The 136,489-nt window shown below is 62.5% G+C and overlaps 4 protein-coding genes across 7 annotated transcripts; 2 read left to right on the forward strand and 2 right to left on the reverse strand.

Annotated features, from left to right (window-relative positions):
• The first annotated feature begins 2,353 nt into the window (after positions 1-2,353).
• Positions 2,354-38,905, forward strand: DTX1 (deltex E3 ubiquitin ligase 1). The gene is made up of 9 exons (XM_075012482.1): positions 2,354-2,901; positions 18,773-19,454; positions 29,296-29,357; positions 31,645-31,806; positions 33,167-33,228; positions 33,839-33,997; positions 34,427-34,588; positions 35,612-35,701; positions 36,448-38,905. The coding sequence occupies exons 1-9, from the start codon at positions 2,643-2,645 to the stop codon at positions 36,670-36,672; spliced, it is 1,863 nt and encodes a 620-aa protein (XP_074868583.1). The 5' UTR covers positions 2,354-2,642; the 3' UTR covers positions 36,673-38,905.
• A 3,102-nt stretch (positions 38,906-42,007) lies between these two features.
• Positions 42,008-73,844, reverse strand: RASAL1 (RAS protein activator like 1). 3 transcript variants are annotated; one of them, XM_075012766.1, is made up of 21 exons: positions 73,733-73,844; positions 69,540-69,596; positions 67,156-67,269; positions 66,660-66,721; positions 65,434-65,563; positions 60,256-60,337; positions 59,088-59,249; positions 57,327-57,415; positions 56,164-56,281; positions 55,202-55,355; positions 54,785-54,849; positions 53,983-54,095; positions 50,950-51,142; positions 50,719-50,856; positions 49,592-49,736; positions 48,697-48,869; positions 47,268-47,378; positions 46,705-46,840; positions 46,084-46,204; positions 44,321-44,397; positions 42,008-43,616 (listed from the first exon to the last, which is right to left on the reverse strand). In XM_075012766.1, exons 1-21 carry the CDS (start codon positions 73,795-73,797, stop codon positions 43,477-43,479), a joined length of 2,445 nt encoding a protein of 814 aa, XP_074868867.1. In that variant the 5' UTR covers positions 73,798-73,844; the 3' UTR covers positions 42,008-43,476. The 3 variants fall into 3 exon arrangements, with proteins under 3 accessions (XP_074868867.1, XP_074868866.1, XP_074868868.1); XM_075012765.1 differs by having other exon boundaries at positions 47,268-47,405; XM_075012767.1 differs by lacking the exon at positions 69,540-69,596 and having other exon boundaries at positions 47,268-47,405; positions 73,733-73,825.
• Positions 73,845-77,240: 3,396 nt separating this feature from the next.
• On the forward strand, positions 77,241-86,866 carry CFAP73 (cilia and flagella associated protein 73). The gene is given in 8 exon segments (XM_075012822.1): positions 77,241-77,367; positions 77,370-77,451; positions 80,120-80,225; positions 81,882-81,986; positions 82,866-83,066; positions 84,073-84,294; positions 84,993-85,151; positions 85,746-86,866. Coding segments are annotated over 8 exon segments (1,083 nt in total). The 3' UTR covers positions 85,827-86,866.
• A 1,059-nt stretch (positions 86,867-87,925) lies between these two features.
• On the reverse strand, positions 87,926-101,551 carry DDX54 (DEAD-box helicase 54). Of its 2 annotated transcripts, none has more exons than XM_075012821.1 (20): positions 101,204-101,551; positions 100,536-100,668; positions 100,085-100,155; positions 99,246-99,434; positions 98,375-98,424; positions 98,008-98,049; positions 97,176-97,271; positions 96,635-96,756; positions 96,202-96,263; positions 94,639-94,770; positions 93,784-93,994; positions 93,241-93,375; positions 92,311-92,532; positions 92,030-92,103; positions 91,470-91,646; positions 91,030-91,172; positions 90,835-90,948; positions 90,650-90,754; positions 90,158-90,255; positions 87,926-89,226 (listed from the first exon to the last, which is right to left on the reverse strand). In XM_075012821.1, the coding sequence occupies exons 1-20, from the start codon at positions 101,252-101,254 to the stop codon at positions 88,985-88,987; spliced, it is 2,469 nt and encodes an 822-aa protein (XP_074868922.1). In that variant the 5' UTR covers positions 101,255-101,551; the 3' UTR covers positions 87,926-88,984. The 2 variants fall into 2 exon arrangements, with proteins under 2 accessions (XP_074868922.1, XP_074868920.1); XM_075012819.1 differs by having other exon boundaries at positions 87,927-89,226; positions 100,536-100,665; positions 101,204-101,312.
• Between the last annotated feature and the right edge of the window lie 34,938 nt (positions 101,552-136,489).

The following is a 136,489-nucleotide window of genomic DNA, read 5'->3' on the forward strand; positions in this document are numbered from 1 at the left end:
CCAGGTGGGTCTGGGGCCGCTGGGGAGGGGCCGGGGAGGCTGAGAGCTGGGCTGGGGAGGGGGTGAAGGCTGAGAGCTGGGGGGGCTGGGGTGGGGGGTGAGAGCTGGAGGCTGGGGAGGGGGTGAAGGCTGAGAGCGGGGGGGTTGGGGGTGAGAGCTGGAGGCTGGGGAGGGGGTGAAGGCTGAGAGCTGGGGGGGCTGGGGTGGGGGGTGAGAGCTGGGGGCTGGGGAGGGGGTGAAGGCTGAGAGCGGGGGGGTTGGGGGTGAGAGCTGGAGGCTGGGGAGGGGGTGAAGGCTGAGAGCGGGGGGGTTGGGGGTGAGAGCTGGAGGCTGGGGAGGGGGTGAAGGCTGAGAGCTGGGGGGGCTGGGGTGGGGGGTGAGAGCTGGGGGCTGGGGAGGGGGTGAAGGCTGAGAGCGGGGGGGTTGGGGGTGAGAGCTGGAGGCTGGGGAGGGGGTGAAGGCTGAGAGCTGGGGGCTGGGGAGGGGGTGGGGGGTGAGAGCTGGGGGCTGGGGAGGGGGTGAAGGCTGAGAGCGGGGGGGTTGGGGGTGAGAGCTGGAGGCTGGGGAGGGGGTGAAGGCTGAGAGCTGGGGGGGCTGGGGTGGGGGGTGAGAGCTGGGGGCTGGGGAGGGGGTGAAGGCTGAGAGCGGGGGGGTTGGGGGTGAGAGCTGGAGGCTGGGGAGGGGGTGAAGGCTGAGAGCTGGGGGGGCTGGGGTGGGGGGTGAGAGCTGGGGGCTGGGGAGGGGGTGAAGGCTGAGAGCGGGGGGGTTGGGGGTGAGAGCTGGAGGCTGGGGAGGGGGTGAAGGCTGAGAGCTGGGGGGTGGGGAGGTGAGAGCTATGGGGGCTGGGGAGGGAGTGGAGGTTGAGGGGTGGGGAGGGGCTGGGGAGAGGGTTGGGGCTTGGTGAGCACTGGGGGCAGAAGAGCCCAGGCTGCAGGAAACACCCGGGGGGGTGCAGTCGGCAGGGCACTGGCTTCACTGGGGGCTCAGCCCCCCACACTGCTGGTGCTCGGGGCGGCCCAGGGAGTAGGGGTCTGTGGCTGGGCTTGGGGCCTGTGGAGCCCGGGGTGTCCAGCGCCCGAGGGGGCCCCAGGAGAGTGGATGGGGCGCTGCAGGCTTGGTGGGGGCAGAGCTGGCAATGCGGAGCAGCCAGAGCCGGGCGGCGGTGGTCTGGATCCTAGGGAAGTGGCTTCATTAGCGCTGGGCCGGGCCAGGCGCCCGCTGTCTGCAGGCTGGGCCAGGGCAGCCCATCACCCACACCCCTGGCTGGATGGGTTAGCCCCAGTGACTGCAGGGCCTGCCAGCCGGCGACGAGGGGCCTGCAGGGCTGGCTAAGCCTGGAACAGCTTCCCCCTCCCTTATCATGCCGATCCTGCTCCCCCTGCAAGGTCCGGCGCCAGCTGGTGCACCGGGAGGGCCGGGCAGGACCGGTACCCCCGCCCCGGCTCTCTGCACTGTGGGGTTTCTCCCCTGGGGAAGGAAATGGGCAGAGGGGGGCAGTGAGTTCTCCAGGGGCCAGCCTGGGACAGGAGCCGGAGGAGGAGGGAGACAGCCTGGGGTGTCTGGAATGTACAGACGCGGGAGGGGCCCTCTCCCAGACAGAGAGCCCCGTCGCTGATGGATGCTCTCCCCTTTCAGGCTGCCTCCCCCGCCCGTCCTCTGGCAGCAGGTGGGTCATTCCCCCCCGAGCTGAGGCCTGGCCATTGCTGCGGAGCTGTCCATGCCAGAGTCTGAGCGGCAGGAAGCAAGCAGGAGGGGCGGGGGGCAAGCCCCAGGACGCAGCCCAGCTTTCCACTCCCCCCTGCTGGGCTCACCCCCGGGAAAGGCGCCGGAGCCGGGATGGTGCCGCCGTTCCGGCCGTAGGGGAGCACCCTCCCCAGGGATGGGTTTCAGAGGAGTATCCTGCAGCGAGCCCTGGGGATGGAGCCGTTGCCCTGTCTGACCAGCCCAGCTCAGCCCAGCCCAGCCCAGTGGAGAGGAAGGGGCCTGCTGAGACCTTCTGGGACGGAGACAAGCAGTCTGTCGGAAGCAGGGTGGGGACGGGACCCACCACCCGGCATGGATTGTGCGGCCCTGCACAGCTGCCTCGAGGGACTGGAGACGGGTGACTCCCGAGATTCTGGTCCAGGCTCTGCCTTCCTCCTGCCGCTGCAGTCGAGAGCCTGCAGCTTGGCAGCCGGGCTCTGGAGCCGCATCCCTGACCGCGCCGGGCGCTGAGTGTGACCAGGGCTGGGCAGGGAAGGGGGAGCGCAGGACGGGATCAAGGGGGCCCTGCATTTCCCCAGGGCTCTCCTGTCTGGCGGAACAGAGGCCAGAGGGGCTGGATCGTTTTTCTCCTGCTCCCAGCAGGCGCACCTGCTCTTTGGAGCAGCACGGGTGGAGGTGTGGCCAAGATGCTCCTGCAGCCCAGCTCTGTGTGTAGTTGAGAGGACAGACGGCCTCTCTGCAGCCCGGGATCAACCCTCGGGGGGCCAGCCCAGCGCAGCGATACTGCCTCTTCCTCGCCCGTGCTGCTTGCGGAAGGACCGAGAAGCCTGTGGTCAAGGTGGAGCCAGCTGGCCCTGGGAACCACCCCGGGGCAATGTCCTCCCCTTGAGATCCCCGTCTCTGAGGCCTCTGCTGTCTGCCTGGCTCAGGCTGCAGCCATGTCGCGCCCGAGCCCAGGGGCGCTGATTTCAGTTGGCGGCCTGGGCTTCCCGCCGCAGAACCTGGCCCGCGTGGTGGTGTGGGAGTGGCTGAACGAGCACGGGCGCTGGCGGCCCTACACGGCGGCCGTCTGCCACCACATTGAGAATGTGCTGAAGGAGGACGCCCGGGGCAGCGTGGTGCTGGGGCAGGTGGATCCCCAGCTGACTCCCTACGTCATTGACCTGCAGTCCATGCACCAGTTCCGCCAGGACACAGGTAGGGGCAGGCCCTGCGTGGCCGGGACAAGGGGTGGCCCGGGGGGGATGTCGGGCTTGGCCCGCAGGGTGGGGACCCTCTGCCTGGGTTTCCGATCGGCGCTGCCTCTGTGCCTGGCAAAGACGTGTCTAGGGCTGAGCTGGTCCCGCCTGGTGCTGCCACCAGCCCGGCAGGAGAGAAGAGTCCACTGGTGCTGGCCTCAGCCCTAGCACTTAGAACGAGGAGGAATTGGTTCCTTCCACGCTCCCATCCCTGCCTCCAGCCAGAGGCTGGTGTGCTGACTGGGGTGGGTCTGACACCTTCCTGCTGGGAGAGCTGGGGCAAGTCCCTTCCTTGCTGCGTGCCTCAGTTTCTCCCAGGCCTGTGCAATGAGGATGACGACACCCACCCCCAGCAAGGGCTTTGGAGGGAGGCCGTGCAGCATCATGTGTTTCTGCTGCTGGCTGGTCACGGGGACGCCCTGGAGGGGGTGTGGGTCTGCCTCGAGGCTGGGAAGGCACCAAGCAGCTGGAGAGCTGGGTGGGGACGGGAGAACTGTTCAGTGGGGAATCTGCTGCCTGCTGTGAGCCTGGGGCCGGGGCCGGGGCAGCAGTGGCTGCACCACACAAGGACAGACTGCAGCAGCGTCTGGCTCAGGAGCAGTACCCGCCGTGGCCAGGAAGGGGGTGAAATACAGCGATTCCTAGCCCCAGACTCCCACAAAGGTGCCTTTGCCAATGACACCAGCAAGCCCCTGGCTCCTGGGCGCCCTGCTTCTGCGGGGGCATGGAGGCCGCCCCGGTGGTCTCCCCTGTGCCCTGCTGAGGTAACCGGGGGCGGGGGGGCCCTGGCTTTGTGTGCTCGGCTTGTGCTCTTTGTCTGTTCCATTGCAGCTGGCTGGCCGGGCGGGGGCTGGGCGTTAGCAGTGGCAGGGGGCTGTAAGGCTGCCATCACCCTGCCGACCCTGCTCCCGGGCTGCGGCCTGGCCTTGCCAGCGGGCAGCTCGCTCTGGCGGCCTGCGAGGGGGCCTCCTCCTGGGGAGGAGAGGGCCCAGCCGCGCAGAACTGAGCTGGAGGGCGAGCTGGAAGGAGGGACTGTGGGCTCCTGGCAGCCTCTGCAGCGTGGCACTGCTCAGGGCAGGGAACACGAGGCTGCCGGCTCCTGGTCTGAGTGCCGGGGCAGTGGCAGGAGGGCTGCCCAGTGCTGTGTGGACCCAAGAGATCCTGAAGCCAGCGCGGGAGGGGAACCCCCTTAGTGGCCGGCCTGGCGGGCTGAGTCCCCCAGAGGCCGCAGCAGCTCCTGGGGTGCCAGGAGGGAGAGAAGGGGGTAGGAGCCGACACGCAGGAAGGGGTCGACCGGGCCGTCCCCAGGGGTTGCGAGGCACTGGACAAGCCCCTCCGTGCTCTGGGCCCTGCCTCTTCCTGCCCCTCCTCTGGCACCTCGCCCCCAAGCTGTGCCTGCTCCCCCCCCACCCCGCCCTCCCCTGCTGCACACCCTCAAGCCCCCTCCCTCAAGCAGCGGGACCCAGGGGCTGCTGGGGAGGCATGGCGCCAGGCCGAAGCAGGGCGCGGACATGGGATGCAGCCACCCAGGCCTTGCCCTGCCCTGCCCTGGCAGGTTGTGCCGCTTTCCACAGCTCCCTGCCTTGCTGGTGAGCGCAGGGGTGGGCCTGACCTCTGCTGTGGGCCCAGGCTGTCCTACGGAGGGACTGGCTCTGGGCACACGGCGTACAGCGTGGTTTCCAGATGGGCCAGGGGAGGCGCCGTCCGCAGTGAGCACAGCCCCTTGTACTGTCAGTGGGGAGGTGCGTTCTGCCTGGGTGCCCCGTCTGCTGGCGGGTGCCTCTGTGTCCCTGCAGGTGTTTCCTACGTGGTCGGCACTGGCACGCTGGGTGGCATGGCAGGTGCCCAGCAGTGCAGAGGTACCTAGGGCCCAGGTGGGTCCAGAATGCCCAGGCTGCATGCGCTGTACCTGGTGTTGGCTGGAACACGGGGAAGCGATGGGGGCTGGGTGTCCAAGCTTGGAGCCTCTTTGTCTTGCAGCAAGAGAAGAGGTGCATTGCAGGTGGGTGTACCCCTGGGCCTGCTGTGCCCGCTCAGCCACATTCGTACCATTCCAGTTGTGATGTGGTGGAGTGGGGGGAGGGCATGTGTGAGTCAGGCTGGATGTCTGAGGCAAGCAAAGCAGCTCCCAGTGGCTAAGGATGACCCTGGGGCTACAACTGGCAGGTAACACCTCTGCCGTGAACAAAGAGGAGGGAGGAGCCGAGCTGGGTTTTTGAATGGGGGGCGGCAGTTAGAGGCTAGGGGAAGGGAGAGCTGGAAGGCAGCCAGCCTGAGGAGGGGGAAAGCTACACCCCAGAGGGGCACCCCTCGGGGTCTTCTCCCCAGGACGGGTTGGAAGGACTATCTCTGACTGCTGTACTGTCGCTTCTGTGAGAAACTGGGCCTCTGTTGCCTAATAAACCTCCTGTTGTACCTGCTGAGTGAGAGTCACTCCTGCCAGCAGACGGGGTGCAGTGCAGGGGGACCCCTGAACCCCATCACACCAGTACACCACATGGCGTAGCTTGCAGGGGGCAGGTCACGCTGACCCTCAGCAACCCCTGGCTCCTCTTCTAACACTGTGGAGAATGCGCCCAGCGCTCTGCTGTGTGCGCAAGGCGGACTTGTGGTGTGCCAGAGCTGTGCACACCGTTCTGCACAGCCCTTAGCAAGGGAGACCTGGCCCAGGCCTGGAGCTTCCAGGTTCTGCTGCAGTAAGTAGAAGTGGGTGCAATTCACAGGCATTTGGTGCAGAGCCTATCCAGATCCTGACCTCTGCACAAGGATCAGCATCTCCGGGAGAACAAACATCCTTGGCAGAAAGAAAACATTCATTCCTTTACTCCGAGATCGACTCCCAGTAGAGCCAAGCTGCTGTAGGATTGCAACCCCGAGTGATACGCACCTCTGGCGGATACTGATGTATGGCCCTACATTTTACCCAACATCTAACTGATCTGGAGAACTCCTTGCCACAAGATGCTGTTGAGGCCGAGGGTTTAGTAGGATTCAGAAAAGGGCTGGACCTTTCTGTGGCTCATGAGGCCTCTCCAGTTACGTGTTGTGGTTAGAAAGGAGACAAACCCTCAGGCTTCAGGACACGAGCCAACCACACATAAGTGAGGTCAGGAAGAAACTTGCCCTCTGAGGAGAGTTATTCCATAAGTGTCCAATAGGGAGTTCCTTGCACCTGTCCTATGAAGCAGCTGTTGCTAGTCAGGCTGAGACAGGTTGCTGGCCTAGGTGGGCTCCTGGGCTGACCCAGCCTGGTGATTTGTGTGGTATAAGCCAATGCAGAGATTTCTCCCCGGAGCCTGTCACCACCTCCGCTCCCTGCTGGGTTGAGGGTGACTGGGTCTCCGGCATGGCTGGGCAGCTGGAAGGTGCCTTTGCAGCCTGGGATTTTTCAGGATTGGTCAAAGTTTGGCAAAGCACCGTGGGGATGGCCAGTCAGTGGGTGAAGGATGCAGGGGGTCGTGCAGCTAGTTCTGGTTCCTGGCTCTGCCACCGACCCCTGGCTTTTTCCCTCTGCTTAGCAGCTCTGACTGAGGTGGGGAGCCTTCCTGGGATGGGGTAGACCTGTCCTGGAATGTTTCTAATCTATCTCGTGGGGCGTGTCTGGGCTTATTGTAGCAATAATAAATAAACCCTAGGCCTTGGTTATTGCCCTCGCTTCCCCGCTTGCCCAGGCTGGAGGCCCAGAGACCAGCAAACAGGGCTGCGGGTTGCTTGGCTGGAGGCCTGGAGACTTGCTGGCAAGGTGTGGCACTCCAGCGCTCTGATCACCTCTGCACTGCGAACTCTCGCCATCCAGCCTCCCCGGGCTCCTGGCAGAGCCTGGCGTGGACCCTCTGGCTTGTGCAGGGATTCCCCGGTAAGCCCCCCCTTGCTGCGGACGGCCTCGCAAAGCACCGGTGCCAGCTGCTCTCCCCGTGGGCCCATGCGGAGGTTTTCCAGCCGGGGAAGCATGTGCAGCGGCGGTGGGTGAAACCTGGCAGTGCTGGGGACTGTGTGCGCGTGTGGCTCTGCGGCTGTCTGAGCCCAGAGAGAGAGCAGCTCCCAGCCGGCGTGCGCTCACACTGGGGTGCCTGGGCTGGGGGGAATCTTGCACCTCTGGCTTTCCTGCCCATTTACCGGGGGAGGGGGTCCTGAAGCCACCTCCAGCCAGTGTGTGCCCGTAGCAGCGCAGCTCCCAGGAGTGCCCACTGCAGCACTCACCATGTGGCGGCCAAGCCCGGGGTCCCCCGTGCCTTTGCCACCCTTTTCAGGCTTCTCCTGGCCCTGCAAGAGTCACGGGGAGCTGTCCCCCCGTGCAGCAGGGCACTGGGACCGTGCTTAGGGCCATGTTCCTGGTCACCGCCCAGGTGGCTGATGCCTGAGCCCCACGGCGCTGGGGGAGGGAGAAGACACTGGGCAGGAGATCCCTTGAAAGCAGCAATGGGGATCCTACAGCCCATGGGCTGGATCCAGGGGGAGCCTGTGCTAGCACTCCAGCCCTGCAGCCCCCCATAGGGCTGGAGCGTCAGTGGCAGCTCCCCACTACTATGGGGGGTGGGGAGCCCTAGCCGTGTGGGCCTGACCCAGCCCCTGCCCACAGGCTCTGCCTGGTGCAGGGAGGGAGCAACTCCTCCTTGGCTGGGGGAATGGCAGCCCAGGGAACCGCTCGCCTGGGCTTCCCCGGGGCCCCCAGAGGGGGAGCCCTGAACTCCCTGCTGGCGGGCGCTGGGCTGTGAGGGGCCACGTCCGTCAGGGCTGTTTGCTTCTCACGGCTGTGTGGCCCTGACTGACTTGCCAGCGGAGCAGTGGCCCCCAGCCCAGAGAGGTTCTGTGATGGGGTTCAGGGGTCCCCCTACACTGCACCCTGTCCCCAGGCAGGAGTGACTCTCACTCAGCAGGTACAACAGGAGGTTTATTAGGCAATAGAGGCCCAGTTTCTCACAGAAGCGACAGTACAGCAGTCAGAGACAGTCCTTCCAACCCGTCCTGGGGAGAGGAGCCCTAGGGGTGCCCCTCTGGGGTGTAGCTTTCCCCCTCCTCAGGCTGGCTGCCTTCCAGCTCCTCTTTCCCCAGCTTCCTAACTGCCACCCCCGATTCAAAACCCAGCTCGGCTCCTCCCTCCTCTTTCTTCAGGGCAGAGGTGTTACCTGCCAGCCTGGGTTATAGCCCCAGGGTCATCCTTAGCCACTGGGAGCTGCTCTGCTTGTCTCTCACATCCAGCCTGAGTCTCACACATGCACCCCCCACCCCACTCCATCACAGGTTCCCACCCTGGTCAGAGGCACTCGGCATTCGCAGGCGAGGCAGGCCGTGTCCGAGCCCCTGCCCGCAGCTGGAGCAGCCCCAGGCTCCGCCCCCGTGCAGCGTGGTGCTGGGCAGCTCAGCATGCCGCGTCGGCGCATCTGTGGCAGCCTGACCTGCTTTCAGCCCTGACGGCTGGGCCTGGCGAGGCGATGTAGGGACCAGACTGGTGGGTAGCTCCCCTGCTTCCTTCCCCGACACGCACACGTGCTGCAGGGGGTGGGGACCATGGTCTGCCACAGGCTGAGCGAGTGCCAGGGATTCCCACGCAAGCCGCGCCTGCGTGCTCTTGCGCACATACGCACTTCTCTCTCTCTCCCACAGTCACAACCACTCCTGGGGTCCTGCACGCTGCCCTAGCCAGAAGAGATGAGGCCGGACAGCGGCAGCTCAGGCAGCTGTCCTGCCAGCACACGATCTCCTGCAGCTCTCCTCCTTTCACATTTCTCTTGCTGCACCTCCCTGTCTCCCTCCACACTCAGTTCGCATTTCCCTCTCCGCAGTACAGGTTGAACCTCTCTCATCCGTAGCTCCCTCGTGGCCACCTCCGTAATCTGGCGGGAGTTTAGTGAGCCCCATCGGGGGGCTGATCCATTGGGGTGTGGCCAAGTTTCCTGCGGTCCCGTAAAGTTTGTTTCCAGCCACCAGTCCTGGCTTTCCGTGTTCTGGGCTGTTATTTACTGTAATTTACCCCTAAATGTCTTCTCAGAGCCCAGTGTGCAGTGGGAGTGTTGGTGGTCCGGCACTGGGCAGGTCCCAAGGCAGCTGGCCGAGGGAGGTGCAGCTTGTGGAGCATTTCTCTCTGCTTTTCCCCCAGTTTCTCCGCAGCAGAAAGGGCACCCCAACCATGGCCACCCTGGTCAGACCCCCCTGCAATTACTGTAGTGGCGAGCAGTGCAGCAGGCCCCAGCCAGCCAAAGGGGAGTTGGGAACAAGCCTGGGTCTAACCCCACTGCTCCATTGGCAAAGCTGCAGCCTCCCCCTAAGGTCGGCCAGGTCCTCTTGCCCTGCTGGGGGCCAACCTCTGTTGTCTGGGAAAGGCAAAGAAAGAGCCATCTGACTCTCGCGGCCTGTGGGATGCTCGTGTAATTAATAGCAGTTTACTTAGTGGTGGCAGAAATCAATAGCTTCGCCGCTCCGGCAGCAGAAATGGCTTACGCATCAGCGCCAGCTGAATACAGAACGTGCTACAAATGGAATTTGCAATCTGATGGCTACCCAGAGTCCATTCCGGGTGGGGACAAAAATCTGGATCCATTGAGCCTCGCCCCTGGCTGCATCCAGACTCCCCTCCTTTGGGCTCAGGAGTCCTGGATCCTGGCAGATTCAGTAGATGCTTCTTCCATTCCAGTGCAGTTGGGACCCAATCATTAGCTGAAGCTTTTGTTATACCCAGACAATGGGTATAGTGGCAGGTGCTCTGCCTGCATGGCCCAGTGCAGGCTGTGCTAGAGCACACACTCGTGAGCCAGGCTTTGTTGTCCTGTGCAGCAGGCAAGGCTGCTGGATGAGCATTTTCCCCAAGCAAGTGCAGGTCAGGGGCAGGGCACTCAGGAGTGGGGCTCAGCCAAAGCTGAAGATCAGCGTGGGGATTTCCAGGTGGAGCCATAAACCCATGATGAGCTTGACCCCGAGATCCTCAGTGCCACGTGTTCCTTGTGAGACCGTTGCTAAGCCTCAGCGTGGCGGGGATGCAGTTCTGGCCTGAAGCGGAAGAGCAGTGAAAGCTGTCGTGTTCCCAGGCTGGTCCCATCTCCGCCTGTATTTCGTTTGTGGGGTAGATTCCCGACCCACCGTGGCTGCATTCAGAGAGCCACAGTTTCTGTCCAGTTGTCTGTGGGTCTTCCCGTCAGCTCTGACCTCCATGCAGAAGGGGCCGCGGTGTGGAGAGCTCATTGAAGGAAGCTGACTGGTCGCCAGACCATTGCTGGCTTGGAGAACACAGCGTCCTTCCAGAATACAGAGGCATCAGGGCGCTGGAGCAAGGATGCCCTGCCCTGGTGAAGAGGAAAAGAGATTCTCTTGGGACAGGGGAACCAGACATCACGAACAGGGCATCTCTCCCCACCAGTGACAGACCCGTGTATGGGCCTGACCGACCCGATTCCCCCACACCAGACACAGCTCACCCCTGTGGCGTGCACGGGTGGGTTGGTTTGATGGGGAGTTGTCCAAAGGGGGGCGCTGCTCAGCCAGACACCTGGGAAGAGAACCTCCATTTCTCTTCAGTCGCCATCCCCAGGATGAAATGGGGCTGGGTCTAGATCCTGCTGTCCTGCCTACCTCCCTGGGACTGGCAGCAGCGGCGCGCTCAGTTCTTGGTGCCTCGAAAGCGACACCATCTGGCTGGTAGTTGGCGTTGAGGAGGTTGCAGGGCCATGGGACCGGGAAGGAGAAAACTGGAGGACACCCGAGGACCTTCCCAGTGGAGGGAGCAAGTGGGCTGGTGGGGGCTGGAGACTGATTTTAAAGGCTGAACCTGGAGATATTTTTTTGGAAGCCTCAAAATTCACTTGCTCGTTTCCCAGGGTCGACCAAGGCCACGGTGTTACTGCAGCAGACTCAGCCGCTGCATTTTGGTCAGCAGCCAGCGCGTTGTGCCTGTCCGTGGGTGTGTGTCCAGCGGGTCCTGCGCTCCCTGGAGGCTGTGCACTAGGGAGCCGCTCAGGAGAGATGCAGATGCTGCCCGGCTGGTTAGCAGAGCGCCCGCAGGGTGCATGTCTCTCTGTGGTGCCTGTGTGCACACAACACAGTTTATCCCACCCCGGATGGAAACATTAAAGGGGACCTGGTGGTGATGAACAGGGCTGGGCGAACTGCGGTGATGCATCCTGGGGACTCCCTCCGTTGTGAGGGCCATGCTGGAGGTCACGTGCCACCTGTGTCTCCGGCTTTCCCTGGCGGGGGAGGTGAGGGGCGCCCTGGCCCCACTGGTTGGCATGTGTGCGTGGCAGGCCCGGGTGGCGCTGCGCAGACAAGGCACCCTGTCACTGCTGCCTGCTCCAGGCCACAGGTCGTGCTGGGGCGGCTGCTCGCGCCCCGCTGGCGCCCTCGCCCTCTGCCCCAGGCCTGGGAAAGTGAAGGGGGCGTGGCAGCAGCTGGGACAAGAGTGTCTGAGCTTGTGTGATTGGACACTCGGCCACCCCGGCCGTGACTTGCCTGGCGTGGGGCGGGGGGTGTGCAGTGGGCAAACCGGCCCTTGCTGGGAGGGACCCACAGTCCAGGCTGGCGCCGTCCAAGTCACCGCGACCGTGCCGACACGGTGTGGCAGGTGTGGGGGGAAGGCAGTGGGCCTGGGGGAAGAGAAACCTCTCGCAGGGCCGGGGGCAGGCCCTTGGCTCATTCGGAAAGACAATCCAGCCTGTCCTGGGCTGGGAAATCTCAGCAGGAACCCGTCTCCCATGCCCTGTGTGCTGTCAGAGCTCCAGTGCATGCGTGGGGCTGGGCTGGGGGTGGCCAGCTGGAGCGCGGGGGCTGTGTGGAAGCGGGGTGGGGTAGGGGCAGGGTTATCTGGAGAGCCATGGCGGGAGAAGGTCCTCATTTACAAAACAAGCACCCCCGAGATTCCTGCTGCGGGCCTGGTCCTACACTCCTGGGGCTAAGGCCCCACCGGCTTCGCTGGCATCTTTGCCTGGGTGGGGACTGCGGGATCGAACCTGCTCCCCTTGTCCACACACTGAGCCGTGGCTGGATGCCCCTGTCGAAGCTGCTGCATTCCTCTTGCAGGGCAGGCAGCCAGAATGCTGGCCAAGCCGGCCTGGCTGGAAATAAACTCCCCAGCAACTGCTAATGTGCGGCTGTTTAGCTTCATGAGTCTCCAGGGAGGGGCGCGCGGCTAACCCAACGCTTCCGACATGGTTATTGATTGCACACGCGGGCGGCTCTTCCATCTGCAGCGGCAGCTTCCGAGCCAGCGGCAGGCGCAAGCGGGGAGGAAAGGCAAAGGGAGTCTGGCAGCACAGAAGCAATGGGCCCTCTTGCTAGCTGGCTGCACAGGCAGCTTGGGAGGGGTCTGCAGCGCTCCGTGGCAGCTGCCGGCTGCCAGGCGCGCGGGGACTGGAGTGAGGGGGAGGGGGAAACACCTGACATGAGGAACTCGCTGCGTAGGCTCGCACACACACGCTCTGTCTGCGATTGCCAGCGCTGTTGGCAGCAAGGGCGGCTGGTCCCTCCAGTCCGGGAGCGGTGGCAGCTCTAACACTGTCTTTTCTCAGGTCTCTCTCCCTCTCTCACACACACATCTTCTCTTTTTGGACACAACAAGAAGTCCTGTGGCACCTTATAGACTCTCAGATATTTTGGAGCATGAGCTTTCGTGGGCAAAGACCTGCTTCAGAAGATGCATGAGTGGGGGAGGGGGTTTCAGAGGGGTATTTAAAGAGTGGGGTCCCAGTAAGAGGGAGGGCCAGAGCTGACAAGTTCTGTTCAGCAAGGTGGAAATGGCCTGGTATCAACAGTGCTTATTAAAAGAGGAAAAAACAAGTCAGATCAGACGGGGGGATATGAGCCTTTGTCAGAGTCTAATGAGGAGATATTAGCACCCAGGGCAGAGAAGCTGCCTTTGTAAGATGCGAGCCACTCCCAGTCTCTGTTTAATCCTTGGTTAATAGAGTCAAATCTGCAAATAAATTGCAGCTCAGAGATTTCTCTCTCCATTTGATTTCTGAAATTTTTTTGTTTCAGGACTGTCACCCTGATATCTGCCACTGAGTGTCCAGGGAGATTGGAGTGTTCCCCCAGTAGAGTAGGCACTCAGTAGCAGATTTAAGGGTGGCAGTCCTGGAACAAAGGAATTTCAGAAATCAAACAGAGAGAGAAATCTCTGAGCTGCAATTTAGGATTAAACAGAGACTGGGAGTGGAGAAGAAATGAAGCTACAGACTGACATGGCTTCCTCTCTGATCTTCTCTTTCTGACACGTGCACACGCACGGTCTGGAGCAGTGCGTTTCAGCCAGTGTGCTGTGACACGCTGGCGTGCTCTGAAATGTCCTCAGTGTCCCTCACGGGAGCTCTGTAAAGAGCCACCCCGGGGGGAGTGGGGGGGAATTGACAATCCCCACACCAGGTGGGGCCTAAGCAGCCAGGCTGCCTGAGTCCCAGCTGGCACAGGCTCTGTCAGTTTTCCCTCATGGTGGTCCTTTGCAGAGCTGCCACAGGGAGAAGTGCCAACCCCACTGGAACCCGTTCACGCCGAGGCAGCTGAAATGCTGCTTCCCAGCCTGAATGAGCTGGATGGGAGCCCCTGTCCCCTCCCCGCTGTGGTAAGGAGGGAGGGAGCTTTTTGGAGCTGGGATGTTGTTTAAATGCCCTGTCCCGGCTCCAGCGGGCTGGCGGGGAGGGGAGCCTGCTCTCTGGAGCCACCTCCGGCCCCCACCCACGAGTTATTGAGTAACACTGACTCTTTCAGCCATTACTTGGTTTCTCAACGTCCCATTGGATCCTTGGTTAGCTTCTCGTCTGCATTACTGTGTTGCAAACCTCTCTAGAGAGATCTTAACCATAGTAAAGGTAAGTAAAGGTGAGGTTTATGAGCAACCCATTCAGCTGAAAAAAGTGGGTGTGCTGTGGAATTGCCTGTCTCGTTGAAGTCTGCCATGCCACTGAAAAGCTTTTGGAGTAGTGAGTTCTCAATGCCTGACTGTCCTGGCTGGAGTAATTATCATTATCAGTGTCACTGTCATTTTGCGCTTTGTCGTTCATTATTTCAAGTTAGCAGCACCAGTTTAAAAACACGAGCTAAACACGTAACTTTAGACACTTTTACTTTCAAATTGTAATTTTAGTCACAGCTGTAAAATGACTTAAAACTTGCCTAAAAATAAGGGCCGTTTCAGTCTTCTGCTGTTTCAATCTGGCCTTTTGTGCGCTTTTATTTTTACCCCGCTGCAAATGATTGATTACCTGCTCATTTCACACTTGTAATACAAATGGGTACAATTTATATGAATATTTGCCAAATTTGTTGTTTTTATTTAGTAACTTAAAGCATTTCCCATTACTTTGTATTGCCTCTGTTTTAAAACTCTGCTATGCTGAAATAAGAAAGTATTAGTCAGTGGTTAGGGTTAGAAGCAGAGTCTACATTTCTGTTGCTTAGAAAGTTTAGAGTAATTTTGCGTTCGTGAGGGGTTAAAATAATTATTTGATTGAATTTCTTTGAAGTTTTTATCTTGTTTTATTCTGTTTTTAATTGCTTCGTTTTTTGGAGATTGCTGGAAAAACTCTTTTAACTTTTCACACTGAGAGAGTCAAAGTGTGGAGAGTTGGGGAAAAACAGTGAAAAGCAGTTTAGGAAGCTGGCAGGATCTGAGCCGAGAGAGATTAACTCTGTCAAGATAAACAAGCGGCACTGCAGCACTTTGGAGAATATCAGTTGTATTGATTAGGTAATGAGCTTTCGTGGGTAAGATCCACTCCATCAGATTCTGGAGCCGGATCTGAAAGTGAGTCTAGTTAGCAGCTCTGGTCCCCAGTCTCTGTTACTTTTGTCTGCACGCCGGATGGATTGCGGAGAGCCCCTCGTGCTGCCACTCACCATCTTGTGGCCACTCCGAGTGTCAGTGCATCGATTCTAGGTGTTAACCTGCTTCATTGCAGTTTTTCACTTTGAAATTCTTTTTTATTCCCTCCCCTGCCACCAAGTCGCAGCTCTTCTCTTCTCATGTGCACTGTGAACTGTTCCACCTTTTTAACGATCCGTTTCTCAGTCCAGTGAAAGTATTGTCTGCTGCGTTTCCTTCTGTGCGTGTGCTTGGGCCTGGGTAAATTTAGTGGAACCCAGCGTTTGTCATATGGGTGGGGTTGTGATGCAGTGGACCTTGGCTCATCTTATAATTTATCTAGGGCTGCCTTTTCCCATTTCTGTCTGCGTTCCTCTGGCACAGGGGAGCTACCTGAACCCTGCTGCTGACCCCCAGTATTTATAGCCGAGGATGGCACGTCCCTTTTCCATAGGTTTCCTACAGCAGTTTCCAATGTAGTGTTCTGGTCTGTCTGCGCTTGCTGTCTCGGGGTTGCTCGCGACCCAGCATTCCAGGCCTTTGAGGCTTCTGCTGCTTTTAATACTTCTCTTGTGTTTGTTAATCACCCTACCAGTTCCATGGGGGCTGTCTTAACCGCTTCCCAACTGTGGGTATAGCTCGCAGTAATCCACATTTCAAGGCTCCTTCTCTGCCCTAGCCTTACAAATGACTTTACATTTCCCCTCCACTCCACATTCTCAATTCACACGGCCCTCCCTTGCTGGCCACCTGCCAGCCCAGACCTGTCATGTCCCAGGAGGGGTTTTAGGGACATGCTTACTTACCTCCTAAGCTGGACAAGGACAGCCACTTGGAGACCCATCTTTATATGGGATGCACACCAGCTACCCATTGCTCCTGGCATGTCAGGGGCCACCCTCTGATGAAGCTGGGTGCCACCCATAGCATTGTAGGAGTGGTTCAGTCAAAACCTCACTGTCCCTCCTGTCGTCATCCTGAACCTGGGCCAGCGTGTGCCTGTTGTTTACAGCCAGTAGTTGGTACCCAGGTGCTCTGGTATGTGTGTGCCTGGCCTGTGCCTCATGCCTCTTCCGCAGGTGGATTTCTGCAACCTCAGCCGTGTTTGGGCCAAGTTCCAGGAGCAGGGCCACCTGGGCTCACAGCTCCACTTCGCACTGTACAGTAGATCCCTGAGATACCCGCAACTCAAGTGCATGTATCTTGGGTTAACGTGACTCTGAGTGGTGGGGAAACTGAGGGGCACTCACTGGAGCCTCGGCTGGGGCTGGAGGAACTGCCACCGCGGCTGGGCCGCCACCGCTGCAGCACCACGAGCACCTCCCGCCAGGGATGGGGCAGGGGTGCGGCCAGCTGGCGTGTGCTGACATGCTGCAGATTTGGATTTGGGCATTGATGGACACCCCTTCCCTCGGTCAGTCCCTTAAGTCGAGGGTTTGCTGCACCATTGGGGCAAGGGGGGACAGGAGCTGCATACATCTCTCTCATTGACAAAGGAAGTGAGTAGCTGAGGAGTTTGCTCCATACAAATGTTTATCCAGAGTCAGACAGATTTCTCTGGGGCTCTGCTCCCAGCGGGGCTGTGCACCTGGCTGCTGGGTCAAGTCCCTGTGACGGAGCCTTCCCAGAGCTGAGCTGCTCTCAGTGTCTGTGTTGCTCTGCTGTGGGCTGTGACGCCCAGCTCTGTGCCTGTGCTGTGGGGAGACCAGCTGGTTTAACTGGGGATCATCAGGGGCCTCTTCCCCGCACCTTCCCAGCCCACAGCATAGGGTGTGTAAGGCTGGTCTTCCAGCAAACCCACAAACCCATGAGTGGAGCTGGCGGGTGGGAAGGTGCGAACCTGGCTACCCTGCCTGGCTGGCTGGAGGATGCAGCGGCAGAGGTCAGGGGCTGCTGGGAGCATTCGCTGTTCCTGCTTGTCCCAGCCATGGCTGCGACTCTCTCCCTGCATCCCCCCGACTCTGGCTCGCCCCTTGGCCCCGCTCTCATTCTGACCCTCAGTCCTGGGCCCGGCCCCCACAGACCACAAGGCGTGACTACCTGCGCCCTGGGCGCCGAGGCAAGTGCCTGCTCCCATCAGAGCCCTTTGGGGTTCTGGGCCTCAGTGCCCTGCCCGCGGCCAGAGGCAGTCTGTGCAGAGTGGAGACTCCCTGCCAGATCGCCGGCACACGAGGCTGGCGCCATAAGCTTGGCCACTCTTCTGCTCTGCAGAGCAGCTCCACGCCTGGAAGGCAGGGCCTGAGGCCGGGGGGGCGCACTCTGTTCGGTAGAGGGCCACTCCAAGAGTTTGGTGTGCAGTCAAGGGCTGCACTTTTTTTGGAGGGCACGTGGGGTCTGGGGTCTGCTTTAATCCATCTGCAGGGCTTGGGAATCAGCCAATGGGGGCTGAGAAATTGTGGTGAACTGCCCTGCCCCTAGAACAATCTCTGAGCTCTCATTGGCTGCTTTCATGCCTCCCCCCAGCAGAATCTCTCAACTCTTATTGCCTGGCCAATGGGAGCTGAGAGATTTAGCTGGGGTGGAGGAGAGGTGTGAACCCAGCCAATGAGAGCTGAGAGATTTTGCTGGGGTCGAGGAGAGGCGTGAACCCAGCCAATGGGAGCTGAGAGATTTTGCTGGGGTGGAGGGGAGGCATGAACCCAGCCAATGGGAGGCGAGAGATTTAGCAGGGGTGGAGGAGAGGTGTGAACCCAGCCAATGGGAGCTGGGGGGCTTTGGTGGGGGAGGCACCTGAAGCTCGCCCCCTCCCCAGTGTAGGAGCTAGCCCTGGGCCAGATTAAAAGGCTTGGCAGGCTGGCCGTACCTTGCCCACCCTGGCCCAAGGGGTCGAAAACGGAAGGGTGCTCAGGCTGGCGCTAGCTCTGGTGCAGCTGTCCCAGCAGAGCTCTGCTGCACAAACTCCTTCGGAAAGCTGCGGGTGACAGTTGGGAGGAGAGCCCAGGAGCTGCAGCTGGAGGCCAGCAGGGGCAGAATGAACCCCATGTCTGGGACTGCTCAGACCCTAATTTCAGCCCTGCAGCTGGCCTGGCCCATGGGGCTGTTCTTGCAGCCACGCCCAAAGAGAAGGGGAAGAGGGGACTTGATCACCATCTGTGCGTGTCTCCCCGGGGACCAAACAGCTACTCCTGGGCCCTTCGGTCTCGCGGGGCAGGCCGGGGGGTGACCCTGCGGCGGAAAGCTGCAGTGAGACCATTCCGAGCCGGACGAGACGCGCTTTCTGATCGTGGTGGACCTTGGTTCCCAGGGTTGGCAAAGCTCAGGGCTGGCCCGGGGCCCAGGCTGTGGCCCAAACGCCATCCCACTCCCAGCTCTGCGGCTGATGGCTTGTGCTGTTTGAGGGCTTCCCGGAGTAATGGGGAACCGGAGCCTGGCCCAGGCTGCTCCCCGACGCCAGCTGGGGCCAAGTGCCAGCAGTTCAGTAGCTCACGTGCAGTGAGTCCGCCCAGCCCATGTCCTGGGACTCAGGCACTGAACCCCACAACGCAGCATCACCTGGCTCCTGGTCAGCTGGCTGGACAAGCACTGAGATGTCTCATGGATGGTCCGTCCAGCTCACAGCTGGGGCCCACTGGGGTGGGGGATCCGGGTTCTGCCCCGGCCTGGCCTGACCTCGGTGCCTGGCACTACATCCTCGGGCTGGTTGTCCAAGGCAACCGCCCTGCCCCCAGCTTGGAAGGTGGTGGGTTCAGCAAGTCGGATTCTCCTCTGCCTTATGCTGGAGTAAAGCCAGGTACTTGGGCGAGAGGTGGGTGGGCTCAGGGGGTAGCCGTTTGTAACACTAGACATGAGCTTTGCTTCCAATAAATCTAGAGGGCCAGAATTACAGCAGGTGTAAATCGGCATTGCGGCATTGAAGTGAGTGCGGATTTACACCACTGAGGAGGTGGCCCTGGTTGGGATGTGAAGCCCAGGGGGGTGGCTGGGAAGAGGCTCGGGAAGGGACCATCCATGGGTGTGTTTGCAGGGTGTCCCCGCCGGGCTCCGTTCCACGTGCCAGCTGGCCCCTGCGGAGGCCGCTCACCGCCCCCTCTCTGTCTTCTCCCCCCAGGGACCATGCGTCCGGTGAGGAGGAACTTCTACGACCCCTCCTCCGCCCCCGGCAAGGGGATCGTGTGGGAGTGGGAGAATGACAGCAGGTCCTGGACCCCCTACGACATGGACATCTGCATCACCATCCAGAACGCCTACGAGAAGCAGCACCCGTGGCTGGATCTCTCCTCGCTGGGCTTCTGCTACCTGATCTACTTCAACAGCATGTCACAGGTCAACCGGCAGACTCAGCGCAAGCGCCGGCTCCGGCGCCGCATGGACCTGGCGTACCCGCTCACCATGGGCTCCATCCCCAAGTCCCAGTCCTGGCCTGTGGGCAACAGCTCGGGGCAGCCCTGTTCCTGCCAACAGTGCCTGCTGGTCAACAGCACCCGGGCCGCCTCCAACGCCATCCTGGCCTCGCAGCGGAGGAAGGTGTATGCCGGCAATGGCAGCGGGCCCCTGGCGGTAAGGCAGAGCAACACATTCAATGGGACAGCCCTGTGGTCTGCCGGCACCTTGCCGAACGGGGGGACAGCCAAGATGGAGCAGGTCCGGTCTCCTAGCGGTACGCAGGTCACCACCTTCTCCCGAAGCCAGAGCGCGCCCACCGGCACCCATCTGCCCGGGCAGAACAACCTGAACAGGCCGGGCACGCAGCGGGTCGCGGTGCTCAGCGCCAGGGCCTCCATCCCGCCAGGGTAAGGAGCTGTACCGCAGTGGTGAGCACGGGGGTGGCTGCCGGCGGGCAGACGTCGCATTCCAGGGCTGTGAGAATTGCCCGGAATGGCGACACAGGGCTCGCATGCTTGTGTAGTTTGGTGTCCTTGGCCCCGTTGCCCTCCGGACCCTCAGCTTCCATCCGGAGCAGCCGCACGCTCCTGGCTGGCTGACGACCCTTCAGGCGTGAGGCTCAATTCTCTCTCTCACACCAGCGTAAATCAGGAGTAACACTGGGTCAGGCTGGAGTAGGTAAAGGGAGAACCAGGGGCCAGGGGTTCTCTCTGCTCCGTGGCCAGCGGAGCCCAGCGCTGGCGTGGAAGGACCCCCCTCCCCGGTGGGATTTAGTTTTCATGGTTCACCCACCTTGATGGTGCTCCACTGCCGCTGCCTAGCCCTGCCCTGGGTGACCCAGCCGTTCCCAAAGCTGGCATGGAAGTTCTGTGTCGTCACTGAGCAAATCTCCGGGGGGGGGAGCGAGGGAAGTTGCACGCCCTTTACTGTGCACACGCTGTGCTCTCGGGTCAGGTGCTGCATGTCCCAGGCTTCCGTCCTCTCCCAAGAGGCACCTGCCTCACTAATGGCTCCCTGGAGGAGCTCCACTTTGTGCATGGGGCGTGGGCGTTGTCAGGGAGCCTGGCGTCCTCCACAAGGCCCACGCAGCTCCCCGGAGCCTGGTCCAGGCACCACTTGGTGCTACACAACTGTCCCACGCCCCATGCACAAAGCAGGCGTGAGCCTGTGAATGGCTTTCCAAAGGGAACTGTAACAGGCCTGGGTGGCTGGTGCAAGGGTGGGAAGGGAGGCGAAGGGCCGGAGCTGCCCTGGGACTGACAAGCACCAGGAGGTGGTGAAGCACTGGAATGTGTTACCCAGAGAGGTGGTGGAAGCTCCATCCCTGGAGATTTTTAAGTCCTGGTGTGACACAGCCCTGGCTGGGATGATTTAGTTGGGGTTGATCCTGCTGTGGGCAGGGGACTGGACCCAATGACCTCCTGAGGCCCCTTCCAGCCCTGGAAGTCTGTAATGAGTGTAACCTAGCGGATGTGAGCCTGTTCTCCTCTCCTCGGTGCTGTGTCCCCAGCCCTGTCTGGGCAGAACAGGCCCCACCAGGCGCAGCCTGGGGAACGTACTGGGAGGGACTAGCCATGCGCAGGGGGGAGCTGGGCTGCCCTCTGGGACCCTCGAAGCCCTGGCAGCTCAGCCCGGCCCCCAGTCTGGCCTTGGCTGTCCCAGGGGAGCTTGCTCGAGGCAATGCAGAGGCCTTGGGCAGAGCTGGCCCTTCCATAGGATGGTTTGGGGCAGTGACCCCAGACCCTGTGGCAGCCACCCCAAAGCTGGGCTGGGGGATTACCGGCCCTGTCCTACCACCCGCTGCCAGCCGGCTGCTCTCTGTGTCCCTGCGGCAGTCGGAGGCAGGGCCCTGGCCCCCAGGCGCTCTGCTGGGCTGCTGCAGCTCCCCCTGCCCTGTTGCCGTCCCATGCCAGGCCCCCCGTGGTCCTCTGCTCATGTTTCCTGAGGCTGGGTGCTTTGGCAAGGGGCGGGCAGGCAGGGCCAGAGTAGGGTGATACGTGCGGTGGGGGAGTTGCCCTGGGCCCCAAGCCTGGGCACTGGGGGTGGGTGCGAACCGGATGGCCCTGGCCTGGGGATACCTGTGCCCATGTAAGACGCTCTGTGGTTGTACAAGGTAGAAGCTGGTTCCTGGCCTGCCCCCAGGAATGAAGCGCCAGGGCCGGCTCCCCAGCTGGCGCCAGCTGCCAGAGGAAGCCGATGTGCACAGCCGAGGGCCTCGCGCCCGGGGGGGTCACAGTTGTAGAACCAGGGGCGAGGCAGCGGCGGGTGAGTCTCAGCCCCTCGGCAGGCCAGGCAGGCCAGAGTCTCGCGAGCGCAGGCTGAGGGCTCAGCTGCACTCTGGGTCCACCTTGCAGGGTTCGATGTCACCTGCATGGCGGGGCGGCAGGAAACCGACCCGGCCGCGCGAGGAGTGAGGGAGGTCGATCTCCCTCGGTGTGGCCGGCCAGGTGAGTCGGTGGCAGAGCCGTTGCTTCCAGCTACGCAGCTGCCCAGGGCAGAGCTGGCGCTGTGTTTGCCGCCTCCCTGTGTCACCAGGTTTGCAGCCTCCTGCTGGGGGCAGGCCAGTGCCCCGGGGTGACACCTCTGCCCTTATACAGAGGCAGCCAGTGGCTTGTTGCTCACACTGCAGGGGCTCCTGCGCTGAGCTCCAGAGGCCCCAGGTTGGGTTGCGCTGTCCCGCTGGCGGGGGCATGGCTGGCGAGCAGGCCTCGTGCAGCGCAGGGGAGCTCAGGACGGTGCTCAGTGCAGGCAGAATGGGAGCGAGTGACCCTCGTGCCTGCACAGGCCTTGGCATACAGGAGTGCTGACGCCTGGGGGAAGGGCCCCAGGTTACCGAAATCAGCCTTGAATGTCTCTCCCGATTCTCTCTCGCGCGTGCTGCATGCCTGGGCCCCAGCTGCTCTGCAGGGCAGGAAGTGGTGTGCAGAGGCTGTTCCGCTGTGGTTAGCTGAGGTGGGGTGTAAGCTGACATCATGCTGGGCCTGTGGTCCTCCCACGAGCAGGAGAGCTGACGTGAGAAAGTGCACTGCAAGGAAAGCAGAGCAGCTTCGGTGCCTGGCCCCAGGGCCTGGAGAACCCTTCTTGGGCCCTGGAGCCGCCTGGCAGCTGGACTTCTCCGGGGAGGCCTGGGACGAGCTGTCTGCGAGGCGGCGTCCCTGGCCCCCTGCAAGCCCCCATGTGCTGCACAGGTTAGTCACTGGGGAAAGGGCAGAGGCCAAGTTTCCAGGGAGGTGCACACACACTTCTGCAGGGATCTGGCGCGCCCAGAGACGTGTGGGTGCACTGCCTGGGGGAAGTGTCTAGTGCTGGGTGCTGCACTGACGCCTCTGAGAAACGTCCCAGTGGCAAGGTGCAGGGGGGCCATGACCCCCCAGGTGTTTGGGTGGGGAACCTGTTGTCACATCTGGAACAGGAGAGCTGGTGGGCGCTTTTCACGGGTTTGTGCTGAGAAAGCTGGAAGGGCCACGCCAGTGAAAGCCGCCAGAAGCTGGGCCAGCACCCCTGGCCAGCTCTGGCATCACTGCAGTGCTCGTCCCGGGTCCTTACCCACTGCTGGACCGATACTCCTCCTGCCTGAGCTGCCCCCCCACAGGGGTCCAGACACTCCGTCTCTCGCCTGAGCCCTAGAGCCCCTGGCTCGCCTGCTCCTGGGCGCAGCAGCATTCTCCCCTCTGCCTGCAGCAGCCCCTGCTGTTCCCGCCTGAAGAAGGGGGGCTAGGGCTTGGAGGACCCTCCGGGGTCATTGAGCCCAGCCCCTGCTGTCACAGGCATCCCCACCAGAGAACACTGGAGCGGGAAGGGCCCTCGAGGGGTCTTCAAGTCCAGTCCCCCGGCCAGGCACCATTCCTGTTAGATGTGTATCCCCCCGGCTCTTACATCTCTCCAGTGGTGGCGATTCCGCAACCACCCCAGGCAATTACGCCAGTGTTTAACCACCCTGACAGGAAGATTTTCCTGATGTCCAACCTAAACCTCCCTTGCTGCAATTTAAGCCCATTGCTTTTGTCCTATTTTCAGCAGCCAAGGAGACCAATCTTCCTCCCTCTCCCATGTAACACCCTGTCAGGTACTTGAAAGCGTCTGTCACGTCCCCTCTCAGCCTCCTCTTGGCCAAACTAAACCAACCCAAGTCATTTAGTCTCCTCTCGCAGGTCACATTTCCTAGCCCTTGCATCACTTTCGTGGCTCTTCTCAGGATCTTCTCCAATTTTTCCACATCTTTCCTACAGTGTGGGCCCAGAACTGGAGGCAGTGCTCCGGCTGAGGCCTAATCCGCGCAGAGCAGAGCAGAGCAGAGCAGAGCGGGAGAATGGCTCCTCGTGTCTTGCTCACAGCGCTCCTCAAAACCATTGCACAGTCCTGTTTGCTTTTTGCAACAGCCTCCCACTGTTGACTGCTCCTCGGCTTGTGGCCCACTAGGACCCTGAGATCCCTTTCTGCAGTTCTCCTTCCTCGGGTGTCCTGGCGCATCAGCTCAGCCCTGCACAAATCTCAGCTTGTCCCTACTTGTACAGGGCTGGTCCAGCACCTGACTCCTCTGATGGGCAGAGCAATCTTCTCCTTGCCAGCCTCTGCTCACCCGTGGCCAGTTATCCCCATTTATGCTTCTGCCAGTGTTTTCCTTCAGTGCCAACAGCTCTTCCTCCTCTTGGCGCTGGGAGCACGCGTCTTGCTCAGTGTTTGTTCGGTGCTGGGCACACAAGGGCTCGTATGAAGCAAGAGCACGTGGGAGCTGCAGAACGAGGGAGAGCTTTGGAGGGCGTTGCTGAGCTGCGAGCAAACCAAGCAAGCGGTTCTGCAGCACCTTAAGGACCGACTGTTTTCTGGGTTGGGTCACGAGTGTTCGTGGGAAAGACCCACTCCATTGGGTCATGGAGCAGAACTGAAAAATCCAGCCCCCCTCCCGCCTTGCCTTTTATGTCCCTGATTTCTCAGTGCTGCTCCAGAATCTGAAGGGGTGGGCCCTGCCCACGAATCTCACTGCCCACTACATAACCCGTTTAGTCTCTAGGCTGCTCCAGGGCTGCTTGCCCGGTCTTGCACAGATACGGACGAAGCCGGCTGCCCCTCGGAGAGCAAGTAAAGCACTGCAGCGAAATGCAGGGACTGGACTGTGCCTGCCCAAAGCTACCACCTGCTGTGAGTTTCCTTCCTCTCGGTGCCTCTGCGCTTTCGCTTCCCTTGCGCTGCGAGCAGCTCCGGGGCGGTCTGATGTGCGGAGCCGTGCAGCCCATGGCTACTCGAGATGGACAGGTAGGAATAGGAGAGCCCAGAGCCTGGCTCATCCCACCAGGCGAGGCCCGTCTAACACCTCTCGCCATGTTCGTGCCTGTGGGAGGGGCTGGAGTGACAGTGTCCCAGCAGGGTGACTTGACTGGCTCAGAGAGAGACAGCTGCAGGGCTGAGGGCTTGGGGATTTTGGTTCCCATTGTGACCGTGGCCAGTGGCTAAGTGTTCGGTCCGGGGGGCCTTGGAGGGGCCCGGGGTTCCCTTTGGCCCTGCTTTCCCCTGGCCCAGGAGCTGAAGGCATTCTGGGTCTTCATCTGGGTCTCCATGTGGGCCAAGAAACCCCCTCTCCTCTGCCCCGGGAAGTAGCAGCGGGAGGGAAATAGAAACCCCGCTTGCCTCCTATCACAGACCCACAGAACAGCACCTTGCTCTCGAGGTGGTGGAGTCCAGCCCCCCGTCCTCACGGCAGGATCAAGCGCCAGCTAGACCATCCCCGATAGGCGTCCGTCTAACCTGCTCTTCACTCTCTCCAGTGAGGGAGATTCCGCTGCCTGCCCAGGCAATTTGTTCCTGTCTTTCACCACCCTGGCAGTTGGGAAGCTTTTCCTGATGTCCAGCCTAGACCGGCCTCGCTGCTGTTTAAGCCCATTGCTCCTTGTCCTGTCCTCAGAGACCCAGGAGAACCACTTTTCTCTCTCCTCCCTTCACTTCCTTTCAACTCCCTGCTTGTCCAAGGCAGCTTGGTGCTACCTCCCAGGCCCTCTGTTCCTGGGGTCAGGTGTTTACAGCTAGCCACTGCACAGTCTGGAAGGGGGCAAGGCAGCACTGGGAAGCTCAGCTCTGGCTCAGGGAGGATTTTGGACAGCTGCTGATGGGGAAGACATAGTGGGAAGTACAGTCCCTGCTCCCAGGAAGTTCAGAATGCACAACCAAGCGTGTAGCTGCGATTGTTCAGTTGGGGGTTGCGTGGTCACATTATAAAATATGGCCTGGGGTTGTCTTTTCGCTCACAATGCAAACAGCGAGTAAGGCAGGGCTCTGTGAGCCCTGCACAGATTTGGTTGTTAAAAGCCTCCAGGGAGAAGCCTGGCCTTGTGGTGGTTGGACAACAGGTACGGTCATGGCTGTGTTGTGAGGGTGATGTACACCAGGGCAGAGGGAGGGTTACCCACGTGCCCATGCCAGGGCTGTTCTCTGTGTGCGTCGCTCTGCAGGCCACGGTGTCCGGTGAACACAGGAGTCTGTAAAAAGGGGCTTGGGTCCAGGGCCCACTCCTCCCCTGTGCAATCACTCCCTGGGTTGCAGTGGGACTGTGCCAGGCAACATCACTGGGGGGCCTGGCTTTTGCCTCGGTGGTTTGCTCTGTGATTTGAAACGGCTCTGCCCTCTGCCAGCCTCTAAATCTTCCAGTTTAGCAGTCGGTCAGACGCACACATCCCAGCCCCCATGTACTGCCTCCTGCTCTTGTAGCGAGAGCGCCGCGGAAGGAGCCACGCCACCCTAACCCAAGTCCGGGGTCCATAGTTTCCCCATGCTCCTTTCTCAATGGATGGCAGCTGCTCCCTTCCCGATGCCCCCGCCCAGGCAGCGAGGGGGAGGTGCCGTTCTGCCCTTTGCAGAAGGGGTTAAGGCCCTGGGTAAAGCCACCTGATTTGCAGCCAGCCGGAGCTGGGTGCGCCTCTCCGGAGTGGCGCACTAGGCCGTGGTCTGGGTCCCAGGGATGAAGATCTGGCGGGCAGCCGGGTGAGTGAGCTGGCAGCTGAGGTAGGCAGGGAGAGGGGTAGGGAGCCAGACCTGTTCTTTACAAGCCGGCTCCTGCAGGCAGGGCAGGCTCAGAGCCTCCGTCCCACTGGAATTTGCTTCCTTGGGGTCTGCTGGAAGGAACAGGCGACTGCTGTGCCCGCAGAGCGGTGGGAGTGGATTTCCCTCCTCCAGTGCAAGCCTGGGTGTGGGGCTGGGTCAGGCCTGGCTGCTGTGCCTGTGCCAGATGCTGGGGATGGGCTGCGCTGCAGAAGGGAGCTTGGAGGGGCTAGACCCATGCTGCCCTTTGGCTGCCTTTGCACATAGGACAGCCCGTGGCTCAGGAGAGCGAGCCGGCAGAGTGCACTTGGGTGGCTCCACAGTGACAGGGGTGGTTGCTCTTACAGAGTCTCACCCCGGCTGTGGTGTGTCTCCTGGCACCCCCAGCCCCGCTGCAGCGAGGGGCCCCAGGCCACCAGTGGAGAGCTGGGGGCAGAGCACGCAGCCCCTTTCCCATCAGCCCCCACGAGCCGTCAGCGGGAGAGGGGTCCTGCCACCGCCACCAAGGAAGTACTAGGAAGTCTCTCCTGCACCCTCTCCTGCTGGGCTAATCTGGGATAAAGCGGGGAGCTCGCTGGGCTGAGGTTAGCCCCCTCAGCGCTGTGAGACCCACAGTTAGACGCTGCCACCAAACCATTCATGTGGCCAGCACTGTGGAAAATGCCCGTGGCCTACAGGGCAATGGTCTGCCTGGTGCATGAGGGTTAGCGTTCGGCTGGGGTGTGTCTCTGTATGTATGCAGGCGCACCTGCAACGGCTGGGCTGCCCCTCAGCTACGCCTGCGCAGCACCTCTTCACTCAGTCCTGGGCACGTCTGCCCCTCCGTTTCGACCCACGTGTGGGCACTGGGGGCTGCCGCAGAGATGGGAGTGTGGCCTGAAACGGTCACAGCCACGCAGCAGAGCCCTACCATTGCTCCCACTGAGGTCAGCTAGCCAAGTGACCTCTCACCCACTGGTTACAGAAGGCACCTATCTATCTATCTATCTGTCCATCCCCATACACCGTATCTATCTATCTATCTATGTATCTATCTGTCCATCCCCATACACCGTATCTATCCATCCCCATACACCGTATCTATCTATCTATCTATGTATCTATCTGTCCATCCCCATACACCGTATCTATCCATCCCCATACACCGTATCTATCTGTCCATCTATGTATCTATCTGTCCATCCCCATACACCGTATCTATCCATCCCCATACACCGTATCTATCTATCTATCTATGTATCTATCTGTCCATCCCCATACACCGTATCTATCCATCCCCATACACCGTATCTATCTATCTATCTATGTATCTATCTGTCCATCCCCATACACCGTATCTATCCATCCCCATACACCGTATCTATCTGTCCATCTATGTATCTATCTGTCCATCCCCATACACCGTATCTATCCATCCCCATACACCGTATCTATCTATCTATCTATGTATCTATCTGTCCATCCCCATACACCGTATCTATCCATCCCCATACACCGTATCTATCTATTTATGTATCTATCTGTCCATCCCCATACACCGTATCTATCTATCTATCCATCCCCATACACCGTATCTATCTATCTGTCTGTCTATCTATCTATCCATCCATCCCCATACACCGTATGTATCTATCCATCCATCCCCATACACCGTATGTATCTATCTATCCCCATACACTGTATCTATCTATCTATCTCCATATCTGTCCATCCCCATTCACCGTATCTATCTATCTATCTATCCATCCCCATTCACTGTAGCTATCTATCCCCATACACTGTATCTATCTATCTATCTATCCCCATTCACCGTATCTATCTATCTATCTATCTATCCCCATTCACCGTATCTATCTATCTATCCCCATACACCGTATCTATCTATCTATCTATCTATCCCCATACACTGTATCTATCCCCATTCACCGTATCTATCTATCTATCCCCATACACCGTATCTATCTATCTATCCCCATTCACCTACCAATGTGAAAATGACTCCGGGCCCCTCCTGGGCACTGCCACATGCAGCAGAGTGCTGGGCCTGGGGAGGGCCATACAGGGGGCAGCTTATTGTTACATGCCTGGAGCAGGAAGCAGGATCAGCCTGGCTGCCACTGGGCCCAGCCTCAAGGCCTGAGCCGCGAGAGCCCCAGTGTGTGGGACAGCTCTCGTCATCCCACCGGGGCTGGATCCCCATCCCCAGACGCTCTCTGAGCTCTGCTTGGCTTGGGCTGCAGGGCGCCAGCCAGCAGGACACAGCTGGCCCTGCACGAGCATCCCCACCCCCAGCACACCCGGCCCCCGGCCCCAGGTGTGGCTCAGGGAAGGAGAGGAGAGGGAGGGCTGATGGCCTGGGCTCTGGGCGGTTCCCCTGACAAGCAGAACTTTTGCGGGGGGCAGGGGGAGAGCACATGTGCTCTGGGTTGGGCCCTTCTCAGTGGCAAGACGCAGTCCATCCCCATGGAGACGGGCAGAGCTAATCTCCTCTGTGTGCAGGGAGGAAACTGAGGCAGGCCCCAGGCTGTCCAGTGTGTCAGACCCAGGGCTGGCAGCAGAGCTCAGCGGGTCCCTAGCAGGAGCAGTGCACAATAGGCTGGGGGCTCAGGTCTCTGCCGGGGGCCTAGAACAGGAACTCTGCTCCTGGGGAGCAGCTTCTTTCCCCAGCTGTTGCATTGCTGCCTCTCACACGTGCCTCTGCCAGAATCCCAGCTTCGGGGACAGGCAAACCCACCTGCCCTGCCCCAGGCAGCCTCCTCCCTGCCTTGTCCCCAGCAGCCAGAGAGGCGCTGGGCATGCTGCTGTTCTTGGCTGGCCTGGTGCCCAGTGCCATGGCGGGAGCTGGCAGCGCCCCACTGAGTGCAGGGGAATCAGATGTACCCTGGGTGAGGTGATAGGAGTCTCCTTCAGCCGCAGGCTGCTGCCAGCTGTGATGTAAGTGGGGACGCAGGAACTGGGTCAGGGACCCGTGTTCCTCGGGTGGGGCAGAGCATGGGGCTCTGCTGCTCGGCCTGGGAGCCTGCTGGAACGGCCAGCTGCAGAGCTGGGCTGCGTTTCGGCAGTTCTGACTACCCCCGTGGAAAGGGGCCGTGCTGGGGGGGTACACAGCTCCCTTCCCCCCCCGGAGCAGCAGGGTCTGAGGGGGGGGTTTAGCCTGCGGGCACTGCCTGCCAACAACTACATGTGTGCTGCCCGCGTCACTTCCTGTCTCTGCTCCAGGGTTCCTGCCCTCCCAGTTAAGAACCTGAATGGAACTGGACCAGTTCATCCTGCACTGGCAGGTGAGAGCAGCTGGAGCTCTGCCAGCCCTGGGTATAACACTGCCCACTGAGACGGCGATGAGTGGATGCCAGATGGAGGGATGGAGATGGGGTGTAGGGGATGGATGGACAGATGGACAGAGAGGGTGTGTAGGGGATGGACGGATGGATGGACGGATGGAGAGGGTGTGTAGTGGATGGATGGATGGACAGATGGACGGAGAGGGTGTGTAGGGGACAGACGGATGGACGGATGCACAGAGAAGGTGTGTAGGGGATGGATGGATGGAAGGATGGACAGAGACAGTGTGTAGGGGACGGACGGACGGACGGATGGACGGAGACAGTGTGTAGGGGATGGATGGATGGACGGACGGACGGACGGACGGACGGAGACAGTGTGTAGGGGATGGACGGACGGACGGACGGACGGAGACAGTGTGTAGGGGATGGACGGACGGACGGACAGAGACAGTGTGTAGGGGATGGACGGACGGACGGACGGAGACAGTGTGTAGGGGATGGATGGATGGACGGACGGACGGACAGATGGACGGAGACAGTGTGTAGGGGATGGACGGACGGATGGACGGAGACAGTGTGTAGGGGATGGATGGATGGATGGACGGATGGAGACAGTGTGTAGGGGATGGATGGATGGACGGACGGACGGACGGACGGACGGACGGACGGAGACAGTGTGTAGGGGATGGATGGATGGATGGACGGACGGAGACAGTGTGTAGGGGATGGACGGACGGACGGACGGACGGACGGACGGAGACAGTGTGTAGGGGATGGACGGACGGACGGACGGATGGACGGAGACAGTGTGTAGGGGATGGATGGATGGATGGACGGACGGAGACAGTGTGTAGGGGATGGATGGATGGATGGACGGATGGAGACAGTGTGTAGGGGATGGATGGATGGATGGACGGACGGACGGACGGATGGACGGAGACAGTGTGTAGGGGATGGATGGATGGATGGACGGATGGAGACAGTGTGTAGGGGATGGATGGATGGATGGACGGACGGACGGACGGATGGACGGAGACAGTGTGTAGGGGATGGATGGATGGACGGACGGAGACAGTGTGTAGGGGATGGATGGATGGATGGACGGATGGAGACAGTGTGTAGGGGATGGATGGATGGATGGACGGACGGAGACAGTGTGTAGGGGATGGACGGACGGACGGACGGACGGAGACAGTGTGTAGGGGATGGATGGATGGATGGACGGACGGAGACAGTGTGTAGGGGATGGACGGACGGACGGACGGACGGAGACAGTGTGTAGGGGATGGACGGACGGACGGACGGATGGACGGAGACAGTGTGTAGGGGATGGATGGATGGATGGACGGACGGAGACAGTGTGTAGGGGATGGATGGATGGATGGACGGATGGAGACAGTGTGTAGGGGATGGATGGATGGATGGACGGACGGACGGACGGATGGACGGAGACAGTGTGTAGGGGATGGATGGATGGATGGACGGATGGAGACAGTGTGTAGGGGATGAATGGATGGATGGACGGACGGACGGACGGATGGACGGAGACAGTGTGTAGGGGATGGATGGATGGACGGACGGAGACAGTGTGTAGGGGATGGATGGATGGATGGACGGATGGAGACAGTGTGTAGGGGATGGATGGATGGATGGATGGACGGACGGACGGACGGAGACAGTGTGTAGGGGATGGACGGACGGACGGATGGACGGAGACAGTGTGTAGGGGATGGACGGACGGACGGACGGACGGACGGACGGAGACAGTGTGTAGGGGATGGACGGACGGACGGACGGATGGACGGAGACAGTGTGTAGGGGATGGATGGATGGACGGACGGACGGACGGAGACAGTGTGTAGGGGACGGATGGATGGATGGACGGATGGAGACAGTGTGTAGGGGATGGATGGACGGACGGACGGACGGACGGAGACAGTGTGTAGGGGATGGACGGACGGACGGAGACAGTGTGTAGGGGATGGACGGACGGACGGATGGATGGACGGAGACAGTGTGTAGGGGATGGATGGACGGACGGAGACAGTGTGTAGGGGATGGATGGATGGATGGACGGATGGAGACAGTGTGTAGGGGATGGATGGACGGATGGACGGATGGACGGACGGACGGAGACAGTGTGTAGGGGACGGACGGACGGATGGATGGAGACAGTGTGTAGGGGATGGATGGATGGATGGACGGACGGAGACAGTGTGTAGGGGACGGATGGATGGGCGGATGGACCTTTAGTTCTACCAGCAGAGTCCTCTCTCTGTGACAGGGATGACCGGCATTTTGATGTGTGCTGCTGGGCTGCCCGTATGTCTGACCCGGGCCCCGAAGCCCATCCTGCACCCGCCACCCGTGAGCAAGAGCGACATCAAGCCAGTGCCAGGGGTCAGCGGTATCTGCAGAAAAACCAAGAAGAAACACCTCAAGAAGAGTACGCGACAGCCCCTCCCTGTCCAGCCCGCCGAGCTCAAGCCCTGGGCTCCCTCCCCCGGGGGGTGTCACAAGCTGCCTTCTGCTCTCATCACCACACTGGGCTCAATGCCGGGGAAAGGCCTGGAGCAGACCACCCGGCCGAAGTTCCCCGAGCAGCCGCACAGCTCGTTTGGGCTGCAGCCAGGAGGGGTCTCCCTGCTCCCTGAAGCTGCCATGCCCAGAGCAGCCCGGTGCTGGGGCCAGCAGGAAGTGGCTAGTGCAGCAGCTCTGACCCCTGGGTAGGGGGACCCCAGGGCTCCAGTGAGCGAGAGCAGTGTGGTGCAGGCACCTGGTAGTCTGCCTTGTCACAGTGGCCCAGAGCCAGAGCCCCCATCCAACCTGAATCTCCCCAGACACAGCCATCTCCTGAAACCCCAAAGCCCATACCCCCTCCTGCACCCCAACCCCCAGCCCAGAGCCCATACCTCCTCCTGCACCCCAGCCCAGAGCCCATACCTCCTCCTGCACCCCAACCCCCAGCCCAGAGCCCATACCCCCTCCTGCACCCCAGTGTCCAGCCCAGAGCCCATACCTCCTCCTGCACCCCAACCCCCAGCCCAGAGCCCATACCCCCTCCTGCACCCCAGTGTCCAGCCCAGAGCCCATACCTCCTCCTGCACCCCAACCCCCAGCCCAGAGCCCATACCTCCTCCTGCACCACAACCCTCAGCCCAGAGCCCATACCCCCCTCCTGCACCCCAGTGTCCATCCCAGAGCCCATATGTCCTCCTGCACCCCAACCCCCAGCCCAGAGCCCATACCGCCTCCTGCACCCAACCCCCAGCCCAGAGCCCATACTTCCTCCTGCACCCCAACCCCCAGCCCAGAGCCCATACCTCCTCCTGCACCCCAACCCCCAGCCCAGAGCCCATACCTCCTCCTGCACTCCAACCCCCAGCCCAGAGCCCATACTTCCTCCTGCACCCCAACCCCCAGCCCAGAGCCCATACCTCCTCCTGCACCCCAACCCCCAGCCCAGAGCCCATACCTCCTCCTGCACCCCAACCCTCAGCCCAGAGCCCATACCTCCTCCTGCACCCAACCCCCAGCCCAGAGCCCATACCTCCTCCTGCACCGCAACCCTCAGCCCAGAGCCCATACCTCCTCCTGCACCCCAACCCTCAGCCCAGAGCCCATACCTCCTCCTGCACCCAACCCCCAGCCCAGAGCCCATACCTCCTCCTGCACCCAACCCCCAGCCCAGAGCCCATACCTCCTCCTGCACCCCAACCCCCAGCCCAGAGCCCATATCTCCTCCTGCACTCCAATCTGCAGACTAGGAGAGCATAATCTGACCCTTTGCCTCTCTGCTGGGACAGGCAAGAACCCCGAGGACGTAGTGCGACGGTACAGCCAGAAGGTGAAGAGCCCGCCTGATGAGGTGAGTGTGGTTCTTGCCAATGGCGCTGCCCGGGGGGCTTATGGACTCTTTGTGGATGACTAGCTCCATCCGCAGGGCTGCCCCACGGCAGCCCATGAATACAGCAGGGTCTCCTCTGGGGATACAATGAACGCAACACGCCAGCAGCGAGGACCCCGTAGATTCATCATCTACGGGTACTCATGCCCACTCTGCCGTCGCCTTAACTCTGCCCTCCAGACAGCAGCGTAGCAGCATGCCTGTCCCAAGCTACCCAGTGGGGCAGAGGTGTAGTCTAGGTAGCAATGGGGGCAGGGCTGGGGCTAAGGGGGCACTGGAGGCAGTGGGGCAGGAGAGGGGCAGCAGCGGCAGTGGGGAAGGGACAGGGCCGAGGGGGCAGCAGGGGCAGGAGAGGGGCCGGAGGGCAGCTGGGTAGGAGAGCGCAGTGGGGAGGGAGCAGGCAGGAGGGTGGGGCTGGCAGACCGTGGCACAGCCAGGCTGGCAAGTGGAGGGCGCTGGCCGTGTCCCTGCAGCCACTGAAGGTGCAGAGGCCCAGCCCTGCCCCACCCCGCCCCTCAGGCTAGGGTCGGGGGGGGAGACCTGCGCCCCACAGTCACCCCCTCCTTGGCAGGACTGCACCATCTGCATGGAGAGGCTGGTGACCTCGTCTGGCTACGAGGGGCTGCTCAGCCACCGGGGAGTGAGGCCGGAGCTGGTGGGCAAGCTGGGCAGGTGTGGGCACATGTACCACCTCCTCTGCCTGGTGGCCATGTACAACAACGGCAACAAGGTGAGTGTGGGGAAGGGTGGGGAGGGGCAGGGCGGGTGGCCTCCGGCTGTCCATGTGGGGAGAGGCCCCCCCCCAGCAGCGACCCCCCTTGCCAGCAGCGGAGACACCCCCTGGCATGGGCAGGACTCCCAGGGCTCACATCGCTGCAGCAGGGCCCAGCCGGCCTCTTCCCCCCGGACCACTTCACCCCTCCCATGCAGCCACTGGACCCCCGGCCAGTCCGGCCGTGTGCCCCTCCAGGCCCCGGCGGTTGCCCCTGGAGCTGGAGCAGGTGACCCCAGGGACCCGAAGTGCCCCAAGGCGGGAGGGCGGTGCCCAGCCAGAGGCGATTTTCCCGGTGAGAGTACGGCTGCCCCCGGGCCTGCTGCGTGTTGGCAGGGGACTGCACCTGGCTGCCTGACTCCCCGCCCTGCGCCTCTGCTGCCCCAGGACGGCAGCCTGCAGTGCCCCACCTGCAAGGCCATCTATGGGGAGAAGACGGGGACCCAGCCCCCGGGGAAGATGGAATTCCATATCATCCCCCACTCGCTGCCAGGCTACGCCGACTGCAGAACCATCCGCATCATGTACGACATCCCCGCGGGGGTCCAGGTGAGCCACCCGGGGTGGGAGCTGCCGCAGCACATGGGGGGCAGCCCCCCAGGAGAGCAGTGCGTGCTCCTCCCACCCCCTCCAGCCAGCCGCCGCAGCACATGGGGGGCAGCCCCCCAGGAGAGCGGTGCGTGCTCCTCCCACCCCCTCCAGCCAGCCGCCGCAGCACATGGGGGGCAGCCCCCCAGGAGAGCGGTGCGTGCTCCTCCCACCCCCTCCAGCCAGCCGCCGCAGCACATGGGGGGCAGCCCCCCAAGAGAGCGGTGCGTGCTCCTCCCACCCCCTCCAGCCAGCCGCCGCAGCACATGGGGGGCAGCCCCCCAGGAGAGCGGTGCGTGCTCCTCCCACCCCCTCCAGCCAGCCGCCGCAGCACATGGGGGGCAGCCCCCCAGGAGAGCGGTGCGTGCTCCTCCCACCCCCTCCAGCCAGCCGCCGCAGCACATGGGGGGCAGCCCCCCAGGAGAGCGGTGCGTGCTCCTCCCACTCCCTCCAGCCAGCCGCCGCAGCACATGGGGGGCAGCCCCCCAGGAGAGCGGTGCGTGCTCCTCCCACCCCCTCCAGCCAGCCGCCGCAGCCCCCCAGGAGAGCGGTGCGTGCTCCTCCCACCCCCTCCAGCCAGCCGCCGCAGCACATGGGGGGCAGCCCCCCAGGAGAGCGGTGCGTGCTCCTCCCACCCCCTCCAGCCAGCCGCCGCAGCACATGGGGGGCAGCCCCCCAGGAGAGTGGTGCGTGCTCTTCCCACCCACCTCCAGCCAGCCGCCACAGCCCTTGGAGCTGGGTGAGTCTGTGCCAGGCCTGGCTCTTAGGGGTGCAGCCAGGCTGCCCAGGAGCTCTGTGCCAGGCCCTGGTGGGCAGGACTTCACTGCTGCCAGCCAACCTGTCTGACTCGCCCGGCCCAGCCAGCCCCTCCTGAGCTCTGCAGCCGACAGGTGACGAGCTGCCCCTGTGGTTGGGGAGGGGGTGAGGGTTCGGGCCCAGCCACTGGCTGCAGGATTCCCCCAGCTCTTGCTTTGCTCCCTGCAGGGCCCGGAGCACCCAAACCCTGGCAAGAGGTTCACCGCTCGCGGCTTCCCCCGGCACTGCTACCTGCCAGACAACGAGAAGGGCAGGAAGGTGAGTGGCCTGGAGCCTGGCCGCCCGCTGTGCAGCCGCTCCCAGGGAGGCTGGTGGCACCGCAGGGTCCCTCCAGGCCAGTGGCACTCCTCTGCCGTAGCCAAGGGCCGCTGGACATCGGCACGGGCATGGAGAGACGCGCCTGTAGGCATGGGGCCTGGCACAGAGCAGCCTACCTCTGGGGTGGCACTTTCAGAAGGGAGCTGGGTGTCAGTGTGCCCACAGCCCAGGCTCCAGCCCTGCCGTGGCCAGTCTGCCCTGGCCGGAGCGGAGGTCAGACCCCCAACGGCATCTGGGCTGCCTGCACCAGTGACCACGCAGGCTGGGACGAGGCGTCCCGTGTGGCTCGTAGGCAGTGGCAGACAGGCGCCGGCTCTGCCTCCGTCTGGTTGCAAGCCAGCTGAGCCTGTGCTGGAGGGAAGGAGAGTCAGGGCGTTGTGTCTGGGCCGCAGAGCGTTACCGGGGGGCTTGTATTGCTGTGCTCTGGGAAGGCAGATCTGCGTATGAAGCCCCCCACGTGGGGTCTGCCTTCCGGGGCCTGGGGCAGGGCCCTGGTCCCCAGCGTTCTCCGGAGATGAGATCTTTCCTGCCCCTCCGGGGCTGGTGGAGTCTGGAGGAGGGCTGGGACTCCCCACGGAGGGGTAGGCAGGCCTCTCCCCTGCTCCTTGAACAGAGGCGCTGGCAGCTGGGGGAGGGGTCTCAGAGCCAGAGCTGGGCGGGGTGCGTGACCTCCCTGTCTCCCCCAGGTTCTGAAGCTCCTGCTTGTGGCCTGGGGCCGCCGGCTCATCTTCACCATCGGCACGTCCAGCACGACGGGCGAGTGCGACACCGTGGTGTGGAACGAGATTCACCACAAGACAGAGTTCGGGTCCAACCTCACTGGCCACGGCTACCCCGACCCCAACTACCTGGACAATGTGCTGGCGGAGCTGCTGGCCCAGGGAGTCTCGGAAGCCAGCCTGAAGGACTGAGGGGGACGCCTTCAACCTCTGCCAGCGTGCCGCTTGGCAGCCCGACCCTGCCTGCATCCCTGCGCTCGTGTGCGTCTCCCTGTTCGTACTCCACCATCACCACGCCTGGGAGCCGCCTGCCGCCCTGGCGCTCTCCTTCTGCTGCTGCTGCTGCCTTGACCTGCCGACTGCAGAGCTGGGCATGCCGGTGACACGGACCCGATGGGGCCCCGCAGACACGCCGGCCGTCGAGCAGCAGGGGCTGCGTGAGCGACCGCTCGGCCGAGCCTTTCCACGCTCTTGTGATCTGTGATGTCTTCCCCGTTGGCGCCCCCAGCCCACCCGCACGCTGCACGCAGAGCCACGAGCGTCTCCCACGGTGCCACCGTCTGTGCTGCCCAGGCTGTGCGGAGTCAGCCGGGCGAGCCACGTGGCTCCTTGTGTGTGTTCGCTGCTGCCGCTTTGCCGGGGATGGCAGCGAGGCGGCTGCACACCCAGGGGTGGGTCACTGTCCCATGGAGCAGCCCCCAGACTGCTTAGCGGAAGACAGTCACCTCTCTAGCCTGAGCTGGGAGCCAGAGGCCCCTGCGCTGAGCTCGAGGTCCCCGTTGGCGTCTGCCTGTGGGCGGTTACGCTCTGCCTTGGCCGGGGCAGAGCTCGAGGTCCCCGTTGGCGTCTGCCTGTGGGCGGTTACGCTCTGCCTTGGCCGGGGCTGTGTTCCTGAGCTCCCCGTCTGCCCTGCGTCAGCCCTGCCTGCCGCAGCAGAGGCCCCAGCCCAGGCCAGCTCCCCTTTCCAGCACGCCCAAGGGTGCTTTCCAGTCGAAGCCCTGTGTGCGAGGCCAGCGGGTGTGTGGTGGGGGCAGCGCTGCTCGTTTCCTGCCCCCCCACCTGGCGCAGAATTCGACTGGCGCATGAGCGCCCGGGAGTGCAACCGAGGCGCGAGTTGGGGTCACTGTACTTGCCTTGGGAGGAGGCCAGCAGCAAACAGAGAGCCACCCCTCGGTGCCCTGACTGGTCCCGTCGGTCGGCACTAGCCGGGACTGCAAGGCTCACTTGTGCCAGTGCAGCCTGGCACACCTGCCTGCCCGCCTGTGTGCTTGGCTTAGAACCCGCGGGGGGTGGGCCCGGTCACTCGCACGCCTCTAGCCGGAAAGGAAGCCAGCTCTCCGGGCGGGTGGGGGCTCCGGCTCGGCGAGGGAACGCCCTTCCTAGACAGATGGTGCGGCACAGCCGGGCCTGGCCCCTGCTCTCTCTTCCCGGCAGTGCCGGTGCCCATGGCTGGTGATTGCTGGCAGGAGAGGTGCCCTGTGGGGCAAGCAGGGCTAACCCTTCTGCAGCCCGGGTGCCTTTCCGGGGGTGGGACCCAGCCCTCACCTTAACCCCCAGCCAGGCCCTCTGCCTGCTCTCTGGCTGCCTTGTGTCTGCACCAGCGCCCCCTTCTGCTGCCTGATCCCTGCACTAGCCCCATCCCGCACCCCTCCTGGAACCGAACCCCTCAGCCCTGGGTCCCACCCCCAGCTGAATCCCTCCCCAGCCGGGCAGAAAGGAGCCAGCGAGTGAGGGTGGGGGCAGGTTGGACTGGCTCCCAGCTCCCCTGGGTGGATGGCCATGGGCCTCAGACACACAAAGCCAGGCTGGATCCCCCAGGACCGTGAAGAGGGGCTTTGGACTGGCTGTGAAGTGGGCTGGGTGGCTGGACCAGCTCTCAGCTGCACTGGGCCCTGCATGGTGGCCCCTCAGCTGGGCCAGCTCCCCATCGGAGGGCGTCCCCTTCCCAGCAAGCTGTGGGCCCCCTCCAGCCACCCCCACCCCCAGTGCCTCTGCCTGCCCCTCGCACAGGTGATGCTGCCCCAGCTCGGCCGGGTGGGCAAGCGGTCCCCTGAGCAGGCGGACACGTTCAGAGCCCGGGCGGCTGCTCTCTGAGGCCAGGCGCCCAAAGGTGCCCGGCTGCTGGGGCGGGAATCCGGCGGCGGTTTGCACACAGTGGAATAGCGCGTCCATGCGCGTCTCTGACTCCATTGATGGGGCCTGCAGAGATTGCAGCTCCTGCCACGTCTTGCTCCACTGCAAGCCCCAGGGCTGTAAAGGCAGCAAGGTGCGCTGGGCGCCGTGGGCCCGGGCTGTGCTTGGGGATCCACAGCCTGGCACTGTATGGGGCCTCGCTGGGAATCTTTAAGGGCTTTGCAATTTCCTTCGTCTGTCGAGCTCAGCATGTGTCGTGTCTTTCCAACTTACGAAATAAACGTGGAATCCAGCTGCTTGTGGCCTGGGCTGGGGGTGTGGCTCAGGGCCCGGCTCTCAAGCTGTGCCAAAGGTGACTGAAGGGCTCTATTGGCACCAAGGAGCTGAAGCCAACGCCAGTGAGTGGCAAACATTTGCCAGCCTGCAAATACGCTGCTGTACAGCTCAACTGCTGGGAAACCTGAGACAGAGCATTGTGCCTCGGTTTCCCCACTCCCCTCAGAGCAGGAACAAGCTCTTTGGCCTGGGGCTGGCGCAGCTTCCAGGCCTGTTTCAGCTCACTGGGCCTGGGGCTGAGTTTTAGGCCACAGGGTACCAGCTGCAAGTGGGTGCCAGCCTAATGGTCGAAAGGGGCACCCCTGGCAGCCCCTGGCACCTCCCGCCCCCCGGCTGCACTGATTGGCCTGCTGAGGCCAGGTCGGCAGAAGCGGCCTGAGGTGTGGGCCCTGCCCGAGGTCACCTGGCCAGTTCCAGGAGGCTGCATGGGAGCCCTCGCTCGTGCAGCACCTGGTGCATTTGGGCACCGCTGCTCTGTCTGCCTCCCGTTGGGATGTGCCTGGCGCATTGGCCTTGCCTTGTACGGCCCTGGGGCAGCGGCTCCTGGCTTAGCAGCACTCGAGGAGCTGGGAAGCGGCGCCGAGCCGGCTGCCTCCACGCAGCTGCTCGCTGGCTCTGGCTCTGGCCCAGCACTGCCCCAGCTGGCGGCCATTAAGGCTGTAATTAGCTTCTGAGCTGCAGCTCGCCGGGAAGCGCCGTACCTGCTGCTGGAACAGGTGTTGGCAGGGCCTGGCGCGGCGCTCCCAGCAGGCACAGGCGGACTCCCACGGCCGGCTGACAGCAGCCCCTGCAGCGCGCCTGCGAGCAGCCAGGGCTTCCGCCCTGTTCCTGCAGCAGCGCCCCGGCTGCTCCCTTTCCGCAGGTGCTGGTGCTGGCCGGGGACTCAAACCCAGCGTGGTCCAGCCCTGCCTGTAGGCCGGGGGGCTGAAATCTCTGCCACAGGGCCGGCGGTGCAGTGCAGTGTGGTGCGGTGCGGTGCAGTGCAGTGCAGTGCAGTGCAGGGGGCCGTGCCCAGCATCTCTCTCTCAGCAAGGCGGCTGGGGCCTCTCTGTGACAGACACTGCGCCTGTCCCTGGGCCGGGGTGGGGGGCAGCCGGCTCGGTCGCCCCAGCGCACGTGCAAACCCCACACGCCGCTGCTGGGAGCGTGTGTGCAGCGGGGTCCCCTGCTTGTGCCCAAGGCATCACACTCAGCACCCCCCCCCCCCCGCCCCAGCGAGGTCCTGCTCACCAGTGCGCCAGCTCCCCGCAAGGGTGTCGGCTCAGGCAGTGCAGCTGGCGCATGACCTGGCCCTGGCCCTGGCCCTGGCCCTGGCCCAGCTGCAGCACCAGCTGACAGTATGCTGGGCCAGGCGGCCTGCACGCGCTGGGGCACACGCTAGGCCGGGGGCTGGGGAGGCAGCCGCCGCCCCAGCACAGGGCGTCAGAGCAGCCCCGCAGGTGATGCAGCTGATCGCTGAGTGTGACGGGGTGGGGGATACGTGTGGGGCTAACAGAGGGTGGGGGGCTCCTGGTGAGGGTAACCTGGTGCCCAGGTGACACCTCTTGGCTGCAGACAAAGGGGGAGGTGGAGCCCGAGGGGTGTGAATTGGGAGTTGGAAGCAGTGAGTCTGGGCTGGGAGAGAGACAAAGGAGGGGGCCAGGCCCCAGCTCTGGGGGCCCCTCGGGCTCCTCTCCCCACAATGGATGGGACTGGCTGTCCCTGCCGGCTGCACTGACTCTGTGTATGACACTGTGTCCTGTCAGCTAATAAACCCGCTGTGCTGCCCAGTGAGAGTCACTCCTGCCTGCGGACGGGGTGCAGCATGTGAAGACCCCTGAACCCCCTCACAATGAGCTATTTACTGCAGGTGCAGCCCAGGGCTCTGCATCTCCCCCAGCAGCAAAGGTTTGCAGCTGGTGAGGGGAACGTTGAGCACAGCCTCCCACGGGCTCCCTGGGGTCGCGCTGGGCTGGAGGGAAGGTTCCTCAGCCCTGGGGTGGCTGAGCCTCACTGCCCCGGCTGGGGGGCAGCCCAGCTTGTTTACTGGCCTGTAGTGAGCCCCTGCTCAGAGCGAGCAGCGTCAGGGGCTGCCTGGGCACACCCAGCGGTAACGCCACAGGGCTGTGGTATTTGTACAGCTAGCGGCAGTCCTGCTGCTCCGCCCATTTTACAGCTGGGAATGCTAGGAGCAGCCAGGGGACTGGAGACGAGGCCTGGCCAGGCCTGGGGACTCCGACACCACGTCGGGGCAGGAAAGAGCCCAGCCCCAGCCCAGTTGGTGGGAAAGGCCTCAGCTCTCATCCTAGCTGGGAGAGGTGACAGAATGGTCTGTGCCTGCCAGGGCACCCCCTTCCCAGCACTGGAAAGGGGCCCCAGGGCTCACCTCTCAGCCAGCTCCCCACTGCAGGCAGCTGTGACAGACCCTGCAGTGCTGGGCCAGAGGACAGCAACCTACTACTGCTACAGCAGGCCCGTAGCAGGGGCCTCCGGGGTGCATGGCAAGGGGCCAGCCCTGGGGCACAGGCTGGATGCTCTGGTAGGCAATGCCAGGTGGACGCGGTCTGGGCCCACGCGTATACCGGCTGGGCTAATGCACCAAACCAGCACCGCTGCTCTGAACAGCTGTGCAGAGCCAGCCGGGCCATAGGCCAAGGTGGAGCAGGTGGCCCAGGCCTCATGCTTCAGGGGCCCCTGCTGATGCCATCTCAGCCATCCTCTGGCCGGCACGGGGAGGATTAGCTGGGCCAGGGCGTGGTGGTGGCAGTGGCAGAGGGGTCACCTCCCACGCCCCACTCCATGTCCATAAAGCAGGGCCCACGCTGCCCTTGCAGCTGATGTGAGCGCCATGCTCGGGAAGCACTTCGTGCCCAGGGCCAGCAAGCAAGCCTGGCTGCAGAGCGCATTGAGCTGGTGGGCGGCATGCAGCCATTGCAACGGGCCCACGAGCTTGGCTAGCTGCTCAGGCAGGCGGTCCTGCCCCACCGCTCCCTGGCGCGTGCCGGTGGCCAGGGCCTTGAGAGCGGGCCCATACTGCCAGGCGCTGGGCCTCCTTGCGGCAGGCACTGCTGAACAGTCGCATGAGTCACTTGGCAGCTTTATTGGTGCTCATTCCACAGAGGGGGTGGGCGTGATGGGGCCAGAGCTGGAGTGGGGCTGTGGGCCGGGGCCCCAGGAGTCCAGGGCTGATAGCTGCAGGGTCCGTGAAAGCCAGTGCTTGAAACCGCTGGGACCGAATTCAGCCATATACACTGCCCACAGCTCTCCCCGGTGCTAGGTTAGCGCCGGCGTCCCACTCCCCAAAAGCCGGTCAGCCAGACCGGCCGCAAGCTATCCACCGCCTGCCTTGCCCAGCGCCCCCAGGGCCATGTTGGCACCAGCCAGGGCCTGCTGGTTTCGCTGGCCCATGCTGCAGGGCTGCTTGCAGTTGCAGGTTGGCCCTTTGCTAGCCACATGGTGCGGCTCAGTTGCTGCCTGGGGCAGGGCTTTGTCCTGGAGCAGAGGAGTGTGGGGGGGCGCCGATCCCAGCCCCGCAGCTGGCCCTGGCTCCACTCCAGGATCTGGGCATTTGGCTCAGCAGCGCCAGCAGCTCTGCCCTGTTCTGGCCCATTGCCCTTGGGGGGGCACGGTACTGCTGCCCATGCTGCTGGGCACCTAGCAGTGGGGAGCGGCTGTTGGCTTGGTAAGCCGAGGGCGCCATCCCTGGGGCAGCCCCCAGCAGGACTTGGGCAGCCACACCGAGCTGGATTTCTGCTCCACCCCAGGCTCTCGCTGCAGGGGGTGGGCACCCGGGGGGCTGAGGGGGCAGCTCCACAGTGCAGAGGGAGCATCAGGCCAGTGATGTCAAGCAACACCTGGTAGATGCTGCAGCTGGGATCCCTCCTCCACGCACGGCCCGGGGGGGGGGGGGGTCGAGCTCTGCCCCCTCCAAAGGCAGTTCAGGGGGTGCTGGGGCAAGCCAGCCCAGTGCCGGGGGACCTGGGGCAGGAGCTGGGCTGCTGGAGGCCCAGGCCCAGGGCCCCCCGAGAGCCCAGCCTCATGCAGAGGTCCTTCACCAGCCCCTCCCTTCGCCTGTGGCCGGGGGGGGGAAGGTGCAGGCAAAGGGGGTGCTGACGTCAAGAGCCAGGCCAGGCTGTTTGCCCTGCCACGCCCCTCTGGGACACCAGGGCAAGAGGAGCAGGTGGCCGGAGGAGCAGTGCATGGCCGTGTCCCTCCTGCAGGAGGATGCAGTGGGGCACCCCGGCTCTGATCCTAGCTCTGTCCTGCAGGGAGCGGAGACCCAGGCTGGGCTGCTCAGAGCCTGGCTCCCGGAGGGTTCTGGAGAGCTCCAGCAGGCTGCCAGGGGAACAGGACACACTAGGCCACCCCTTGCTGGTGCTGTCTCTTGCTGGGACCCAGCAACGATGGCCTGGGCCACAGGCTGGCGGTGTCGCCTCTGCCCTGCCATTGCCACTGCCAGTCTGGAGCAGGGTGACAGGAGAGACAGTGCTGCCCAGCGCCGGGAAGCGTGGCCAATGGCGGCGCCGAGGAGGGCAGGTGGGGGGAGCCTCAGGCACGGTGAGAGTCACTGTCCGCCGCCTCCTTCTCCTGGCGCTCGAAGGCGCGGTGCGCATCCTCCAGGCTCTGGATGACAGCCAGCAGCCGGGCAGCAGCGGCCCTCTGGCGGGCCTGGCCGGGGCCGCCCTGCTCTGCAGGGCAGAGGAAGAGGAATGCAGTGAAGGAAGGGGGCAGGCAGGTGGCACTACCCTGTGCAACGGCAGGCACCTGACCCCTCCCGGTGCAGTGCGGGCCTGCCACCCTGCAAACTCAGGGCAGTGCAGTGCAGGCCTGCCACCCCCCTCCCCTCAGTGCAGTGCGGGCCTGACCCGCCCCCCCCCCCCACCTCAGTGCAGTGCAGGCCTGTCAACCCCTCAGTGCAGTGCGGGTCTGCCACCCTGCAAACTCAGGGCAGTGCAGTGCAGGCCTGCCACCCCCCCAAACCCAGTGCAGTGCAGTGCAGATGGGCTGCCCTGACCCCCAGTGCAGTGCAGAGGTGCCATCCCTACACAACCGAGTGGGCGGGGGGGGCTGATCTGCTCTCAGCCTGGCCTCCCCGGTGCATGAGAGGCAGTGGGGAAAGGCCCATAGGCCTTTTGTAGGAGCAGCCTGGCAGCTCCCAGCTGGGCAGGGGGCATGCGCAGCTCTCACTGGAGCTGCCACTGCCCTGTGGGGATCAGGGGCCCGCGCCTCGTGCCTAGAGCTCCTGCCCTGCAGCCGCCCGGGCTGGAGTCCTCAGACCCAGCTGCTAAAGCCAGCTGGGCCCCAGTGGAGCTGCGCTCTGGCTGGGCTCCTCCAGCAGCCCCGCTCCCTAGTTCTGTGTCCTGGCCCAGCCTGGCTGGGGCAGGCTCCCTACCTCCTGGGGCATGGGATGCAGGGCCCCTCTCCTGCTCCGGCGCCGGCCCTGCCTCTGAGCGCTCGATGTACTTCTCCCTGCGCAGAGGGGGACACGAATGCTTTGGGGCCAGCTCCTGTCTGTCCGTACGGCACCCCCCGCCCCTGGGCAAGGGAAGCCCTGGGCCTGCTGGCCCCACACAGCCTATGTAAGGGGCCATTCCCCTGCCTGGGCTCAGCCCTATACAGCCCCACATGTAAGGCCCCACCCCCACCCCAACCCAGCCCATGTGCAGAGGCTCCCAGACTGTCCATCTAGCCCCTTATTCATGGGTCCCCTCAGCCATGTCCTGGTCCGAAGGGCACCGAGGCTGAAAGGCTGTGAGGGCAAAGGGCCCCCGCCCAGCTCTGGGGGCTCTCTGGTGAGCAGGGCGCATGGGGGGGGCAACAAATCCTCTTCCCTCTCCCCATGGCTATGCCAGGCAGCTTGCTAGGGCTGGGAGTGCCCACCGGGCAGCTGGGCTCCTCCTTTCGGCTAAGCTTGGGGTCCGGGCAGGGGTCCCCTGGGCTGGGCTGTTTGCTCCCCTTGCCTAGTCCCAGTGCCCGCTCTGGGGGCAGGGCTGGCCTAGTGGCGGGGTCCATCCACAGCACACACGAAGGGGTGGGTGCCTACAGCCCAGCCGCGGCTCCTGCCAGCAAGGGCTCCAAGCAGAGACGCCGCGGATACCCGCAAGGCAGGGATGTGCCCCGGCGCGGGGAGGCTGGCACAGGGGGCCGCCGCTCTGCTGAAGCCCACACCTCACCTCTTCCTGGCCAGTGCCATTGCCATTTCGTGTGCCACCCTCGCACCTCTGCAGAGGAAGCGCCTGTGCTGTGCCTGGCACAACGGTGCCCTGGGCTCCTCTCCCTGCCCGGCCCAGCAGCCCGGCCGTGGCCCAGGTGCGAGGCCTGCCCTGCCCACCCCCACTGCAGGAGGCTGTGTGAGCTCCGGGACAGAGCCAGCCGTGGGCCCTGTCCACCAGCAGGCCCGTGGCATGTCACACTGTCCCAGCGGCAGCCCCACCCCAGAACACCCGCGACCCTGCCTGGCACAGGGCAGCACAGTGGGGTCCTCACTGTGCACACACAGCAGGCTGGGCCCTGCCCTGGCAAGCCAGCCAGCTCGTGAAGGACTGAAGGCCCAGGCAGGGGAGGCCCAGGTGCAAGACCTCGCCCATTCATCTGCTGCTGCCCTGGACCTACCGTTGCCACAACTCAGGGGGTTCCCATTACCAGACTGTCCTGACCTGCTCTGCCAAGGGTTGGGCAACATGACACCGAGAGTTCCTGAGCTCTGTCTACACTACGGTTTCTACCTTGCTGCCAGCGGTTCCGGACTCTAATTTCCCTAGTGTAGACAGGGATCCCCCTGCAAGGGGCCGGCAGCTTCCGCAGGCCCCCGAGCAAGGTGTGGGGAGGGACCCGGCACCGCAGCAGGGCCCGGGGGGTACCTCGGGCAGGACTGGCAGGGCTGGGGCGGGCAGCCCTCAGCATCGCCCCCCACCATGGTGCGGGGCCCCACGGCCGCCTTCAGAGCCGTGCGAGGAGCGGTGCCGCAGCAGCATTTAACGGGGCTGCAGCGCCGGGCACAGCCAGGAGCCCTGGGGGTCTCCAGCCTCCTTGCGCCTCCTGTGAACACGCGCTCGGCAGGGGCTGGGCTCTCCTTAGAGGGGCGCCCTCGCCTCTGGTGCCGGGACCTGGTCCGAGCTGGTCTGCCCCTGCCCCTGCCCGGTGCCGCCCTCTCACCTCAGCTTGTCCCTCGCCAGCAGGAGCTGCCCGTACACCAGCTGGGCCTCGGCATCCGGGTCCAGGGGGTCGCTCCAGTCGCCCAGCGTCACGGCGGAGTGAGTCCGGCTGCAGCCGGGCGCTGCGGCGAGACGGGAAGGGCTGGCCAGAGAGGGCCCCGGGGGCGCGCACTGCCCTACGGCACATGGGCTCGGGCCCGGGCGGCTCCCCCGCTCAGGGACAGGGAGGCTGCGGCCCCGCGGGGCTCGGAGGGGGGGGCGGTGCTGAGAATAGGCGCTTCACGGCCTCCCAGCGGGGGCGCTGGGGACCAGGCAGCCGCCCCACAAGGGGCTCCCCTGCAGCAGGGGCTGTGTGCGTGCCAGAGCGGTGCGCCCTCCGGAGCCCGGGTGCTTGACTCAGCCGTAGCCTGCTGGGCGACCGGGGGCAAGTCACAGCGCGCCTCAGTGTCCCCAGCCGGGCAGGGGGGCGGCGCTTGTGGGGGGAGGCGCAGTTTGCTGGGTAAAGGCCACGTGGCGCAGGGGACCTCCTGCCCCCCCCCCCCCCGCTAGCCCCGCGCGGAGATGCGCAGCCCCTTTCCCCGCTAGCCTGGCCGGCCGCGGCGGCAGCAGCCCGGCCGCTGACCTGTGCGCTCCGGCTGCAGGCAGCAGGTCCAGCGGCTGCCGCGGAAGGCCCCCGGGTGGCAGGAGGGCAGCAGGCGCTCGTTGCACAGGCTGGCCTTGCGGATGGCCGACAGCCACTGGTTCAGCTCGTTCACGTTCTGCGGGAGGAGGGGGCTCAGCCCGGGCTGCTGCCGCCCCGGCCTGCCGGGCCCAGCTGCGCCCAGCTCCGGCCCGAGGCCCCAGCTTCCCCGCCGGGCCGCAGGGCGGGGTGAGCATCAGGTGGAAGCGGAGCACCCCAGAACCGGGCCGGGACACGGCTGCGCTGCTCTGCCCGCCTGTGCCGAGGAGCCTCACCCGGGCACAGCTGCTTTCGCGGCGGGGCCAGGCAGCACCCGGGGAACCGGAGCTCAGCCCCCTCCCGCACCGGCAGCTCTCCCAGCGCCCCGCGCCCAGCCCCAGGGGAGCCGCGCCCAGTGCGCGCTCCGGCAGTGGGTGGCCCAGGCTGGCAGGCAGGGAGCGCGCCCGGGCGGGGCGGGGGCCTGCTGCCCGGGCAGAGCCCCGGTGCGCCCGCCGCGCTGCACTCGCCTTGCAGTGGATGTACATGGTGTGCAGCCGCGCCGCCTCGTCCTGCCTGACCACCTGCATCATGTGCGGCTGCTGGAAGGCGCTCGCGTCCACCCGCTCCACGGCGCAGATCTGCTGAACGGGGATGGAGGAGCGGACCTGCGGCGGAGACAGCGCGGCCCCGGGAGGGCTGAGGGAGGAACCGCACCCCCGCCCCGCCGCACTCAACAGCCCGGAGCAGCAACACAGCTGGCAGTGCTCAGGAGACCAGCGGTGCGCCTAAGGGGCACAGGCAGAATGGGGGGTGCAGGGCTGGCACAGCAGGGGCAGGCTGGGACTGGGGGCGCTGGTGGGGCTGGGGGAAGGGGAGCCCCGGGCTGGCACAGCAGGGGCAGGGTGGGACTGGGGGCGCTGGTGGGGCTGGGGGAAGGGGAGCCCCGGGCTGGCACAGCAGGGGCAGGCTGGGACTGGGGGCGCTGGTGGGGCTGGGGGAAGGGGAGCCCCGGGCTGGCACAGCAGGGGCAGGGTGGGACTGGGGGCGCTGGTGGGGCTGGGGGAAGGGGAGCCCCGGGCTGGCACAGCAGGGGCAGGCTGGGACTGGGGGCACTGGTGGGGCTGGGGGAAGGGGAGCCCCGGGCTGGCACAGCAGGGGCAGGGTGGGACTGGGGGCGCTGGTGGGGCTGGGGGAAGGGGAGCCCCGGGCTGGCACAGCAGGGGCAGGGTGGGACTGGGGGCGCTGGTGGGGCTGGGGGAAGGGGAGCCCCGGGCTGGCACAGCAGGGGCAGGCTGGGACTGGGGGTTGTGATGGAGTGGGGGGTACCTGTGTGTGTGTGGGGCTCACAGAGGGTGGGGGGCTCCTGCTGAGGGTAACCCTGACGACCAGGTAACACCTTTGTACTGCAGACAAAGGAGGAGGTGGAGCCTGAGGGGTTTGAATTGGAACTGGGAGTTGGGAGCAGTTAGTCTGGGCTGAGGGAGAGAGAGACAAAGGAGGGGGCCAGGCCCCGGCTCTGGGGGCCCCTTGGGGCCTCCTCTCCCCAACATGGATGGGACTGGCTGTCTCTGCCGGCTGCACTGACTCCTCTGTACGATGCTGTGTCCTGTTGGCTAATAAACCCGCTGTTCTCCTGCTGAGTGAGAGACTCTCCTGCCTGCGGACAGGGTGCAGAGCTTGGGGGACCCCAGAACCCCATCACAGGGCACTGGTGGGGCTGGGGGAAGGGGAACCCCGGGCTGGTCCAGCAGGGGGCATGCTGGGACTGGGGGAGCTGGTGGGGCTGGGGGAAGGGGGGACCCCAGGCTGGGACTGGGGGAGCTGGCAGGGCTGGGGGAAGGGGGGACCCCAGGCTGGGACTGGGGACGCCTGCCTCTCACCACGGGGCCGGCCGAGCCCAGACTGGGCCCACAAGTGGCAGGCCCCGGGCGCCGGTCCCCGGGTGCTGGGCCCTACCTGCCACTCAGGGGACTTGGAGTAGGAGAGGGCCTCGCCGGTCAGCCAGAAGTAGCGTTTCTTGAAGGTGAAGCGGGCGAGCAGCTGGAGCCCCTCGGCCTGGTGCTTGTGCAGGTAGCCCTCCTTGATGGTGGCCGAGGGGTGGAAGGGTGTCCGGGGCTGGGCCTCGCCCACTGCGGCCAAGAGAGCAGGGTCAGCCCATCCCGCTGCCCCAGTGACACACCCGCGCCGGGACCTGGGACTGCTGCGCTCTGGTGCCTCCCAGGCTGCCAAGCCAGGCCCTGTGTCAGCTTCCCAGCCAGGGCCGGCCCATGCTCAGCACTGGGCTCCCTGGGCCTGGGCACAGCCGGGCACACGGGGGGGGCGCTCCCTGGCCCAGCACTAGGAGGTGAGCTGCCTGCGAGCCCCTCTCCCCAGGCCCCGGCCGAGTGCACCGCGAGCCCAGCCAGCCGTGGGGCTGGGGACGGCCCCTGGAGGCCTGAGGACCAGCGCGCTGGGTTGCTTAGCTCCACAGTGGGGCGGGGACCCCCTGGCTCCAGGCCTCCCAGGGTCAGGCGGAGCGGCCGGCACGGCCCAGGCGAACACGTGCTCCCCAGAAGGAGGAGCCGTTCCCCCATCCCAGCCCACCACGCTCCATCCCGCGGGGTGCTGAGCGCCCGGCGCTGCTCGGCCCAAGCCTTCCCGCGGGTGGCAGCGGCGGAGGGCCCCAGGTCTCCCCTTCCTCGGGGCAAGGTAGAGGGGACGCCCCAGGCAAGGGGCCCGGCAGGGTGAGGGCCGCGGGCCTCAGCGTGGATCTGGATGGCGGTGCCCGCGCTCTTCCTCTGGGCCAGACCCGTCCCAGGGCCCAGGCCGGGCCCGAGCTCCTGCCCCGCCGGCCGGCGCCCCAAGGACTCACCAGTCTCACTGTCCACATCGATGAGCTTGTCCAGGAAATCCTTGACCCGGGCGATGCTGGGCAGGATGAAGGGGTGCAGGGGGGCCATCCACTGCTCCTTGCCGTGCCCCAGCTGCAGGCCGAGGTTGCCGATGCTCTGCACCGCCTGCCAGGCGAGCCGCCGCGAGGGTCTCAGAGCAGGCCCTTTGCTGGCCGGGGCCGCCCCAGGCAAGCCGGGCCGCCGGGGTTCACCCTCGGGCTGGTTGCGCCTGCCGAGAGCTGCCCTCGGGCTCCGGTGGCCGAGACGGAGTCACACTGGCTCGCCCAGCCCGGGGAGAACCGCCTGCCCGCAGCGCCGCCGGCGCGCCCGGTGCATCTGGCACGGGGCCCCGGGGGTGCGCCTGAGCTCACCCCGCCCCTTGCCACGGTGGCTGCTGGGCTCTGGGGCCAGCCCGCTCGGCGGTGAGGCCCACGCTGCGGCTGCCGCGCTGCGATCCAGCATAAGGGCCCAGACCTGCGGGGACCCCGCTCAGCACCGCCGGGAAGCTCCCGGGGGCTGCCCCCCAGGCCGGAAATGCTCTGCCGAGAAACCCCCGCCACTGCCAAGGGCTGCGCGCCCCGCGCTGCTCAGCGAGCGCCCCCGGGTGCCAGGCGGCCGCCGCCCGCCGCTGGGGCTCTGCTCCTGCCTGCCAGGGCCCCGGCTGGCTCGGGCCCGTCTCCGGCTGCTGGCTGCGTGGCGGTGCCAGTTTGCCAGGTCCCGGGCCCGAGCGAGGCCGCTCTGCTGCAGGCCCCCGGCGCTCCCCTGTGGCCCGAGCGCAGCCGCCGCGTGGGAAGTGCCCCCGAGAGCCCGTGCGCTGCCCACGGGGCGGTTCGTTGCGCCGCTCAGCTGCGGCTGGGGAGCACCGGCCCCTCCCTCCCAGCGAGCCTCCCGCGAGCTCCCCCGGGGGGACCTGCCGGCCCCCGGAGCTGAGCCGCGGCTTGGCCCAGGGGCACCGTGGCGGGGCCCTGAGCTGCGTCGCCCGCTCAGACCCGCCTGGGCACGAGACTGCGGCTTCGCCGTCAGCAGCGGGCGCTGGGCGAGCGCTGGCAGGGCCGGGCTGCGCCAGGAGCACGGCCACGCCCCAGCCCCGGCCCCGGCCCGCCGGTACCTTGGCCAGCAGCAGGAGCGTGCGGCCGGTCCGCGGGTCGGCGTGCTGGTCGCGCAGGCCGAAGAGCTTGGGCGTCAGGATGGCGGGAGCGAAGAAGCGGAGGAATAAGAAGCCGCTGATGGCCACGTACTTGGCGTCCTGCGAGAGGGGCAGAGCTCAACCTCCGGCGCCCGCAGCAGCCCCCCGACGCCGCCAACGCCGCCTGCGGATGAACCTCCCCCGCGGCCTGACCTCGTGCTGCGCTGCTGGGAACTGCTCCGCCACGCGCCGGTGAAGCTGCTTGAAGGCCGCCCGCATGGGCAGGGGGCACCTCTCCACCGAGCCGGTGATGCCCTCCAGGATGTCGCTCAGGTAGCCCCTGAGCAGCTCCTGGCTGCTCTCCCGCACCTGGGCCTCCGACAGGGAGCCCTTGAAGGAAATCCTCCTGCAGAGAGAGCCAGAGCGAGGCACCTCACCGGCTGCTCCCTGCGGGCCCCTCCGCGAAGAAACAGCAAAGGCCGAGAGGCGTCTGCGGGCTCGGCCTCGGGCCGGTCCTTTGCAGAGAGGCTTTTGCAGCCCGGCCCTGGCTGCGCGCACGGCCCAGCGCCCGGCGGTCTGTGCTACTGCCCAGGCAGGCAGGGCCAGCGGGGCCGGGATCTGCAGCCCCGGGGTGAGCCCAACAGCAGCAAAAAAGCTGCTCCGCTGCGGCACAGTCACGGGGGTGCCCAGCCGAGGGCTCGGTGTTAGCCCGCACGGGGGTGACTGGGGCGCTGGCTGAGGCTCAGACTGAGCAGGGCACCGCTGCCCGGGGTCCTGGGTGGGGAGATCTCCCTGGGAAGCCTGAGGGCTGGAAACGCCCAGGCGTCTTTCCACGAGTGGGGCGCGCTGACAGCTGGCTGCGGTGGAACAGGCAGTGCGTGTGCGTGTGCGCGTGCGCGCGGGGCAGCTCCTGCTCGGCTCCCCCGCAATTCAGGCTTTTTGAAAGCCGAGCAGCGGGTTGCGGAGCCCGCCGCCCCAGGAGGGGGACCCTGTGGGCCCCAAGAGACCGCGCATGGGTCTCCAGCCTGGGGCAGATTCAAGCCGTGGGCAGGAGAGCCCTGGTCTGTGGGTGCAGAGCCCTGGCGGCGCGGTGAGCGCCCGACGCCGATCCCGGCCCGGCGGCACGCGCTCGGCAGCCCTGCTCGGTGACCCGTTGCCTTGAGCGGGGCTGGGCCTGGGCCTGACCCACCTGCGTGCTCCACCGCCAGAGGGACCCAGCGGCTCCTGCCCCGAGCTGGCCCCGCTGACCTGGCCGGCGCAGGGACCACGCGAGGCGGTCTGAGCGCTGAGAAAGCCCCAGCTGGCCCCAGAGCTCCTGGGTGGCTTCGGGCGGATCAGCACAGCGCTTGGGGCATCTGGGGCCCCCGCCTAAGCCGCGGCGCTTTCCTGGGTCGCGTGGGGGCAGGGACTGCCTTGCTGTGCCCCATACTCCGGGCAACGCCGCCCCACGCTCAGCCGGGTCTGCTCCACCTGCCGGCCCGCCCCACGCTCCGGGCTTGCATGGCCCTGGCCCCTCCCAGCTCAGCAAACGCTGCCCTGGCACTGGCGGGCCGGGCTGGGGGCCCACTCGGACCGATGCTGGAAGCCCCGGGGCCCTGCTCCTGAGCCCGCACCCCCCCACAGCATGGGATGGGAGGTCACGGGCGGGGGGGCTCCTTGTGCCTCACCCCTTCCTGCAGCTCTCGGCTCCACCCCCAGCCGCCTCTCTCCTGCAGCGCGACTGTCCGGGTGAAGGGCGGAGTGTGCCTGGCTCGTTCGCCCAGGCCAGCGGGGCTCGCCCGGGGAAGCGGGAGCCTTGCGCTCGGCTCGGGCCAGTGCAAAGCTGGAGGCTCCCGCTGGCTCAGCTGCAGGGAGGCGGTTGGACTCAGAGCCCCCTTGGCAGCTGGCGATGGGGGACGCGACCGCCTGGGCCCCTCAGTCGGGCGACCTGGAGCCGCCGGCTGTCCCGTGAGCCCCAGAGCCCCCACGCCAGTTCAGGCCCGGGGCGGCGCCTCTGGACGCGCTCTGGGGCAGGGAGGCGTCTGCTGATCCCTGAGCTGGGCACCCCAGGGACCCCCGGGCCAGCTGCTCCCCACGCAGGGGCTGGGCCCGTGCTCCCCTGCGGCGGACCTGGGGGTAGGGCGGGGCTGTTTTCCGCCGGAGCCCCTCCGAAGGCCAGGGTCTCTCTGCTGCCCCAGGAAGGGGCGGCCCCTGCTCTTGCCCTCCCCAGAAGCAGCGGTCGGTCCGTGGGCTGTGGCAAAGGCACCAGCCCCACTCCCAGAGGCCCAGCTCCCCCAGCGCCCCGGCAGGCTCCCTTCCAGTTAGTTCAGTGCCTGCCCGGCGGCGCTGGGGGGCAGAACGCACGAGGTGCCCGGCGCTGGGGGCCCTTCACCCCTCCGAGACTCGGCCAATCGGGGGCTGGTGGCAACCCTGGGAGCACCCGAGGCTGGGCTGAGACCCGCCGGCAGCTACCGGCAGCAGCCGAGCGAGGGGCTGAGCCCGCACCCATCTCCTCCAGCGCTGGCGGCACTGCCCTCCGGAGAACGGGGGTGCCCTGGCCAGCACCCAGCTCTGCGCTGACCACCAGCCCCCCGCCCCTGGCCTGTGCCCCCCGAGGCAGCCACGTGCTCCTGGCTCCGGCTCGCTCTCCGCTGCTGTCACTGGCTCCCGCAGGTGGGGAAAACGGCCCGCGAAGTGCAGTGGCTCCTGTGCCTGTGACTGGAGCGCGCCGGCCCCCTGCGCTCGCCTCGCCTCACCCCACCGCTCTCCCGGCCCACCGGGCGCCCCCTTCGCTCTGCTCCGGGCCCTGGAGGAGCCCCGGCAGCGCCCCCTGCCCAGCGCTGAGCTCCCCCGACTCAGCGGGCCTCCTTCCCACACCCCAGGCTAGGGGAGCCCCTCGGGGCACCAGGAGGGCAGAGCCCATCCTGGCACCAGAGCAGCCGCTCGCGGAAGGCTGTGCCAAGCGCTACCCTTTACCAGGCAGCATATTCCAGTGCCAGGCAGCACCCGGCCAGGCACCCTCCTTCCAGCTGGGAGCGCAGCCCCGAGCGCCTCGCCGGGCCTGGGACGAGCGCCCTGGGGGGTCCCTCGGAGCACCTGGGCCTTGCTTCAGAAAAGCAACTGCGCAACAACTCGGCTTGGGGCCGCGGGCGGCTGCTTATGGGCTCTGGCAATGCAGATTCGGCCCCGCTCCCCTGCGGCCACTCGGGCCAGGCCCCACTTACACCAGCAGGCCCCGGCCCGCACCCCCACTGCCCTCGCGCTCACCTGGTCCGGGTCAGCTCAATCTTGCACGGGTCCAACTCGACATATTTCTTCTCCTCGAAGATCCGGTCGATGATTGGCTTCAAAACCGCGCGGAGATAGGGCATCCCGAGCACCTGCGGGCGGCAGTGAGACAGACCGACCAGGGACCGCTACGACGGGGCCACAGTCGCTCTTCCGCTCGGGGCACTGCCCGGCGCTGCAGGGCAATTAGCAAGTGGCAGGTGTCCCTGCGGCCCAGTCCCGCGCCTGGCACTCAGCGGCGGAGGGACTGCTGGGGCGCAGCTTTGTGCCCCTCAGGCGGATGGCCGAAGCCCCGAGGGGCCTGTCCCTGCGCGCAGGCAGCGCTTTGCGGGGTTCGGCTCCACCCCGGGGCAGTGGGCCGGGAGCCGCCTCCTTCCCTCCGGCAGTGACGAGCACCGCCCCGCGCCGGCCGCCCCGGGCTTGGCAGTCTCTGCTCGGACGGGAACTGCTCCCGAGCCCCTGGTCTTCGCGGCTCTTCCCCGGCTCTAAGAGGGGGCCGGAGGTGCACGCGTCCCAGGCGCGTTCGGGCTCAGCCCCCCAGGAGCTGGACTCCAGCAAGTCTGGGCAGACAGCCCCGCCCTGGGGGCACCTCCTGGCCAGGGCCGCCCCGGCGCTCAAGCAGCGCCCTGCCCTGTCCCCTCTTGCCATGCCAGGGACACAGCCCCCTGCCCAGCGCCACACAGCTGGAGCCTGAGCCAGGCCAGCCCCGCGCACGCCACTTCACAGGCGGGGCCGTTGGCACCACAGCCCGCAGGCCCTGGGCCGCTGCCCCCGCGCTCACCTTCATAAACTGCTCCATGGACTTGGAGGCCAGGGAGTTGGAGCGGAAGAGCGTGTTGGGATCCGCTGCAAGAGAGAAAAGGGAGCTGGGCCCTGGGCCGCAGCCCCCGCTGCGCACGGTGCGGCAAGGGGTGGGCCACCGCAGCGGGCTACGGGCCAGGGGGCGGCAGGAGCCAGCCGTGCCAGCAGCAGGGAGAAGAGGGGTCTGCAATCAGCCGGGGTAGGCCTGGGGGCTGCAGCGCAGGCGGGGCGCGGGAGGATCCCTGTGGGGACGGAGCCACGTCCCAGCCAGGGGCAGCTGCTCTCCGCAAAGCCAGCCAGAAGCGAGGGGCAGCAAAGGGCGACCAGCCCCGGCCCCGGCGGTGGGAGGAGACCCCCGCGCACCACGAGCAGGTCCCCGGGGCGGGGCAGCACTCACTGGTCTTGGTCACCTCGCGCAGGTTGAGGTGGTCCAGGAAGGGCAGCGCCAGGCCCCGTCCCAGGAAGATCTTCACCAGCTTGGTGGCCACGTCCTGGCGGCTCTCGGCCGAGCTGATCTCCTCCAGCAAGGCCAGCGGGCCGAGGTCCTCCTCCTGCCGCACAGCAGGGGCCTTGCCGGCTGGCCAGCCTGCCCCTGCCCAGCTCCCGCCCGCTGCGCGGCGCCCCCCAGGCCGCGGCCAGCGCCCTGCCTGCGGCTCCAGCTGGAGCACCCCTGCCCCGGGCACGTCTCGCCCCTGGGCTGGGCGGCTGTGGGTGAGGCCGCGGTTCTGCAGAGGAGTGCGGGACCTACTGGCTCCTGGGCAGCCCAGCCTCAAGCCAGCGGGGGACCCCACGGCCCGGGCGCAGCAGCCAGGCGGGAGCCTAGACGCTGGCTGGGCAGGGGCAGCCCCAGGGCCGGGGCTGAAGCCTGTTGCTGGCAGGGAGAGAGGAGCCCAGGAGCTCCGCACAGGGCCGGGCCCTGCAGCAGGCCCAGGGGAGCTGCCTGCTCCACTCAGAGCCCGGCGATGACCCTGGAGCCCAGGCACGGCAGGGTCCGGATCCCGGCTGCCGCGGGCGGCCTCTGTCCCCGCCTGGCCGCTGCCTCTCAGCCCCAGGGCGGTGCCCTGACTCGCCAGCAGCAGCCAGCGCAGCCGCGGGCTGGAGGCTCCCCCGGGGGGGGGAAAGGCAGCGGCTACTGGACCTCCGGCACCGCCGCTGCTCTCCTGGCAGCCCCCGCCCCCGCCCCCGCCTCAGGAGCCACCCGGCGAACGCTTCCAGGGCCCAGCTCCTGGCCCCCCCGCCGGCCCCTGCAGCTCCGAGGCCTGGACGCTTCAGAACGTGCCTGTTGGGCCCTCGCTCGCTCGCTCCTAGCTGGGCCCCACGGCGGTGTCCGCTTCCCCGGGCCGTGGACATGGCACCCACCTCGGCAGGGGACAGGACGGACTCCACCAGCAGCTGGATGAGGGGCTGGTAGTACATGGAGGGCAGGATCCTGTCCTCAGCCAGCCGCACCTTCAGGCGCAGAGCCCCCAGCTTCCCTCTGCCAGGGCAGCCAAGAGAGAGACACCCCCTGGGCAGGCGGGCACCGACCGAGCCCACCGCAGCGCCAGGGGCGGACTCGAACCCGCGCCCTGAGCGCACCGCGGGACCCCTCCAGCCGGCGCTCGGCTACGGCTGGGAGGAGACGCGTCTGTCTCCCGCCAGGGGCCTGGGGGCCGCCCCCGCCCAGTGACACACCCTAGGTGGGCGGGCTACATGCGCAGCCTCGCTCGAGCCGGCCCCGGCCCCCAGTACCACAGCCGGTGCCAAGGCAGGCGGAGAGGAGCCGGATCCCCGCGGGCCACGCCGCTCTCTTCCCCTTCCCACCAGGCAGCCAAGCCTCCGGCACGCTTCTCTCGAGGCCGGGCGGGCGCCGGGGAGTCCTCCGCTGCCCCAGTGAACGCTGCCGGCTTCAGAGCCCCGCAGCCTGCACGGGCCAGGGCTCCCCCCTGCTTTACTGGCAGGGAAGTGGGCACCCCCAGGGGCTCGGTGCGCAGCACCCCCGCTCTGGCCACTTGGCTTTTGTGCTCAGGAAAAGCAGCGTCACTAAACCCCCATTTGCACCGGGGACACTGAGGCTCGCAGCGGGGCCTGGCCTGCCCGGGGCGACCCCGCAAGCCGGGGACAGAGATGGGCGCAGCGGGGCCTGGCCTGCCCGGGGCGACCCCGCAAGCCGGGGACAGAGATGGGCGCAGCGGGGCCTGGCCTGCCCGGGGCGACCCCGCAAGCCGGGGACAGAGATGGGCGCAGCGGGGCCTGGCCTGCCCGGGGCGACCCCGCAAGCCGGGGACAGAGATGGGAGCAGCGGGGCCTGGCCTGCCCGGGGCGACCCCGCAAGCCGGGGACAGAGATGGGAGCAGAGCCCCGAAACGCAGCCCCCGTCCGAAGCTCGAGACCCACCAGTGCCCCGGCTGGGAACAGAGCCCAGGGCTCCCCCCGCCGGGCTGTCACCCCAGGCTCCCGGCCCAGCGCCGGGAATGGAAGCCGGGCCCACCCCCCTTCCCGGCCCAGCGGTAATGAGGGTCCCAGCCCCAGGCTGCGTTTACCCATCATCCTCCTCGGCAGCGGGGAAGGGCAGGAGCCGGAACCAGCCTGTGGCCGGGGACCGCTGGAGGGCAGCCAGGGAGAACTCAACCTGCGTCAGACACGGGGGAAGGAGCGGTGAGAGCCAGGAGCGGACACGGGGCAGCCTTGGTTCTCTGCCAGCCCTGGGGCTCCCGCGCCCTGACACCCGCTGCCAGCCCTGGGGCACCTGCGCCCTGACACCCGCTGCCAGCCCTGGGGCACCCGCGCCCTGACACCCGCTGCCAGCCCTGGGGCACCCACGCCCTGACACCCGCTGCCAGCCCTGGGGCTCCCGCTGCCAGCCCTGGGGCACCCGCTGCCAGCCCTGGGGCTCCCGCGCCCTGACACCCGCTGCCAGCCCTGGGGCTCCCGCTGCCAGCCCTGGGGCACCTGCTGCCAGCCCTGGGGCTCCCGCTGCCAGCCCTGGGGCTCCCGCGCCCTGACACCCGCTGCCAGCCCTGGGGCTCCCGCTGCCAGCCCTGGGGCACCCGCGCCCTGACACCCGCTGCCAGCCCTGGGGCACCCGCTGCCAGCCCTGGGGCACCCGCACCCTGACACCCGCTGCCAGCCCTGGGGCACCCGCTGCCAGGGCGCGTCATTCCCTGCCCGCTCCCCGGCAGACTCCGCAGGAGGCAGGAGGCCGAATGGGCCTGCCCTGGCCAGGCTTGCGGAGCTCTGCTCAGAGGTGCCTCGAGCGGGCACCCGAGCGCAGGCGAGAGGCGCAGCTGGGCTCGCCGTGGCCCCAAGGCCGCCCCGCCCCCCCCGGCTTTACGGCAGGGCTTTGGCACCGCTCGAGCGGGGCAGCTGGGAACCTGCTCCCGGCCCCTGGGGCTCTGCCCGGGCTGCGGGGGATAGCCCCGGCCAGCGGCTGCCGCTGGGGGCCGGAGGCACCGGGCGCGCCCTGCGCCGCACAGAGCTGCTGAGCCCCCCCCCACCACTCGCTCAGCCTGGCTGTGTGGGCAGGAGCTGGTCCCAGCCTGGCCGAGCCGCTGAGCCCGACGGAACAGCCGCCGGACAGGTCCCGCTCCCTGGCCCCCAGAACTGGGCAGCGCACTCGGATCCCAGAGGCCGGGCCCCTGTGCCGCTGCGGCAGACCGCAGTGCCGGGGGGCTGAGACACCCCGGGCCGGGGCAGAACTGGTGCAGGTCAAACCTCTCTCCTCCGGCACCGCCCAGCGGACACGAGTTCAGCGAGCCGGCGCACCAGGGACTGCGGGTGTGCCCCAGTCTCCCGCGGTCCCCTAATGCGCGTCCCGCCCCGGCCCGGCTCTCCCAGCTCCGGGCTGTTCGCCAGCTGGAATTTACCCCGCACGTGGTCCCAGAGCCCAGCGAGCCGCGCCAGGGCTGGGAATGTGTTGGACGGTATTGACCTCCAGTGGGCCGGCACATTCTTCTGTGCCGGATGAGAGAGGTCCACCCTGCCTGCGAGCTGCTCGCAGCCCAGGGGCGCAAAGCAAATCAGGCTGTCGGGACAGGCACAGCGGAGCCATTGCAGCCCTGGGCCAATGCCCATGTCCAGCCGAGGCCGGGCGGAACCCAGGGCGTGACAGCCAGGCACACGCGCACCCCGCCCCGTCCCCCCGGAGCACAGCAAGGGGGGAACCGAGAGCCCCGAGATGTGAGGCTGCAGGTCCGCCGGCCATCGGCCTTCTCCCGCTCTAAGCCGCGCCTCATCCCCCGGCCTGACCCGAGCCGCCAGCCCCTGCCCCGTGCCAGGCCCTGAGGGCGCGGCCGGATGCTCACCTGGCCCAGGAAGTCATTTTTTCCCACCATGTCCCAGTCCCAGACCTGCACGCTCACGCGGGACCGCTGGGGCTCCTGCCCGGGCACCCTCTGCTCCAGGCCCAGCTCCAGCTCCAGCTCCAGCACCTCATCCCAGTGCGGGAAGCGAGTCTTCTTAATGATCTGCGTGGGCGAGAGGGAGGGGCCGGGCTCACGGCGTGGGCGGCAGACGGCGGCTCCTGCCCCGAGGGCCCGGTCCTGTGCCGTGCTGAGCCCACTCCAACCCACCCGCTTCAGCAGGACAGGAGCGGGTCCGGCCCCATCCCACCTGCGGGGCAAGACGCGCCAGGAAGAGCGAAAGCCACGAACCGGTTCACCCCCTGCTTGAGGCTCGCGGCCCCTGGGCTCCGTGCGGTGTCCACCCCCGGGCCTGCGGGCACTCGGACGGGCTGTGACCCCACGGGGGTGGCTCAAGGGCAGGAGCTCCCCAGGGAGGCCCCCGGAGCACCGCGCCTCTCAGCCCCGGTGCCACGGGCTCCTCGTGTTGGCGTTGCCCGGGCAGAGCCATTCGGCAGCTGCCCCCGACCAGCCGGGGCCAGGCTTGGAAGCGGCTGTCTCTGGGCTGCCGGAGCCCCGCTGCCCACGCCCGGCTCCCGGGGCACAGGCCCCCCCGGGGCTGGCGGGAAACGAGCGAGCCCCGAGAGCAGCTGCACCGCAGCCCGGCCTCGCGGCGGGGCTTTCCTTAGCCAGGACAGCGGCGTCCTTCAGCAGCGCGGCCGGGCCCGGCTCCGGGCGGTGCTGCGCGCAGGGGAGGCGGCCGGTGGCTGGGCACTGCACCGAGCGGCCAGGGCAGCAGGCCGCCCCCGGCTGCCCGTCCCTGCGGCGCCTGGCTCGCTAACGGGGCCGGGCCGGGCTCTGAGCCCCCGCCGCGTCTCTGCCGCGCAGGCAGCGCTGTCGGGGACGGGAATTCAGTCCTCCTCGGCGGCCCTTCCCCCGCTGCTCGCGTCCTGCCCTGTGACGGGCTCAGGGCTCAGACCCCGCGGGACACACAGGGCCAGGCTCCCGCCCCCCGCCCGAGCCCCAGGGACCGGCCGGAGGCGCTGGCTGCCCCGCTTGGGCGCCTCTGGCACCGCAGCGCAAAGGAGCCTGCCCCGAGCCGGGCCTGAGCGCACCGGCCCCTTGCACTCACCGCCGTCTCCGAGGTGCGGCCCTGGCAGCTCACTCGCACGAAGGGGTCAGAGGTGCCGGAGATGTCCCGGGGGGCCAGGTCTCTGCGGGGAGGACAAGGGGGGGTTGTGATGGAGTGGGGGATACCTGTGTGTGTGTGTGTGTGGCTCACAGAGGGTGTGGGGCTCCTGCTGAGGGTAACCCTGACGACCAGGTAACACCTTTGTACTGCAGACAAAGGAGGAGGTGGAGCCTGAGGGGTTTGAATTGGAACTGGGAGTTGGGAGCAGTTAGTCTGGGCTGGGAGAGAGAGAGAGACAAAGGAGGGGGCAAGGCCCCAGCTCTGGGGGCCCCTCGGGGCCTCCTCTCCCCAACATGGATGGGACTGGCTGTCTCTGCCGGCTGCACTGACTCCTCTGTACGATGCTGTGTCCTGTCGGCTAATAAACCTGCTGTTTTCCTGCTGAGTGAGAGACTCTCCTGCCTGCGGACAGGGTGCAGAGCTTGGGGGACCCCAGAACCCCATCACACTGGTGTCAGGAGTGGGATGTTCTGCACCCCGAGGATGGAGCATCCAGCAGTAAGTGACCGGGGCCCCGGAAGAAGTGAGGCCTGCGAGACCCAGGTGTGCTGAAGGGCAGTGAGGTGCAGTTCCCCAAGGCGGAGGGGCCTGCGGCCGAACCCAAGCAACTGCGGTTGTGGTCCTCGAGAGGGGGTGTCACACCCGAGGAGGGGTTACTCCTGGGAATCTGTTGGAGTCGGTCCCAGAAGGTGGAGGGGCCGAGAGCCCAACCCCCAGGAACAAGTGACCCCTGAGGAGGCTGACGCTGAATGAGTTCTTCCCAAGACAGGGTGCTCATGGTCCCTGAGAGCGGGTGTCGCACTGAAGAAGGGGTTCCGCTGGGAGTCTGTTGGAGTCGGTCCCAGAGGGCAGAGGGGCCTACAGCCTAACCCCGGGCAGCTTGTGACCCGCAAGGAGCCTGGCACACTGAAGGGATTCTTCCAGGAATCGTGGGGTGCAGAGGGCATCAGCCTGAGAGCCTGCAACCACGCTGAGCAACTCCGCTGTGAAGTGGCAGCACCTGGAAACCGAATCGAGATTAAAGAAGCTGGACAAGGCAGCGTGGATGTGCAGTGGCGGAGCTGAGAGCTGGGGAGAATCCTGCAGAGGTGAGCCCGGATCAGGGCAGGGAACCCTGGACTGCCTGGAGCTCTGAACTGAGTGGCCTGCCACAGCTCAAGGAGGGAAGGAGCGATTCCAACCCATCATCTACTAGTGGCCAAGACAGACCTGCGAAGAGTTTTCCAGGCCTGGGCCAAGGAAGGTGCCTGTGTGTCTGTGCAGGAAAGCAGCTGATCCACTGGGAATGGCAAGTTGTCTGTGAGAGAAGCTGCTTCACCTTCTGTGTGTGTGTGGAGACCAGCCAGGGGGCTGGGAGAAAGGAGAGAGTGTCTCCCATTGTCTGTCTGTGTTGAGCAGCAGCAGCAGCCTGGGGAGAGAGCAGAGCCTGCGTTTGGAAAAGGTGCCAATGAGGAAACTAGCCCATTGTCTGAGGAGGATTCCTCAGCCTAGGGTGGCTGGAGAAGGATCCACCAGAAAAGAGCATTCCAGGTGTGTCTCTGAATCCAGCCATGGGGGCTGGAGCAGAGGGAATGGCTCTGGGATGGGCAGTGGTATCCCTGATAAGGACACTGGTCCTTGGTGCAAGAAAAGTGCTTCTGCTTCTGGGGAAGTGAATCCTTTGCCTGAGCCTGTGGGGGCTCGAGATGGAGCCAAGACCCCAGAGCTGGATCTGAGGGCAGCTGAAGCCCAGATGGGAAGTGGGCCTGCCTCTGTGTCTCTCAGGGGGATCATGGAGCAGCAGACGAGTCTTTCCCGGGCGTGGCTCTGCTTCTGAGACGGGATCGGAGCTCTCTGCGGCCGCTTTGCAGGCAGGCCGGGGAGCCGGACTGACGCGCGCAGGAGCAGGCCGCCAGAGCAGCCAAGCCCACGCTGCTTCCTGCGGTTGCCAGCTCCCCCGCCCCGCACGCCCGCGGAGCGGCTGGCTCCGGGAAGAGAGCGCCCGGCCGCTGCTTGGGCAGCCGCGCAGTGACGCCAATCTCCCCGCGGAAGCAGGGCCCGGGACGCGGTGCTCCGCGGGCTCCCCGCGTGCACAGCCAGATGCCCCGACTCCCGTCTGCTGCCCTGGCGCAGCCCGCGCGGGACGCGGCCCGGCAATTGCACGCGAGAAGGGCGCGGAGAAAGCAGGGCCACGGCCCTGGGGAGGCAGGAGAGGCCGGGTGGCCCCCGGGGGATAAGCCCCTAACGCATCTGCGTAAGCAGGGAGGTGTGAGCCCAGCACCTCTTGGGGGCCCACGCGATGGATGGAGTTTTACGGGGACCAGCTGTGGCAAAGGGCTGCCGGTGAGGGCTCTAATGGGAGCCCGTATCCCACCAGCCCTGCGGAGCATCCCTGTGTCCACCTGGCACTGCTGTTCCCAAAGCCTGGGCGTTAACGGCCTGCTCAGGCCGGGGCCAACAGGCTGGGCAGACTCCCTGGCTGGGCCCGTGCCCTGGCCCTGGCCCTGCTCCTTTCACACTGCTGTGTCTGCGTGCGGAGCCTGCTCCACTCAGCAGCCTGCAAAACTCTACCCAGAACCCAAAGCAGGAGGGAGAAGCCCCCCGAGGCCAGGTGAGAACCGCCGGCAGGCCGCGGGCGAGCCTCGGCAGCCGAGCCGAGCTGCTAGGGCGCGTGGGAGCAGTTCCTTTGCTGGGCAAGGTGCCTTCCCGGTTGCTCCCGCCTGCAGCTCTTGGAAAGCTCCGCGCTCAGTGGGAGGAGCGCAGCAGTGGGCTCGGACGTACCTGGAGAGCGGGGGCTCCCCCTTCCTTGGACAGCAGCGTCAGACAGAGCGGCCCGGGCTGGCCACTCGGGGCCAGCACCAGCCTCTCGCTAGCCTGCTTGCATCGTCCGAGGCTGCGGCCCCCGACGGGCACCGACGAGGCGTGTCCCAGCGCTGCTCCCTCTAGGGAGTGACACCAGGGCCGCGGGACAGCGCGGCTGGGAGACGCTGCCCACTTCGGCCCCGGCACTAGCTCAGCTGGCGCTGGGAGCGGGACGGGGGCAGGGCCTTAGTTCTCTTTCACGCTTAGGAAACCCACGTGCCCCTCCGCCTCCGCAAAGCGCAGCCCAGGCGAGCACCTCCTGTCGGCGTCCTGGAGAGGAGGGGGTGTTGGAGGGAAGGGGGGGACATCGCCAAAACCCTTCCCGCTCCGCTCCTGGGGAGGCACCTGGCTCTTGCGCAGGCCTGGCCTCGTGCTTGGCAGAGGAAGGACAGGCGTGTGGGCAGGGGTTCGTGAGCCCTGGGCAAAGCTCCCTGCTTCGCCCCAGGTTTGGGGCGACCTTGGGCACGTCACTTAGGCAGCGTTACCGCTGCCAAACAGGGACCACCCGCTGTCCTTTGGCTTCAGGCAGTGGGCTGCTTGGGAGGGAGCAGCCTTTGTGTGTACAGCCAGCACCCGGCCGTTTCTCCCATCAGCCACAGTACAGCAGCCTCCGCCGGCATGGTCCCCCATCTGAGCCGTGGGCAGGGAGGGGAACCGGCGGGGCTGCCCGCAGGGAGAGCTCACACTGGCTGCGCCACGGCAGAGCAGCGTCGGGCGCCCCTCCCTTTGCGCTGCTGGAGCTAAATGCAAGATATGGCGATGGAAGGGGACCTCCAGGGCATCCTCGCCTCAGACTGTGCTGAAGAAATCACAGTGGCGGAGGTCCCTATCCAGCACCACTGGCTGGAGGAGGATGGGGAAGGCAAAGCCCTGGTCCTTAGGGCTGCCAACAGGACTTGCACATTTGCAAGGCTAAAGGGAAGAGGCGTTAGCTGGCGGACCAAACGAGTCAGAATATTGCGGCTGTGCAGGTCTAACGGAGACCAGAGCAAGAGAAGTGACTATCCCCCGCTGTTCAGCATCGGTGAGGCCGCTTCTGGAGCACTGCGCCCGGTTCTGGGGCCCCCAGTGCCGAACGGATGTGGAGGCTTTGGAAAAGGCCCAGAGGAGGGCAACCAAAATGATTAAGGGGCTGGAGCACATGTCCTAGGAGGAGACACTGAGGGATTTGGGCTTATTTAGTCTACAGAAGAGAAGCGGTGGGGGGCCGCTGATAAGGGCCTTTGACTGCCTGCAGGGGGGCTCCGCAGAGGATGGAGAGAGGCTGTTCTCAGCAGTGACGGATGGCAGAACAAGGGTCTCAAGTTGCAGTGGGGGAGGTCTAGGCTGGATATTAGGACAGACTATGTCACCAGGAGGTGGCGAAGCACTGGAATGTGTTAGGAGGGAGGCGGTGGAATCTCCATCCCTAGAGGTTTTTAAGTCTCCGCTTGAGAAAGCCCTGGCCAGGATGATTTAGTTGGGGTTGGCCCTGCTGGGGAGGGGGCTGGGGGGCTGGGCTAGATGACCTCCTGAGGCCCCTTCCCGCCCGGGGATTCCATGAACTGCTCTGCAATTAGGCAGACAATGGGGTTGTGCTCAGAATTCCCTCTTCCAGAAGCCAGTGTAGCGGCAGCGCAGCGCAATTACGCACGCGCGTTTTACTCTCTGTGGCAAAGCCGTTCTGCAGAGCTCGTGAACATTTCACTGGAGCGGCAGAGAAATAAATAAATACATTTTGCTTTGCAAACCCCCTAAAAGGAAACCAGGAGGTAAGACACTGGCCTGCCCACCCTCAGCTGGCTAACCCCCCCGGCCCTGTTTGTGAAACCCTCCGAATGGGTCACCCCCACCGAGGCAGATGTGCCGCTCTGCGGGAACTGGCATCCCCCACCAGGCACTGGCGCTGTGCCCATCACCGGGCCAGTCAGGCACCGTGCCAAGCTGCCAGGTGCCAAGGGGCCAGACAGCCAACAGATGCGCCCATGGTTTGCTGGACTCCTGTGCCAGCCCAATCTGAGGCTGCCAGACCCCAGGTCGAGGCAAGACCAGCTGGCACCTCTTCAGGGTGGCACCATGAGACGCAGAGCAAGGGGAAGGGCTGTGGCATCCTAAGGGAACTGAAGCGGACACAGAGTTGGGCAACCTGCTGTCATCTTATCCCTCATCCCAGCCTCAGCCTCCAGGCTGGGCTGCCCGCCGGCGCCTCCTGCCTGGAGGGACCCGCCTCTGTCCGGGAGGGGCGAGCCCTTTGCGGGGGACAGGAAAGCGAGGAAGAGAGGAGCCATCCACTCCTACCTGGCCTCAATCACATGGCAGCGCAGGACCCTCCGCTCGGGCTCTTCTCGCAGCGCCAGCTCCAGGCAAATCTCTCCCTGCACCTCTTCGTTGGGCTCCACCCGCGTCAGGTTGAGCCAGCGGTCAATCCCTGCAAAGGCAAAGGAGTCGGCTTGGCTCTCCCTGCCCCACCTGCCGGCCCCGTGCCAGCGGCACGCAGCCTCCCGCCTCCTGCCCTGGCACAGGCCCCAGTGATTTCATCCACAGCACCGCCGGCCCCATATGGTGCTGGCATCCCACGTCAGCCACCCGCCTCCCACTCCAAACCGGGAGCTCTGCAAAGCTCTGACAGCCGGGGGGCCCCGCGGCCCTCTCCGCTGGGCGCCACCCGGAGCCTTTCCCCCACAAGGGCGAGAGCCAGGAGCCCATGGCCCCACCGAGCAGGCAAGCTCAGGTTGTCCTGTGCGCCCCGGGGCTGGTGCTTGGCCTCGGAGCAGCACTGGGGAGAGCACCAGGCTGCCAGCTGGGCGCATCGCTCCCCCTGCAGACGGCCGGTGACTGTGCGCGGCTGGGGGCTGGGTGTGCTGATCGCATTGGACCCCGGCGGGGGGGCTGAGATTATGAGCCAGGCTTCGTGAAACGGCCTGTCAACTGCCACTTGGGCGCCTGCTGCCCTGGACATCAGCTGTGAGCGAGCCACTCCTATTGCCTCCAGTCCTGGGCCCGCCAGCATAGGAAGGAGGTGGGTGCGCTGGAGGGGGCCCAGCGGAGGGCAACTGCAGCAGTCCGGGGGCTGGCGCGCATGACCTGCGAGCAGAGGCTGAGGGGCTGTTTAGTTTGCAGAAGAGAAGAGCGAGAGGCGGTTTGGTATCAGCCTTCAACTTCCTGCAGGGGAGTCTAGGGAGGCTGGAGAGAGGCTGTTCTCAGGGGTGACAGACGGCAGGACCGGGGCAATGGGCTGACGGTGCAGAGGGGGAGGGGGAGGTTGCATATTCGGGAAAACTCTTCCCCCAGGAGGTGGTGCGCACTGGACTGTGTTACCCAGGGAGGTGGGGGAATCTCCATCCCTAGAGGCTTTTAAATCCCGGCTTGACCAGCCCTGGCTGGGATGATTTAGTGGGGGTTGGTCCTGCTGTGGGCAGGGGGCTGGACTCAGTAACCTCCTGAGGTCCCTTCCAGCCCCGGGATTCTCTGGCTTCATGAGCCACTTCACCAGCGCAGGGTTCCCTCCTCCGACGAGCACCTACCTCGCGGGTGAGCTGAAATCCGTTCCTTACTGAGAGAGATTTTGCCAATGACATCATCGTGCCTGCAAGGGAAGAGCCGGGGCTGGGCAGAGTCCCTGGCGGTAACTGCCCCGCATGGGCAAGGAGCAGCTTATCCACCTCGGGGGGCTCCCTCACACCCCCCAGCTGCTCACGGACGGAGTCACCCCCGGGCTTTGCTGTGCACCGCGCCCTCGGGCAAGCGGTCTAGCCACGGGAGAGGCAGAAGGGAGCCCTCAGTGGAGCACCAGAGCTCCAGCTCCTGAGGCCCCATCCGGGATAAAGCAGCCCTGGGCATCGGACACCTCCTTCTCCCTGGCCGCTCGCTCCCGGGCTTCTCCCACCCGCTTCCCCGGGGTGAGCCAGCGGCCCTGCCAGCCCCGGGCTCAGAGGCCCAGCCTGGGCGGAGGCCTCGGGTAGGGAGCCCCACCGAGGCTCAGGGCCCTCTCCAGCCCCTCTGCCCCCAGCCCCCGCTTACCCAATGGTGTCCTCGTCCAGCACGTAGAAGGCCAGGCTGTGGAAGCCCATGGGCAGGTGCAGGGTGTATTCTTCCCCCCAGAAGGGGTTCAGGCTCTTCCACACAGTAGCTGTCCTGCAAGCAGAGCAGGGCCATGTGAGGTCGGGGGCTGGGGCTGGGGCCGTGAGTGCCTCCGGCTGCAAGAGCCCCAGCCTGGGAAGGGCGCCCAGCAGCTGGGCTTCCCGCGAGGGCCGCCGGCGGTTCAGTCCCGGGGTGAGCCGGGGAGGGAAGCAGCCCCCCCCCCCGTTCGGGGGAGGCTCGTGCTACATGGGGGGATCGGGTCGGTGCAGCGCTGGAGCTGGTGTTGCCATGGTAACTGAGGCAGCTCTTTGGGGTGAGCCCGCCGGCTGCGCTGGGCCCCGGCTGGTCGCTCCCGCGGGCCGGGCTGAACGGGGCAGTGCAGCTCCGCAGCCCCGGCCAGAGCCCCCGGGGCGATGCTCTCCGCTCAGCAATGGGCGTGCCAGGGGCTGCCGGGGAGCCGAGGGGATCTCGGGCCTTGCCGGCTTCCCCGCGCTCGCACCCCAAGGGCAGCAAGCGCGTCCCGGAGCCCGGGGCGCCGCCGCCAAACGACCCTGCCCCGCGCCACGGAGCTGCCGGCCGCGGGCCCCGGAGAACACGGGGGAAGCGCTGTCTTGCCTGAGGACACACAGCGAGGGGGGAACTGCTCGCGGCCGCCCAGGCCGAGGGGTTCGCAGCTCCCCAGCCCCTCACCGAGCGACAGGGCCCCGGCGAGGGAGAACAGGGCGTGGAGCTGGGCTGGGCTGTGGGCGAGGAACCGCAGGTGAGGCTGGGAGCACCCAGGCCCCTAACCCCTCACTGCCCCCCCGACCCCCGCTCAGATACTCCCGCCCTGTCCAGCGAGCCCCTACTGCCTGGAGAGGGGAAGATGCTGCCACACCTCCGGAGAGGGACTTCTCCATAGTAACCGCCTCATCACGGGCCAGCTCCAGAGCAGCCTCTCTGCGTTGCCAAGGGGCCTGGAGCACCATGGCAACCGCGGGGGCAGGGGTGGAAGCGGAGGGTCAGGGAGCAGCAAGCCCAGCCCGGAGGATGCTGCAGGCCCCGGGGGGAGTCGCCTCTGGCCAGACAGCGTGCAGGGGCTTGCGCAGCTGGAAAGCACCAAAGGCAGCTGCAAGCCGCGCTGCCCGCGGCAGAACAGACGCACCTGATGGGCTCATGCTACGGGGCAGCACTGCCGCCCCCGCCCGGCCATGCATGAGAGTCCCACGGGGAGCTGCAGCCCCGATGCCCTTTCCTGCCCGGGGCTCCTGAGCGCAGCGCGGGGCAGGTGGCCAGAGCAGCGGGAGGGCGTTGCTCTTGAGAGCGGGGCCGGGAGTCGCCCCGGCTCAGCTGCTCCTGCCCTGGCACATCCCAGCCCACCTCTCAAAGCCCCTTGCAAGGCTAATGCAGAAAAGCAGGGCTCCCCCGCGGGAGTGTCACGAGGGGGACCCCCAGCCGCGTGCGACACGGACTCGGGCTTTCAGCAGTTGCAGGGGCCCGGTCTCACACACGGCCGGGGGTCGTGCAGCCTTCGCCAGGTGGCTGCTTGGTCCAGCGCTGCAGCCAGGCAGACTCTGGGCACAGCACCCCCAGCGGCGGAGTCCCAGCCCCAGGAGCGCCCCTCTCCGCCCGGCCCTGGCCTTCTGCCTCTTCCCTGCAACCAGCCCCCAGCGCCGCAGGACAGGGCCTCGCTCAAGGCGGGAGACCCAGCTCTTGCCTCCGCACTGCGCAGGCAGTCATCGGCCCCCAGCGCTGGAGGCTGCAGGGGAAGGCGACCCGCCCCCGCCCCCAGCCCCACAGCGTCCTAACTCCGGGAAGAAAGGAGCCGGCTGAGTTCCCAGCCCCGAGCAGGGGGCCAGGCCGCTTTGCTCCGCCCTGGAAAAGCGCTTTGCCAGGGCTCAGAGACTGCGGCTCCCTGTCACTCCCGCGGGCGCCGGGCTCGGCAGGCTGGCTCCAGTGCGGCTCCGTCCCCCGCCGGAGATGGGCTGCAACCGGCTTTAACCCTGTCCCCAGCTGCCCTGAAGCCCCGGGCAGGGGCTGGGCCCTTCTCAGCGGCACGGGCTGGGGAACTCCAGGCCTCCTAGCGTGGCGGGTGCTGGGCGCGCTGATGGGGCAGGCTTAGCCTGGGACCCACGTCTGCGGCAGCTGGGACCGGGGCCGAAGTGCTGCTCCAGTTCAGCTCCAAATGGGGGCGGTTTCGAGCCACCCCCTGCCGGCCCCCCGGGTCGGGTAACCCCCCCTCCCGGGACAGCTGAGTGAGCGGACATCGGCCTCTGCCACTGAGCGAGAGAACTGCGCAAACGCCTCTCCCAGCCCATGCCCGGGCCCCCCGCCGGCGCGCTCACCTGGCTACCACCTCGTTGTCCACTTTGACGATGCAGTAGGGGTCGCTGGTGCCGGACCTGGGGAAGGGGACCGGATTAGCCGCACGGTAGTGCTAAGCGGGCGTTGGTACCGAGGAAGGGGGCCCGGCTGGGGCGTGGGGTAGAACTCCCGGGGGAGCAGCAGGGTCCCACCGGGCTGCGCCCTGGCCCGCTAAGGACTGTGACCCCGCTCCCAGCAGCAGAGCGACTGCGCCGCGAGAGACGGGGAAGCAGCCGCGCTCTGCGGTGCCTCGCACTGCTTCAGGGACGGGGGCTTGTGCTCCTGGGCTGCTCCGCTTTGGGCCGGCAACAGAGCCGCATTCTCAGCCGCGCCGGCAGCGTAAAGCCCGACCTAAGGGGCGATCGGCAGCAAGTCCGCTGCATTTCCTCGCGCTGCCGCGGGGCAGCCCCAGCTCACAGAATCCCAGGGCTGGAAGGGACCTCAGGAGGTCGAGCCCAGCCCCCGCCCGAAGCAGAACCAGCCCCGCTAAGTTATCCCGGCCGGGGCTTGTCGAGCCGGGGCGTAGAAACCTCCAGGGATGGAGATTCCCCCGCCTCTCTGGGTAACACGTCCCAGGGCTTCGCCACCGCCTGGGGGAAGAGTTTGTCCGAATACCCAACTACACCTCCCCCATTGCAACCTGAGACCGTCGCTCCTTGTTCTGCCACCGGCCTCTCTCTGCCCCCGGGGACCCCCTTCAGGAAGCGGACGGCGGCTCTCAACCCCCCGTCGCTCTCTGCTGTAAACTAAACCAGTGCCTCAGCCTCCCCCCTCGGCCATGTGCTCCAGCCCCCGAATCAGCCGGGCTGCCCTCCGCGGGCCCCTCCAGCGCAGCCACGTCCGAGCTGTGCGGGCGGGGACTGGACGCAGCCTGGCCGGTGCAGCGCAAAGGGGAAGGACGGATCGCGCCCCCCGCGCTGCCGGGGATCTGTCCTGGGGCCGGGCCGGCACCACAGGCTCCTGCTGGGAGTCGCTGCTCGCTAACTGCTGCCGGAGGGGCGCGCTGGGTTGCTGACGCCCATCGCGAGGCCGGGGATGCGGCCAAGGCGCGTGGTGTGACGGTGGCCAGGCGGGGTGAGCAGAGCACCTTGGGGGCAGGGCCCCACCTCAGCCCTGTAGCAAAGAGCCAGCCGGTCCGGCGCACCGCGAGCCGCCCGGGCAGGGGACTGCGGAGCAGCAGCTTCCGTGGGCACAGACCCGCCTCGCCGGGTGCACCTGGTTGTTGGAGATACAGACGGACGCGGCCGCCTCCCTGGCACTTGTGGCCTGAGTTGCTTAGGGCTCGTCTGCACCGACAGTGCCAGGGCGGCCTCCCGCCGGGCGGATGCTGAAGGCCTGGCCTGCGCCAGCCAGTGACAGCGGAGTTCATTCTAGCCACCGACTTGCGCAGCCGGAATCAGCTCGGCTGCCATCGCCTTACCCGGCCGTCCGCAGAGGGACCTCCGCGGGCCCACCTCTCCCTCGCTCTTCGCGACACGGAGGGGTTCCGAGGCCGGCTGCCCACCCAGAGGGTTCGGCTTCCTGCAGCTCTACCAGGTGCGTGACATCAAACCCCGCAGGATCGACCCTGAGCCGGGCAGTTTTGCCCATAGTGTAGACGGTCAGCGGCAGCATTCTCTACACAGGGACCTCGGGGGCTTAACTCCAGCACTCGGCGGGCCCAGGTCCCTAGCGCTGCCCGGGCTTTCGCACGCCGAGAGCGGAGCCGTGGGCACCCAGGGGAACCGGAGGCACATTAGGGCCGTACAAATACTGCGGAACAGTCTCAGCCCTCTTACCCCACAGGCGTTCTCAAGCCTGATCCCCCTTTCCGCCCGCAAACCCCAGCACTAACATTCCCCCCGAGGAAGCCCCCTGTGAAATAAGCCGGCCGAGCACGGCCGACCGCGCAGCGCTGGGGAGTCACACGGGAAGCCGGGCCGCGGAGAACACACCGGGGCCGTGGCACCTGCGGATCGCACGCGGAACTCGAGAGATGGGCCCCAGAGCGAACCCCAGAGCGTTTGGCTGCACCTGGGGACCACAGCAGCGCAGAACAGCTGGGTGGAGCGAACTTCCCGCTGCTGGCCCACCCTGCGCCACAGCCCAGGGCTCGGGCAGGCAGGGAGGAGTTGTCAATCCGTTTCACGTCGCCCCGTCCCTTGGCCAGGTATCTGCGCCATGCCAGGGGGCGGAGCACCACCCTGTGGTCCCCACCAAGCAGCCCAGACCAGGAGAACCACCAAGCAGCCCCTTTGCCTTCCAGGGGAGAGGGGGTTTCAAATGGCTTTTTGCTTCTGAGCCCTCAGGTTGGGCTGACGAACTCCTCCCACTCCCAGGAAGGTTAGAAACTGATTTTCCTGTTCCAGTGAAGGTGCCTTCCCGCAGGACCCCTCAAACGCCCGGACCAGCTGGTGCTGCGAGCAGGGACAAATCCCAACGGCCGGGTTCTGCACCCACCCGCTAGGCAATGGGGAATCAGGCTCTCGGCCTGCAGGGGTGGAGCTCCTGGTTCGCGTGAGTGCAAGCAGGAGAGGAAGAAGCCCAGTGCTGGCTACCTGCCCGAGAGCTGCTCTGCACAACAGTGAGGCTGACCCTGGCACGTCGCCATGGGCCGTGAGAATTCCACACCTCCCGTGACACAGGCCAGCGGCACCGAGTCCCCGTGTGGACGGCCCTGGGTCGATGGAACTCTTCCACTAACGCGGTGCGGGCTACACAGGGACTCGGAGGGGCCGGGAAATCTTCATCCCTAGAGGTTTCTAAGTCCCGGCTTGGCACAGCCCCGGCTGGGACGATCTAGTTGGGGTTGGTCCTGCTTGGGGCAGGGGGCTGGACTCGGTCCCTTCCCGCCCGGGCATTCCATGAGGCTTTGACTTCTTCCATGGCTGCAGCGACCACCTCTCCGGAAGGTGGCTTCGGCCGGTGACGGGAGCCCTCCCGCTGGTGGGAGTGGTGTCCACACCGCGGCAGCGCACGGGAACCACTGGGGCGTCTCAAGTGCAGACAGCCCGTAGCTCGCCCGCCGCCTGGAATTCTTTGCGCGCAGCGCGGGGAGAGGGATGAGTCAGTGGCCTGTCTACCCGGATGGACACAGGGATAAGTGGCCCTGCACGGGCTGGGCAGGGGCCCCTCAGATCCGGGTACAGGGAAAGGGCAGTCAGAGTGCGCAGAGACTAAGGAGCTGCTCCCTTCTCCTTCCAGAGATGCTCCCGGGCCTCCAAAGCGGCAAAAGCCTCTGGGCAGCGAGTTCAGCCCCGCGCCAGGGCCCTGCGTCCGGGCACCCAGCTAAATGCAACGGGGACGTGCAGAGCTGCGCCTCTCCGCCGCCCTCCCGCCGGGCCAGCCGCCCCGGGAGGCAGGGCAGTCTCGTTACGTGCGGGGAAACCGAGGCACAGGCCATGGCAATGAGCAGAGCTGGGATTAGCGCGGATGCTTCCCGCCCTGCCCACACCAGTCACCAGACATCGCCCCAGCAAGACCGGACAGGCCACGTGGCAGCGTGGGAGCCGGCGCTGGGCAGACTCCCGTGGAAGCCCCACACCTACCGCCCACCGGGCTGGGCCGGAGAGCCCCAGCGGAGCTCTGCGTGTCGCACCACTGCTGCCGCCCTGGCTTCATGAGCCCCGGTAGCCCGAGCGGGGGCGGGCCACGCGGGACCAGCAGCCCAGCTCCAAGGGGACCAGGCCCCATGTTCCCTGCCCCACAGCCCCCCTGCTCCAAAGCTGGCCCCGGGCAGCCCGAGCGGTGGTCTCCTGCCTGCAAACGGCCGGGCCCAGCTGCGGGAAGCAGCCCTGGCTTGAGCACACGCTGCCCGGCGAAGCCCAGGATCGGGCCCGCTAGCAGCTCCGGGCCCTTTGCGCGGGTCAAACGGGGGCTCCGGTTCCAGCCTGTAGCTCTGGGGCGGGCGAGGGGCGGGGGCGTCCCCGCCGCAATTAACCAGGAGCAGGGAAGTGCCCCGGAGCACGCGGGGCCCGAGCCCAAGGGGCGGCTCTCCGTGGGCCGACACCCGGCGCTGGGCAGCGGCGGAGCGGGGGGCGGATTACTGCCCTGGAGTGACTCCCGACCCCCCGGGAACCCCCACTCCCCCTCCGGGAACCCCCATTCCGCGGCCCCCCGGGAACCCCCAGATCCCCAGCCCCCCTCCGAAACCCCCCGGGACCCCCCACTCCCCGGCCCCCCCAGCCCCACTCACACGTCCTTGGCAGGCAGGTCCCTCCCCTCCACCACTCTGAAGTGCAGCGCGGTGTTCCGGGCCATGCCCAGCCCGGCCGCCCCCCTGCTCAGATCCGGGCAGCCCGCGGGGGAGGAGCGAGGCCGAGGTCGAGGCCGAGGCCGAGCCCGGTGCCGCCCACGCGGGTCGCTGCCCCGGGCCCCGCCGGCCGGCCGAGCGGAGCTGAGCGCCGCGCGTGTCTGCAGCCACAGGTGCCGGGAGAAGTGCGGTGCGGAGCTCTCCTGCCCCCTAGGCGCAGCCGGGGGAAGCGCTTCCCTGCCGGCCTCTCCCCCCTGCCCGGCCCCGGGAGCAGCCGCCGCCGGCCTCGGGCGCTCCAGGCTGGGGGTCCTTGGCTTAAACCGCCAGGGCGCGTCTGCCGGGCTCCGCTCGCCGGCCGTCAGGCCACTGCTGCGCCCGGGGCGGGGCGGAGCGGGGCTGGCAGCCCCCGAGAGCTGGGCGCGGGCTGGCCCTGCCCTACGGATCACCCCGAAGGGCCGGACGGATCCCTAAGCGCCTGGCAACGCACAACGCGCCTTAGCTCTTCCCAGCCCCGCCCCCCCGGGGTCCCGGCACCCTCGCATGTGCCCCTCAGCTCCCCTTCCCCGGGAGCCTCAGCGGCTCTAGCACCAGGGAAGCCTCAGCCCCTCCCTGCGGCATCAGGAGCCTGATGCTATAAGGGGGAAACTGAGGCACAGAGCGCATCAGACAGCCACAGCGGGTCAGACCAAAGCTCCACCCAGCCCCAGTGCCCTGTCTGCGGCCAGCGGCCAGTGCCAGGCGCCCCCGGGGGAGTGAACCGAACAGGTACCGATCTCTCCCGCCCTCCATCTCCAGCCCCAGCCAAACAGCGGCCAGGGACACTGTTCCTCCCCACAGAGCAAGGTCAGTGCTTGCCAGGGCCCCCCAGCAGCACCGGGGGTGGGCTGGGAACAGAGCTCAGGCCTGCAGCTCAAACCTGGCTCAGCAACCCGCCCTGGCTGGGGAAGGGGACTGCTTTGTGCCCTGGCACAGGCCCTGCATTAGCCAGGCCTTGCTGCGGCCTGCAGCGTTTACTAACCAATGCTGCTCCCTGCTCAGTGACCCTGGGGGCACCAACGAGCTGGAACGTGGGGCCAAACTAGGCCGAGATCATGGTGGGTGGCTCCAGATGGGCCAGGATGAGGGGGTCCTGGGCTGTGTGGATGAGGGAGCAGGAGGCTGTGACCGCTGGCGTGCACTGCCTCTGTAGCTCTCTCCCCGCCACACTCTGCCTCTGCACCTGAGACTCCGGCAGCTAGAACAGCGCCTCTTCCCACCTCCACAGCCCCCGCCGCCATCTGCTGCGCCTGGGTGCTGCCAGCCTGGTTGGCGGCTCTAAGTGGGCAGGAACTAGTACAGTGAGCTGGGGAGGGAACCAGCCCTGCATCTTGGTGGGATTTTGGCAGGTGAGTTTTTCCTGCCCCCACTGCAGAGCTTGACTCAAGTGACTTGGCTGCAGCCCAGGTACCCTTTGATTGTGCAGCCCTCCCTCCCTTCCCACTGCTCCCCTCCCACACCACCCGGCCGGGCACACTCCTCCTGTGCCCGTGACTGTTAGGGAACTTACAAGTCCCAGTGCCTTTGTTCCATCCCTGAGCCTGGGCCTCTCGGCTTCCTCCACCGCCTCATGAGAGCACTGAGGGAGGGGAAGCGGTGGGGGGTGCCCTGTCCTTGTTAAAAACCCAATTACTGGTCTGGAGGGTGGCAGGAGAAGCCCCCAGTTCGGCTGCTGTGCAGGGGAAGGGGGTGAAGCCCATGCAAGAGCTAGGGACACTGTCCAGGTCAGGTGGGGGAAGCCCCATGTGTATCCCTGGCTGCAGCAGCACACACCGCTGGGCATGTGGACTTTAAACTTGACTGTTCCAACCCACAGGAGTTCCTCCCAGCTCCTTCCTGCTGGCTGGAGCTGGTTGCACCTGCACAGCAGCAAAGCGGCTTCGGGGCAGTGGGGTCACGGGGAGGCACGTGGGGTTAAGGGCAGGAGAGGTACAAGGAGGGGCATGAGGGGCCAGGACAGACCTCAGGCAGTGCCGTGGGCCTGCAAAATGCCCCTGGGGAGCCAGGCGCAAGAGATCTTTTAGGGGTTTGCTGGCTGCATTTAGCAGAGTTGGAAGGTTTGGGTGGCTGATTTACAGTGTGAATACTGGCAGCTCACTCAAGCCCCTTCCCCACTGATGCCACCCTGGCCAGGCCTTCAGCAGACCACGGCTGCAGCCACCCAGCAGCGCCATCAGCGCTGGGCATTGTGGGAGGCCGAGAGAACCAGAGGGTCTACGTGCCTCTAGGAGCCTTGGCAAACATCCTCCTTCCCCTTTGTATTCACAACAACCGAGTCCAGCTTGTGGCTTCCTTATTCCAAGGGACGTTTGGGGTGTAACTCCTTCAGTCCCAAACATCAGAAGCTTTTCTCTCTCTCCCTCTCTCTCTGTGCTGCTGCGAGGGTTCCACCCGGCCAGCACGGCTGCCCCTCTGGCACACATTTATATACCCATTAATAAAGCTTTTACATTCTACAGACTTCTTTTCTTACATGTGCAGAAAAGGGTTTTTTTTTCCACAGGGACATAACCGAAATTTCTGTTGGTCTGGATTACATTAGACAGGTGTGTGTGTGCGGCAGCGGGGGGGTGGGAGGCTGCTAAGTGCATGGACTAAGTGGGTCCTAATGTAGAAAGTTCGCTCAGCCCTGCTCTAGCCCAGTGCGTCTTAAACTGTATTCCCTGGAACACTGGTGCCGAACTTGCAGGGGAACCATGAGCCTTTGCAAAAAAAAAAAAAAAAAAAGGTTCGAAGTTTCCAATAAACCCATTCCATCAGAGCAATGGAAAACACTGAATCATAATCTTATTTCTACCTCTCGCGAGAGGGATCGTACTCTGGCAACGCAGCAAGGCTGACTTCCATTGTGCTGGCCTCCCCTCTCCTCTGAGCTGCGTGGCAGCGTAGCAGCGTGTGGCGCCTGCCTTACGCCAGCGTGGCGGGTACATTGTCTGCCAGCTGCTTGATGTCGGTGCCTGTGTGGATTATCTTTAACAATATTATAATAATGTTTATTAAACTAAACTAAAATTACCTCTTGGGCTAAGGTTGGGGTGTAATATGCTATCTTCTAAGGTTAAATTGCTTTGTGCCGTCTCTGTCCTTGTGCCTTTTTAGTTGGGCACTTTTCCGACATCATACACTGATGGGTATGTGTTTTCTGTTATCTAAACTAGGTACAGAGTTACTCCTTCATTGCTACGATACCTGATTAAATGACTTCATTTTGGTTTTGCTGTATATGTTTCTGGTTATTTGGCCTGACAACATATTTGTCCTTGAAGAAAATGTTCCTAGGTGTTCCGCATGAAAAAAATTATTGTTTGGTGTTCCCAGATCTCAAAAAGTTTAAGAAACAGCCCCTAACCTCTTCCCCTGCAGTGACCTGCGGAAGGGAAACTCGAAAAGACTCTGGGATTCCGGCTGTGTGACCATGGCAACAGAACGTTGTGCTGTCTGTCTCCCTAGCAACAGCTGGGTGCTGCTTGCTGCCTTGCCCCTCTGCAGGTGCTGGAACAGGAGCAGGGGGACCAGGGGGCCCCGTTCCCCAAGCAGCAGGTCTCAGCTGGACTTGGGCCACCATGGCTTTTGACCTGGAGGAGTATCTGCGAGCAGCTTTCCGGAACAAGCTGCGGCTGCCGTGAGTAAGACCCTCTCCCGCCCCTTTGCAGGCGGCTGCTCTGTGTGAAGGGTCTGCCTGGCCCGCTCTGCTGGTGGGAGCCCGCAAAAGGTTCATTATTAATATTTCGGTAGTCGGGCCCAGAGTAGTCTGACGAGATGAACAGGCTCCACCGCCCCTTCCCAGCAAGCCCAAACAAGCCGGCCTGTTTCGGTGGCACCGCCCTCCATAGACGCTGGAGCTAGGCCTCTGGGGCAGTCCTGTGGCTTTTTGCATTATATACAGGTGTGCAGTTTGCTTCAGTGGTTCTCAGCACCCCCACTAGAAAAATTGTTCCAGCCCCCTGCATCCTCTACCAACAACCCCCCCCCACAGCCTCCTCAGCAACAGGCGTGAGCTCTGACTTCTATATTTGGGACACACATGGGGGGCAATTCTACACTGGCCCACAGGAGCACAGTTCCACATTTTTGGGAGTTGGTGGGGGAGGGGATGGGGGACTTTCATTCCTGGGGCTGCTTAGACAACTGAAAACTCGCTTGTATGAGGCCTGTAGCAAGAAAGAAAATTAAATTATTAGCCCCACTCAGCTCCCATATAACAGACTCTGACCCCTGGGATACGTTAAGGGACACAGGTTACGTTTCAAATGATAAGGTATAGTCATACTTGGAAACTCTCCCTAAGGTAAGAGCACCCGGGCTCTGATTTTCGGTTTTGATGGTGGGTGTTTGTGAACAGGTGAAGTGTGTGTTTGGGGGGCACTCTGCCAGTTTGTTTGTTTTTTTTTGGAGCTATTTGCAGCATATTTAAGTATTTCTTTCATATTCTAGTCCCTGAATGTATCACTCCTTGGTACCTTCCCTCTTTTAACAAGGATTAAATTCAAAGGAGCCAAGGCTGACACGGTCAAGGCAACGCTGCAGTTTGGTTTGGACTTAACAATCCTGAATAATTTTGTATCATCTGCAAACTTTGTCATCTCAGTGTTTACACCTTTGTGGAAATCATTTAGGAATATGCTGAACAGCATTGGTCCCAACCAGTACAAGCCACTAGAGAGAGGCTGCTATTTATGTCTCTCTGTTCTGAAAATAGATAATTTATTCCCTCCCTTTGGTTCCTGGCTTTTAAGCAGAGTACAGACAGTGCGTTCAGATCATTTAAGGATCCTTAATTTAATGCCAAGCCTTTGGTTATCTCAACCACCTTTCATAGAATCATAGAACACTAGAACTAGAAGGGAGCTCAAGAGGTCATCAAGTCCAGCCCCCTGCCCTCAAAGCAGGACCAAACACCATCTAGATCATCCCTGATAGGTGTCTGTCTAACCTGCTCTTCAATATCTCCAGTGAGGGAGATGCCACAACCTCCCCAGGCAATTTATTCCAGTGCTTGACCACCCTGACAGTTAGGAAGCTTTTCCTAATGTCCAACCTAAACCTCCCTTGCTGCAGTTTATGCCCATTACTCCTTGTCCCACCTTCAGCTGTCCAGAAGAACAATTTTTCTCCCTCCTCCTTGTAACACTCTTGTAGGTACAGTGGGGTCTGAACATTTGCAAACCTGCTGTTGGCGAATTCAAGTATTCGGGAGCAGCTGCTTCCTTGGGGCAGAGAGCACTGGAGGCTGCCACTGCCCAGGGCTTCAGGCAGCAAAACTGGTGGCTGCCGCTTCCCCAGGGCCCCAGGCAGGAGCACCGGCAGCCCCCACTTCCCCCGGCCTCCAAATAGGAGCCCAACAGGTGGGCTCCAGGCAGAAGCAGCATTTGCAAAATTCAACATTCACAAGTGTTCTCAACACAGAACCCTCATGAATGTTGAGAGGCTGCTGTACTTGGAAACCACTCTCATGACCCCTCGCAGTCTTCTCCTTTCTGAACTAAACCAGCCCAGTTCTTTCCCTCTTCCCTCAGCTCATGTCCTCTAGATCTTCAGTCATTCTTGTTGCTCTTCTCTGGATCTGCTTGAATCCTCTCTTGAAACGTGGGGCCCAGAACTTGATGCAATATTCCAACTGAGGCCTGCTCAGAACAGAGCAGAGCAGAAGAATGACTCCTCGTGTCTTGCTCACAACACACCTGTTAATACATCCCAGAATCACGTTTGCTTTTCTTGCAACAGCGTCACCCTGTTGACTCATATTTAGCTCGTGGCCCCCTATGGCCCCTAGATCCCTTTCTGCCGTTCTCCTTCCTAGAGTCTCTTCCCATTCTGTATGTGTGAAAGTGACTCTTCTGCCCTAAGTGCTGTACTTTGCACTTGGCCTTATTAAATTTCGTCCCATTCACCTGAGGCCACAGCTCTGGTTTGTCCAGATCGTTTTGAATTCTGACCCTGCCCTCCAGAGCTCTCGCGATCCCTCCCAGCTTGGTATCACCTGCAAACTCGATAAGCGCAGGGGGGGGGGCGGGCTCGAACCAACAGCTGATGGCACCTCTAACCTTCTCCATCCACGTGTGGAATAACTCGGTCTGTGCTCTGACACATGCACCACCAGTACAAACACCACACCTGGGTGTATCATGCTGCTAAGCAGCTGGGCAGCATTTGAATCCCCCCTAAGCAGCTGTGCAAACACTCAGCGTGCAGGGAGTGATCCTCATGGCTCTGGGTTCCCCCCAGTCCAGCCTCCACTGCCTGCAGACTGTGCCTTGCTGGATATGAAGGCCTTACGTGGGTTTTCGCTTGCAGGAAAATGCCTGAAAGAGAAGATGACTACCTGAGCCCGGCCACCCGCCTGCTGGAGAAGAGGAGGGAGCTGGCAGAGGTGGAACAAGCCCTGCTTTTGCAGAAACAGGTAAGCCAGATGCACAGGGCTCTGCTGGGGCCGTGACTGTTAACCTGAGGTTCATGATTCCTAAATGGTGGAGTCCTGGGGTGGGCACAGGGTTCAGGGGCATCTGAGCCTCGAAGGAGGCTGAAAACAGAAAGCGAGTCCTTGCCAGTTGCATGGCACTGGGACTGCAGTCCGGGCACTTCCTAAAGGTGAAGGGGCAGGAGGGGGAGGCTCAGTGCAGCCAGTGTCACTGTGCTGGACTGGCTGGAGAAGTGCCCCGCGGCCCCTCCCCACCAAGGAGCATTGCAATTGTTCAGGGAAAATCCAAGTAACCAAAAAGCTTTGGCCAAACCAGAGCAGCTTCAGAGCATGAGGTGCTGCGGCAGTTTGCAAAGCGCTCTGGGTGGCTCTGGAGCAGCGCTCCCTGGGAGCTGGGCACTGGGCTGGCCGCTCCAGAGAGATTCAGATGCCGACCAGCTCAGTGGCAGAGCGCCTCAGCTGCCTGCAGCCGGCAGCCTGTGTTACTAGTGGTAGGGTGCGGCCACCCACGCCTCGGTGCGCAGAACAGTTGGGAAAAAGAGGTGCCCTGCCAATGGACGGGCTCTGGCAGTGGCAGGGCCTTTTGGTGCCCCAGGCGAGACAAAGAGCTTCCCAGCAGTTACCCCAGACAGACAAACAACTGGGCTTTACAAGCAACGTTACCCCTTACACATTTCACGTGCATGTGCTACCTCCCCTTGTACGCTTCCTGCGAGCCTGCAGGCGAGACAGCCTCCCCCCCCGGGGGACCTTCGCTCCTGCTGCTTCATCTCAAGTGTCGCTACCCACCGCTTGGGTCGAACCGTTGTGCCGAGTGCCGGGCCGGCTGTGCCACTGGCATGCGTCTCCATGTGCCTTGGGGCTGAGCAGGGCTGTGGGGGCTGCTCGCATGGCCTGGACCCCAGCTGCTTTTGCCAGGGCCAATGAGTCATAGGAGAGTGGGTGCCGATTTTGGACGGGCCGCAGCCCGGGCCCACGCCTCAGGCTCTTGCTACTGCGAAGGGCCAGCGGACCCAGCACACAGGTGGGGTCGCCAGCGCTGGCGAGATGGCGGCTGTGGCGGGACGGGAGGCTGCAGCACCGGCAGTGGCCATCACTGGCTCCTCCGCGTTCCAGCAGATCTCTCAGCAGGTGTTTGGGACGGAGCTCAGGGTGTTAACAGGCGGTGGCTGGTGCCCTGCCTTCCAGCCATGCTGCAGGCTAGAGAGCGCTAGGGGTGAATTTGTTCTGGGACCGGGCAGCCCCTAGCATCCCCCCAGTCAGTACCACGGCACAAAGAATTGCTACTATAATGGCCAGGAACTGAGGTGCGTAATTCCCACAGGACCCCCCCGTCTAGCAGGTGCTCCCGCCTGGTATTCAGTTTCACTGCCAGTGCTTCTCTGCTTCCTGCACCCAGGGGCAGCTCCCTCAGTGGCAGCAGCAGGAGGCTCACACCCTTGCATGCAGCTGAGCTGTTACTGAGCCCCCTGTGTGCGCTGCAGAACACGCAGCATTAGGCACCACTGCTGCTACTCCAGTGCTGCAGGGGATGCAGCCTTGAAGCCCTTGCTCCCTGGGGCCTGAGCCCAGGTGTTCGGAGGCTCCTGGCCCTGGGCAGGTGACGGCTGGGACTGGCCTCGTGCCCACCTCTTGCAGGAGTTCCAGGTGAAGCTGGAGAGCCTGCAGCAGCGGCAGGAGGAGCTGCAGCACAAGGAGGGGCAGCTCAAGGAGGCCATCTTCAGCTGTGACAAGTTCCTGAAGGTGTGTGCCCGGCGGGGAGAGCCTGGGGCTCGGTGGCACAGGGGGGCTGCAGTGGCAGGGTGCCCACGGGAGGGCGGGAGCAGGGCTGTGGCTCCTGGAAGGGACAGAGGCTACAGCTGAGGGGTGGCCAAGGGAAAGGAGCAGGGCCCCAGGAGGGGAGCCCTGGCAGCGGGGGGGGGGGGGGTAAGGGCCCCAGGAGGGGAGCCCTGGCAGCGGGGGGGGGGGGGTAAGGGCCCCAGGAGGGGAGCCCTGGCAGCGGGGGGGGGGGGGGGTAAGGGCCCCAGGAGGGGAGCCCTGGCAGCGGGGGGGGGGGGGGTAAGGGCCCCAGGAGGGGAGCCCTGGCAGCGGGGGGGGGGGGGGTAAGGGCCCCAGGAGGGGAGCCCTGGCAGCGGGGGGGGGGGGTAAGGGCCCCAGGAGGGGAGCCCTGGCAGTGAGGTGCAGGGGCAGGGCTAAGATGTCTCTGTCACTTTGAACAAGGTGGTGCCCTGGTGCAGCCTCCGGCAGGGCTGCACTTCCACGGGTGCTCACAGTGTTAGGTGTCCACCCGAAACCCACCACCAGGGGCGTGGCTGCCGTTCTGCCTTCCCTCCACGCCAGGCACCCCCCAGCTCACAGGCCCCAGTTTGGCTCCAGCGGCCTGGGCACTGGACCCAGGATTCGGGTTCTGCCCGGTTCACTCCCTAAGGAACGTGCCCCGTGCAGGGCAGGGCAGGGCAGGGCCCTAACGGCGCAGCCACAAGAGCCTGAGCTGGAGGAGCAGCTTCCCCACGGGGGTGGCGGTAGAAGGTTGTTACCCGCCAGGCAGCAGCTGCGGCTAGGCCAGGTCTCAGCAGGGCGCGGGCTTTGGTGTCACCTGGCTCCCTGCCTCGGGGGGGGCAGGAGAACGACTCGAAGCGGCGCCGGGCGCTGCGCAAGGCCAGCGCGCAGAGGGAGCAGCTGGCGCAGAAGGACGGGGAGGCCAGGCAGCTGTGGCAGGAGAGGGCCCGGCTGCTCCAGGAGAGGAACAGGCTGCAGCAGCGCCTGGACGCCCACGCCATCTTCCAGCGCTATCTCCAGCGCGTGCTGGAGGAGACGGAGCAGGTGGGGAGACGGCCGTGGCGGGGGGTGGGGAGACGGAGCAGGTGGGGAGACGGCTGTGGCGGGGGGTGGGGAGACGGAGCAGGTGGGGAGACGGCCATGGCGGGGGGTGGGGAGACGGCCGTGGCTCCAGCTGCCCCCTGCCAACTCCCTCACTGCCTGCTGCCCCGTCAGCTGCGCTCAAGCCTCTGGGCCCCCTCTGGGGTGCTTGGTTCTCTCCCCCACCCGCCCCGTTCCCAGACTGGTGTCGGCATGGCCCTGCCCAGGCTCCGAGTCCCCCGGAACAAGGTCACAGCAGAGGCACCCAGCACGCCCAGGTCAGCAACAGGCGCCTGGATCCTACTTGCAGGCCGTGGCACCACCCTGCAATGTCCCCCATGTCCTTCACTCCTCAGGGCCGTGGCGCCCCCCCGCCCCCGCCCCCACCCCCGCAACCCCTCGCCCCGACTCCCCTGCACCCCTCCGCCTGCAGCAGCTTTACCCTGCATCTGCCCCAGCAAAGCCATAGCCACAGCACCTTTCACCCACCCAGCCCTGCTCGTCTCCCACCCCAGCTGCCGCCTGGTGGGGGGGCTTTGCAGCCCCAGGCTGTATGCCGCCTCCTGCCCCTTTGTGAGCAGAGCTGGGCTACTGGGGATGAGGGGCTGCGCCAGGCCCTACCTCGCCAGCAATGTCCAGGGCCCCGGGCTTGTCTCAGCCCCCCCGGGCAGGGGAAGGGGCAGTAGGTTCTGGTTCAGACCCCTGTGACCCACAGGGACTTGGACACCACCCAGACCGCCACAGCCAGGGACCCCTGAGAGGCTGGTGCAGCAGAATGCCGGGGAGGGGGGGCAGGCGGGGAAGGAAGGAGCCCTGGGCCAGATCCCTGACCTGCAGGGGAGATGCCCCCGTGTGAGAACGGGACGGCCTTGCTAATTGGAATGCAGGAGACCCCTCTGACCTCGATGCAGCAGGGACTCCGCTCCCAGGCCAGCACCCGTCCTGAACGACCCGCCGCGTCTCCGCTCAGTTCCAGGAGATCCAGGTGCTGATCGACCGTTTCCAGACGCTGACGGCCACCCACGTGGCGCTGGTGCAGCGGGACACGGGGAACCGGGACGCCCTGCAGGAGGAGCGCTCCCAGCTCCAGCGCTACCTAGAGCGGAGCAACAACGAGGTCCTGCAGCTCAACAACCAGCTGGCCACGCTGCAGGCCCAGCGGGAGCAGGCCCAGGCCAAGGTGCACCAGCGGGTAAGCGGGGAGCTGGCCGCCCTCCAGCGCGCTAGAGGCAGAGGCAGCTTGGACGGTTAGACTGGAGTCCTGTGGAGCTGGGCCCCAAGGGGCTCGTTTTGCTTTGTGGCGTGGGGACAAGTGGACGAGTCCTAGGACCCTCAGCCCCCTTCTGTGGCCCCGTGACTCACCCAGCACCTCTGTGGCGGGGCCACCCCTTGCCCCAGGGCACTGACTGCCCGCGTGACTCCAGGGTGGGGGCTGAGCGAGCTGGGCCCAGTTCCTGACAGGGCAGCGTCAGCCTTACCTATGCAGCATGCCGGCACCTCCTGTGGGTGCTGGGGCCCCTCTGAGCAGGGCGCTGAGGGTGCAGCAGGCAGGAAGCCAACACTGCCAGGGACAGGATGCGACCCTGGTGCATGGCGTGCAGAGAACCTAGCGCCGGTCCCAGGTCCGCCCCTGCAGAATGAACCTCCACCTGTGCCACTCCTGCCGCAGGAGGCTTGGTGGGTCCTGGGGCTCTGCACGCCTGGCTGCTCCCAAGGCCGGCGACGGTCACTGGGCTGCGTGGCCATAACCCAGTCCTGGTGCCTGGCGCTTGCCGGGGGCGTCTCGCTGCACTAGCCAGGTGCTGGGCGGGTGCTTGGCCAGGGCAGGCAGCGTGGGGACAGTGCCTGTGTCCAGGGGTCCTATCGCCCCCTGCTCCAATCTCCCGGCAGGAGTCGAAGTGGACGGAGATTCAGAACACAGCTGCGAAGAAGACTCTGCAACTAGGGCAGATCAAGATGGCCATCCTGAACCTCTTCCAGCTGGCCATGAGGCAAACGAAGCTGCAACCGGAGGTCCCCCTGGAGGACACGGAAGCCCAGCTGGACATGGTGCGCTAAGAGCCTCGCTCAGGGAGCTAGGACGCAGCCCCCGGCCACTGGCTCAGCCCCATCCTGCACTGCACTGCACCGCACCAGGCCAGGCGCATAGCGCAGCAGCCAAGATCCCTGTCCAACTCCCTGCAGTGCTGCGAGCGGTGCTGTACACGAGGGGGAACCAAGCTCCTTGCTTCAGGAGCCTGGGCTTGGACTGGCCTAGCTGGGATTTCTGCAGGATCGGCAGCACCCCCTGGCTTCCCTTGCTTTGGCCCATGGGGCTTCAGCCCCCTCCCACAGCCCCTCTCCCACCTCCCAGCTCCTGCACCCCCAGCTGACTCCTGCACTCATACCTGTCCACCTCCCACCAGCCCCTGCACCCCCCTCCCACAGGCTGACACCCTCATTTTTAGCTCTGCCCCCCAGCCTAGGAGGCCCCACAAAACCTACTTGCACTGGGTCCCCCCCGTGGTGACTTTTCTGTGGGTCACTGGCCCCCCCCCCAAACAACCCCCCTTTGCTCCAAAGACTCCTTGTCGCTGTCAGGCCACAGCTGGCTGGAGCCAGACAAAGTTGCTTTCTAACGCTGCCCTGCTCTGCCTCCATCAGGTGCAGCTCTGCGTGCTCGACCTGGCTGACATCCTTGCCGAGCTCCGCGCAGGGGAGCCTGTGCCTGCTGCTGCCAGCTGAGCCACGCCCAGCCTCCCTGCTGCTGGCGCTGGGTTTGCATTCCAGCCTGCCGGGGCTCCCTGCTGCCTTCCAGGGATCTGAGTCCAGTCTATCTCCCCAAATCACCAACCGCGCCCGCCCCCCAGAGCATCCACTCCGAGCACAGGCCCTGCAGCGTAGCTAGGCTGGAACAAACGTAGAGAGGGCAACAGGGTCACAGTGGAGCACAAGCAAAATGAGTCACCCGTGTGACACTGTTGCCAAAATAGCGCCTGTGATTCTGGGCTGCATTAGCGGGAGTGTTGTGAGCAAGACCCGAGAAGTCACCCTTCCACTCTGCTCAGCCAGCTCTCACTAGGCCTCCGCTGGAGCCTTGGGCCCAGATCTGGGCGCCACATTTCAGGAAAGATGTGGAGAAATTGGAGGGTCCAGAGAAGAGCAACTAAAATGATTCAGGGTCTAGGAAATAAGGTGCATGTGAGATTAAGAGCAGTGGGTTGGTTTTGTTTGGAAAGGTGAGGGCTGAGACCCCGGGGATGTGATCACAGCTTTTCATGCACCCAAAAGGGTGTTCCAAGGAGGAGGGAGAAAAGTTGTTCTCCTTGACCCCTGAGAATAAGACAAGGGGCAATGAGCTTAAATGGCACCAGAGCAGATTCAGGTTGGACATTAGGAAAAACTTGCTGTCAGGGAGGTGAGACACTGGAATAAATCATCATCACTGGAGCTAGGTACGAGCAGCTTGGGTGAATATCTAACAGGGAGGATCCAGCTGGTGCTTGGTCCTGGCAGGAGGGCAGGGGACTGGGCTGCATGAGTTTGCCGGCCCTTCCGGTTTACATGAAGATCATGCTGGTTTGCCCATCTGAGAGGAGACCAGCAGTCTGTGGTAATGGCCCATGGCTGGAGTCTTCCTGAAGTACTTCTGTGGCCCTTGGGTGCTGCCCCCAGGGCTGCTCTTTCCAGCTGGCAGGGAGATGCTGGGGTGCCATGCAGACATGGCGCCCATGGGGGCTGGCGTCACAGCCCCCGGGCAGAGGCTCCTGAGCGCTCCGTTTGAAGTAGGTGACACTTGAGGGGTGCAGCCCATTCTCAGCCTCCTGTGCGCACACACCCCGTGCCGCAGTCACCTGTTTGGGTGGTGGCTCCCACCCCTGCCTGCTCTGCAGGTTCAACAGGGCCTCCTCCTTCCCCCTTCCGGGCACGGGGCCTGGCTGCAGTGGTGCGGCTCCAGGCAGCCGGGAGAGCTGTACAGCGGGCTGGGACTGACTGCCAGCCGGTTCCCGCCCCAAGCACCACTTCGGTGCCAGCGCAAAGTGGCCATGGGCAAAGGCCCCAGCCTGGGAGTCAGTGTGGAAGCTGAACACGAGTGGGGCTCCCCTGTGGCCCATCGGCTGAAGGGCTCCCAGCGGTGCTGGCTCAGGCACACACAGATTCACGCCACAGCTGGGCCCTGGGTTCTAGCTCCTGTGCTTCCTGCCCATGGAGCCACTCACCTTTGCAGACCCAGCCCAAACGTTCAACCCCTGCTGGTGGTAGGGCGGGGAAGGGGGAGCCGTGGGGGCCCACAGAGCAAGAGCAGAGCAGAGCAGAGCAGAGCAGAACTAGCCCCAGCTGCCGCAGCCATTCGACCTCTCTGGCCCATGTGCTGTGGCCACTGAGCCATGGCCTTGTGCCGACCCGCCCCCAGAGCCAGACCTTGGCCACAGCAGCTGCTGCTGCCATGGCCCCATGGCAACCCCTGCAGCCTTAGCACAGCCTAGGCCCCCTGCCATAGACACAACCCCCTCCTCCACGCAGACAGGCCCACGTACCAGACCTGGGAGAGAAGTCGCTGGGATCGGGTGTTTCCAGCTCTCAACTCTGCCTACTGCTGCACTCTTCACCCCGAGGTCTGGACTCCCCCTCCTCCTGCTGCAGCAGCACCACCACCCGGCTGAATGCACAGGCTTCTCCAGCACACGCGTGGCTCCCTCCTTGAGCAACGCAGCTGAGCTGCCGCACCACATGTCAAACAAGATTTGGCCGCCTTGGTTCAGTTAAACAATGGGCCGGGGGGAGCGAAAGGACAAAGTCGATCAGGTCGGGCTCTGCAGCCAGACCTGCCCTTAACTCGCCCACTCAGCAGGGAGGGCGAAAGACGAGACAAAGCCTCTTTATTGGAGTAAAACGCAGGCTGGTCCCTTACTGACACTGGCCTTTGACACTGCACGTAGCTCACCTCCGGCTGCGGAAAGGCAAGTCGAAGGCTGCTCCCCATTTCCCCCTTGGCAGACGGCCCAGGCAGGGACCGGAGAAGCATTTCACGTCGCACAGTGCAGCCTGCCCTGACCGGTGACGCTGACTTGCAGAAGTAGCTTTCTAAGTAAGTGCCCCGCTGCACCTTTACACACCTTTGCCTTGTGGGGATCCAGCCGGGAGCCGAGCCTGGCACCACTGGTATCCTCGGAGGAAAACAGCCCCACTCCTCTGGGGCAAGCCTGTGTGTAAGGCTCCCCAGCAGCCTCGGGGCTCCTTGTTAAAAGGGGGAGTTTGTGCTGGGGTTGCTGCAGGATCACAGCTGAGCAGGGCTGGAAAGGGTCATCCGGCCCAGCCCCTCCTCCAACCAGTGGCTTGTCTTTGGGGGAGCGCCGCTGCCCCAGAGGCTGCCAGAAGTGGGAAGGGCTGAGGCGTGACAGGCAATGGGGAACTAGCTGGCGCTGCTCCCTGCTCGGGCTGTTACCCTTGGTGGGGAGTACAGCCCGGTGGAAAGGGCTGAGCCCCGAGGCGAACGGCCACTGGTGCTGTGCATACCAATGACTCGCCTGGCGCCGGGCGCTCTCACAGGTCAAGAACACCGAGCCTGGGCCCTAAGCTGCCGCCGCCACAGCCCTGGCCCAACAGGCTGGTGACCAAGCTCGCTGCCTCCTTCCCTGGACTGGCGCCTTTCTGGAGGTACTGCGGAGGGTGGCAGGCAGGCCTGGCCCTGCTTAGCGAGAGCCCTGGGCCAGGACAGCAGCAGCTCCCTCCCCCCGGGGCTGCACTCAGGACAAATCTCCGACACACCGACAAGCAGCCAGCGCATTGTTTAATGGCTCCTGCCTGGGGCAGAGTCCAGGGCGGGGGGGCAGGTGAGAGAAGATGGCTCGGAACCAGCCCCCCACTCAGGTCAGGCCAGCTGCCCTCCCACGCTCCCCCTCTCACATCTTCTTCCTCATCTTCCCCTTCTTGCCTGTGCCCCGGCCAAAGGCCGCCCTGCGCATCTCCTGGACCCGCTGCCGGTTCCTGGCTTTCAGCTGCCGGAGGCCGCCCCTCTGCAGGAAGTTCTGCTTGGCCACCCTCTTCCGCTGCTTCAGGATCTGCTGCTTGTTCTTCAGCTCCGAGCGCACCTCGCCCTGTGGCTGGCCAGGCTTCCCGGGGCATCGGAGTGGCCGCCTGCCTCCTGTTGCGGGGAGGGAGCGAGTGATTGAGTTCTCCCCCTGGGCACCAACAGGAAGGGTCTGTGCACACAGCAAGGTCATTCCAGAACAGCTAATTCTGGAGTTATTCCAGAACACCACATCTACACTCTAGGGACACACCAGAATAAGCGAAACTTATTCCAGAATAGCACGTCTACACCAGGTAAAGCCTATTTCGGATTACAGCCGCGGGAAGCACTGCCCTAAGCCAAATGCCGCGTCTGCACAGCAAAATCATTTTGGAAGAGCTTATTTCGAAACAGTCCCTATTCCCTGACTGGACGGCCCCTCTTTGGAGCAGGCGCTATTCCTCCTACAAGGAGGTTTACAGCAGTCGAAATAAGCCGCCTGCTATTTGGAAATTATTTTGAAATAGCACTTGCACCATGTAGATGCTCACAGTGATTTCAGAATAACTCTGCTGCACAGATGTACCCGGACTGAGCTCTGATCAATGGTTCCCAACCTGCGGCCTGCAGACCCTGGTGGGGTGGGTCAGAGACCTGCAGGGGCCCAGGGGAAATGATCAGAGAAAGTCAGTTGTAAATGAATTGCTGAGTTACAGTCGATGACTGTTTTTCAATTAAATCTCTTCCAATAATGTCATCACTTGTCTGAACGCCCGCGCTGCGGTTTCCCTCCCCATTGCGCGAAGCGGATGTGGTGGGTAGAAGCGACTTTGACAGGGGCTGGGCCTGGTTTTTGGGGGTCGGCACTAGGGAAAAGGCTGGGAACCACTGCCCTAGAGCCATGTGGGAATGACACCACTCGGTGGCAAGGGCTCCCGCTGGGAACAGGGCCTGGCACACTGTGGAGCTTGCCCTGGGGAAAAAGTGTGTTAGCCACGCATCAGGCACCAGCCTGCCTCCCGCCACCCCTGGCCTGGGCAGGGCTCTGCATGCAGGCTCTTACCTCGGCCCCGGCGGTGCATCCCACCCCGGGACTCGCCCCCCAGCTCGTCCTCGGAGTCCCGCTCCTCCACCTTGTATTTCTTCTTCCAGTTCTCGTAGCTGGGGCGGTGGGTTAAGGGAAGGGCTGACCTCTTGGCTGCTTTGCCTGTTCACCCCGGCTCTCTGCCCCCAGGGTGCTCTGCGGGTCAGGGCCGGCACCCACCACCGTCTGCCCTGTGCCGTGTCACCGGCTCTCTCTGGGCAGGACCCTTGCCGGCAGGCAGCCCAGGCCCAGCGCTGTCCAGCTGCAGAGCTGAGCCGGAGCCCGCAGGGCACACACACTGGAACCGCCTCCCTCCATCCGCAGCAGCCCCCAGTCTCTCGCCACTGGAAACAGCTGCTCCCTGCGGTCACCCCAGGGCCCTGCCCTCAAGACAGCCCCTGGGCCCGGCTGGCCAGACACCCCCTCCGCCCTGGCCTGTGAGGGGCCCCGAGCGCAGGCCCGCAAGGATACAGGTTTTTCTTGTAGGAGCTGCTGATGTACCTGCCACTCTCGGTGTAGATCTTCTGCTTGTCCTCTTGGCCGGTTTTCCCCACGAAGCGCTTCCTCTTGCGGTCCCTGGAGCAGGGGAAGGGGTTACAGGGGCTCGCTGGGAGCCAGCCGGCTCAGCCCCGCCCGGGAGGCCCCCCGCCACTTACCACCTGAGCAGCTGCTTGCTCTTGCTCATGGTGTGGCTGTCGTCCCCCAGCAGGTCGAGCACGGCGCCCGACGCCTGCTGCTCGAAGGCGCTGCCCTCTCCCGCCACGCTCAGCCTGCAGGAGCACAAGGGAGCAGTCAGAGAGGTGTAGGGGGCCGCCAGGAACCGGGGTCCCGTCACTGACGCAGCGTCTCACCCCCTCTCGCTCTCCAAGTCCTTGGGCTGGTAGGGAACGTAGAACTCCTCCTCCTGCTGCGCCTCCGGTCGCCGCTTTGCCCCGACGCCCTCTGCCGCTGCGCGCCGCCGCCTCTTCCTGCCCCCCGGGGGGCCAAACGCCTCCTGGCAGGGGCAGATCAGGGCAGGGGCTGGGCAGGGGCTCTCCCCCTCTGCCCCGGCCAGGAGCTGCTGGGCTAGCTCGCCCGGCTGGTGCCAGGGCTGCAGACGCCCAGCGATCTCTGCTGCGCTGCCCCCGTCCCAGCACAGACCTGCGCGCGGTGCCCGGAGCCCAGCCCGCCCACCCGCCATTGCGCAGGCCCGGGGCAGGCAGCTGCAGTTCCTCTCCAGCCGGCCCAGGCGTGGATGGGGCTGGGAGGTGGGCAACGCCCAGGTCCTCAGCACACTGCTCCCCCTCCTCACCTGGAGGTCTCCCTCGTCGTCCTGGGGGGCGGGAGCGGCCGGGCTCTGGCCTGCCAGTGCAGCCCCGGCCTGCCGCTCCCGCCGGTGTGCGTCGATGCGGCTGCGGTCGTGGCTGCGCTTGGCTCGCATCACGTCGCTGGCCAGGGTCTTGCTGGTGGCGTTGATCTCGAAGATGGTCTGGGCCGAGAGGCGAAGCCGTGAGCCCCACCCCCTGCGCTAACCTGGGGCAGGCCAAGCCACCTGCTCGGCCCAAAGCTCCCCCGGCTGTGCTGGGTCCTTCGGGGGCCAGGGAGCTGGCCCAGCAGCAGCCCTGGGGCAGGGTCTCCCTGGAGCTGGAGGAGCTGTGGTGCAGACCCCCTGGGCCGCTCTGTGCCAGGGCGGCGATGCCGAAGCACCCCCTCTTGCAGCAGAGGAGCTGGGCGGTTAACACGGCCCCTCGCCAGCCAGCCCTGCACCGCGCGGATGGACGAGACGCCCAAGGCAAGGCCAGTCACCGCTCTGGGGCGAGCGCCCCCTACCCAACAGGCCCGGGCCTGGGCCGCGCCCCGGCTGGCACTCACCGCTTTCGACCGGTAGCTTCTAATGCTGTCCACGAACTTCACTCTCTCCAGCTCGTCCTCCTCAAAGCCCGAGCCTTGGGGGCGGGAGCGCGAGAGGGAGGAAGGGGGACAGTGAGTGCCCGAGGCGGAGCCACGCGCCCGGCTGCCGCAGGTGAGGCGGCTGTTCCAGGCCCGGCCACCCCAAGAAGGGTTCCGGAGGGGCTCCGACTATGGGAGCAGCTCCTGCCCGAGCCACAGGCAACGGCCCTGGGGCCGGAGCCCAGCCGGAGCCGGGCACTCACTGAAGAGCGGGTGGGTGCCCAGCAGGGAGAAATCCAGCTGCTTCGCCCTCTTGATGGACTCGGGCGAGGGGCCAGGCCGGGAGGCCAGGTACTGCTTGTGCGCGTTCTCCGCCACCTGGCGCAGGCTCTGCCGCTCCAGCGAGCGCTCGTGGTCGGCCAGCAGCAGGCACTCCTCGTCGTCCACCACGCTCTGGGGCACGCGGCCGAACACCCCGGCCCTGTCTGCGGGACGACAGAGGGGCTGGGAGCTGGCAGCTGCTCCCCAAGGGCCCCAGGCCCCAGCCCACCCCAAGTCTGCAGCCTGCACCCAGCTCAGCAGCCCTGGGGGAATCAGCCAGGGGAGCAGCTTGTACCGTTCAGGCACATGCAGCTGATTTCCCCCCAACCCTTGGCCTCTGCCCCCGTATCTATCTCCCCCACCAACGGTCTCCAGGTCCCAGACTGCCCCTGCAACGCTGCATCAGCCCCGCCCGCCGTGCCGCTGAACAGCTGTTCCACAGCCAAGAAAAGCGTGGGCCTGGCTGGAGGGCAGGGCACGTCTGTCAGAGTCCCAGTGCAACCACAGCTCCAGGGGGGCGAAGCTGTATGGAAAAGCCTGGAACAGGTGGGAGCGTAACTGGGCCGGGCTGGGCCGAGCTTAGCCGAGCTCTCAGGCCAGGATACAAGCGCTAAGCAGGGAGGCAGCGAGCCTGCCCCCGTCCGACGCAGCAAGCGCCAGTAACAGAGCCCCAGGGCCACGCTGTGCCAGGGAGGGGTGTCTGAACTCTCGGCCTCTGGCAGCAGCTGCCACTACCTTTCCATTAGCACATCCCGCCCCGCAGGGGAGCTCGGTGTGTTTGCAAGAGCCCCCAGGCCCCAGCCCTCCTCCGAGCTGGGCTCCGGCTCCCCTGCATGAGGCCAGGCGACAGCCCCGGAGGGCAGGGGCCTTACCTGAGGGCTTCTCGTGAGGGCTGGCGAAGGTGAGCGGGTGCCCCAGGAACAGGTGTAAGTCTAAGACGTAGGGGGTCTCATCTGGTGCCACCAGGGAGTAGGCAGTCCCACTGCGGCCAGCCCGGGCCACGCGGCCTGTGGGGAGGCACAGCATGGCACCCCGCTAGCTCTGGGCTACCTCCCGGCCGGCGGAGCAGAAGCAGAAGCGGGACCGGGACCAGGACCAGGACCAGGGCGGCACAGCTCCCAGGAGCAGGGGATGGGCCTGCTCTGGCTAAGGGGATTCGGGTCCCCAGCGCCTGTGCCCCACTAGCACCCCCACCCCACAGACCGAGATCTAAGACTCCCTCCCCCACCAAGCTGCACAGGGCCCAGCCTTGCCCGCCCCCCCGGAGGGCAGCTCAGCCCGAGAGCAGGGCACAGGTTGGCACAGGTGTGCCCGACAGCAGGGGCTGCCCAGGAGGGGCAGAGGGCAGGAGCCAGGCTTCCCTCCTCTGGGGCCTTTCCTGGAGCGGGAGGGTCAGCTCTGCCCCAGCCACCCACCGACGCGGTGCAGGAAGAGCTTGGCCTTGGCCGGGAAGCTGTAGTTGATGACGTTGTCCAGCATGGGGATGTCGAGGCCGCGGGCGGCCACGTCGGTGACGATCAGCACTGAGCACCGGCCGTGTGCAAACTTGGCCAGGTTGATCTTGCGGGCCGACTGGTCCAGGGAGCTGTAGATGTGGGTGCAGCTCACGCCCTGCGCCGCCAGCAGCTGGAGGGGAGGAGGGGGCAGGGCCCAGAAGGGGTGATCACCCCAAGGGCCCCAGAACAAGGCAGCAGCCCAAAGCCCAGGCACAAGAGAGGGGAGAGTCCGTCCAGCTGCTCAGGCTAGGCTGCTCCCCTCCATTGCCCCTGCTGGCCAGACAGCAGCACCTGAGACTCCCCCACCAGCTCCCAAGCGCCCCGGCACTGACGCCCCTCCGGCAGCGCAGCACTCGTCCGGCTCGGCCCGCCAGCAGCACCCTGGTCTCTGGGACGCAGGAGTCCAGGACAGGCCCAGCAGGAGAGCAACCCGGGCTGGAGTGCCTGCCCGCCCGCCCGCTCGCACAGAGCCAGCAGAACCAGCCCAGGGTCTCCCCGGCAGGAGAGCTCACCGCTCCACAGCCTTGCTGGGTGCTCCCAGGCCCCAGCGCTGCAGAGCCACAGCACCAAGCAACCGGCTGGGGCGGGACGGGGCAGGGCATTCCCTCCTCATTGCACTGGAAGTGGTACCCCCAGCAGCTCCCAGGGCCTGGGGAGCAACCCCCGTCGGCCTCGTTCTCAGCACTGCCTGCAGACCCCTCTCTGCACCAGGCGCTCCCGGGCTCCGCCAAGCCCAGTGGCTCGGGCCCACGGGGTGCCAGGTCCCCGACTTGCCTCCTTGAGGTACTCAGCATGGTGCTTGGTGGCCACGAAGACGAGGGTCTGGTCCTGGGGCTTCACCACGCTCCTCAGCAGGTGCAGCAGCACAGCCGGCTTGTCGTCCGGGCGCACGTGGAAGAAGGCCATCTGCCGGGGAGCAAGGGGAGGTGGGAGGTCCCTCGTAGCTCCCAGGAGCCACCAACGCCAGACATCTAGGGCTCCCACCGCAGGCTGCGCCCCACGGTCACAAGGACGAAGCTGGTGGAGACCTCAGGGTCCTGCTCCCTCTCCGAACAGGAGCCGCCCAAACACACAGCTCCAGCCCAGGCGGTGCCAAGCCCAGCCTGAGATATCAGGAGCGAGATCCCACCACCTCCAGGCAGCCTGGCCAGTGCCTCAGCACCCTCCTGGGGAAGCCGTCCCCAAACAGCTGGGCACGGCGTTTGCCTTTTCCAATCACCTGGCGCCTCCCCCGGTCACCAGGAGTTTTCAGAGATAACGAGCAGCGGCTCTGCAATCACATCAGCCCTGACTGCGTCAGAGCCGGCCCCAGGGACTCGTGCGTGGCCAGCTTGTCTGAATCGCCCTCAGCCTGCTCTTCCATCAGCGAGGGCTGCTCTCCGGCCCCGGCTGGGGACTAATGGGCGGGGGGGACACGTCTACACTGGTTCCCTAAGAGTTTGGGGGAACCACCCTGGAAGCCCCACACCTGCCGCACTCGGGTTGAGGCCCTACCCGAGCTGCCAGCCAGCGAGATGGGAGCAGGCGCCAGCACAGCTAACGAATCGACGTTCCTGATGGGATGGGCGCGTAGCAGCCCCTCGGCCGCCCCCGCGTCAGTTACCAGCCCCGCTGCGGGGGAGGGGCTGGCGACTGCCCACAACTGAAAGGCCGCCTAGGAAAGGGTCGTGCCCCCTTGGAAGGGCCACCCAGCTCGTACTGCCGACCCCCCAGCCCGGGCCCCGTTATTTGTACTGCACACGGTCTAGGGCTCCCTGGGCTACACTGGACCAGGAGGGGGCAGACCTGGAGGGTTATGGGCCCCACCGGGGAAGGGAAATGGTACGAGGGGGCCAAGAATGTGGGGCTCTGCAGGAGGGGTCAGGGCAGGCTCCAGCCAGGTGCCGCTTGCCTAGGGAGGCTCTTTTAGCAGCGCAGCAGGGCAGAGGCAGCTCCCCTCTCCCTACCCTGGTCCCACGTCCGTCCCCAAAACGGCCGCCATGCCCAATTGGGGAGAAGGTGGCAGGGGGCCCTGCCGCCTCCTGGGCCTGCCGGCACCGCCCCTACAGCTTCCATTAGCTGCCGGTCCGGTGCCCCGCCCGTGGCGCTGTGGGTGGTACCTGCCAGTGAGGGCAGCACACAGAGCTCTCCGCTGCCCCGCTCGCCCCCAGGGCTGCGCCTCCCGGAGTGGCAGGGGGCAGGACAGGCCGGGAAGCTGCCTTAGCCCTGCTGCACTTAAAGGCCAGCTTCAAAGCCCTGCTGGGCTGGACGCAGCCCACTTTGCCCACCCAGTCCCACATGCAGCACTGGCCCAGAAACAAGAGCCAGCCCATCTCCCGACGAGCCCCAGCGCCTCACCTTGAGCTGCTCACTGAGCTTGGTTTCCACGTCCAGCCGGATCAGGACGGGCTCAGTGAGACCTGCGAGCGAGGCAGGAGCGTGAGGATGTGGGCAGCTGGTGCAGGCCCAGGCCCAGGCAACAGACTCATTTTAAGACAGCGACGGAGGTACCCTCGCAGCTCGCAAGAGGCCAACTGGGCCAGCCTGGCAGGGGCTGCTGCGGGTTAGGAGGGGCATGTGCCAGCAGAGCCCTGCGTGCGATGAGCTACCTGCGTCCACAAGCACCAAAGTTCACTCCGCGAGTGACCCGGGCCAGGGGAAAGAGGTGGGCGTGACACAGCAGGGCCCCCCCTCATGGGGAACGGGGCGACAGCAGGGGACAGAGCATCGCAGCTCATCTGCCCGTCAGCCCGTCCTCTCCCGCACAGGGCTGCTGGGGGCCGCTCCTCACCAGCCCGAGCGAACTCCACGAGCAGCCTGGGGAGCGTGGCGGAGAAGAGCAGAGTCTGGCGGCTCTCGGGCAGCCGGGCGATGATCTCCTGCAGCTGCTCCGCGAAGCCCATCTCGAAGAGCCTGAGGGGCCCCACACCACCAAGGTCAGCGGCTGCACAACCAGGCATCCTGTCCCCACCAGCCAAGGCAGCACTGGAGCGTCTGCAAGGGGCCTGCAAGTCCTGATACACGGGGCCCAGCTGCCTCCACCCCGGACAAGCCCTTAAAGTTAACACCCTTCTCTCGGACCCGAACTCCTGCACGCTGGAAGCTCAGTCCCGGCGTCAGCCAACAAGAGAGAGCATCAGGCAGTCATCTGGCTGCTCTTCCAAGAGCCCTGAGCAGGTGCTGGTATCTCAGTGCTTTCCACCCGTCCCCCCACCCATGCTCCTTTCCGACAGAGGTTAAAGGGTGCAGCCCCTCCTGGGCGACGCGGCTGTCACACTTGGCAGGCGGAGGCCCTGGGGAAGATCCCAGCTATTGCAATGCCAGGAACTGACCTGTCGGCTTCGTCAAACACCACGTACTCCACGCTGTGCAGCTTCAGGCTCATTTCCACGATCACGTGCATCAGGCGCCCAGGGGTGCCAATGATTCTGTAACGACAGACACCAACGGGCAGCCGTGACTGCACGCCAGGGCCAAGCCGCTACCCAGACTCAAGCTCCCTCCTGTGCTGGCGGGGGCACGCTGCGACACCTACGGAGATCCCTCTCCACTCCGGTGAAACACCAGACACGCCAGCTCTTCTCCACCTCCCGCTCCCGCCAGCTTGCCTCCCGCGCCCACATCTGCCAGGTGACGCCCCCAGCCTGCGCCCCACCCCCCAAGCACACATAGGAAGATGCTCTTGAGGGGCTCTGAGTAGCTGCCCCATGACTGCTCCTCCTTTTGCTCAGGTGGAGGCTGGGTGGTCGATTCTGCTCAGCTCAGGGGGTTTAAACGTCAGGGGAGCCACTGCCCCTTTATGCCAGGCATGCAGAGCCAGACCCACTGCACACGGCCACCGTAAGCCTGTTCTGCACGGACAGAGCCCAGCCCCCAGCGGGTGGGGCTCTGCTCTTTCGCCAGAGCTCCCAGGTGCCACCACAATACAAACACCAGAGGTGAGACTGCGCTGGGTTACCACAGCCTAACAGAACCCTGCCAGTCGCAGATACTCCGGGTCAGTCACAGGCAAGGACAAAGCAGGTGGGCAGAGCCGGGGGAGATGCATCTTCTGTGGCTCAACGCTCCAAGAACTGAGGGAAACCCACCCACAAGCCAGCCCCACGCCATGGCCATCCAGCCACCTGGAAAGCACAGCCTGGGCCCCTCAGCGGTAACACTCACATGTCCGGGTTCTCGTGCAGAGCTGCAAACTGGTCTTCCATCCTAGGGGTGAGAGAGACTCTGAGGTGCAGGTAACAACGTCCGGCAGGTGGGAGCCATAGCACAGCCCTCCGGACAACACCGGGCCCCAGCAGCACACTCCCAGGGAGCCCCACTGCGGAGCATTCCTGTCCTCCATCTGCTTGCTGCCAAAAGCAGCAGGGACCAGAGTCCCAGAAGAGGCTGCTCACAGAGCAGCCAGCTGCCCATCGGGGCACATCACTTCTGGCCTTTGTTCTGAGCCCAGCACACACCAGCAGCTGGGCCTACGCCCCGATGCAGGGGGCAGGCTGAAAGGGGCCAAGACACCCCACTGCACTCAGGCTACCTGTCTCCGCCCAGAATCAACGCCGTCTTCAGGCCGGTGAACTTGCCCAGCTGCAGGAGAAGGAACACCCCATCAGATGCCACTCTTGCCTCCAGCTCCCTGCTCCCCTCATTCCTACCACGGGACTCTTCACATCACTGCCAGGCCACCCCAGGCCACGAGGCAGGGCTGTCTCAGGAGGGACGAATCCCCTGATGCCGTGTACATCTGCCTCCATCTCTAACGCTGCAATGGGCGGGGGTGCGTGTAGGAGCGGCTGGAGAGCCGGGCAGCGACGCAGACAGAGCGCCGTGGCTGGTGATCCCACTTTGACCCAGAGGGTTATGAAAAATGCCCACACACAGACTAGAGCTCTGTTCGAAAGCTGTCCCGAGCTGAACCACAGGAGTGCAGCCAGACTGCACCAGACCCAGGTCCAGGTCCAGCAGATCTCTGTCCGGTCACCTGCCGGCATCAAATATTTCCGAGGTAGGTGCCAGGAAGCCCCGAGAGAACAAGACCGGTGTCACCTGCCCACAGCCTGGCGGCCCACGCGCTGAAACCTGCCGATCTCACTCCTTTGCTAGCCCCGTCTAGTGCTACGCTATGCTGAGACCTGGTCTCGGCCCATCACTGGGGTAGCCACGGATGCTCCCATCAGCCACGTTAGAATCCACCTCTGTCTGGACCCTGCCACGCTCTCAGCGCTAATGAGCTCTCCTGGCAGCGAGTCCCTGGGTGTTAGGTCACACAAGAAGCTGTCCTTTAGTAATCGCCACACGGCAGTGCCTCTGCAGAGCCCCATAAGCTCTGAGCCGCGCTCTCAAGCTCCCAGCTATGCCAGTTCTCACGTCTCCTGGAGCAGCTGGTGCTGCTCTCCCCCAGTTCCTACCTCCTTGGTGAATTTCATCGTCTGCAAGGCGAGCTCCCGGGTGGGCGACAGGATGAGGGCTCGTGCCCCCATCTGGGCACTGGGCACCTTCAGCTTCTCAAACATGGGGATGAGGAAGCAAGCTGTCTTCCCGCTGCCTGTCCTGGCCATGGCCACGACGTCCTTCCCGTCCAGGATCACAGGGATGGTCTGCAAAACAAGAACTGATGCTGCTCCAATCCAGCCAGAGGATTTGTATTCTGAGCTCATCACTGGAGCACCCACGGGTGCCCCCATAAGCCATATGAACACCTGTGACTTTTCAGAACTTTGCTATGTACTTCAGGTCAACGATACCTGTGGCAATGAGGCCTACAGGTTAGGTTGAGGGGTGCTGGGTAGCCACTGCTGACACTGGATCTAGTGGACTCCACATGCCAGAGGTGGCTAAGGCCAGGCCTACGCAGGACATCAGAGTCAACTGTAGATATGCAGTTCCGGCTACGGCAACTGCGTTGCTAGAATCGACCTACCTGCAATTGACTCCTCTGGCTGCCCTCACAGAGGGAGCTCCCCGGGAGCTGCCGACCTCTCCTACTCCTCCTGAGAATGAGGAATACAGGGGTCGCGCTGACCTGACAGCTCAATTCTGCGTCCCCACTAGGCGCAGGAAATTGAACCCCGGAAGATGAACCCCAGCCTGGAGTGAAGACACACCCTGAGACCTGCCAGCACAGCGAAAGTCACCTGCCACCCCACCCCCACAAAGCAGGACTGGAATCACTGACAGAGACCCCCCCAGGGCCTGGACCAAAACACACACCCCATAAAATTACACCAGCTGCAATGAGAGCTATTACCCTTCGCTGGATTGGCGTAGGCACTTTGTAGCCCTTCTTCATGACCCCTTTGAACACTGGATAACTCAGGCCTAGGGGAGAAGACAAACACAAGAGTGCTATTAAACAGCCTTTCAGTCACAGGGGCAACGCTGCCAAACCTTTCAGGCGAGTCTCACAATGCTGGTTTCACTTAAAGCCCAGCTCCTGGCACCCTGCGACAAGAAACTCGGCTCACTCTTTGCTACAAATGTTTCTTGCCCCCAAAGCTAGACATAAAATGCTCACAAAGGCAATGGGGAGGTGCCGATTCCAGGAGGCAAATAAAAGAGCCCAGCTGCCAGGGCATGCCCATACCCAGGATTTCTTCCCCATGCCCCTGCAACGCACTCCTCCGCCTGCCCTTGCACACCTGCTGAGCCTGCCCTGAACTGCAGCTTGCCCCAAGCCCAGCAACCCTTATTTCACTCACCCATGGACTGGAAGCCCCCCGATTTCTTCTTCTTTTTGTTCTGCGCCCGCACCATCTCTCGCGTGTCCGGCTCCACGTCGGAGGAGCCATCGGGCTCGGGGAAGGCTGGTAAGGGCTTACTGCCGGTCTGCTGCTGGGGGGAGGGCACAGACCCCGTCATTCCAGTCAACGACGGAGGGTGGGGGGCTCTTCGGTCAGCCGGCCCAACAGGCGGAGCGGTGCTGCCACTGATACCCCCATCTCGCCAGACTTCTTCTAGAGCCCCCGCAGCAGGGACTCCCCCCAACCCGAGCCCAGCACCTCCCTCCCACCGACGGCGCTTCCTGACAACGGTCCTTCCTCGGCCACGCAGCCCTGATGCACCCAGGCAGTGCCTGCCGCTCGGGGGGGCGGGGGGGGCAGCTGCGGCCGGGAGCGTTGCACGCCCGGCCCGCAGAGTCCGCCCGGCGCCCCCGGGTCCCGAACCCCCCCCCAGACCCGGCCCGGAGCCCCCCCGGTCCCGAACCCCCCGAGACCCGGCCCGGAGGCCCCCCAGGTACCACTCCCCCCCCCAGGCCCAGACTCAGGCCCAGTCACTCCCAGTGTCCCCCCACCCGGGCCCCGCTCCACTCCGCCCCGCCGGGCGCCTCCCCCGGGTCCAGCTCCCCTCCAGGCCCGGCCCCGCTCACCGGCCGCGCCGCTGCCCCCGCCGCAGGCTGCACTCGCCGCCGCGGGGCCATGCTCAGCTCCGCCGCAGCCCCGCCGGGCTCCCACGTGTCCTCCGCCCCCCGGAAGGGCGGTCTGAACTGAACCACCTCGCCGCCGGGAGGGGGGGTGTCCCCGGGCGCACGGAGCCCGGCGCTCCGCCCTGTCTCACGCGGCGCCCCTCCCGCCTGCAGCAATGGTACCGCCCGCAGGGCCGGGGGGCGGAGCTTGTCCGCGCGGCGCACGTGGCGCTTGCGGCTGTGGGTCCCGGGCGCTGCTCCGGCGGAGCTGCCGCAGGACCCGCCAGCGGGGCAGGGCCCGGGGGATGGAGCAGGTTGGCGCGGAGCTGGTCTGCCGCAGCGGGTCTGCGCGCCAGTGCGGCGGCCTGGCTGGGCAGATCCAGGCTAACTCGGCTGCAGGCGGAGATGGGAGGAAGGGGCCAGGGAGGCGTGGGACGCCAGCGGGCGCCGAGCCCGGCGCTGCTGCTGCTGCTGGTGATGTACCGCGCTGCCCTCGGCGTTTCTAACAAAGATGGTGGCCTTGGCCCTGCCAGGGGCTGCAGAGCTCTGTGTGGGTGTGCGCTCCACAGTCGCCGAGCCTGGCTCTGCCTGTGCAGGGGGTTTGTCAGACTCGACCTCATCCTTCTTCTGGCTTTAGGGATCTGCTCTGCCCCCAGCAGCGCTCCAGCTCCCAGGGACGCTGGGTGAAGGGAGCCCCAGGGTGGCTGAAGGTTCCTCCCAGCCACTTCCTGAGAAAGTGAAAGCACCAGCTGGCCAGGAGCCCAGGACAGGTAGCTGCTGGTGGGGGGTTCTCCGCCTGCACAGCCCCAGGCTCAGTTCAGTCACACAGTTCTTTTCCGACAGCGAGTGGCCTTTTCAGGAAACCAGCATTCCCACAGGTCTGCTTTTCTTTTTCTGAAACGTTCTGATTTTTAGCGCGCGCCTTCCCCCTCTGAAAAGCGCAGAGCTTCCCGAGGCCCGTTTCTCTTTTCCTGTTGTGGGCTTGTCGGCGCGCAGCAGAAGCTCTTCCGGAGTTCAGCTCAGTGTGTCGGGAGGGAAAGTGCTGACGAGAACTCCAGGGGTGCCCCGGTCAGTGCCGGTACTCCTGCTCCTCCGGAGGAGTGAGGGAAGTCGACAGGAGTTTTCACTTCCATCGCCCTCGCAGAGTTTTAGACTGCATAGAACTGCAGTTTAAGGTACCTGGACTCCAGCTGTGTCATTACCATAGATGGAGTTGTGTATCATAATTCGATCTTCCCCATGAGCGTAGACACGGCCCCCACATGGAAAAACGGGGGTGCAACGGAGAGAAAGGGAGGGGCAGAAAAACTTGCAGGGTTTTTGGAGGTTGGGGGTTGTTGAAAAAGATCAGAGACTGTCCCGACTTTTCACAGAAAAGAAACCAAAGCGGCATGGGGTGGACTTACGGCTCTGGAGCAGCCCTCCTTCAGCCTGCACAGACTCAGAGCTCTGAGCTGGGAAGTTGAAGTGGGAAGTTTAATACTCCCTGAGAGAGAACGGGCAGAGCTCAGGCAACCAGCCAGTCCTCTCCTTAGCAGGGTCAAACAGCACCAGAGCCCCTGCAGGCGAACGACAATAGGAAGGGCCCTGTGTTACAGGAGACCCCCCCCCCCCCGCCCACCTCCTTTGCTAGGAGGCACCCGACCTTCCCCCACAGCTTTTCCTTCCCTTGGGGAATTCCCAAGTACTTGGCTGATTTCCCGCAGGTATGTTCTGAAATCTCCCTGGGGCCAGCATGAAAAGGTTCATTTAAGCCACAGGTCTTCACTCAGCTGGTTAATTGCCACAGCTGTGAAGACAACAGAGCTGTGATGGGTGTACAGCATTGGCCCGCGTCCCCAGCACGAGCATCACCCAATAATACCAGCTGGCCGGACATTCCGATTCAGTGTCTTACACGGGACCCTGCCCAGCCTCACGCAGTCCCTGACAAGGAAGGAGAAAAACACAACTGGTACAAGAGGGGCCAGAGAAGCAGCCCAGGAGCTGGTTGTGGGGAGAACAGGGGGATTGAAACCCTGACTGGGGAGGAGGCTTCTGCCACCAGGGCCTTCCTGAGGGGAGGCAGGGCCTAGGACCACCACACCCAGTGCCCCAGACACAGGGCCCGGAGCAACCCTCCTGTGCTGCAGGCCAGGCTACTCCGCCGCTCGGTCCTGTTACCCCTCCCCGACCAGCCAGGCTGGGCCTTACCCGGGGGAGGGTTCGTCAGCCTGGGGCCTGTCCTTTGTGTGCAAGCTCCCTGTGCCCTCACGCGGAGGATTTTCCCCTAACTGTCTCCACTTTCCTTATTCCTTTTCTAAAAACTGACTACGGTTTAATAAATTACATTTGCTTGAACTATATGTAACCTGCAGTGGGGGAGGGAAGCGTCTGGCAGGGAGAGGGCACCCCGGAGTGGGGCCCCTGGACTCCTGCGCTAGGTGACCATGACAAGGTTGGGGGGCAAACCCCAGGAATCCTAGGCCCAGCCTTGTTGGGGTTAGGAGGACTCTGCCACACAGGGGAGTAGAAGGGGAGCCCAGGGAGGCCTCTGGGTGCAAGGAGTGGAAGTGGGGACTCAGATCCTTTCCCTGGCCCATTTCACCAGGGTCGGGCAGAAGCCAGGAAAGTTCCCCTCAACAGCGGGACCATTCCCCTGCTTACATAAGCGTGTACTTGCCCGCAAACAGCATAACCATAACCTTTTCATACAGACCTGATAGATGCCACTTTGGGGGCCAGAGCTTTTGGAAATATGTAACAATGGTTGCAACAAGGATCTAGGTCTGGGTGGGAAAAATCAGCCCCGGGGGGCCGGAACTGGCCTGCCAAGTATTTCCCCCCAGCTCGCCCAGCTGATGAGCAGAGCGGCTGTACTTACAGGGAGCAGCATGTGTCCAGCTGCCCCTCTCTGCACCTTCTTCTGCCTGCAGCCCAGCTGCTGCTAGGCTTCTCCTGCCGGTTGAGCCCAGAGGGGAAGGGGTAAAGGCGAGAGGGAGGTGCTGAAGTCAGGGTGGTTCCCTGCCCCTGTACCCCATCCCTGCAGAGCAGGGAGATGCACAGGGGTGTCTGAAGCATGGATGGTCAGTGACTCATGCAGGGGAGGGGGAGACAACGGAACAGGACAGATTTCCCTTAAAGAGACAGGGGCGGCTTCTCTCAGAAATGTACCCAGCAGCAGCCAGCACATGCACTGTCACCGTCACACACACCCAGCCTGTGCCCCTGGCCCCACACAGTCGCTGTCCCCCCTTGGTCTGTGTCACAGTCTGTCTCTCGCACACCAAGGCGCCGCACGAGAGTACCGGGTTTGAGAGGTGCAACCTGCCTGTGCTTCCAAAAGGTGGTTTCGTGAGTCGAGTTCCATTCGCATTTCCAACCAGAGACTAACATGGCAACAGGCATGTAACTTGGTGGTGGGGAGTGGGGTTGGAGAAATTCAGGACCCCCCTTTGTGGGTGGAGGGCAATCCCAGGGTAAGGGGCCATTCATACCTTGAGCTGCGAAGCCCAGGACAGCACAGGGTCCACCCGAGCTGTCAGGATGTCCTTAGCACTCCTTTGATGAGAAGAGTCCGGTGTCTGTCTGTCAGGACAGGCTGGGGTTGCAGCTACTCGACACTCCCCCACAACCAGTGCACATATCCTGCTGGGAGAAGCTGGAGTCGGACCTGGGCTGGGAAGCTCTGGGTCCATGGCCCATTCCCTTGTGGGGGAATCTCAGGCTTCCAAATCAAAGTTTCCATTTATAAACGCAGTCAAGCCTGTTGCTCCCATGTTTACAAAGATCAACTTCAACTTGGGACCTGGAAAACCCTGGGCCACGATGGCTGCCTGAGGCTGCTGCCAGCCTGAAACCACAGCGCCAGGGACACCCTCTCAGTATGACAATTCCCAGGGTTGATGGCACCAACCATCTCACAGCTCTGGCGTGGAGCAGGATAAGTGCCTGAAGAGGATCTGGGGGTGGTGGATGGAGGAGGGTAGAAGATCCCATCCCCCTCACCCTCCAGGAACACTGAAGATAACAGGGGGTCCCTCACAGCCAGGAGGCGCTGGTACCACACTGGCTGGGGGCTGCTCCGGAGGGCCTGTGATAGTTTCTGGAAGCATTTCATTGTTTCCTTTGGAGGAGCCAATTTCTTACCACCCCTTATATGTTTGTTCCTTAAGTTCCTCGTGGCCGGTGGAGGCTGGGTGGGGTGGCCGGGCTTCTTCTCGGCATTGTGCAGTTTCAGCGCAAAAATCACCACCTGGAATGGCAGAGAAACCACCTCCTTTGAGATCATGTTCTGGGACATAACCCGACACAGCCTGGGCCTCCAGCGAGCAGCATGCACCCTTGTGACAATGAGGGGTTGTGAGGGTTTTGTTTCCCTGGTCAGGTTGAATGTGGTTCCTAATGCAAACTTTAACACCAGATGGGTGCCTCAGTTTCCCCAGGCACAGCATCAGTGCCTAGGGGTGATGGGAGTTTTGGTGCAATGATAGACAATGGAACTTCCTGCTCTTTGGAACCTAGGCCACCAGGTGACACCTTTCTTCCCCTGGAAACAGGACAAAGGCGGGAGGAGGGGGCTGGCTGGTTTGACGTGGAACTGGGCAGTTGGGTGGGGCAGTCTGGTCTGGCTGCAGAGGGAGGAAGGAGGGCCCCAGCCCAGCCTCGCCCTGCCCTGCCTTTCTGCTGCACCAACACCAGTCAGGGCTGATCTAGGCTGGGTGTCACTTCCATTTTACAGACGGCGAGGTGGGTTTAAGGCAGTGACATGCCGAAGGCCATGCAGGAAATCGGTGGCACAGCGGGAGACAGACCCCATTTCCTGACTCATGGCCCTGTGGTCAGCCAGCTCTCTCCAACGGCACCTTCGAAGGGAGAACCCGTCAGGTGGACAACAGCATGCCGCTTCTCCCCCGAGGGTGCAGCTGAGGAGAAGTAACGCCACAGGAGGTGTCACTTGTGGGCCAGCAGACAGGCTGCAGCTCCATGGTCTGCAGAGTCCTGCGCTGGCTTTGCTTGGCGGTCAGTGGGCCTGGCAACTGAGTTACGGACCACCCTTCCCCAGGGCTCCCAGGGACCTAGGCCCTCCCTCTCCACTGAGTCCCAGCTCAGGGCCCAGGGGAGAAGGTCTGAGAAGAGCCTCAGGCTCCTGCTGCTGATACAGTAGAGCAGCCTCTCCTGGGAACTGCTGTCCCAGAAGCTGCCAACCCCGCTGTTACCTTGGAAGAACTTTGCTGCGCAGACGTACCATAAAACCCTGCGGCTCTGCGGACACCACTTTCTAGCTGCGGGTCTCCCCAGCCGTGGGTGGCATTTGCAGCTGAGCAGGGATCTCTCCCTGTCCAGTCTGGTAAATTAAACACTGAACTCACCCTGCTGTGGCTCGGGTGGGTAACGCCCAGGCTCACGGGGCTCCGGCCCCGCCCAGGGCTGACTATCCCCGGCCTGGGGGGAACGCTTGTATCTCCCGGGACATACAGTCCAGTAATGGACCTTAAAGCTTGGCCTGCAGCCTGGACGCCTGAGCTATGTCCATTGCCAGGAACGCCGGTGGCCACTGGATGGCACCCTTGCTCCAGACAGCGCCAAGCGGGCTGGGCCTGGCGCAGCCCGCCTGGGCCGTGGGGACCGCCCTGAGGAAAGGGCCCGGCAGGACTTCCTGCTGCAGAAGCAGCCGGAGGCGGAGCTGGCCAGGCCTGCAAGCCCGGGAGCGGTGCCCGGGCCCGTGGCGACTCCGGCCGGCCGGTGGCTTTAGCCGGGCTCATCGGGCTGCGAGGTGCCGGGTGCCGCTCCCCTTGTGCGGTGGCTCCCCCGGGGGCGAGGCAGGGCCACCCCAGGGCAGCAGTGACCCCAGCACCAGCTGCCGCCCTTCCCTGCTGCTCCCATTCCAGCCCCCACACCCAGGCTGCGGGGGGTCCCGTGCGACGCCCTCCCCCGCCCTGGCAGGCGCCGGCCGTGGCGTGGGCACAGCGGAGGGCTTCGGCCGGCGGCAGGGGGCCGGGATCACCGCACACCACGCGTGGCCGGCCGCAGCAGCCGAGCGCCGGCACAAGCCGCCTTGCTCTCGCCACGGCGCGGAGGGAGCCGCGGGCCAGCGGTTAAGTGACGCGCCCAGGGCCACGCGGCCGCCCGGGGCAGAGCGGGGCCTGCGGCCTCCAGGCCAGTCCCGGGGCAGCTCCTCCGCGGCTCTCGCAGGGGCGGCTCGGCAGCAACAGAGACTCGGGCAGGGCGTTGGCTGCGCGGGCTGGCGGGAACGGGGCTGCGGAGAGCGGCCCGAGGGCCGGCGGTCCGGGAGGGTTCGGCAATGGGCGGAGCTCTGGGCGGGGCGGGGCGGGGCTAGGGAGTGGGCGGGGCCGAGCGCTTGGCTCACCCGGGGGCCGGGCTGTCAGAGGAACGCGGGGGATCCGCGAGTGGGGCGAAGCTGGTGTGTGCCCCGGGGCTGAGGTCACGTGGGCTTATTCAGCTGGGTCCCAACCTGGCACCCACCTTGCGGTCACTGACGGAGGCGGCTTTAAAGCAGGCGTGTGCGGGCACACCGGGGGGCCGGGGAGAGGCCAGCCTCCCAACCCACCCGAGAAAGGGGGGAGCCCGGCCCCACCCAGCCACCCCCCAGAGAGAAGGGGGGAGCCCGGCCCCGCAGCCCCCCAGAGAGAAGAGTAGAGCCCGGCCCCACCCAGCGACCCCCGAGAGAAGAGGGGAGCCCGGCCCCCCAACCCCCCAGAGAGAAGGGGAGAGCCCGGCCCCACCCACCCCCGAGAGAAGGGGGAGCCCGGCCCCCCAACCCCCCAGAGAGAAGGGGAGAGCCCGGCCCCACCCACCCCCGAGAGAAGGGTGAGCCCGGCCCCGCAGCCCCCCAGAGAGAAGAATAGAGCCCGGCCCCAGCCACCCACCCCCAAGGGAAGAGGGGAGCTCGGCCACACCCAGCCACCCCCTCGGGGGAGCCCACCTTCCCGGGCTCTGCACTGAGAGCTCAGCCCGGCTGCAGTCCCCGGCCTGAGCCCCGCGCCGACTCCGTCCTGCCCGGGCAGCCTCCGTCGAGCCGCTGGCTCCTGGTGTGGGGCTGGGCTGCCCCGGCCCGCCTGGGGAGCAGAGCTGCGGGGCCCCACCTCCTGGGAGCGCCGGTCACCCTGGAGCAGGGCCTGGGTCTGCCCCCCTGCGCGCTGCCGGCAGTGGCAGCGGGAGGCGGCCAGGCCCGCTGACCCCGGGGCCGTTGGCGGGGGAGCTGCCCGGCTCGCTGCTCTGCCCGCCCCGTCGTGCCCCGGGGAGGCTGGGCCGTCGCAAGCCCTGGGCTCGGCTGCTGTCCGGCGCCGCTGCGCTCCCGGCGTGGGCCTCGTGCGAGCTGGTAACAACCTCCGGTCCCGGGCCAGCGAGGGGCGCACCGGGCCCAGGCGCTGCCCACCCCGTCGGGCTCCGGAGCAGCCGCCCGAGGCCGGTTCTCTGGTGCAGCCCTGGCCCGGCCCCGCCGCTGCTCGCGCTCGGTCACCGCACGCCCCTGAGCTGTGACCTCCCGGGGCCCGGCCCAGCCCGTGAGCGCCGGAGTACCCGGCTCCGCTTTGCCCGAGTGCCGGGCGCCCGCCGCCCCGCGCCGCGCCGCGGACAAAGGAAGAGCTCCCGGGGGGGTCGCTACCAAGCTCCCCACTGCGCCCGCTAACCCAGCACAACCCGCCCGGGCCCGTCTGCGCTGCGCCGCGCAAGCAGGGCTCGGGGAGCCGCGCCGGAGGGCCCTGTGGCGCCCGGCCGGAGCCTGGGGGGCGCCTGGAACAGGCTTGGGGGGAGTCTGGCCCCCGCAGCTCCCGGGGCTCCTCCCATTGGCTCAGCCACAGCCGCCCCCTCCCCGTGTGTCCCGCCAGCTCAGCCTGTCCCCCCTCGCCCCCCTGAGCGCCTCCTGGCCTGGCCCTGGGGGCCTCAGACCAAGCAGCCCCGCCGCCCGGCCGCTCCAGCCGCCCTCCCTTCCGGCGCCGCCCGTTGGCCCAAGGGCGCAGTGCCCGGCGCTGGGCCCTCGGCAGACCCCACAGGTGAGCAGCGCCAGCCCTGGCAGCTCCCGGAGAGAAGACGGGACTGGAAGGGAGCGGAGCCAGGCCCGGGTCTAATCCGCTGCTGCTGCTGCTGCTGCTGCTGCTGGGCCGTGCGCGCTCGCCGCCAGCCAACTGCCCAGGCCACGGATCCTGGCTCTGCAGCGGCCGAAGCGCCCTGAACTTTGAGCTCTCGGGAGGCCCCGGTGCGAAGCCAGGGCCGTGAGCCGTGGCCCCGGCCGCGCTCTTGTCAGAACATGGGCTTCCCAGGCGCTCTCAGCAGCCCCGGGCGCCGGGCGGGCTTGGCAGGGAGGCGTTCCCCGGAGCCGGGCGCAGCAGGGACCCGCCCGCGCCCCGCGCTTCTCTGGGGCTTCGCCGAGCGTTTGACCAGCTTCTCCCCCAGCTGCAAAGGCCCGTCCGCCGGGCGGGCCGGGGCTCCGCGGTCGGTGCAGCGCCGGGCCCGGGGCCAAGCGCCAGCTGGACCGCCGGGAGACCGCGGCGCGCGGGGCTTGTCCCAGGCAGCGGCCGTCTCCCAGTTCCGACTGTGCAGCGCCGAGCACGCTGGGCCCGCTGCCGTGGGGCTCCGCGGGCGCCGCCGGAGCGCTGTGGGAACTGGGCACACCAGGGCAGCCTCAGCGCGCAGACCGAGGGCAGCTGGGTCGGGGCTGGGAGCGAGCAGCGTCCGGCCCACCTGGTTATTGCCCCCCAGCTCCGCCCCGCCCCGCCAGTTCCTGGGGAGCTCGGGCCCGGCTCTCCCGGCGCACAGCGGGGCCAGCGCCCGGGGACGATGGACGCTCCTCTCCCGCAGCCCGCAAAGACGACGCCGCCGGCGGGGCTCTGGGGAGACCCCGGGCGCGGGGCTCGCTGGAGGCCGCTGCTCTGCGGACACCGCTGCGCGGAGGCAGTTTCGGCCCGACACGGAGGAGTGGCCGCCGGCCCGACTCTCCCTCCCCCGGGTCCGCCTCCAGGCCGAGCGGCGCGGAGCTCCGTGGGGGCACACGGCTCATTGCCCCGGGCAGGCGCGGCCTGGGGCCCGCCGCCTCTCCGGACCGGACCGCGCCACCGGCTTGGACCGCGGGTTGGCTCTTCCCAGGGCCGCCCGCCCCCAGCTCCCTCCCTGGATTTCCGCCAGCCGGGCGGCCTGAGGAGCCCCCGCTCCAGCCGCAGGGGGGCCGAGTTAGGCCCCACCCGCAAAGGCAGCGGGGACCGCTGCGGCCCTTTGGGACTAAGAGGTTTTGGAGCGAGCTTCGGTGCGCGCGGCCCCTCTGCGCCCGGGGCCCTGGCACACGCGCCGCGCATTGGAGCTGAAGCATCACGCGTGCGCCCACGCGGGGCTGTGCCCAGGGCAGCCTCTGCCAGGCTGGCCGCTACGGCGGGACCTCTCCGTGCTGTGAGCCCCTGGCGCCGCCCGCTGGCCGGACGCGCTGCCGCCTTGCCCCGAAGGAGCATAACCCCGCCCGGGGGCACACACAGGACCGGCCTCGGGCCGCCTGCTGCAGGTTTAGCGCTAAGTCGCCCTCGGGTTTAGCAGCAAAGCCGGGCCGAGGCCGCGGCTGCGACTCTCCCGAAGAAGCGCCCGGGGCTGCACGTGGCGCAAATCTCTGATCAGCCTCACGGACTGGAGAGGGGCCATCCGCGGCTGTGCCGCCCGGGGACGCGCCCCGCGGGCTGCGAGCCGGGACTCGGCCCCGCTCGTCCAGAGCGAGCCACGCTCCGCTCCCGTCACGGCTGGCTCCGCCCGGGCAGCTCGGCGGGCTGGCCGCCCTCCCCTGCGGCACACGGTGACCGAGGCGCCCCAGGGCCCCTGCCGGCCGGGCGCTGCCCTGCTCCCTCGGGGCTCCTGGGCTCAGCGCGCCCTGCTCGCCTCCAGCCTGGCCTTGCCAGGGTCCCGGCCCCGGCCCCGGCGCGGGCAGGCCTGTCGGCGCGCTGCTCCCCGGGAGACGCGCTGCGCCTTGGAGCGGCAGCATCCTGCGCGCTCGCGGTGCTGCGCCGGGCTCCCACTTGCAGCCCCTGGAGGCAGAGCCCATTGCACGCCCGCAGCGAGGCCATTGCCCCCGGCCCGGCAGCTCCCAGCGGCCCCGAGGCCCCCAGCTGTCACGGTCGTACTGCGGCAATGGCAGCGGCTGGCGGGGTTTCTTTAAATCGTGGCAGGAGCACCAGGGCGCCCCTCTGCTCACAGCTCCGAGCGCTGCGGGAGGAGCGCGGCTGCCCCGGGCCTGCCCCTCCGTCCCGAGGCCCCGCCTTTCCGGGGGAGGAGCCGGCCGCTGCCCGCTCCTTGCCTGCTGCGGGGCCCTCTGCTCTGTGCCACCCTCCCACCCCTACCGGGGTCCGTGCCAGTGTGCATCCCACTCCCCTTTCCGCCCAGGCCCTAAGCTGTCTGCCCCCTGCCCCTGGTGCCAGGGCTCCCCAGCCTCGCTCCCGTCTGACCCCCGGGGGCAGCCGGCGGTCCGCTCCCTCTCTTTTCCCCCTCCATAGGCAGAATAAATGTTGTTCTGTGCACGCAGGCCTGTGCCGTTGCGCACCGCCAATAGCCACACGCTGCTGGCCGCGGACGCTGTGCAGCACCTGACTCTCTCCTGGGGGGCCGCCCACGTGCTCCGCTCACAGGGACGCTGGTGGCATCTCAGCCCTTTTCCAAGGCCTCCCCTGAGGCTGCCTGTCGGTTTCCTGGCCTGTCCCTGGATCAGCCACTAGATGGCAAGCTCGCCCCCTCGCTCCGCCACGCGAGCCGCGTGTGTGTTTAACACCCTGGCCCACTTTGCTGGGCACCAGGTCGCAGGAGAGCGAGACGTGGCCTGACCGCTGTTTGGTGTTTCTGTTGGTGGTGCACTTTCGCCCGGGCCTCAGCGCACAGGCAGTGATTGTGCACGTGGATGGGAAAGCTCAGAGGGACAGTTGCTTGACAGCGAGGTGGAGAACTCCAGCACACCTTCAGGTCCCTAATGGTTGTACAATAGACGTGGAGAGTTAATAAGGACCAATCAGTCAGGCTGGTCGGGGCCAATCAGCTGTGCCATGGGTGAACCAAAACCAATCAGCAGCAGTCGTTAGACGTAAGCTTCCGCCCTTCCCTGGGGCCAGCAGACAGAGTAACTCCCCCTCCTCCTGCGCAGGGTACTCCAGATGGCAGCTGGGGAATCATCAGCATTCTCTCTGCGAACCTCGCCTGGTTTGCTGTGCATCAGAAGCAGCTGTTGTTTGTGTTGGGGCAACTGTGACAGGCCCCAGGCAGCACGCACAGCCAGAGGGCCCCTCACAACCGAAACACCGTATGCGTGGGAGAGCGTGGATTGCAGGTGTGCATGCCAATGCCAAGCCGAGGTCACTGCCCACGGCCGTCTGGCAGCCATTCCAGCTTGGCCCAAGGGTCTGTGGGTGCCGTCTGGGGCTCCATTTTGTGCTGGTTTTGTTCTCACGCAGTTGAAATTCAATCGAATATTTACAATCAAGACATCCTGCAGAGACACCCTTCACCTCTGCCCCCCGGGGAGCCCTGATCTGCAATCCCGTTGTAACATTTCTGTGCACAGCGAGCTAGTACCGCTGCCTGCCGAGGTCGGAGTCCAATCAGCAGCGGGAGAGAGCAGCGTAGCTGGCAGAAATGAAGCATTAGGCAAGAAGTGGATTTCCGAGACAGAACTGCCTCCAGTTGCATTAGCCCATTTGCCACGAGACCCTGGCAACGCTTACAGCTTTCTCGGACTCCAGGTGAAGCCGGAGCTGCCCTGTTCCTTTGTGCTCGGCAGGACGGACTCCCACAATGCGCCGTGAAAGGGCAGAGCTGGTTCTGAAAATGCTGGAGTTCGATACGGCAGGAGGGAATCTTCTGCCTGTTGAAGGTTTGGCCTCCCTGGGCTGCGCTTCATTCCGGAGGCGCACAAGCTTCCGTGCATTGTGGAGGGAGTGTTGCGTCTCCACTGTCACCACGTCATGTCGCGCGCCAGCCTGACCTGAGACTCTCGGAAGGAGGCCGACTGTCAGCCCATCTGCCTCCCTTCTTTATTCACGCTCCCAGAGTCTGTGGCAGATGCTGTGCCCTGAGGTGGCTTCCCAGGTGGGCTTGGACGAGAAGATGCCCTTGGTGCATGACATGCATCTGCTTTCATTGCCTGCTTTCCGGCCCCGTCCTCGCACACCAGCCTTTGAGCCTATCTAACTGGAGAGGCTTTCAAGAGGGAAAATGAGGGACACTGGGAAGATGCCGCCGGACTGCACCTCCCCCATCCAACACAACATGTAGCCAGGAACGGGCCGGGGATCGCGGCCACTTTGGCCCTGCCCAAGTGACTGATGGACCCTATGGGGGAGAGGCCTACAACAGGGAGGGGACAAAGTGCTGCTGCCATGGAACCTGCAGCAGCAAAGCTACGAACACCTCAGGTAGAGTGTCGCCAGCCTCTGCAGGGTCACAGGGAGCGCCAGCATCCTGCTCGGCCGCGTTGATTTGCTACACCGGGTACATGCGGCTCCCAGACATGCAGCCACCCTCCCCATCTCCATGTCCTCAGCCCTGCAGTGCACAAGCCACAGCCGCCCACCCTGCGTCCTTGGAAAGCAGCTGCTGTGTCTGGCAGCTGGGGAGAACGCTCCCTGGCTGCCAGGTGCAATTGGTGACCCCAGAGGGAGCCAGCCCCTGGCCCTCACCTACCTCAGTGTCACCCTCCAGGTTAGGTCCTGGTTGTGCTGCCTTCCGGCCTCCCAGGTCTCCTAGGAGGGCGAGGTGAGGCCACCACTCAGGATAGCGTCCAGCTGCGTATAGAAACGGCTGGTGTTCAGTGAAGCACCGATGTGTCTGTTTGCTTAGCAGGCCGTATGATTGGCTTGTCTGAGGTCTTTCATCTTCGCTCTTCATGGCAGTGTGTCCTGGTCCTACCTGCTTCTCACAAGGGTTGGGAAACCCTGTCCTGTACCTCTCCCAGCTCCTACGTGTCACTCACAGCTGGGGCTGAATGGACTCCTCTCCCCATTCGCTGATCAGACCCAACAGCTCCGTAGCCATCCAAGCCGGGGGAGCGTTTGGTGTGACGACCAGGCAGGAGACGATGCCATGAGACCGCTGTGCGCTGAGCCAGCCCAAGGAGGGATCCAGGTGCTCAGGCTCTGTGATTTGTAAGGTCAGCCCTGTGTGGTGCACCTCAGCCATTACATCAAATGCCCCAACAGCCACGTGCGTGAGGCAAGCCAGTCCCCATCCTCTCTGATGAGCTCACCCAGAGTTCTGAGGAGCTTTCCAGCCAGTGGGAAAGGGGATTTAAATTATGGGGGGAGGGTTTAAGGGGGCAGGGTGGGTGGCTGGTCACCTGGCTGCAGGGAAGCGGAGTTCGAACTGCTGACCAGAGCAGCTGATTGGGAATTGTGGGCCATGTCCTGGAGGCCAGAATCAGTGACAAAGCGCCTCCAGTGGCTAGGCTGCCTGTCTGTCAACAATACAGGGAGGAGAGCTGAAGATTCACCTGTGGAGCTGGGACTATTTTGCTGATGAAAAATAGCTGGTTTTCTCCACAGGAGTCCTGTTGCAGTTGGAACCCTCGTGGGGTTTTGTCGCCAAAGGGCACTTTTTCTTGGCAGAATTTGCCAGTGTAGACAAAGGCTCAGGGCTCATCTACACCACCTGGCAGATGGACCCAGTCAGAGTCAATCTTCCGGGGTTCAATTTTGTGTGCCTAGTGGGAACACACCAAATGGAACCATCGGGGTGAAGAGTCGACCTCAGTGCTCCTCGTTTTCACCAGGAGTAAGGGAGGTGGATGGATGGGAGAGGTTCTTTTGTCAGCCTCCCTCTGCGAGGACGGCCAGGTGAGTCGATCGTAGATACGGCCATTCCAGCTACGTAAGTGCCAGAGCTAGAACTGTATATCTAGTGCAGACCTGCCCTCAGCCGGGCTGTTTAACACTTCTGAGTTGTTTCTCTGATCTGACTTCCTGTTGGAGGGTACTTTGTGACCTGGCGGTGAAATCCACCCCATAAGAGCTTGGTATTATGGTGGTGACTCCAGTGTCCAATGCACTCTTGGGAGAAGGGAAGTCTGTTAAAAATCGAGTGGTCTTGCTGCTTTTCTTAGGGGTAAGAATATTTAAAAGACTCATTGCTCAGACCCTCTCCTTAACAGTGCATCTTCTGGCATTCACGTGCTCTGCATTCCTTTCTCCTTTAACTCCTCCTACATTAAATTGCTGGTCTTGAAGGTGCTCCAGGCCTGCTTGCTTTTTGTGAAGCTGCAGGCTTACGTGGCTGCCCCTCTGAGACCTTTCTGCTTTGACACCCCTGCTATCTGTAAGGGGGGAAAATAATCAAAGCCCCTGTGCTGTCTCTGAGTGGTTCTTCCACCATCGACTTGTACTCCAACGAACATCAGTTAATGGACAATAGGAATGCGGGACCCCCCTGCCATCATGTTCTTGTGGAGAATGGCTGGGAGGCTGACATCTCCTGGTGGGTGACACCTGGGCTATTTAACCGTGTCAGAAGTGAGTTTCATTTTAGAGCCTTGTATTTTGGCGTGAGATCAAAGGTTGCTGCACTTATCAGCTGCTCTGGTACCTGATTCTTTCGGTGGGTATTACAGAGATTATCCTCTTCTGATAGGTTCAGCAACCTTCTTGTTACTGTACTTGCACAAATCCAGGTGGCGCTGACACTAGGTGGAAATTGAACATACTCCGTTATCTTCCCTTGGTAGCCCCGATTAAAGACATTTGGAGGAACATGATTACACCTTTTTTCTGCACGCGAAAAGGGACCAGGGAAGTAAATCACACCCAGAGCATATCAAAGGATAAAGGGAGGATGTGGCAGACAGGTGAGCAATGCAGGCAGGGCTCCTGGGTTTCACCGTATCCTCCCATTAAGTGCAGTGAAATGTCACTGAGTGAAAAAACAGTTGATCATGTGTAAAGGAACACCAAGCGTGTCTGCCTCCGGCTGCCAGTCAGATGTACTGGGCATCTTTGCCCTGGCCACAGGTACTGGAGGATACAGCAAGGGCCTATGACACTGGTGCCTCTAGGAGGGAGCTGATACATGCCTGGGGAGCCTTTTATTCTGTCCCAGCCAGCCCCTGTGGGGCTGGTGGCTGCTGCTGGGAATCAGCAGTGTCTGGAAAAAGAAACTGGATCCCACCTGGACCCACCTGTCTCGGACACAGCTGATGAAGAGGACGATGTGAGCAGCCTGCCTCAGATGCCCAACAGGGGATGCTTGCAAGGCAGATGTAGGGAGCAGGGATGGCCCCAGGAGGACCCAGAGGTCTCTGTCTGCAAGATGTGTCTACCGCAGGGTGCGGCTTATACTCCAGGATCTGTAAAGCCACCACCTACATCACACAGGGCGTGGCTTTCTCACAGCAAACCAGGGAGCTGGGTGGAATTGAGCATGGCCCTGGCCCCAGTGGTATAATCAGCTGGCTCTTGTGAGGAGCTTTCGTCTCTTCTTTCAGCTGCAAAGCTCAGCTGGTGGAGGTGTCCCTTAAGGTGACCATATTTCCCGAAGAGGGAAGGGGATGCCTCAAGCTGCTGCCCTCCCCCATGCTGCTGGTGACTACTGGTGCCGAGCTGCTGCTGCTGGAACGCTGCTCCCCCCGACCCTGCCTCCCCACGCCCCCACAGAAGGCTGGCCTCTTTGCTGCCCCCCTTCCCACACACCCCACTCTTTTGGTCTTGTCTAGTGACTGAGTCATCAACAGCACATGGGACAAACGCCTCCTGTTGGGAAAGACCAGACCTCCGGGATGGCTTAAAACGGGACTGTCCTGGGCAAAGCGGGACATGGTCACCTCACTCATCTTCCCCAGCAAGAGACAGAACACCACCTAAAGTCTCCTGACTTTCTGTTGATGGACGTTCCAGTTGCAGTGTCCCACGATGCCCCACCTTTCAGGCAGGGATTGGGCACTCCTCTGCTGACCCAGGCAAGTCGACTCCCACCTTTTTCTGCCCGGCAATCTGAAAGCCCTGTTTCTCCAGTCCCATGGCCACCCCAACCCCTCTTGGTTGCTTAGCCACCCTGACTCACTCACTGCCGCCTGCTTTTTGAGTTTTCAAACTTGCCAATGACCACAGTTTCTGGGAGGTCAAGTAAAGGGACCTTTCTGCTGCAGTGGTGACGTGCCCCGTGGTCACTGGCTGAGTCGAAAATGTGAATTGAGATGGACTCTTCTTGAAAAGGATGAAGTTGCTGTCAACAGCTTTCTGCATCTTTATTCCACTGATCTCCGTGGTGATATCAGAAAGGAACTAGAGCTTCTTGAAATGCATTTACAAAGAAACCGTTGGCGCCAAAATACTGCCGTTGCTCCATTTCCTCACTAAGCCGCAGGAAGGCTCTTTGCAGAGCCTCTCCCCCCATGTGACGGCTGCACGTGGCATGTTTGGTTGAATGCCAGCTCCTGTGGCCAGAGTGGAACAATCATTTAGAGCGCTCAGATGTGTGACGAGCTACTGCCGTGCAGCTCTGAGTCAGTCGGGAGGTAATGGGCTAGCAACTTGGAAACTCAAAGTGATCTGCCTGGGTTTGGTCAACATCAGTGACACGACTGATTCATTGCTTACGTAAAAAAAAGGCAAGAAAAACACTGGTATAAGTTGAAAAATCTTAAAATAGATGGCACAGAGGGTCCCTTTGTTATTCTGGTTCTTCACTGGGGTCTTTATTACCACAGATCGACGGAATTTTTGTTGCTTAAATTTAACATGTGCTTCTGTCTTTTATTCGTCATCTCTCGGCTTGTATTCATTCATCAGTCACATTTATATTTTCTGGTGATATTAATACTTTAATCAGAGGTCAAAGATGTTTTGAAGGCCCCCGGGGACCTGGTACAATTGTCCCCCTCCTCCTCCCATTAGCCCATCAGACAAAGGTGTGAAGAGGTAGGATCCCTGCCTCTGACCACCATTGCTATGCCAGCAAAAGCTCTGAGTGCAGAGTCAGTTATACTGGTAAAAGTTGTGCGTTTGCTGTTGTAACTTGTTTATCTTTGAGGTGGGGCGGAATAAGCTGGCCTTGTAATGAATTCCAGCCAGTAGAGGGTCCCAGTGGGGTGGCTGTGGTAGTCTGCAGGTTCACAAAAAGCAAGCAGTCCTCTAGCAACTTGCAGACTAACACACCTTTGATGAGCTTTCGTGGGTAAGACTCACGTCTTCAGATTTTCAGATCTGGTCCTACCCACGAAAGCTCTTTACCTTATATGTACATTTGCTCGTCTTTAAGGTGCTACGGGCCTGCTTGTTTTTCCTCCAGGAGAGGGCAGTGGTGCTTACTTCCACGGTCGCTCCCACCCTTGGCGTATTCACCTTGGCTCTCTGACTATTGAGGTGCAGCCGCCGCTCACTGGGAAGAGGGAGAAGTTAATATTTGCTCACTGGATGCTGCTTTCATGACATTCCTGCTCTCCCAAAAGCATCAGCCCAGTCTGAATCAGCACAGAACGCTGCTGACGGGCGAGGAATGATTGCTCTCTCTCTCTCTCGCCTCGTCTGCTGCATCAGGGAGCAATTCCACAGCAAGGCGGACTCTGCTAGCGCTCGGCATCAGCTACCTTCCACATATTTCCAAACTGGCCAGCAGGCTCCCTCATCCCTCTTTGACTCCCGCTTTCCCCTGACAGCTGCTGGCTCTCTCTCCCGCATCACACACTTTTCCTCCCTCAGCCATTGGTTGGCATCATATTCATTTCCCAGTGATCTTTATCTGTGCCAAGTGGAAAAAAAAAAGAGTTGCACATTTGCACATCAAAAGGAGGCCATGGATGCTATCAGGAAAATTAATAAGAATTAAGAACCTTTCGAAAGCCATGCGGTCCGATCTTCCAAACGGAACCAATTAAAATATTCTTGACTTAGAAATGCTCCTGTGTGCTTTGGGTCCAAGATGAATACGCCTTTTCACTGATGAAAGAATCTATTTTTCCCCTATTCAGACAATCAGGGAAACTTGAAAATACTGTTTTCCTAGGAGGGTGCAGACTTAAATTCCTGCCAGGAAACACCCCTCTTGTGAGCAGCAGAGAATTGTTTGATCAGAAAATAATGCAAGATAATCTTAAGCACTGGAACGTGACAAATTAGAAAAGCAATTTGTTTATATGCAATGAAAAAGATCCTTTGTGATACAGCTTCATGTAAAGAAATGGGCTTTGTTCAAAACATAATAATGAGTGTTCTGGGATCTGATGCCACAGCATTTATTTTTGAACATGGTTTTATTTAGCTTTGTGCACATTATTTACTGACTTTTTTTGCCCTTTAGAAAAGCTGAGCTGGAAATGAACAATGAGTTTCATGAGCTCTCAGTGTTTCAATATCAAGGGAAACACATACAATAGCTGGACAAGTAATGGTCTGAAATGAAAGTAAAGTGAGATAGAGAAATAAAGCGTAGGTTAGTGACTGGAGGTTCTGGCATCTGCCACTCATTCACTGTGGGACCTCAAGTAAGTCCCTTAAACACACACTGTCTTAGTTTCCGCATCTGTACAATGGACTTAAATCACACAATACTTACTAGACCTCAGGCCTTGTGAGGATATATTCATTAATGCTTATGAAGCCTGTTGAGATCTTTGATTGCTGGCATTCGCTATCATGCTGCAAGGGAATAACAAGTGGGGTTCCACAGGGGCCAGTTCTGTTCAATATCTTCATCAACGATTTCAATAGTGGCACAGAGGATACACTTATCCGGTTGGCAGATGATGCCAAGCTGCTCTGGAGGGTAGGGCCAGAATTCAAAGTGATCTGGACAGACTGGAGAAACGATCTGAGGAGAAGAGGATGAAGTTCAATGGGCAGAAGTGCAGAGTGCTGCACTTAGAGAAGCGCAATCAGCTTCACGCACACGAAAGGGGAAGGGACTCCCTCAGAAGGGGCACTGCACAGGGGGATCTTGGGCTCACAGTGGGCCACAAGCCGAGTCAAAAGTGTGAAGCTGTTGCAAAAAAAGCAAACATGATTCTGGGCTGCATTAACAGGAGTGTTGAGAGCCAGATGCAAGAGTCAGTCTCCCGCTCTACACTGCTCTGGTTAGGCCTCAGTTGGAGTGTGCATCTGTCGAAGAGGGTCTTTGCCCACGAAAGCTGATGCTCCAAAATATCTGTTAGTCTAGAAGGTGCCACAGGACTTCTTGTGTTTGCAGATACGACTAACTCGGCTCCCCCTCTGATGACTGGAGTAGTGTGTCCAGTTCTGGGCACCACGTTTTTGGAAAGATGCAGAGGCAGTGGAGAAGGCCCAGAGAAGAGGGACTGAAACGATTCAAGGGCTAGAAGATAGAACGTATGAGAGAAGACGATAAGAATTGGGTTTGTTTGATTTAGAAAAGAGAAGGCTGAGAGGGGACATGACAGCAGCTTTCAAGTACCTGAAAGGGTGTTACAAGGAGGAGGAACAAAATTTATTCCCTTTGGCCTCTGAGGGCAGGGCAAGAAACAATGGGCTTAAACTGCAGCAGGGGAGGCGAGCACAACCATTGATGGGACTGCACACATGCGCGCAGTTACTCTCGAGCGTGTTTGCAGAATCAGGGCCTAAGCTAACGCAGCTCCCACCTCTCTACTAAGTGCTGCCCGAGCCTCCTCGCACCCCTATGGCAAGGTGGCTTTCCAGAAATTCTCTGATAAGGTCCCTCACCAAAGGCTGTTAAACAAAGTGAGCTGTCATGGGGTAAGAAGGAAGGGCCTCTCATGGGCTGAGAACTGGGTAAAAGACAGGAAACAAAAGGTAGGAATAAATGGTAAATTTTCAGAATGGAGAGAGGTAAATAGTGGTGTCCCACAGGGGTCCATATTGGAACCAGTCCTATGCTACGTATTCATAAATGATCAGGAGAAAGGAGTAGACAGTGAGGTGGCAGAATCTGCAGATGATACAAAACTGCCCAAGATAGTGAACACCAAAACAGACAGTGAAGAGCTTCAAAAGGATCTCACAAAACTAGGTGATTGGGCAACAAACCGTCAAATGAAATTCAGTGTTGGTAAATGCAAATTAATGCACACTGGAAAACACAACCCCCTACTATGAGATACAATGACGGGAACTAAATTAGCTGTTGCCACTCAAGGGAGAAGTTTTAGGAATCATTAAAAAACGGATAGAGAATAAGACAGGGAATAGCTTATTGCCTCTGTACAAACACATGGTACATCCACATCTTGAATACTGCATTCAGATGTGGTCGCCTCATCTATCTATCTATCTGTCTATCTATCGGCATTGGAAAAGATTCAGGAATGGGCAACAGAGATGATGAAGGATTTGGAATGGGTGCCATATGAAGAGAGATTAAAAAGACTGAGACTTTTCATCTAGATTAGAAAAGAGGAGACTAAGGGGACGGTATGATAGAGGTCTAGAAAATCATGACAGGCGTGCAAAAATGAATGTTATTTGCTTGCTCACATAATATAAAAACTAGGGGGTCACCAAATGAAATTAATTGTTTAATACACAAGGAAGTTTCTCTTCACTCAGCACACTCCAGGCCTGTGGAACTCCTCACCGCAGGATGTTGTGAAGACCAGGACCTTAACACAGCTGAAAAAAAGAACTGGATAAATTCATGGAGGTTAGGTCCATCAGTGGCTATTAGCCAGGCTAGGCCAGGATGTGGTCCCTAGTCTCTGTCAGAGGCTGGAAGCAGATGACAGGAGAGGGATCACTCAAGAGTTACTTGTTCTGTTCACTCCCTCTGGGGCATGTGGCATTGGTCACTGTCGGCAGAGAGGACACTGGGCTAGATGGGCCTTTGGTCTGACCCAGGGTGGCTGTTCTTATATCCTTATATTTGTTACTGTTTGTACAGTGCTTTGAGATCCACCCCCAGAAAGCATCGAAGGAGTGGGATTATCACTTTATTATAGACAGGCTGTGAAACAGGGTAGGCTCCTTGGGGATGAAAGGTAATGTATAAATGTAGGTTATTGCCTTGTGATGCAGGTGAGTAGGCTGGAAATGAAAGACAGGGTCACATGGTATCACTTGTGAATGAAGTATTCCCAAAGTGCTCCCAGCAGAAAGGGAAATGAGTGCTCCGCAGCTGTGATGCAATAATTCCACATTACCCGACCATCCAGCAGAGGAATGAGGCCCCAGAAGAAGAGAGTAACCTTCCGGCTGGGGGAGGTGTGGAACTGCTACCCTGTAGCCCACACGCACAGGAATCGTCCTAGCCTGGAGCTGGCCAGAGGGGCGCTGCCAAGTATTCATTCTGGTCACACACAAAAGTTCAGAAATGTCATGTTCCAATCCAAGAATATCACCTTCTTGCTGCGCGGAAATTGTATGTAAATGTCATCTCTGTAAGCACAATTGGCTTCTGTCCTGGCTGGGTGATGGGTCCCACCCCCAGCCGCCATTGCAGCATAGATCACAAAGTGCCTTGAGGTTTCGACAATGCTGCAGTGAGGAGGAGTCGGTTCCCTGCGGATCTGAGAGGGAGGGACCACAACCCTTCTCCTGGTGGGAGAAACCAACCCCACCCAGCATCCCTCACCAGAAGCGTGGGGCAGGGTAGGGCCCCAAAGCTTAGCTGAGGTTGCACGGGGCGGCTGCGGGGGTTAGGCGGAGCTCTCTTCCAGGGAACTGTGCCTTCTGCAGGACTCTGGACCAGCAGCTGAGCAGACCAGTGTCCTACTGAGTGAGCTAGAGACCCAGGGAGGACACAGAGGAGTGGCTGAGATGGCCTTGCCTGGCTCTGCAGTGGTGAGACTGAGTCCCAGCTTGACAGAGCAGTGCCAACTGAACGGGGTGGGAAGTGGATCAGGGAACCAGCCTTGGGTCAGGTTGTGCTGCTAGGAAGTGAGGCAGTGGATTTTGGGTTTCCCACCTTTGACATGGCCCTGGGTGGAGACCTGGTGGAGTCAGGGGGGCCAAGGTCCCCCTGCCTCTTTTGCCGCTATCCCACATCTGGGGATTGGCAATACACCCAGCCCAGGCCTGGAGGCTTGTACCTTAGTTACTGGTTGCCTCAGCAACACCAGGGCCTGAGTCTGACTACGGCTGCATAACCTAGTGAGGTGGAGTGGTCTCCTTCCCCACCTGAGAGCCAGTGACCCCTCCAGATGCATCTTTATCCAGCCCATCTTCCTGACGCGTCAGAATTTCCGTTGTTCCGTGAGATTCACACCACCCTGCAGCCAGGAAAGATACGTCTCCCCAGTGTCTCTTCAGGACAAGTCAGTGAAATTCAACTAAATGCAAAAGCCTAGATGGGGCTGACCCAGCTTCAAGTGCTTTTCAATTTCCGACTTTTCAGTTTTTGAAATTCCCCAGAACACTGATGTTTTGGGGGCTCATTTACAGAACTGCCAATTGAGAAAGAAACAGCGATGTTTTCTTCTGGGCCCTGATCCCTCCCCTGTACAGAGAATCTCTCCTCAGGTGGCTGCATATCCAGAAAGAGGAAATTTTTTGCTTGACTAATTGTGTGGATGGACTCTTATCACATACTTTGATCTTGCTACACGTGATACTGAAAGAATAAAAGTGAATCCCTGTACTTCAGGGCTGTTTCTTTTAACCTGGCTGCACACCCCCGCTTTTGTCATTTAGTGATAAAGATCATTCCGTGCTTAGAATAACTGACAACTCCACTGTAGTCAAGAAAGTTAATGCACTGAGTTTTTAGATTGTAATGCACAGTAATTGAACACTCCTCTCTTCCTCTACTTCTGCTGATAAGAGGCCACATAAATGTTGCCTTTATTGTTCAGATGTTGCACATCAGACTCTAAAGTGGGTACATTCTGTAGTCCCTTGCCCCAGTGCAGCCCTTAAATATATCCTGGGAAATCTGCCTCAGTATTTACATATGGTGGATGCTAGCCTGGAAAAATAACGTCTTGTTCAAACTGTCTTTCTGGAGAAGTACGAGCACATGCCGGATTGACCCTGTCCAGGAAGGGAGCGCTTGTTTTTAGAATATATCTCAGCGGTGTGATGAGAGTATTTAGGATGTGTTTCAGATGATCTGTTGCAATATCAATACACAGTATGTTATAGCGTCTATGACAACATCTTTAACAATGCCTGCAGGCATTATATTGTACACAACTCCAATCTTAATTGCTTTAGCGCGCTGAAGATGGGATTTCAGTGCGAAGAGGAGGTGTTCATCGGGAAGACAATGCTTGTAAAGTCTTTTGTGCAGTGAGAGCACAACAGCAGGTGGGTGCTGTCTGAGGGCCCAGTCCAGAGCCCCTTGAAATAAATGGGAAGAGTGGAATCAGTTCCTCAGCTCCTAATACTGATATCAGAGGAAAACAAGGAATGTTAGGAGCAGAAAAATGCCACTTGGCCTAACGTGTTAAGGAGAATAAATAGGGAGTTTGAAATGTATGCTAGGAACAAAAGGTACAGGGGGAACCTCTCTACTCCAGCACTCTCTCAGCCAGCAACGTCCATAACCTGGCATGAGTTTAAATAGATGGACAGCCACTTATCACGGATGTGGCCAAGTTTCCCACGGTCCCATAAAGTTTGTTTCCAGGCACCAGTCCCGGCTCTCAGTGTTCCGTGCTGTTACTTAGCTCCAAAAGCAGCAAGAAGTCCTGTGGCGCCTGATAGACTAACCTACTTTGGAGAGTAAAGTTTCATGGGCAAAGACCCACTTCGTCTGATTCATGGTCTTTGCCCATAAAAGGTGATGCTCCAAAATATCTGTTAGTCTATCAGGTGCCATAGGACTTCTTGTTGTTTTTGGAGATACCGACTAACTCGGCTCCCCACTGATATTTAGCTCTGTATTACCCCTAAATATCTTCTGAGAGTCCAGTGAACAGTGGCAGTGTTGGTAAAGTGCCAGAGAACATTGATCTCCCATAGTCCAGCCAATTCTTTTGTCTGGCACCAGTCAGGTGTGGAGGGTGATGGATTAGACAGATTCAGCCTGCACTGGGGAGAAACCCCATCTGTTAATAAATGACAGGGTGTTGAAATTCACAAAGAATTCAGAAAACAGATGAAAATTTGGGACTCCTTTTTTGAATCTGCCCCAAGTAAGAGAAATAAGGGGCAGCAGTCAGAGTGCTTGGGAATTAGGGACGGCTCTGCAAAACCAGCTCTTTGAGAAGAGCTGATAAAGGAACATTTGGAAAATTTGAATTTGCAGGAATCTGTCCCTTGGGACAGGCTTGCATGATATGAAAGGAGTTAGTTAGCCTCCAAACTGCACTCCAGTAACAAGCACAGCTGGCACAGCTGGCACAGCTGGGGAGGTAGCCTGGGAGCCTTGAGGAAAATGAATGCCCAGCTGATTAGCCAAGTAGGAAAGAGCAGTGATCGTGCTGGCCCATAAGTCTAACTTTGATCCCTACTCATCCAGCGGAAACGTGACGCGCATTCTCAAGGGCGACAGACACATGAACACTGAGCATTGGCTACAAGCGGGACTGTTCCTAGGAATCACGGGGACAGTCATTTGCAGGTTCACCCTGCCCTCAACAGCTCAAATGTTTCACTACAAGTTAGGAGGAATGATTCAGAGCCTCTGTGTTAGCATCTGACCTGGCTAGTGAATCACAAGCTCTCTCTCATGAGGGAGATTTGTTGGTGATGGCTTCACGCTCAGCAGCAGCCCAGCCCATGGGTGTGCAGTAGCACAGACCCCATGTACAGCAGCAGACCAGGGTTTCCCATTTTGGTAGTTAATCCGCCCCATCAAGAGGTGGTAGCTGAGCTGACCAAAAGGAAAAAAGTTTCCATTTACCGAGCAGTGTCCATGGCGAGGGTTACGCTGGCTCGACTATGTCTCTCGGGTGCCATTCTCTGGCAGTCCCGAGTTTTATGTGTAGCTCGGGCCTCAGCTCACTTAATCCCACAAAAGTGAGGGCTTGGAGCACCATTTCCTTCAGTGAAGGCTGAGACGCTGAAGCACAATTCTGCTGCAAGGGGCGAATTCCTTGCCAATTTACATGGGCACTGAATTGCGTACAACACAGGCCTGCTGTCTTCCATTAGGGTCCCATTATTGATATCTGTGCTACATATGGTGAGATTATTTTAACAGCATTGCGGGGCAAAGGCTGACAATTTAGTTCTCAAGTCGCAGCTTGAAAAATATTTTTCTTTCATGTAAATGTTGCCACCTTAATAAAGAAGAGATTGTTCATGGGGTTTAAATCCTGATGAGAAGGGCTTTAATTTAATTACACGTGTTTGCAAATTTCTTATTTAGAAGTAATTCACTGATGATTCATGACTGTGCTAATAGCTGAAAGGTGACCAGCTGCTGAAACGTGGACATTTAATCTGCTGATTTGTTTTTAATTTGTACAGGAAACATCAGTGGATAGTTAGAGATATTAACCTTTCCTTGTTACAGGATACATTTCTGGCATGATGGATTTGTGCAGCGATGGGGGAGGGGAAGGAACGGCTAAAGCACTCAAGTGAAAAGAGATTTGTAAACATATTATTTTCTACTAGAAAAGCACGCATATTGATTGTTTGGTTTTCATGTACAAGTGATTCATAGAGCAAAACAGCTTTATTTGTCAAAGGGTCATGTAGGCAGGACAGCACTTCCTGGAGCAATTTTTTTTCCTGCAATTTGTGCTCTGTCTAGTTTTAAGAAACATATATATCGTTCTCTGGGACATATTTAATAAAAGAGCCCATTGTTAATATATTTTTATCTACAGGAGAGCCTCAGAGTTATGAACAACAGATTAAGAACTGACGGGTCACACCTCCTTTGGAACTGGTAGTACACAATCAGGCAACATCAGAGAAACGCCCCCACAAATACCATACAGTGCTGTGTCAACTGTAAATTAGTAGAAAGATAATGGGAAAGTTTTTAAAAAGAAGATTTGACAAGGTAAGGAAATGGTTTCTGTGCTTCTTTCATTTAATGAAGACGATTAAAAGCAGCATTTTTCTTGTGCATCGTACAGTTTCAAATGTGTATTTAGCCAGTGTATGAGCAAAGACGCTCTTTTGAAAGAACAACCGTAACGGTGTGTTCAGATAGGTATGAGGGAGTTAGCAGTGTTAGGCTGTATTCACAAAAACATCAACAAGTTCAGTGGTACCTGATAGACTAACACAGGGGTGTCCAATGAGTTCGCGGCTCACCGCGTGGCAAATACGACTCTGCGTTGTGGCGAATACGGCTCTCCAGCCGCAAGTGGCTCTTGGAGCCTTTAAATGTAGCTCCTGCTGAGAGCTGCACATGGCGAGCGCCATCCTCCTGCCCTGCACACGCGTCCCACTGCTTGGTGGGAGAAGTGCCTGGCGGCAGCGGCCCAACCACCAGCTCTGGTGCGTCGCCAGCATGGAATTAGAACGGGAGGGGGAGGAAGGGCTGGGAGTGCCTGGCTGTGGGGGAGAAGAAGGCATTTATTTAGAGTGGGTGGGGGGTGGAAATGTGGCAAATATGGAAAGATGACCATCACAAGTGTGGCGATCTTTGAATTCCCGTTGGACGCTGGACTAACATAGGCTGGAGCATGAGCTTTCGTGGGCAAAGAGGCACTTCGTCAGATGCAGGCTTGTTCAGAGTTACAACTTGGACAGTCAACCGTGCGGCCCTTCAGTCGGAGATCAAAAAGCAGCTGACAAACCTTGCGTTCTTATTGCCTGAGCTGGGTGGGGGAAGATTTAGTTGTGCGAAAAGGTTGATTATTGGTCACAAATGGGACATTGAAATACTTTGGCTCAGAATGGCTGCTGCTTCTGGCCGCTGCTCTATCCTCCTTAGAGGGGTTCTCCGGGGTTTGGAGAACACTCCTCCCCACTCCCATTTTTCCTTCTTTTTGGTTCAACCCCCACCCCCCATATAAGTAATCAGAAACAAATGACAATAAAGTGAGGAGCCTTGGTCGGGTTTGTAGTCTTTTTTTCACAAACCACTTGGAAGTTGCGGAGGGTTTTGGCCGACCACCTAATGATCTTTACAAGTATTGTTTGTACCATTAGTTAACTGCTGCAAAGTGCTTTGGGATAAGAGCATTTTATTAAAAACCCATAATAACCTGTCCTCAGTCCACTTGAACGCAGTTCTCAGATCACAGTCTGAGAACTTCTGGTCTAGATGAAAGCTTGTATAGGTCGAACCTCTCTAATCTGGCACCCTTGGGACTTAACCGGTGCCAGAAGAGAGAATTTGCTGGACCATGGGAGGTTTAGCACGTTACCAAAACTTCCGCTGCTTACTGGGCTCTTAGAAGACATCTGGGGTAATTTAGAGCTAAATAACAGCCCAGAACACTGAGAGCCAGATCTGGTAGCTAGAATCAAACTTGATGGGACCACGGGAAACTTGGCCACACCCATGATAAGTGGTCATCTGGCTAACTGAAATCATGTCAGAGTATGGATGTTGTCGAATGAGAGAGTGCTGGACTAGAGAGGTTCAATGTGTATTTGCATTATGTTAACATGAGAAATGATTAAAAATAAAATGCACAGGTGGCACATGAATGGAAAACTAAAAGTCAACTTCCCCTGAATAACCTTACTCAATTTGAAAAAAATAATTCAGATAGCTTTCTTTCTGTATTCCTTCTTTACAAATTCATCAATTAAATCATTATAAGTAATATTTTGTAAAGAGGCCCTTTCCTTTGTTGGTATTATTGAACTTGTCGAATGCTCCCAGCTCATCCTATTTCATAAATAAGTTTTTAGTTGCTTCAATACAGAAGAAGAACGTTCACCAGAAGCATTTGTGACAGATAGTGTTAAAAATATTCTCAGAATGGTGTCTGCATTAGGAATAGTCGCCTGCAAACCATCATGCATAAGTCTATACAAATCAACTGGTGCTCTCAAAGCACAGACCGCCTCATTTTCACTTCATCCTCAGAAAGATTTGTGTCTATGGCCTCTCGGTAGAATTCACTTAATTTCTTACTGTTGTGGCTTTTAGCAGCTTGCTCCATACTTTTGTCAAAAACATGCAAAATAAATCAACAGTTTTCTTTAGAGATTTATTCCTACTGTGCAATTGCACTATTATTGTGTCACAAATAACATCGACAGCCTCAATGACAATTTTCTCTTGCCCTTTTAAATTGATTTTATTATCTCTAGTTTCATCAGAAAATAACTTAGTGTTTTTTTTTACACTTCTCATCAGATATTTCAGAGGAAGCTATATTTTCTGTTAATGTTATTGCTTCTGCTTCTGTGCACCTACAGTGATTTTGAGCGTTGGTGACAAAACCTGCAACTGAAGCTGACAATTATGGAGCATTCAATACATTTGTATCAACTTTTTGCAGTGTTTTGCTGATGGATTAATTCTTTGAAGTAAATGGTTCCACAAAATAGTAATAAAATGGCAGGCTCACACTTTTCAAACTTCTCTGCTAAGGATTTTGCTTCAGTTTGTGCATGTGGTTTTTCAGAACTTGACATGGTGATGTCTAGGAAGGTTCTCTGTATAACAACATAGCTCATTTTCAAAGCCAAAACCACATGTACACCCAGCAGAGCGCCTGGTGTCACAAATTCTTTTGACTCTCAAATGTTTTCTATTTGCCTGCTTCAAATACATACTACACTGATGTGCAGAAACTGAAAAAAAAGCATAAGTGTCTTGAACGAGTCAAAAAAATGTGTCGCTCCCTCACAAGATTCAGCTGCAGTGTTGCAGATTAAATTTAACTAATGGCTGGAAGATAATATGGGTAAAGCAGAGGGATTTGCATTGTTCAGTCCTGCCTGTAGACCGCATGTTTTCCTGCCCTATTTGTGGCGTTATTAAAGTTCTGTCCCTGACAATTTTTGATGTCCAAACCTAAATCTGCGATGATTTACAAAACCTTTATCTCTAGACACTCAGACGTGTGGGATTTTAGTGGGACAAAACAAAGAAATCGCTCTACAGCTTCCCCATTGCCGGTCACATATCAATGTTAATTGGTTTAATGACTTGCATCTGGTGTTGAATCGACTGTTATGGAATAAAACTCGGCAACCTTTTATTCACCAGTGACTTGGTTTCTGAGCTGCTCTGCCATTAGAGCAATGAATTCATTGTTGGTTTGGTGCGTTAAAAAGTTGGCCTTCTCTGAGCCACAATACTGATAATTTTTCAAATGTTCATTGAGAAAATGGTCATATTCACTCAGATATTCCAGGCAGGTTGAAAAAGTGCGTTTTCCGTTTGACGTTGACGACTCATCACGTCCTCTCAGAGGTCATCGGAGAGATGGCAACTGTTTCACCGTGGCAGTAACACACCTCAGCACCTTCTTTCATTCAGTAGGACCACTCCTCAAACTGAGCCGATAACTCCGAACCCATTCTTCTGGATAATTGACCTCTTTGAACACACTTGCACATAGCATCCATGTGAGCTTTGAAAGTTTCATGCTCAGCTATAGAGCTCGCAACATTTCCAGTGCCTGTCAACAAATGTTCGTTTTCCTTTACTGCGGCTGGGGAATGATTTGCAAACAGAACCGCCACTGCCTCAGTATCCTTCCTCTCAGAGTCTGGGGTTGCACAGTTTGATGTCCTCTTTGCTATGGCCTGCCCAGAGTGGAACACCCTTGTTAAATACAAAGCTGTCTTGTGCAAGGCTGCCCTGGTAAACCGGCAACCGTCCTCTCTGCACAGAGCCGGCAACACAAGACTCCCACGTGCCGGAGGCTCGCCTGTCAGAGACGCATGCCTCAGCTTTGGGGCGCTTGCTAAAAGCTTCGTGTTCTCCATGTGCCGCTGTCTGCTGCTGGGGAGCCAATGGGCCTCTGGCATCACAGGCTGCTCTGAGAGCAGCACGACAGTGCTGTGACTCACAAGTGACAGCGAGTCAGCTGGCATCCCATCGCTAGGGAGGGACTCGGGCACCAGGAAATGTTCTTTAAGCAGCCCATACCACTTCTTTGTCACAGCCCAGAGACCGGGGGCTGCACCACTCAGGGAAGGAGGAGGCCAGGAGAGCGACAGGCAGTGTCCGGATAGCGGTAATTCCTGTGCTGAGCAGCCCTGGCTCTGGGCCTCAGGGAACCAGTAGGGTTAAGAAATTAAAATTTGATCTGGGGACGCCAGGCAGGACCGCGCTGTGTGCTGTCCAGGGCTTTGTCCTAGGCAGCTTTCAGTGACCCTGCTGGCGCGGTTCCTGCCACAGCCTGGGGCCAGAGAGCTGCAGTCAATTCCTGCTCTGCCACTGAGTCACTGAGAGGTGGTGGCCAGCACTCTGGGATAGGCCTCAGGAGACCGAGCTTCTATTCGAGCCACTGGCTGAGTGGGTGCCCTGTGGACAAGTCGCAGCTCTGTTCCGTGCCTCAGTTTCCCCCCTCTAGAAAATGAGGACCAGGAAAGTGTCCCTGCTTTGCAAAGTGCTTTGAGTTCTTCTGATGGCTTGGTTGTGCTGAGCCGCCATTGGTGTAAGGGGGACAAAAGGCCCTGGCTCACAGGGGTTGTGTGATAAATACACTAGTGGAGTTCCAATAAGACAGCGACGAGAGGAAGATAAGCACCCGGAGAGAGAAAGCAGGGCGATGTGGTCGCACTGCTGAGTACGGGGGAGACGGAGAAGAGCCCCCTGGAGCCAGGGACGTAGAATGGGACACACAGGGCTTGTTTACAGGAGCTGGGGGGTGCAGTGTTGTGGGGGACGGAGGTGCAGGCTCCAGGAAGATGACGGTGGTGATGTTTTAATGCTATTGATCTCTTTGGTGCATCGCCGGGAGTGCTGGTGGGGGCCTTTGGGAAGCGCCTGGATCAGTTCAGAGCTCCGGGTGTGTGTGCGGGGCGGGAGAGTGATACGTGGCCATTAGAGAAGTGTAGGTCTTCATGGCTTTGCAGCAGCGGGTGCATGGACGGCCGGGCGGTGAGGTACGGCTGCCAGGGGACACATTGGCCTTCACCGGTTCGGAACTCTGTGCCAGAGCGTTTGGCAGGGAGTGATCTACAGCCATCAAGGATGAATTGGTCTATATGGGTTCCCAGGTGGTGTCGAGAGGGGTTCTGTGGTGGGGGGGAACAGGGGAATGACATATAAGCCAGGGGGGAGCAGCAGTTCATTGTGATTCTGCATTCTTGTGCCTGTGCAGTAAGAGACCAATCTGCAGGTGAGGCTAAAGGACTGGGCTCTTGCTTGGATTTTAGCAAAAGGCTTTGCCGCGTCTGAGTCCTGTGATGCAGTAAGAAAGAGGATTTTTAACGTATTTATTTATTTCCGTAGGAGGGTGGTGAAGCACTGGAATGCATTACCGAGGGAGGTGGTGCAATCTCCATCCCTAGAGGTTTTTAAGCCCTGGCGTGACAAAGCCCTGGCTGGGATGACTTAGTGGCGGTTGGTCCTGCTTTGGGCAGGGTGCTGGACTCGACCTGCTGAGGCCCTTTCCAGCCCTGGGCTTCTATGATTCTGTGTATCAGGAACAAAACCGATCCCAAGAATGGTACTGGTACATTCCAGAGAGCAGGAATGCTGAGATGCTGCCCCCAAAGGGGAAAGCACCAGAGTGACCTGGCTGGAGGGCTGTCATGAAGAGGGGACTGCGGTTCCAGGGGTGAGCAGGGGCTGTAAAGGAGAAACAGGGTGGAGTGAGGTGTAACTGCTGGAAGGGCATCAGCCAGACTGAGCTAATCCAGAACCACCAGGAGATGGCATCAGCCAGTGGAGAGCAGGGCAGCCTGTCAGAGGCAGACAGGTGATTACCTCTGATACAAGAGGTCCCTTATGGACTGGCCTTAGCAAGGACCCCAAGGTGAGGGCACAGAGTGACTGCAGGCAGCTGAACCCCTCTCCGAAGGGCCACAGCAGAGACAGAGCCCCTAAGGGAAGGCACAAGGGGAAATGGTCCAGCACAGACTTCCTTTGCAGAGGGAAGTTCTGGAAGGCTGGAGTTGCCTCTCCTGCAGAGTGGAGCTGCGAAGGAGCAGAGGCAGGTCCCTGCTATGTGGGGACAGGCAGTTGGAACCCACAGAAATGACGGGGAAGCCAGAGTGTTTTTCCAAGACTGTTGGTGCAGGCGGCTGGTGGCCGGCAGCAGCTGGCCAGAGTCCTGCCGGAGAGAGGCAGGAGGCATTGTAAGAGCTGGGAATGGGCAGGGCCCTTTGGGAGCAGGCAGCCAGAGGCCCAAACCCACAGGTGCTCAGGCTGGGGAAGCAGAGGGCACCTGAAGAAGAAGTGGCCCTATTGGATGGAAAGGAAAGAGCCATACCAGGCAGCCAGGCCTGAGGCAAGGCCCCTGGAAGCCGCACCCAGCAAGCAACTGCGTTGACGGGGCCCGGCTTTCCGTGCGGGGAGAAGGGTCCCATGAGCAGGCATTGCTCCCAGAGGCTAAAGGCAGAGTGAGGGAAAGGGTTGGGACCTGAGGGGCGGGAAGAACCAGGGACTTGCAAGGAGCCTGGGAAAATGGCAGTGACGTCCATGAGGCAGGTAAAGATGTGTGAGGTGAACCTGGGGGAAGAGAGACCCCCCCACAGCGAAGGAAAGTAATTAATGCCAGGCTAGCACTGAGATAAGCCACACCCCAGTGGGGACCCAGACCCTGGGTGCCAGAGGACTCAGGGGAGTGACTGAGTCAATTAGCTGACACCGAAGCTTCCAACTGCAGTGCCGGCTGGCAGGAGGCTGCATGCGACTGGAGTTTCCACGGAAGACGCTCTGTGGTGTTCTGGAGGAAAGGACACGCGGCAGCTCATCGCCGGGGCCTCAGACAGAAAGGGGGAGGGCGAGAGCCCAGCTGCTGCAGGTGCGGGGTAGGTGACCTAGAGTAGGAGGATATCTGGCCCCTGTGGCTGCGGTCTCGATGGGAGACGTGTGGAGGAGTGTGAACTTTGTCCGTGTGAGAGGGCTCGGCCCATCCGCCTGAATTCCGGAAGACAGAGATAAAGACAGCCGAGAAGAGAATGTACATTTCTTTCACTGTTTGGACTCTCACAGGGCCAGATTTATGAAACTGAAGCAGAGAGCCATAGGGTCAGAGTCATAGAATCCCAGGGCTGGAGGAGACCTCAGGAGGTCATTGAATCCATCCCATGGCCCAAAGCAGGACCAACCCAACTAAATCACCCCAGCCAGGGCTTGTCAAGCCGGGACTTATAACCTCTAGGGATGGAGATTCCACCACCTCTCTAGATAACCTGATCCAGTGTGTCACCACCCTCCTGGGGAAAGAGTTTTTCCTAATATCCAACCTACACCTCCTGGTCGGTAACTTGAGGCCGTTACTGCTTGTTCTGCTGTCCCTTACTACCGAGAATAGTCTCTCCACATCCACTTTAGAGCCGCCCTGCAGCAAGTTGAAGGCTGCTGCCAAATCCCCTCTCACTCTTCTCTTCTGTAAATAAACCTAAATCCCTCAGCCTCTCCTCAGAAGTCATGTGCTCCAGCCCTCTAACTGCTTTCACTGCTCTCTGCTGGACTCTCTCTCCAATGCGCCCACACCCTTTTTGTAATGGGGGGCCCAGAAGTGGATGCAGTATTCCAGAGGTGGCCCTACCAGTGTTGAATAAAAGGGAAACCTGGACTGGCCCTATCAGGCATTCAGAGCTGACAGCTTATTGCATCTCTGTCCCCTTTTGAAACAATGGACTGCACCTCACCTGCGTGTAGCTGTTACTTGCCTGAACCTCTGGACAGCTCATTTCCCAGTGCATAAATCCATAGGAACCTTGCTACAGGACAGGTGGCAAATGTGGTCTTTGGTGTGAGACCTACGGTTTCATAATGACATGGGGTATGTGGCTGGTCTCTTGGGATGGGAAGCAATCTGAGTATTTTACAATCTTAAGTGACCGCCAGTCACTAAGTCCAGCTGGCGGGGGGCACAAGAGAGTCTGGAGCGCCCAGGACAGGAGTGAGCAATGGTTTCTGATGGAGGGCCACTGCAAGGATTTGGAAAGAGGTCAAGGTCTGTGCTCTTCCATGGCATTAACGGAGGAGGTCCAGGGCCTGGGGTGGAGGTTGGGTGCAGAAGGGAATCAGGGCATGGGACTGGGGTGCAGGAAGATGCATGGGGACTGGGAGGGAGTTTCGGTGAAGGAGGATGTTGTGACCTGGGCTGCAGATTGGGGTCTGGGATAAGCTGCAGGGTCCAGGCCGGGGTTGTGACCTGGGGCAGGAGTGGGTACAGGGGTTCAGTCTGTGTGCTGGGGCAGAAGATCGGGGTGCAGGGTCTGGAAGGAGGTAGGGGTACAGGAGAGGGTTGAAGCAGTGGCCTGAAGCAGGGGTGTAAGAAGGGTTGTAGGGTCTGGGAGAGAACTGTGACCAGGGACAGAGCGCAGGAGAGGGTGCAGTGGGTTTGGTTTGTCACCTGTGGCAGAGAGTTGGGGTGCATGAGGGGGAGGCGTGCCAGGTGCAGGCTCTGGCTGCGAGGCGCTTGCCTTAGGCAAGTCCCAGCCAGCAGCCCAGTGGGACCCACAGCCAGGCTACCTGCCTGTCCTGCCCCTGTGTGCTGCTCTAAATGGCCAGCTGCTGGGCCCATGGTCGCTGCACCATGCAGCCCTTGCAGTGGGAGGCCCTCTGCATGCTCCCTGCACGCAAGCCTGGCCCTGGCAGCTCCCACGGGCTGGTTTCCAGGACAGTGCCAGGCTGGATCCCACCCGAGGGCCATATTTTGCCTGCCCATGGCCCACAGGGACTGTCTGTGACTCCAGGGTAAGACTGGTACAGTGCTTTGGGAGTTCACTCTTGTTACGGGCTTGATGAAATCTAATTATAGAACATACAACCAGCCAGAGGTCTCTACCCCGCTTCTTGGTCGTCTGCCCTGAGGTTGGCAGTCACAGCTGTGAGCCACCCCAGACAGCCCGACAATGATGACCCATGTAATTACAGGCTTTTCCAGCTGACATTGATCCTGGGCACGATAATGGAGTGGCTGATATGGGACTTGGTTAATAAAAAATTAAAGGAGGGGAGTGTAATTAATGCTAATCAATGCGGGCTTTATGCAACTTCCATCTTGTCAGACTAACTTGATCTCATTTTTGATGAGATTATAAGCGGGATAAAGAGGGCACTTTCTAACCAGACAAGGAATGAATCCTCAGAGGAGCAGCCTCCCAAGAGAGGGGGCAGAAACCGCTAAGTGGCTTTAAGCCTGAGCTTGAAGAGGTGGACATATGGCCTATCCATGGGTGCTATCAGCACGTATATTCAGCAACTGGTGGTGACTGGCTGTCGGAGTTACTACATGGAATTCTTTCCCAGGGGTCTGGCTGGCGAGTCCAACTGGTTGTCATATTTGGGGTTGGGAGGGCATTGTCCGCAGATTGGTGGAAACCCTGGTGGGTTTTGGCCTCCTTCTGCAGCGTGGGATACGTGTCATTTGCAGGTTTGACCTAGCGTAATCAGTGG

The sequence above is a fragment of the Carettochelys insculpta genome, chromosome 18 (assembly GCF_033958435.1).
Source record: "Carettochelys insculpta isolate YL-2023 chromosome 18, ASM3395843v1, whole genome shotgun sequence".
Taxonomy (NCBI): domain Eukaryota; kingdom Metazoa; phylum Chordata; order Testudines; family Carettochelyidae; genus Carettochelys; species Carettochelys insculpta.

What these genes read in the sequence shown, in the direction of transcription:
- DTX1 (XM_075012482.1), top strand. Translation starts at nt 2,643, where the DNA reads ATGTCGCGCCCGAGCCCAGGGGCGCTGATTTCAGTTGGCGGCCTGGGC. An exon ending in CCAGTTCCGCCAGGACACAG is followed by an intron (nt 2,902 to 18,772) that starts GTAGGGGCAGGC and finishes TTCTCCCCCCAG; the next exon opens with GGACCATGCGTCCGGTGAGG. An exon ending in ACAACGAGAAGGGCAGGAAG is followed by an intron (nt 35,702 to 36,447) that starts GTGAGTGGCCTG and finishes TGTCTCCCCCAG; the next exon opens with GTTCTGAAGCTCCTGCTTGT.
- RASAL1 (XM_075012765.1), bottom strand. Translation starts at nt 73,797, where the DNA reads ATGGCCCGGAACACCGCGCTGCACTTCAGAGTGGTGGAGGGGAGGGAC. An exon ending in CCATGGAGCAGTTTATGAAG is followed by an intron (nt 54,096 to 54,784) that starts GTGAGCGCGGGG and finishes TGCCGCCCGCAG; the next exon opens with GTGCTCGGGATGCCCTATCT. An exon ending in CGCTCCTGCTGCTGGCCAAG is followed by an intron (nt 49,737 to 50,718) that starts GTACCGGCGGGC and finishes CTCGCCTGGCAG; the next exon opens with GCGGTGCAGAGCATCGGCAA.
- DDX54 (XM_075012821.1), bottom strand. Translation starts at nt 101,254, where the DNA reads ATGGCCCCGCGGCGGCGAGTGCAGCCTGCGGCGGGGGCAGCGGCGCGG. An exon ending in ATGCTGAGTACCTCAAGGAG is followed by an intron (nt 93,995 to 94,638) that starts GCAAGTCGGGGA and finishes CCTCCCCTCCAG; the next exon opens with CTGCTGGCGGCGCAGGGCGT. An exon ending in GACTTGGAGAGCGAGAGGGG is followed by an intron (nt 90,949 to 91,029) that starts GTGAGACGCTGC and finishes GTGCTCCTGCAG; the next exon opens with GCTGAGCGTGGCGGGAGAGG.